Genomic DNA, 144,179 nt, shown 5'->3' on the forward strand with positions numbered 1-144,179 from the left:
TTATAACTTAAGCTTTCTATTGCTACTATAACCGGGAATAATCTTGGGCAATCGCTACCAAATTTAGATGCGGTTTATACTCGATTTCTTGCACATCGTGAAGTAAGTAGATTATGCTTGCATTAGCCCGGTGAAAGGAGGTGTGAATTAAATGCTGATGAATGGATTGCGTGCTTAGAAATGGGTTCAACACCTTTGACATTGGAGCAATCAGTTGATTGTCTTTCAAATCGCTTTGAATCAGATCGCCACCCTGTATGTAACTGATACGCCAAAGTAGTGGGGGTGTTGCAAAATCCGTAACAAGTCGTTCAAGACATTGGGTTTGCTTATAGTGGCACTCCATCCTAGGAAATTGAATTGGTTGACCATGAGGCATAACACATATTTCGAACGTTCTGTCTCCCTGATAGTATGCAATTACAAAATCATGCAGTCTTGAGTAATCAAATCCATTTTGATGTCTCGTCAGTTCGGATTTTGCAATTCTGGTGACAAGGACAACAAAGCTATATTCGTTAAAGAGAAAATCCTTTTTGGACCCTAGGAACTGTAAGAACCTGTTGTTTTGGACCCCCAGCCACAACACATACACATTGTGGTGACTGTATGGAGTGAAATTAAGGTATTCATCGAAATATATAAGTATAAATGTTGGTAAGGATGTGCGACCCTTTGAAACAGGTAGAAAAGTTTTGCGCTTATCGAGTTGTTCAATCCACGTTGTATCGTCAAGTAATATCTGGTAAATTGTTGTTGGTAGATTGTAGTCCTGCGAGGGCTGAAATGCAGCAGAATCCAAGCCGCAGTGTAAAATCTGGACATCCCAATTGGATTCATCAGCAATAAGATCACTAATGTAGGGCTTTTGACGTGAGCTTTTTACACTTGTAAGCGTAATTAATATTAGCTTGAGAACACTGCATAATGCGGCCGTCTCGAAAATATTTATGAGGTGCAGCTTCATGTTTAAATATCTTTATATGTTTTTATTATACTGAAATACCCACACAAAATTACTACTTAATTTTCCACAGACAATTGCAGAATACTATAGCAGAATTTTGTGATATGTGAGTAGTTTAACTATTATTTAAACAATTTGCGTTACATGAAGTATGCACTTTCCAGTAGTGCGGCTGCGAATGAAATAATGTAAGACGGAGACAGTATTTTAGAATTTGTAAAACAAAAAGCGTATTTACGAGAAATAATGCCTATCGAGTTCTTGTCCATCTATTATCCAATAATATGCCGATTATAACCGGATGTAAACTTACTTTTATAAATTTTTAGCCTTAAAGTTTATCTTGCATTGCACGTAAGTATTTTCACCTTGCGTTTAATAAATTTCAATGCATGCATGTATGTATTAGACTTATTGGCTGAACTTTTTCGTGTGAAACGCCCATAAACTTAAATGAAATGATTATTTAAATACTAAATACCTAACCAAGATAGTGGATAGTGGAAATAAATAACAATGCACTTACAGAGCAAACGTTGCCAAACATGGATAAGGAGGACCCTACCGGAAAGCGGAAGTTCAGCCGTCGGTAATGTATTTGGTGGCAAACAGATTTGCAATATTTAAATTCAGGGGACGTTCAGCATTTTAAATGCTTACATCCTCCCAACACTTTTGTCACGGATGAGAGTTGGATACGTATGTAATAGTGGTATTCAGGCAAAATGCCATCGACTAAATAACTAATTACACGTCGATTATCTTATCTTAAATTATGGCCCAAGCAATAACCGTACATATGTAGGTTCGCCCCATTTAATGTAACTCCTACCCATTATATTCAATTATTAGTTAACAAGTCGCATGGCTATGTGATGGCCTTGAAATCGATTTATTTGATGAACATTCGTTCCATGTTGTGTCTTACTAGTATTACTAATGTTGAATTATGTTGAATTGTTATATAATTAATGTTTTTTTTAAATATGCATCAGCCAAGTACAGGAAAAAGATGCAATGCCATTCACATGGCGTTGTGGGAGAAGTGGTAAATCGGTAGCCTATAGAGCGAAAAGTTGCCGGTTCGATTACGGCCAGCCTGCAAACGCGTATTTTTTTCTGTACTTAGTTTAATTGGCATTTCTAAATTCAATGAGTTGCATTCTCATATCTTCCTGTATTAATCCGCTCATTACCGCCATAGATGCGCAGACACTCAGTGACGGACACTCGGTGCCCTCCACAGTGTCAGTGCCAAGCATTTTTTTGGGTGTCGGTGGACAAAGTGTCAGTGCCGGTGTCAGTGGCCGAGTGTCGGTGGACAAAGTGTCAGTGTCCGTCCCAAACGCGCATCTATGATTACCGCTATTTCCAAATAAAAAATAAGTAAAAAATAAAAAATTATTAATGTTGAATTTTATTGGTTTGGTGATTTACTCACGTATGGCATGATATAAAGCTTATAGTACATCACAAAAAATTTCAATGTTTTTTACCAGGTTATGTCAACTATAGTTGGGTTCCATTTTTACAAATGGAACTTTCCGCTTAAATGGGAACAACATGAATTAACATCACGATTCAGCATCTATCAAATCACTTAAGGAGGGACTGCCAGTAAAGCGGGTTGATCCATTGGTACTTTAGACAATGTCAGAGTCCGACAATCTAATCTGACAGACACACGAGGGGCGTAACAACTAGTAGTGAGAATATGTCATTTTGAATGGACCAGAGTATGGAACATGCTTGCTGTATCCTATCAAGGTATTGCCTATTTCAACTCCAGTCTGTCCTTCCCTTTTCGAAATTTCTTTGTTGGAAATTTCTTAGTCAAATGTTGCATTTTCGATTCAATACGCTGAATGTCTCCGATGTACACGCTTTTGCTGCAAGAGGATATATCCATTTTTGTAAGAACTTCAAGTGCTTCATGAAAAGATAGATGTTTGGCCAGATCTTTCTCTTTATCAATATGCCTTTAATCGAGAACGGAATATAAGGGATCCGAAAGCAAGAGCTGTATTACTTGTAATTTTGGAATAGGATTCGTTAACTGATTATCCAAAATTTTAACACTGGAACTTCCTTCCAGGTTAAGTAGTCTCCTATTTCTTGATATTCCTGGCAGATATTTTGCATCTAACGGGACATGATGGAAATCACCGAAAACAAAACTAGAATTATCTTCGAAGTTATTAACTTTACAGGATACCAATTCATATCAAATGGAATATTTCGATCAAAAGGATTTATTGTGAAGGGTAGCTTTACTTTGTAAAAATTCGCTATCCATATTTTTGGAGCAGCGGATAATTCATCAAATCCGTTTCGTATACTTCCATGAACCCTCTTCTTGCACGCTGTATCTTTAAATATTGTCAACCTATAGTGCAACCGGGTTGCAAACGTCTAAATTCATTTCCATCAATTTCAAAAATGGGTGTAAAATGTTCAGTATCGTTAAACTGGAGCCTTAGATCGAGTCCATCAAAGCATTTTATTCCTGGCTGACTTATTCCTGGCTCCCGCTTTACTGAGGCAATGTGAAATATGAAATCATGTTTGGTCGACATCACAAATTTCCGAGCACCCATGGACGGGATTTCGGGCGTCATGCGTCGCACATCCTAATCGAAGTAATGTTGCGACTTTTTCACGGCCAAGATCAAGTAACCGAAGTTGTTATACTCTGTGGCCAAGCAGGGACACAACAAAATGCTAATTTTACGAAAAGCAAATCTCGATCGTGATATATCAATGGCTATCTCGATACCAGAACTGTTATGCCATGCGTTAAAAGTGAAGAATTCGCCCTTAAGTTAATCTGACATAAATACAATCGTGGTAGGGGAAAAATGAGAAGCTGGGACTGTTTCAAATGTATGACGATCGTGCACCATGTGAATGTCACAAGGAGGTGCATGTTCTATAATATTGTGCAACGCTGAGGTTGCACTAGCAAATTCAAAAATAGTTTCTAATAGAATCACCATTCCGAATTTTACTAAGCTAGTTGGTAGCCTATTAAAGAATCTTTCCTTTTGATTTTAACCGAATTTGGCTACGTCAGAACCGTTCATAGATATAATTAAGGGTAAATTCTCTCGTTGCACAATTAGTACTCTGCTGCCCAGTTTGCACAAAACTGTTAAGAGCGATAAACATGCGCAACCCGTAAGGAGATGGATGGACGGCGGTGCCCTTTTCCGGTACTACGAAGACCCAGTACATGACAGTCTACTCAGGGTTTTACCGTGGGGAAAATGGGGTGGGTAAAATGGGTGGGTAAAATGGGTTTTACCCACCCACCAAAAAGCCCGGTGAGTGGGGAAAATGGAAAACACGGGAAAAACAATTTCTGGGGCGAAATGATTCATTTTTTCGCTCGTACCTTGGAAGATTAATCAATTCATACACAACTACAGCTAATATAGCTATCCAAATAATACGAAAGTCAACACTAAAATCTTAAAAACATAATTGTTGACTCGGTATGTCTTATGTCATCTATACTGTAAAATATTTCCTTGTTAAACGTGTTAGCTGATATTATTCGGGACAACGGTAAACCATTTGGTCATTGCTTAGATAAAAAAAATCTTCACTCTATTTTGTCATGTGATTTATTATTTAGAAGACAACAAAAAATCCACGCGTGTAGTGAATCAACAAAGCAGACGGAGGGTTAGTTGACGAATGCTTGTGATTTTGACAACCTGAAGCCGTTGCAGACGCTTATCTTGTACGGCAAAATAAGAAAGTCTCTATTCCCGAGAAATTATGCAAAACAAGTTTACAAAGATTGAAGATAAATCTGCCAAGGGGTAGTACAATCCACACAAAAAAGTAGTACCAGTATCCACGGAGGTGGTCCCAGAGTCCACCGAAGCAAAGAAGATATCTTATACATCAAATTAATTCGAGATACAAAATACTTATCAAAAATGGAACGGAACATATAACAAGTCAAAATAACTACCTGCCGTTGCCGCTAAAGAAAATCTATCATCACTATTTTAATTCTCAGATTCGGAAGACGGGGAAACTTCTCACCGCCGTTGAAGACGCAGAAGCGAATGAATATCACACATTATCTGATCAACAAAATAGCAAATTAGACTCGGGTAAACTTCAGTCACGCTGGTACTAATATTAAATAACAATTAACAATCTGTTGACTCTTAATTTTGAAATGATTTATTATGGAGCAAAGTTTTGATACTTTATCGATACTAAGCTTATTCCTCTGCTTTGTCATAATCGATTCAAGTGTAGAAAAATTACGTTCAATTCCAGCTGTACCTGCCGGAAGTACTAAAATTGTATCGACAACCTCCAAAACTTCCGGGGGCACCGATGATTTGCATGTAGTTTTCCACCAGTTACGTGATGGATTGAGTTTATGACTGCATTGCAAATGAATAATAGGATACGAGGGTGTGCAATTCTACTTTTACTAAATTGACAAACTTTTAACCTAATTTATTAACGGAAAAATAAAATATCGAGTGGTTTGTTTAATAAACAATAAGCACAGAACAGGACAAATTAAACTATCCACAATTGTGGTGATAGGCCACCACCTCACTATAACCCATCAGACCCATTTTCCCCACTACCCACCCATTTTTTCCATTTTACCCACTGGGCTGGGGATTAGGCTCAAAAGGTGGGTAAAGTAAAACCCTGAGTCTACTTAATTACTTCGAGGGAAGTGTAACTTCGTGTATTCCACGAAATACATATATTTATTTTATTATTCTCGAGTTAAAATAAAATTTAAACCGGACAGTTCAGATGGGTTACCCCATTTAAAATATAACGGGATACAGCATTTCGCATTTGTGTATGATTTACAGAAGGCGTAGTTCAGGTTTGTGAACTAGTTGTTACAAAACTGTTTGCCACAGCCGACACAGTCTGCAAAACTGCTGCAGGTGGAAATGTTATGGAGGTATACAAACAACTAGAACCAGTCCTTAAAGCTTGAATCGTAGACGCTAAAGATGATTCCGTGGTGTCTAACAATGTTGCCATCTTAAAAGGGCAAAAACTTCAAAATTTGACATTTGACAGAAAGACGGAATTTCGAATGAATAGCTATATAGCAAACGCAATTATATCCGCGGCAAATGAAACCTTGAAACCTAGCGTTAATTTTGCCGTGATAAACCAACAACATAGAGCCCATGCCTATAATAACGGATTCACACGTAAGCTCTAAATTACAAGACGTACAAAAATTCCCAGATTTAAGGATTTTTTCATCTGATGGTTTTCAATTTGTAACTTGCTTCGCAGAGAAACACCTTTCTTTCGAATTTTAATTTGTCACATTTCGGCGAGCATTATGGGTATTTTTGTTAATTTCCCTCCTTCTACTTGTTCTGCTTACACTGATCGCAAAGAAATTTCAAGAGTTTTTTAAATCGAAATTCAACATCATTTTCTCCTTGGTTGCACTACCTTTCGTTCCTGTTTGATGATGCTGTCAAAATTCCGGCTACGATTCATAAGACATCGTTTTATAAAATCACATTCCAGCACTTCTGCTGACCAATTGTACACAGGGTTAATGATTACTGAATTAAATTCTCCATAAAAGGCGTCTCATCCCCAGGTGTTTGAAGACATACTCTGCCATAAATCGCTGCTGCAAATGTTAACAAAAGTTAAAATTAATTTAGCAGAATTGAAGGTGATTATGGATGCAGCCTCTAGCATGAAGTTGTATTTGGAAGATAGAGCTGAAAATGTAGCCGCTGTTTTTCAATTATTTCCCTCCCAACGGACAACAGTTTCCCCACATATTCCAACACACCGTTTTTCTACGCGATAATTCAATCTATGTATGATCTCGGAATGTAACCTAATCTATATTTAACAGCAACAATCTCCATTAATACCAATTGATTATAATGAAACGGATCGACTACTGGAGACACTGTCCACTTGTAGGAAGGTAGCTTTTCTCGACACTAAAGAAAATATTGCTTCAATTCTCCCTTTTCTTAACGATAATGAAAACCGCGTGAAATATCTAGCTGGAGAAGATTCATTTTGCAGAATAATTCGTGGCTGGCAAATATTTCCTATTCGGGGAAACTATGCCGAGAAGCGTCTCAAGATCAATAACGTCTGGAATATTCTTCCACTGGAAATCTTGGTTTCGATTGGTTAAACCTCCCAAATTGTTTCATCACTACGCAAATTGGACATATCCAAAATTCAACAGGGCATCACAATTAGATTATAATTCAAAGATTGTGACAGGCTGCTACATTTGTGGAATTTGTTTACTAGGTGGCCCAGGCTAGCTGTAAGTGAAATGAAATGATGTAGCGTCAACAGTTTTTGTGCTACAAAGCTCTAGTTAATTTTAGCTGAAAGCCAGTTAATTTTTTTGGAGAAAACAATTTTTAGTTTTCGAAATTTCCTCCTCCTTCAATAAGGCAGCACTTAAGACGCGGCCTTCAGTCCTCGATGGAAGTGCGCACTGAATCCGTGGATAAATTGTAGCATTCCGTGGTCAACAATTTTTTTAAAGCTTCCACACTTCTGTGAGGCTTAAACCATACCTTTCCCCCTAACGTAGACCATATTTCATAATCCGGGGATTCAAATCCAGTAAGGATGATGGCCATTTCCAAGCGGAGATAAAGTCTGGAATTTTGGTTTTTAGACACGCTTCCATCGTTGTTTGCAGTATGAGCTAGTGCTGAGCCCTGATGAAAAGTCCACTCCATTGAATTGGATCTCATTTAGGGGATATAGCACGGAGTTGAAAACATATTTTAAGAAGTTTTATTTCTTCACCTTCCCCCAATGTTTGATAAAATCTTTAGAAATTACCCCCAATCAGCTTTCACCTGCCAAAACCATCGCCAAAACTGTATGGTGCGACCTTTTGACCTTTTTGCTATATCGGGGGTATCTTTGACCAATTATGCGCAGATGTGGTCATTGCATATGTTAAAATATTCCACCATCGTGAAAATCTCCTCATTTGTAACAAGAATATGCGTGACTTTTTCTTGCGCGCACTGCTGCAAGAGAGGCCTGCATTTATTTAATCTGGCTTTTTCTAGGGGGAAGGTCAGCATGCGGCAAGTGACACGTTTCAAAGCCCCAACCCCAATGTATATTTTGAGCACTCGTTTGATATTCTGTTTCAACAATTGTATATGTAGGGCTGGTTTCCGTTAGAATTTCATGGATTTGTTCGGATTCTAGGCTTCAGTGCCTTCGACATGGCTGGGGCCCTGGTAGGTTTTTAAAAATTTCTTATTCAGCTGTTTTTAGTCACTCCAGCCTCCATGAACGTTTTTATAGTCCAGTGCTCTAAGTTAAAGTTCATCTTTGCCTCTTTTTAGCACTTGGCAAATTAACTATTTTTTCCCCGTATTTTTACTGTAAAATTGTCGCCGCGGGCGTCCTTTCTAGATTTTCCCTGTTGATCTGCTTTGAAAGCAATTAAAAACTGATTTGTGCCTTTTATGCAAAATCGCATGAGGAATCCAAAGCACTTATCAGATTTTTATTATCTCCAGCGGTTTTGAAGATAAGAGCTACTTACGCATAGCCTGGGCCCTGTATGTAGTAGGTTGCGTTCTGTGCTTTCCTTTGGAAATTTTGAGAATATCCAGATTTAAATTGTCCACTAAAATATAACTTCGATTTTAAATTAAATAATGCAACCGACCCGATAAATAGACAAATACATGTTTAAATAGCTTTTAAAAATCGTAATTGTGTTTTGCCGTTTAATTCTGAAAAACCTGTTACAAAAAGATCCATTTTTTGTAACTTACAAACATTTAACAAAACTTTGCTAGAATTTCTCATGCTTCCACTCTAATTTAGCTTAAAGTACTTTTATTTCAAAATGTCTCGTCGGTGTCTACGCAAGCGCATATGATTCTAAATATTGGGAAATAAAGTAAACCCTTTCTTCGTTTTCCACTAAAAGCCCGCGTAACCCAATTATTGAGTAATTTGTACTCACTTTTCTTGTAAATATTTCGAAAATTGTGCCGCATGAGTGATGAAAATTGCTAGGCAATTATACTCTAAATAATTTGGAGACAAATCGTCAACGGACGGATGTACTATGGTGCTTCATTTATGGGTAACGCTTTAGGAGACGTTTTATCAACTATCACTTATCTATCATTAGATGGTAGATAACTCAAAAATTCATGCCCCAAGCACACACGTCTACAATTTATATTAATCTGATGTGTTTATTTTGTATACATGTTCAGAAAAAAACATTAATTTCGACCGTAATCAGTAGTGATATGGTGGTCCCTTATCTGATCCAGTTATACGTTATGGATTACGACACATTCATAAACATCATAAACAGGATGTAATTATTTTAGGTTTTATCGCAAAATTTAGAAAGAATATTCCGCTCAAGAAATCAATTTTCTCTCGTTAATATGTCAATAAGTGACCTGTCTGTATAAAATAAAAACATATATCAATAAAAATAGGGACAATTTTTTTCGGTAATGCCATATGTACATATGAAAGCATGCATAAGGAAATGCCGGCTCGATCTTAATTTAATAAAGCCGTTTTACAGAAATCGTCATATCCGTCGTCTTCATCGATTTCCAGAACAATTTGGAATCAACTTTCCATTCCTTGGTAAACACTCAACTGTCGCAGACTGTTCAACCGCTCCTACTTTTCTTGTTTCTACATGAGAATTATTCTTGTGAATATTATTCACAAATCCAAACATTGTATGTCAAAATTATGTCCGAATTTAGTAGGGACTTAATCTCCTCTGGGTTATGGGACTGTTTAGAGAGATTTGTCTCGGTCTATAGCACCACTTCCATCCTCCCATTCAACTTCGATGTAACAAAGAAACACTTGAACATGGTGGGCCTGACACGGCGAAAAAATGTAGCCCTAAAAATATGCCATTGGTCCCTGCCGCTGGTAACCTTGGCCGCAATGAGTTCACTATTTTACATGATTTACTATCCCAGAACTGGGGATGAGGGGATACAAATGGCAAAAATGTTCATTGCGACGTGTATACTGACACTGCTGCCATGTTTCACGGCCGTCAGTTTTTTGATCGCTTTCAAACCATCGGATATTTGTAGCATGATTAATCCCATCGCATCGTTTGGAGACCGAGGTAAGGTTTGAATAAATAAATTAGTACCGTAGGTTGTACGGATTTTTATCTACTGTGCAATTTGATGACATATTTAGAATTTCTAAAAAGTGTAAAACTTCCTATCACCATATCCTGCAGCGTTAACTTCTGCAGGTTAATTTCCACAACCTCATGCGTAGAAGCCTGTCACAATCTTTGAATTGTTAAAATTAATTTTTTGTTGTTTAAATTAGTTAATTAATTAATTTAATTAAGTTAATTTAATTTAGTTTTCAAATGATTCTTGAGGTAGCAAATGAAATTGAGAAATGTGGAAATTGTTTTTGGCGTTAAATAACGCCTTATCGTTCGTCGTAGCTCCATCCACGTAATATATATCATGTAACGTGTCTCTACGATGAAATATAAACCACCTGCTAAAACAAGCGCCCCACAGAGGAAGAATAGTGTTAACATCGGCCCTTGTAATTTTATTGGGGGGGCCAATTCCTCAATCTCTTTTTTGAGAGGTTTCCGACGTAAATTTTTCAGATAGGCTTCCCCTATTTGCACGCTTCGATGTATTCCTATCTCAATCAGAGTTCTAAAATACTTTGGTACCAAAGTATTCGCCCGTGCTTGAAAATCCTTTCCTTTGAGTCAGTTAGGACCGAAAGATTGGTCCTTGTCGTTTTGAAGTATACATAATCTTTAAATATTTTTGAAATATCATTATCCGACATTTTTTCACACATAAGGTGATCAAACAGGGATGGCCGGTATGTAGGTAGGGGCGAATTTAATTCTGTAATCATAATTCCATTGTAGCAATTCGTAAGAAAAACAGAAACCAGACACCACGAGCCGAGAACTAAACGGAAAAAATTATTTCGTTCAATCCTCACTGGAATGTGCCCAGCCTCTTCAAATATGGTGGCCAAAATGAACAGCCAGGGGGGGAAACGAGATGTTTCTCAAACCGCCGAAATATTTTTAAGTGCTCGTAATTCCTACAATTAATGTCAGCGAGGAAACCAAAGCTACCCACAACCAAGTCGTAAAAGGTGTAATATAAAATTCCAATGTGACGTATTCGGTTCGATAGCACGTCAAAAATTCATACCCTGTAGTTTCTGTGGATACCAAGGTTCCCCTGGCAACCAAAGTGGTCTTAAGTAGTTCCTGATTTTAAGGACCAATCGAAACAATTGAATGATGCGTGGAGCATAACATTTCGAAAATTGCTGTCTCATTTGCCATGTCGAAGGCCAGTCGAAGGATATAATCTTCCACGGAACTTCCATCTGGAATGTCAAATCGGCTGGACATCTCCTTTCTAAGTATTACTTCAGCTACGCCACCGATCGCTCCCTTACTAGCACACCAGACTGGAAAGGGTACACGAATTTCCATGTACAACTCAACAAAATTGTTACCACAGAGTGTTCCCTCTCGACAATATAATTCTTCTTCTTTTAGGCTTTTCACTGTGTTATCCCATCCGCATATTTCAAACCCTCCTTGACCAAGAAGTACAACGGTGGCAATTTTCAAATAGTCGTACCCATTTGTATTGCTCCAAACAACTTTGTTCCGATTAGACTTTGTGGTTACAAACATCATTACCACGTCGTTTCCTTGCACCTCCTCGCGATTCTGTGAGTCGGTGAAAAACGTGTATCCTTGCACAACCGTTCCAATGTACGTATTCGAAATTTCAGCCATATTATATTTACCAGAAAGTAGAGCCATCCTTGAAAGTATGATGGCAAGTTTACATTTATAATCTACGACTGATTTGAAAATGTTTATTTGCTTCGACTTCATTTTCTTAAATTCAGACACGACTTTAATCGGCAGGTTGATGTTAAACCAGTCAGTACTAACTTGATCAACATTGTCGTGCAACACCTGGATGTCGCAAGGTTCCAATTTGTACATCAAAGTGTCAAACACGGGAAGGAATTCTTGTTCGGAACCAGTGCACGTAAGACACTTCAGGATACAAAATACCATAATGGAACAAATATTTACAAGGTCTGACATTTCAATTGTTATTAGGTATGACTGATTAGATTGAGAAAATTTTAGGTTGTCCGCGATTAATTTTTCAGACTGTTATTTTTACAAATTTTGGTTAGAGGTTCCAAATATTTGAATCCTTAATAGTCAATGCGTAACTATCCGAATTCATTACTTTATTTTTTTGAACAACTGGCTTACAAGGGACACTATTGACAAGGGTGGGGCCTCCATGATACCCACTATGTTTTTTTAAAATCTACTAGACCCTAGATGAAGGATCCATTCGTATTTCCGTGTAAAACTCATATTTGGCGCCGTGGCGTGGCGCCAAACTTAAAAATTTGCGTTTCCGACCAATTTCAAACCTCAATAACTTTTGCAATTTCATGGGATTTTCAAAATTTTTTGCTTAAAATGCTCAAAACGGTCAAAATTTTAAGAAAAAAATTAACACATTACAAATTTTTATTTCTCGAGACATTTAGAAGATTTTGTCGACGAATCCCATGCTTCAAAATTTTCGAAAAAAATGAAACAATTAATTTTTTTATTTCATAGAATTCGAAACTTCGACTCCTTTTCATGATTTTGGCCAAATATTTTGAAAATCCGTCCAGGGTTTCAAAAGTTATGGTGGTTTTAAAATCAAAAACATTCAAATTTGGCTAATGTGGCACCGCACCAAATATGAGTTTTACAAGGAAATGTGAATGGATCCTTCATCTAGGGTCCTAGTAGATTTTAAAAACCATAGTGAGTACCCTGGACGCTCAACCCATGTCAATAGTGTCCCTTGTTAGAGAATAGAGATTAAATGATAGGGATATGCCTCAACTCATCTCCCTGAGAACCATATTCTCGTATTTAATTCAACCTATTTTTGTATTGGCCAGGACACCTGAAAGTTCTATCTGCAAGTATAAAATTATCTGAACAATAAAATATCAAATGCCCATTTTCTTTATTAGCATACGTGGCAATTTCTTATCAAAATCTATACAAACTCTTTAACTAAATCCATAATACGAAAATGTGGAGGCATCCAGATTGTAGGTGAACTTCCCTCAACCAAACTGCTTTTTTCCAATACTTTATTATATAGTTGCAAATGTATATATTTCATAAATTCTGCATTTAAATTCTTTTTAACGCCCTTTCCGGACGGCCTTTGACTTTTAAATTATAAATTATTTACTTGGCATGCTTATATATCTTTAGAACTTAAGCCCCGGCTGTAACAACCAACTTTATTAATATTTTCAGAGAAGGGTTGTCAGATATACTTTTAATTAGCTAAATGGACTGCTTCAGAAAATTGTTATATTCTCCCATATTCTATAAATCGATGAAACGGTTTTAAATATCTTAAAAGTGTTCATCAATTCTATTGGTTGACGAGAAATAGATGGGTTTGACTAACTATTAATTGAACAAAGAATGTCCTGCCCATATGCAAATGTTAGGTACAAAATAAAATATATCCCGAATAACTCCGCATGACTTGTAAACATTTATTTAATTTCTACAATGTTCATGTACGTGATCAACAAATAAATGAATTTGAAATATTTTTCAGCTCCACTTAAATATCAAAAACATTAAATTCGTCACAATCAGATATTAAACAGGGCAGAAATTCCCATTTCAAGGCCACTTCTCACTTCAAGGCTCCAAGTTCAGGTCTATCTTTTCAAACTAAAAATTCGTCATCATAAACTTTGCAACCTTACTTGTCACCAAAATTTTTCATCAAAATCGACATTTTTATCGGTGACTTTTTCGATTTAATTTTAATTAGCTTAATGGACGACTTATATTCTGCCATGTTATAGATATTGATGAAACATTTTAAGTGTTCCATCCTTTTTATTGGTAGAAGAGAAATAGATAGGGTTTACTTAATTGGACAAGGAATGTCCTGCACACCACCAAATGGTAAGTACAGAGTGAATTGGACACAAACAGTGCAAAAAATCTGGTGTAAATTTTACACCGCGCGGGGTGCATATGTTTGCTACACCGGCATAATTATCACCGCGTGGTGATAAAACTGTCACCAGACGGTGACAATTTTTTACCATGCGGTTGCAATTTCAAACTAGACGGTGAGAATTTATCACCAAACGGTGTAGCCACATATCTACACGGCTGTTTTGCTAATATTTTTTGTATTTCATAACTTGAGATATTTTTGTGACTTTTCCACTTAATCTCTTGGGATTTGTTTCGTCTGAAAACTTACCCAATATTTTAAAATATCCCAGCTCAAAGTGTCTAATCGTATTCAAGTTCACAAACCTCTTTGGAGCATACAACATTGGGAATGTAAGCGAATGTCCAGGGTAAGGAAAACCCGGGGTAGTCGGGGTAGTCAGGGTTTTGGGGGCAAATTGAGCCAGTGTCCCATGTATTCAGGATTTCTAAATTGTGGAAAAAATCTGATTTTGAAGTAATTTGGCAACAATCCAGCTATTAATTCAATTTTAATAGCTAGTTTACTTTTAGGATTGTAAAAATGTCCTATTGTCATATATTTTGCACTTTATTAAATTTGAAAACCCCGACTACCCCCGACTACCCGTGGGTATTGCTCATATTTGCTACCCCAAAACCCACAAAAACCCGCAATACCCCAATACCCCAAAAACCCTGGGTAGCACACCCTGCGAATGTCGTGTCACCCAGCCGATTAGAAATGTGACGATGAAAGCTTTTCTCTCCGAATTGACACCATCAGTTGATTTGAATCACGTCCACCAGCAGAATAACAACTGTGCCCGATATTACGGTAACTTTCACCTTATCCCGGCCCAAGGACGCGAATTATTTCCTTCCCATATCATAGAAAAATGGCTTAAATTCAAATATGGCTAACAATTGTAGATTTCAAAACATCAGTTTAACTCCCGACCGTAGAAACATTTTTTTAAGAAAGTTGACCAGCGACCTTGATTGATTGATTGATCGTTTTTATTAAAGGAGTCGTATGAGCGTCAGCACAAGTGCTGGCTTTCAGCTCAGGACTCCGGAAGACAAGATTTCGAATATAAATTTGCAAAACATAATTGTTAAACTAATTAGCTACGTTCTATGGATTAATAATAACTATGGGTCATTTAGTAGTAAATAATTATTAAAAAAAAATTAATTACTATAGTAATTAATTTTTTCACATATGTCATTTTGTGGAAATCCAACTTTCGGTAGGTCATTCCATAGTTTATACGTGCGGTAAAGAAGGGATCTCTTCATGGATCTCTTCATTATCAACCCGTAATAAATTATAACAAAACAATTACCAACAAGGAGTTTTCCATACTGTTAATAAATAATTGACAAAATATCCACTAGAAAATCTTTCTGAACACAATTTCCTGGAAATCAGCTATACAAAAAGGTCCCTGACATTTACACGCAAATACATACATAAGTACAGATTTACGTATTATTCACATAACCACAATATACACAATAAGTTTGGGAAGCAGTAATATTGCACGTCTTCGACTCAACCATCATAACAAATCAATCAAATTCTTTATAAATCCGTCAGCCCTCATAATAAAATCAAGACTCCATTCAATTCACAATCTCCAAGAAAGCCTCCGGGGCAGGCGATGTCACATACACGTAAATGGAGATCAATGCCTCGAATCATTTTTTTGTAACTTTAGCCTTGCAAAATTAATGTGTGGCTTAATTTTGCATTAATATACGAATACATATCTCAAGTGTCATCTTTATACCTTGTATGTACATGCACAAATTTGCATGAACATGTAACATTTCGTATCACTACTGCAGCAGGATATAAATATTATTTTCACATCAAGTCAAATCAACTCCAGAGTTGTGTAGTAAATATGTACGCCGTGCATTTTATTTCGCCGGCAAGACCAGTCAACATCCACCTTTCTGAAGTTTTGATCATCATGTTTGCCTTCAATTTTCTTTTGATTTTAATATTTTTGGAAGGGTTGAAATTTGGCCGATTGGTGAGTCCCACTCAAAGTCTCAATATTTTATACATAAATAGATTTTCACCTAAAAATTGACATACTGGCCATAATCCTTACAAACATATCCAGTTTAATTGCCAAACAATTTTCCATGCACCGCAAAAAATGCCGTGTTATGTAATTATCACCGCGTGGTGTATATACGGGACTTCGCCGACGTGGTATTAGATTTTACATCGCCTTGTGATAATACGGACACCATGGGGTTATAAGTTTTAAACGTATCATGCATGCACACCGCGCGGTGTTTTGCAGTGTATATTTAATGTCGTTACACAATAGTCGTTACACACTTGTTGCTGATCAATAAGCTAATAAACCGTTGCAAACGAAATGTAGCAAAGGGGTGAAAACACACATAAATGTCCTTGTGGCACACCCACATCGTCTGCCAATACTTTCCCGTCATTTGCCCCAATTATCTCACATTACCCCACGTCTCATTTCGCCCCGTTTCGACATAACTCCCGCGTACTTTGAACGTACACGACTATACCTTTCGATAGACACCCCACATGGCATAATTCAAGTGGCGTCGTCTACACGGTCACACGGTCATCGTACGTCAAAACCATGTCGATTTTCGAAATCCCCGTCCCAAAATACGTCTAAAACAGTCGAAACAAAAAATTCGACACCTATTCGACACGGCGTCGTCGCCATGGCGCCGTGACCTTAATACCTACAATGCCCATCTTCGAACTCATCCATACTTTAAAAATTAGAAATACTTTGGCGCAAACCGCATCTCGATATTCGCATCCGTTCTAAAGTTATCGTGGATACGGACGGACGGACAGACAGACAGACAGACAAGACATTCCCATAAAGGGGTTTTCACCCCTTTATAATTAACCCCCAAATTAAGGGACAGATTTTTCATAAATCCATAAATTCCGCCAGAACCATCCGTAATTAAACCGAGTATTAAATACCTTTCCAGGTCCAAGGTACGCTCACGGATGATTTGAACGATGACGAAACCCTTCCCCAAAATCTGAATGATCACTTCGAACGCGTGAGTAAAATTTCAAACAGGATGTTCACCCTTGAATTCGACTTAAAAATTCAACTTTTGACTATTTCTCAAGGTGGTCAGCCATTTAGAAAAAATCCCCACGAAGGTTGATTTTGCCGCTTTGGAGGCCAGATTTCACGAGAAATTGAAACGTTTAGAAGCCGCTAATGATGTAATGAAACTGCCAACACGCATAAACAAATTTGCAATATGGAATTTGAGTAAATAATTTGCAACTTACTTCATTTTACAGTCAAACTTAAACGAGACATGCAAGTTTGTAGTAGAGCTTCAATTGGAACAGGCCGCCATCTTGGCAGATATCAGATCAACGAGTTCCAGGATGTCTCAAAATATTAGCGCCATCTTGACGGAGTTTGTGTCCTTGAAAAATAAAGTTCGTACGGTTTATGAAGCTGTAAATTTTAATTTTGCAATGGAAAATTTGCAACACAAATTGTAGCATTAGCAATTCGAGAATTTCCACGATTCCTTCCCGAAATAGCTGCAAATTCATAAAAAATTAGTTTTACTCGAAGTGGTATCAATTTCGCTTTTAGCTATTTACAATTCTCTCCGAACTTTCAAAAGTTTCGCGCACTGTTCGTACGGAATTCACACAAAAAATTCTAAATCTCATGCTACAATTTACATCCAGGTTGACTTTGAAACAGCGAAACATTCCACAAAATGTGGGGATGATGCCGGCCTGGCAGACACTAGATTTCGCTCTAAAAAAGTAACCACCTAAGTATAAACTTGCTTTCAGAATTAAAATCAATTAATTAATTTGACAATGACTCAGCTGGTCTGTGACAATGAGTGGGTCATAATTCAAAGAAGGGGTACCCCAACTCCGCGAGGGAAGGAAAGGACGGATTTTGAAAGAATTTGGGAAGTTTATGAAATTGGATTTGGCAGTCTTGACGGAGATTTCTGGCTCGGTACCAATTTCAATTTTGTGCAAATTTTCTTAGCACAAGCTAATTGTGCTTAATCCTAAATGCAATCTATGTATGTAGGTTTAGAAACCATTCATGGCCTCACGTTGGAAGGATATACACAGTTACGCGTGGACCTCGAAGACTGGGAGGGGAACAAGAAGTACGCGATGTATGACGTCTTCAGAGTTGCTGATGCCCAGGAGAAGTACAACTTAACGGTGGATGGATACTGGGGAACGGCAGGTGAATGATTGCAAATGCTGCCTAAAATTTGTGTAGCAGGTCACGTCACGTGTCATGGATACGCCAACCAAGCTATGATACCGAGATCCGGAATAGCGGTTTACAATTGACCTGTCGACAAAATATTAATGGATTTTTCTACGACACGTTTTATACATCTACGTTAGGTTAGGAGTGGTCGGAATAAACGTCGGCGTTAAGTTGTTGACCAGTCCGTTGTCGACAACACTACTGTCCACTAAAAATACTTCGACATTGCACTTGTCAACCCCTATTGACCAACCTTATGCCAGCATACCAATGGTGGAACGAAAATCCCTATAGATTTTGGAGCATTAATTAGAAAATCATAGAACTGATTTGTACAATGTGTAGAAAACTCAATTATTTTCAAGTTGTGTCTGACAACGACTCTCATGAGTTACAAGATATCAAAAATTATCACACAAAATCAAAACGAACTCTGTTTCCACAATTTTCCGCAAACTATCCTACACACGAACTAAACACTAAATTTGATCTCTTAAAATTACTTTATTTTCCAGGCGATTCATTAAGCTATAATGATGGCAAGGAGTTTAGTACATATGAAAATGACAACGACAACGCCCTGGGGAATTGTGCCGCAAAGTGGCGGGGTGGTTGGTGGCATGGGAATTGCTCTTACGTGAGTGCATTTACATACGTTTCGAAATAACCATTAAATCAGAGATTAACTAGTTTCTCACGAATTTCTTCCTTACATATCAGGCATTCCTCAACTCCATCTACCATAATTCTAGCAGCGTAGAAACCCCTGGGCTAGGAGTCATCTGGCACGATTGGCAAGGTGCCCATTATTCCTTGAAAAAAGCCGAAATGAAGCTTCGCAAGCCACTCCGGCTCATCTAACAAGGACTCTGAAAACTAACTTTATTCACTCATATTTCTATGTTGAAGTACGTAAAATTTTTATTAGTGCAATGCTATAATTTAATTTTACGTTTTAAATATATTTTATAGAAAATATACAGAATATGGGATAATTTTGAGACAAAATCGCATTTTGTAGGTATGAATCCAAGTAGAAATTACTGCTGAATGATTTTCAGAAATATTTTAAATATTTCAAATCACCGAGATGACATCGATTCTGCAACAGCCCCTTCCGCCCATCTTAAATACAATGGGAACACATTATATTACCAGCGTTCAAAAACTTATGACACTTTTTTAAAACTAAATAAAATTGAGAAAGTTCATTCTAAAAATGCACAACATTGTTTTAGAATCATGTTTTCATCTTTACAAGTTGAATAATTTTTTTGGGGAATTTTAGTGGTGTGAAGAGCGAATGGTCTGCATCGTCAAATTGGTGTAAATAATGTACAAGTTGCAACATAGGTAGGAGTTGTGAAGAGTATTAGCAATTATTACTCAGATTTTGGAATTTTCTACCTTTAATTTACATATCAAAGCAATTATTGTTTCTTAAAGTGGATTTGCGACTGCCTCAATTACTAATATATCAACTGGCACACAATTATGTACACAGCATTTTACTGTATGAATGCCCAGTATTCCGATTCTTGTCTGCAAAAAAATATGAGTAAGTAATCTGTGACCCTGTAAATAATTCGGCAAAAATTGATTGTTGCTTTAAGCCAGGTGATGTTAACTATGTAAATTAGTATAATATTAGGTTTTAAGGTGGAACTCAAGCCCATAAAGCATATGGAAATTAATATTTTCAGAAACTTAAGTCACCAGCCATTTTTTTGTACATCCTTCCATGAGTTTTTCCCTCTTAGATTTTGAGAATTGTGTACTTCTAATTAAAATTATGTCCCAAGCGAAATTGCGAATGCTTAATCATTCACCTTCATTGTTACTCTGATTTCACATATACGTGAAATAACATAACTACTCCAATTTGCAAACCTCTACATCAAGAAAATCCAAAATCATAAAGTTGTCACTTTTTCAAGTGGCTATGTTCGCCTGGGTTAGAAGTCGAAATTATGATAAGGAATAAATTTTGCAACACAGTTCGAAAAGGGTAAAAAGGAAATAGCTTATACATGGTTTTTTAACCGTGTATATTTGCACTCTCTGTATGGGACTATCCCATATAAATTTGTCAAATCTCCCCATCGAGCTGAAGTTTTATTTGGAAGTACATATTGTTAAATTATCTGCGTCAGAATTTAAGTATTTAACTTAAATCATATCAAATATTTGGGAGTTATTATTATTTAACATCCGGTCCACATTTAACCAACAATGATGCAACACATATTATCTTATTATGTACACTCTTAGCAACTTGGTAATAAAAAAACAAGCGAAGTAGATATATGACTCTACCGTGACGGAATTAAAAATTTACACCATGTTGGTATAGATTTAGTAATAAAATAACACTTTTTGGTAATAATTTTAACACTAATTTGTATTTCTTTTTTTACCATATAGTATTGTTTTAATACAGAATCATTACTATCGCGATAGGGTCATATATGCACTCCGCGCAGTAATGATTCATTAAAATTTTGTTTAGAGTGTAGCATTGTTTATAAAATAATCGTGATGATGATTAACAAATCAGTCTATAGAAATATGCATATGATTCTAATCGAATGACTAAAACTTCCACACATATTTAATGATTTGTATGTATGTATGTATGTATTTGAATTTATTAACAACTTTTTCAGGCAAACGCCTATAAAGTTACATTGCATGAATATGCGATCAATATTTGACAAGTTACATATCATTCCTTCCACAAATCTTCATAACAAAATTACGTACAGTTACGAGATCTTAAATGTTATAACATTACCACGTAATATATACAACAGCGTAACCGGAGACGTGTGCTGTAATAATAGCAAAAATGCAATCCGTATTCTCAACGAAGTGTCGTGGTGGTGCGAAGTTGCTCATAATGTTGATATAGGTACAGTATCTATGTATGTAGTGGTGTAGTGGTAGGCGTGAGTATTTAATGATTTAATGACGCTAAAATTCGACAATAGTTGTCTTTTGTATTTTATTTTTTACTCTTAAACACATATTTAACAAAGGTGCATTTGTTTATTGTACATATACATTTACATAAATTGATATTACATAATCATCATTTCAAACGGGTTTAGCAATTCGCACAATGTTTGGCTGTTTCTGTTCCACCTTGTCACAAAAGAGGCACGGGCACCTTACCGTGTGTCTCTTAACAGACCTCACTCTTATCGAGGAGGTATTATAATTCGTATTATCCACACAGGCAGGATAACCGAGGTAATTGACGGCTGGATACAGCAGCCAGTAAGAACTGCGACCGGTGACTATAACAGATCTGTAGGTAAAGTCCACTTCCGGAATGTCGTCTGCCACGAGGGTATGTTCTCCCTCGAAGTCAGCCCCCGGGTAGAAATTAATGCTCGGTGCGTTTATCGATCCGGGTACTCCTGTCATTCTCAGGGATTTGGGACGAGATCCTGTAAACGATTTGACACAGCCGGAAGTCTCCCATTCCCACTCAGAAATGTATGAATATCCACTCCCCGTAGTGTAATTTTCCGCTCCGTGTAAAATCCAACTGGTGTAAAAAGGGGAAAACATTAATTGGAGCGAGAGGAGAATTTAATTAATAATTTACTTAATTTGTTGCAAAAATAATCATATTTAAAATTCATATTATTACAAAAATCTCTGGTCTGTGGATAAAAACCGGACCCAATTCTTACTAAAAGTTCGAATTAATAATGTAGGTATTCATTGCAAGTTTGCACAAAATTTTGACTCGAAAATTAATTTCCGAACGTTCCCACTTACAGGGCAAGTATAATTTTATTCGTCTATATGAGTCACAAGTTTGTTGCTATGCGAACTCGGGCCCTCAATACTAAAATTTCGAAAATGAATTTCAACGGAATGAAAACCACAATAATTTAAATATTGAGGGCTAAATTGTGAATTTACTGATCTGGACTAATCAAATGTTCATTTTGGCTGCTTCCGTTAAAAATTCAGCTCCTCTTAATTCATATATCATAATTATTTGCTAAAATATATTCAAATTTCATTCTCGAAATTATACTCACTTTCCATGTAGGCAATAAATATAGTCTGGATTCTGCTCACTGCCCTCGTAAAACAACTCGTACTTCGTCAAGTCTGGGATATCCCTTTCCGAGTACATGTTGAAGGGACCCACGCTGTCGTACAAACTGTACAAGTGGATGGATGGAACTTGCGCGACCGCAAGGGCAACCAACGACGAGATAAGAATTGCTCGAAACATTTTTTAACTCAAGATTTCTTTAGTTATTTTTGATCGGAATTTAACTAATTGCAGTTGAAGTACTATCAATCCAATGAACGGGCAAATTATGAGCAAACACAGGGTGAGCAATCCCCTTTCATTCGCTTGGTTGCAACGCAATACAAATTAATTAATTGTCTATGTACTAATATCATGAGATAATTTATATCGAGCCATGTTCTATTAAAGTTCAAGTGTATCGCGTGTTTCTCACTTGGAACAAAGTTTGACTCCGTTTAACGGACGAACGAGTCGAGATGAAAGGTTGGTTCTTCCGCAATATTTTGGGGTGTTGGTCGTACATGATAAAACAACATGTCAATCATGCCGTTATTCATCATGCCAACCGTGTGACATACTAATTGTGACATAGTTTTATGCACGTAAAAAATCGCTGCACTTTGAAACTTGATGTTGTGATGGATCCTCATAATTGGAAGCCTGTTCCGACCCAGGGTTTAATTGTGATGGGGTTTCTGCCTTTCAAATGACACTTTCGGTTCTACTATATTTGTATCATTGGGATTTTACTGGGATTAACATACGTCAAATTTAATGAAATAAGTAAAACAATCTTCAGAAATCGATTGCACCAATTTGTACATTATTTCACAATTACATGAACTTTTGCATTTAATAATGTTACACTCAACCATTAAGTGAAGCCCAGTATCAACCAGGAATTCCCGTCCAAAACCTAATAATACATATCAAATCCAATGGGTTGTTCTAATACAAGGTCCGGTGTTAATTTGTCACGGAGTGGTGTCTATATGTGAATCAAGCGCCTTGGTGTTAGGTGTGTATATTTACCAAGTGCTAGCGATTTATCCACAACCAGTTTCAAAATTTATATCATGCGGTTATAAACTAAACATCGCGACGTTAGAGTCACATACATACGGACATTTCGCGATCAAATGTTTTTTACAGTGTAGTAAAACTAAGGTTTCCCTTGACCTTGATTATTAATTAAAAATGTACATGGGCATCCCATCTCTGCTGTACTGACGAGTAACTGATTGAGAATTAAAGACACTCAAATGACATTAGTCATTTAGCTTTTAATCCTTATAAACTAAAATATGTACCTGGGCATTGTTATAAATATATTATAAAATATGTATTTAGATATTTTATAATATATTTTTCTGCACACAAGATTAGCAACGATGTCTGTGACAGCCGGGCTCTTATCTTGAATTGGCTTAGCCTCGTGATAGCTTAAAGGGTTAACCCTTTAATTCATATGGAGGACAATTGTCGTTTTCTTGGAAATGGTTTAATTCGGGAGGAAGACAATAGTCGTCCTGCAAAATTGTGGTCATGGTGCGGGAGGAGGACCATTGTCGTTTGGGGGAGGTCATTTATTTTCACGATTTTCTGCCGGCGACGAAAAATCTTGTCATTTTGGAGGATTTCTCCTATGCCAAACTAATGTTAAATTTTAACGTTTTCTTGCCAAAAAAAGAGGATATTTCCCAATATAACGCAATGTTAAATTTTGGATTTTTCGGTTTTTTCGAGTTTTACCAAAACTGCTGAATTCCTCCTCCCGCACCATGACCACAGCATACTTATAACGTACCCGAATTAATGCAATTTCTGGTAGCTAATCATACGCCTTAAAGGGTTAAAGAACATCGGTCTCCCTGATGTACTTGAATGTAGAAACTTGACTTTAAATATGCCTCTTTTTACCAAACTTGCTAGTTTGGGTTGCCGAACCGTACCCGAACCGTACCTTTAATATTTTTTAATCCCACCGAACCGAACCCGAACCTTACTTCCCCAAAAAAATTTATCTGACCGAAATGTACCCACATTATTGCGTATATATATTAACGAAATGCTAATTTATAAAATCTAAGATGAACATGGGAGGTCAAATGTTTGGTAAGGATCTATTTTACAAATTATGCTCCTAAACCCACACTCACTGACAAAATTAAGAGCCAACCTATCCACTGCCATCATCTTTGGTGCTGCTTCATAGAAGGTCAATTGTTTTGGATTGGATCATTCTCTCAATGTTTTTTATTTATAAAGTGGTGCAGTGACATTTGCTGGAATTTCCTCTTGCCTTGCGTTTCTCAGCCGACTAGGGCTTCCCATGAGATGAGATGAGATGAGACGGGCTATCTCATCTCATCTCGAATCCTTATCGAGGCAGCCAAACCGAGACAAGATGAGACGGTAGTTGTCTCATCTCATCTCGGTCTCATCTCGTCTCATCTCAAATCTCACTGAGACATCTCGATAACCATAAGACATGACAAATACATGCGCCATTGAAAATTATGTTCCATATTTCCGACAATGGTTACGTATACATATTCCAAGTGTAAACTTCGTGTTAAGTAAAAGTTATATCTATTACTTTCGAAACGTGGTGAAAAGTTTACGGCGAAAATCAAAATATGTAGTTAAAATTATCCAATACTATATTTTGTTTCGAAACTTGTCACTTTTAAAGTGACAAGTTTCGAACGGCATTCCATCGTAACATGGGGGTCTTGTCAGGAAGATCACTCGAGATTGACGTTCATCCATATAAGTACAACAAATTGGATGTCATACTTTCAATTTGCTCAGGAGAGACTCGGAACGTGTTGAAATAGCGATCAAATTCATAAGTAGGTTTTGCCCACCAATAAATTTACCCTAAATTTGCACTAATAATTTTATTTAGTGCAATAGAAATAGTAAAATTTATCCACAAGTTAAAAATTTTTGAAAGATCTAAACGCTTAAACCTTACCGACTCGTAAATTTAGCGTGTGTCGTGGTATCTCGGCGAGACCGAGATGAGACGAGATGGGATGAAAGCCGTCTCATCTCACGTCTCGTCTCAGTTCAACCGAGACGAAATATTCTGTCTCATCTCGTCTCATATCTCGTCTCATCTCGAATCTCATGAGACGTCTCATCTCATGGGAAGCCCTACCATATAGAGTAAACATGACATATAGTCGGCTCAGCCGACTATATGTCATGTTTACTCTACAGGACAAAGTTATAAAACTTGGCAAGTATGTCTCGCCTGAAAAATTACAAAAAACTATAATAATACAGCGGTGGGAATTGTAATTTGGGAAAAAGGGACTGAATATACCTAGCTCGTTATTAAGTCTTTCTATCCAGTCCCCCTGGCTCTAATTATGGCATCCAAAATCGGTTTTTCCGATTTTGTAAAACCGGTTAAAAACCGGTTTTCGATTTACCCGAATACCGCTTTTAGATTTTATTAGAAAACCGGTGTTGCAAAAAACCGGTTTCGCGACACCGATTTCGGAAACGTCGCGAGGATGCTCTGCGAATCGAAACTTTATGACAAATCCTGATTTGGGCTGAAAATGTATTTAAAATTCTGCCACAGAGGGAAAAAATGCGTATTCTGGAAAATACAAAATTAAGGATCGGCTTATTTCTACGTGTGAACGGTTTAAAGTTAGTCTCGCCAAAATCGTACAACTCACGTCTCCTCATTGTTTGTAACAAATTCCAAAAATTGTATCTTTTGCAAATCTTATTCCGAGTACGTATAGAAGTTTGTATTTGCAATATTATAACATGCAATGCGATGAGGCGCCAGCGCCTGACGTAATCCAATTTTCGTCCCGCTTGGTAATTTTTGAATTTTACTGATTTTGTTTATCAGATTTATCGTGACACATTTTTTAAATTTTTGTTAATATTTTCGGAAAGTTCCTGATAATGAAAATAGTACGACATATTAATCCTTATCCCTTCGAAAAAATCAAAATTTGAGAAAAGTTTAGCTTAATGTTGGGCATCATAAAGGAACGATCAGTCAAGAAAATACACAAATCCGACTAAAATTGATTTTTTTTGTGATAGTTTGAACAAGTATTCAAGACATCGAAAATCGGTACAATCAAATATTGAGCGAAAAAAATGGATTTAAGATTTTTTGAACACGGCTGAGAGACCAGAAGTTATATTAGAACAAATTCGAAAATGGATTTTATTCAAAATACAGGTTTAAAAATAAAACCATTCTAAGCTCGAAAGAGATTTGAAACTAGGACAGATTTGCAAGAGCTTCGTAAGTTTGTGAATTTAATCTGCAAGGCGGCAATTACGAAACCCGCGAATCCCGTATTACAACAAAGTTTCTCGCCACAAAATAAATGGCCCGTAGGGGTTATGTGTAGAGGGTGTGTGTGCTTTTTTCAAATGCATATATGCATTTTAAAAAAGTTCCTTTAATTTCAGAACAGCTCTGGAAATAATTTATCATCGGAGGATATTAACCTAGACTAAATGGTGCCATGCTCGCAATCTCTCTGATCGGGTAAAAAAATGATACTGTTTTTAATTTCTTACCCTCGGTTGATATATCGCCACTGCCATTATTACTCTGATGTAGAATTCCATAGTAGCTCCGCAGGGGACAATATTGTTTCCAATTATTTTGAGTGTGCATATGTATCTAGCCAGCATTAAGGTATTTTTTGCCTTTTACCAAACAATTATATTACGTTGTTCATTTGGAATTTCCAAACCAAATTTTCGAAAAATATTCCCTCCGATTTTATTATTAGATTTCATTCCATGTCTTCCTCCTTATCTAATTAGTTAAATAATTTTCCTTCAATTTCAGAATTATGGACCTGTTAAATGATTGAAGTGTATCCGACATCTTGCGAAAATGCTTCCAGACAAATGTTGCAGTTTGGTCGAAAGAAAAAAAGCTGACTTCCTACCTCCCTAAGTAAGTCTGCGTATTCGAGTAAACCCAAAATTCCGACCGCATACAAAACTAACTGATGTATCTTTCAATTTAAATATTGTATCTAATTTTATGCAGTTTAATACACCCAGTTGACAATTGCTAATCATAAAGTTTAAAAAATCATAATTGAATTTGTTCATTAAGAGTTGAGGAGACCCCTTTATGGATCGACCATTTCAATCTGTCCCTCCCTCCAGGCTCGCATTAACCTTCGAACAATTCGACTTCTTCGAATCCTGTGGCCACCCGTATTGCGCTATAGACCAAAATGTGGAAAATCTTAGCGAGATTTTTTAACCTAAACTTTACCTCAAATATGCACGGGAATCGGTCCTAGCATTATGTTGACTATTATTGGTAATTCCAACCACCATGGTTTGCAATCCGTTCTGCGCAGAAAGGAACGGAATTTTGCGGAACGGAACAGCGCTTTTCTGAAACTTTAAAAATCCGTGCGGCACGGATATGATCTATCCTGCGGAATATATTCCGCTGATTCCTGGCGGAACTGCCGAATTGCGTGGCTTAAATTCCGGATAATTTCGAAACAAATAAGCGATGGAATTTTAATCAGGGTAAGGAAACCCTGGGATTTTGCTATTGAAAACCCCGGGGTATTACCTGGGTTTTGCGGGTGGTCGGGGTAGTTGGGGTTTTGGGGGCAAACTGAGCCAGTATCCCATGTATTCAGGATTTCTAAGTTATGAAAACAATCTGCTTTTGCAGTAATGTCACAACAAACCAGCTTATTAATTCAATTTTAATAGCTAATTAGCTTGTATAATTGTAAATAATGCCCTGTTGTCATATATTTTGCACTTAATTAAATTTGAAAACCCCGACTACCTCGACTACCCCGACTACCCGTGGGTATTGCTCAAATTTGCTACCCAAAACCCACCAAAACCCGCAATACCCCAAAAACCCGGGGTAGCATACCCTGATTAAAATCACTGACTCCTCTCACTTATCCTAATTCACAAGCAGAAGCTGTACGGTACATATTCTCTACATATTTATCGTGATGGGAAGTAGTCATGATGTGACCTGCTATGTGACGTTCATACCGGGTTGGTCATGAATTAGAATTCGAAGTACAGATACATACACTACAAATGGCAAAAAATATTTGTATCGCAAATACATTTCTGAAAAATTTTCCAAAGTATATTACAAAGTTCACTACACATTGTATTTCATCGAAAATACAAAATACTGTATTTTTCATACATTTTAAAATACACAAAGTTTTAAATGCCAAAATCCGGGGAAGTGAAATCGACAATACATATTCTAAATTATCAGAAATTCTTATTCAGAATATGTAATTAAGTACACATAAAAGTACTAAAATACTACCAAATACTAAGTACTAAATCCGTCGGAACGGAATTGCGTCAGAATTTTCCTAAACGGTGTTAAAATCCACATGCTCCGATCCGGCCGGAATAAACTATCATTTCGTTCCGTCGGAAAATTATCCCTTCCGGATGCCATATGTAATTCCAACACAATTATGCTCATCATTTATGCTTGCGTTTCCAAATTTTGTTATTTATTTACTTAATGCCCATAAATCATTTCACAGCCGTAATGCAACTAAATATTTAATTATTGACGAATATGAATACGTATTTTAAGATTATTATTATTAGGATTATTCCACCCTGCATAACAACCTTGGAGCTGTTGGTTTTCCTGGTATTCGACCAAACTCACTTTAATATTTTATCCCAGAATTTATCCGGGCCATGGCATTATCACCTTTAGTCGTCAACAAAACCAACTCCGGATTAATAATTTATGAGAAAGGCAATCTAGCCTTCCCCAATCTTGTTCATCCATGTGTACATACTTTACTGCACAACTTCCTCTGTAAATAAATACACTCTTAAAAATCCGATCGAGCCATAATTCTCCTCCGCTGCGGTAATGGTGTGGTAATGACTGCCTTCGAATTGATTCCTTACTCACTAGTAAATTTTTCATTATAATTTTCAATTTTTTGATTGTGTATTTCAATTTAAATTCAGACTCGACATAACCATTGATGTAATAAGGTGTATAATCTATGGGCCTTGAGATTTGTAAGATTAAATGAATAAATTATTATTATTATTATTATTATAGTAAATTTTTCATTGCCATTCCATTACGTCGGACTAATTCTAATACAACCTAAGTGACTTCGTTTCTTAATTCGAAAACAACCTAAATGACAATAAAAACTATAGCTTTTACTGTCACTTAGGTTGTTTTCGAATTAGGAAACGAAGTCACCTAGGTTGTTTTAGAATTAGTCCGATGATTACTCGGCGGTAATGCTGATTATTGCCAACCCTGGTAGAGTCACATATGTATTCCGCTCGGTAATGCTTTTATCACAAGTTTGCTAAGAGTGTACTAATAACTATTATTACAATTAAATTCTTTGCCCAGCCATACAGACAAAACCAGTAATACGACAATATTTAAAATCCTGTCACTCTGGCGGCTCCTGCAGAGATAATCTTTCCCACTTCTCTTATCTAAAATGCTTATCAAAGATATCTTCTTCATAAAACGTAACCTCATGTATGGGACGTACTTTGGTTGTCTCTTTGTAAAATGGGATAGAAAACAGGAGAAAGTAGTTGTGAGGTCGAAGGGTCAAAAAGTGGGTATTCTGACGACCCTAGTTGTCCACTTCTTCATCTGCTTGACCCGTTTCTTCGTCACTTTTAAGTACACGTCAAGTCTGGTAGACCAGGCGGAGGCTGGAATGGGAGCGGTAATTTATACGACTGCTTTCCTACTAAGGCTCGACCTTCCGATTGATCTCGTTTCTGTACAACTTGTCAATTTTCTGATTGCTCAAACCAACAATGACTTTGGTACGGTACTAGATTTGAAAAACCTTGTCACATTTTATTTTGTTACTCGTGTCAAAATTAGATCAAATCCTTGCAAAAAGTTTTTCTTACAAATTACAAAGTGTTTGGCATGCAAAAAATTTCTGCAAGAATTATTTTCACGAATGATTTCTTTCCGTGTAAAAACTTGGCGACACCTAGTGGGATATCCATGTTACAATAGTAGTACAAAGGGCGCGCCGCTAGGTGGAGCCACTTTTTGGCATTTTTTGTAATTTCTTGCACTGTACGAATATGCTAGAAGGATGGGGTGACTTTTGAGCCCTTATTAAATCATACTTTCCTAACATTAATCCATTCAATCAATCAATCAATCAATCAATTTACCTTTATTCAAGTGTAACTTCATTCAACTTTTCCCAGGTCGCACTAAGCTCCAACTCTGCATCAATTTCTTATACGGCGCTGCCGAGGTGACAGGTTTGTTCCTGTCCGTGATCATATCCACCCTCACGATTCTAACTCCTTGTCAGCCCATCCTGTTAAGCTGTCTATTCTGCAAGGATGGCGGTCTTCTCACCGGACAAAGTCACACCACCATCTACGCAATTAAACTATCATTTGCCGTCCTTGAATTCATCTCCCTCCAACAACTCGTCACCACTTCCGTCTACTACCTGGCAACTGTGTTACTCCATGGAATCTCATTTTTGTGGATGTCCTGTACAACCTTTGTCCGTGGTTACATCCCGGGTTGCAATATTGCCCGGCTTCTGGCCTACAAGGAGCTCAAAGTTTACGAAAAACTGTTAAATTATTGCACAAAATCACGAATTTTCCTCATCACGGCACTTTTAGTGCCAGGCTTGCAAATTTTATTGTGTTACACGTCCCTCAAATTATTTCATTCTGAGGACATCTCCAACTTTGAGGCATCTTTGTTTCTATGGGCTTACTTTCTTGTCCTGGTTTTTACAATGTTATTGTTCTCTGCGGCGGCACAGATTAATAATTTGAGTGTAAATTGGATCGCAAAGTTTAAGGGGAGCAGTGACAAAAGATTGGAGAGAAGGATGCACAAATCCCTGATGTCGTTGAGGTTGGAATTTGGGAATAATTTCGTAGAAACGTTGACCCCACTTGTGGTACAGGAATTCTGTGTGAGACAAACGGCTTCATGTCTTTTGGTGAAGCGATAGGAGTTGAACATTTTTCGCAAATTTGTTTGTTAATTATTCTGAATTTCAATAGTTTTTCATAAAACTCATCGTATAAATTCATTTATTTTTTTAAATATTATGAGACGCCTTGTTTATATTTCATGCAAGCAGATTTGTATGGCTTTTGTAGGTACATTGTATTGTTGAACGGCAAATAGAAATTTTTATATGAATACGGAATTGTAATATTGTAAAAAAAAATATACTTATAAAATATAAAATATGTATAAAATATAGTTTGGGGTTAGTTTGGGTAGAAATTTGGTTGCATGGGAAGGAAAGTGTTTTGATAGGTGTGCAGTTTTTTTCGAATTTACGAGGCCTTAGTGGGATTGAGCGACGTAAATATTTGAATAATTGTTGGGCGAGAAAGTTTAAAAAAGTGGGAAAGATTGTGGATGAGTTGCTCAATGTAGATCCAGATAGTCATATTTGTACGGAACAGTTGTGCAATTTATTGACGAATTTTAATAATGAATTAACATTTCATTTATTATCATTCAGTCATTCATGACATAGTAAAGTTTTTTCATAGCAGAATTGCTACATAGTCGGACTGTTACATAGGATATGTTTAAAATGCTGGAAATCTTTAATGGTTGCGTAAAATTTATCAATCTCTAATTGTCGCACAATTCAAAGGAATTTAAAGTGCACAAAATTCTTTACGAATGACTCTAAATTTTACCTGCTATAATTAAAATTTTTCGTTTTCTTGATGGTTCAGCCCGAATGGAATAATACATTAATATAACATTGCCTAAATATTTATTAAACGTTCGGAAATGGTCACATTTTTAAAGTTAATTAATTTAATTTAATTTAATTTAAGTTAATTTAATTTAATTTAAAGTTATATTGATATTTTTAACGTTGGTTGAATATTATCTCAATAACATTATTATAACACTAGTCAATTAATGCTATTTAAATATTGTAATAATCTCAATAATATTTTTACAGAGTTGAATTAACTTTAGAAATGTGGCGATTTGGAATATTAATCCAACAAGCAAATTTCCATTCGGGAGGTTCTCCTCCAAAAATTTACATCTGTATGTATAAAGCCATGTTGTGGGATAATAGTGGTGCTAGTAATTACATATCATAACTAGTAGCTTAACATAACTAGTAGCTTATCGTCTGGAAACTAACAGTTATCATAGTCCGAGTTAGCCAGAGGTCACACATATATATCCATATTTGTATAAATAATTGTATTTGCATAAAATAATGAGCAATGTCTTACTCAATGTCTTGCACTGTGCAAGTTGCACCATACAGTATCGCGAGTCTCAGCTTAAACCAAACATAAGGAAATGTATCAACCTGTCTCCAGGTAATTTGTACATATATAATTATCAATTTTCCCCAACTTACTGAATGCATTAAATATCTATGCGTATGTAATAAATAAGCAATTTGTAAACAAGTAAAACAAAATTTATTATTAACACCCATAATTAAATTTATTTACATTTAGTTTAATAAATATTTATTATTATTATAACTTTAACCACCTCGTTTTCAAGTCAATAATTTAAAATCACAATTAAAAATTAAATCATTAATTAAAAATTAATGAAAATTAAAAACTATCACCATCTTCTCACGGGCATATGTAAATACATATGTTTGATCCGTTTAGAAACACAGCTTGAAGCAAAGCTGTAATTTTTTTCTTGCTAAAAAGACTAGAAGAGAGAAATAAATCAGTAGAGGAAGACAACTTATGCGCATAAATACTCTGTGGTATGTACTGGCTCTATCATAGTTTTTCCAACCATATACAACAATGAAGACCAAGACGATAAGTATCATGATGACCATCAAGTACGAGAAAGAATTGTAGAGAGTGTCGTGTCGGATATTTTTGTCGGCATTCTGAAATAATCAATGAAAAATATTGTCTCATTGAGGAGTACCTATTATAAATTGCGTATAAAAATAAACCATTATCAAAAATATTCATACATTGTATTTAGTATTATTTGAGCATCTCCATGAAATTTGAAAAAATCCGAGACAAACGCATTATCGGTGATAGGTTACATACGTATGATAATCGACGTTAGCATCATATTGACAAATTATTATAAAATAGTAAATTTGCATGTTATTTACAATACTAGTACTAAAGCTAACAGTAAGTATAAATTGATACTAACAATGCGATGCAACACTCCGATTTCGATGAAATTTTGGAATAATGCAATTCAAGTCAACATAATCAACGATTCTTGAGGCGGTTTGTGCGATGGTCAGCATTTGTCAAAATATTTGAGGTCGAAGTTGAAAAAGTGGGGGATTTTTTGAAACGGGGGAATCAAACTCCTCTTCCATTCCCTCCGAAGGGAAAAATCGCCCATTATTCAACTTCGACCTCAAATATTTTGACAAATTCTGACCATCGCACAAACCGCCTCAAGAAACGTTGGTCGTGTTGACTTGAATTGCATTATTCCAAAATTTCATCGAAATCGGAGTGTTGCACTTCACCCCATCGCATTGTAAGTATGGGCGTAGTTAAATAATTGATACCACTCTGGTACAAACAATTACCATGTCACCTATACCGACATATCTAGTCACCATCTGGACATACCTTGTTACCCGATTATTTTAGAGTATACATAAATAGTGACGGAACGTTTAACCAAACAATGTGTTACGTAATTAACTACTTAATTAATTCGTAATGTAATAAATAAATACCTTTCTCTCCATTTTTCTCCACACAATGAGGAATATTTGATGAAATATCATCAAAATACCGGTCGCTATTGAGCTGCCGAAAAGTGTGGCAGCAAAGGGCCAACCTCTTCCATCCTTATGCACTCCATAAATACCAACTGCAAAATAACCCAAGCCAAATAACATCTCTAATACGGCGTAAAGGACGGCGATACGTTTGACGTCCTCTAAACCATTTACCACGACGCGGTCACCTATGTAAGAAAACATGGCCGAGTTTCGTGTTATTAGTACGAAAAAAGGGCGTGGCTGAGGATACTGGTCAACACTTTGGATTAATTGGGTTATCTCGGCTTCTATCTGGGGCAATGAGATATTATCAAACACAAACATGGTGGCGCGGTTTCTCATCAAAGTGTAAACTTTATCTAGCATTCTTCCCGCTGATAAGTCGTTATCTGAAGATATCCCTAGTTTTGCGGCTAGTCGAAGGAAAGAAATTCTAAATGTGACGTCATTCTGGGCATCAATCCAAACGCAAGTTCCTTCAAATTCGGTGACCGCGAAATGCGTAACTAGGCAAGTTTTGCCGGAATTGGAAGAGCCCGTTACGACTACGGCGCGTCGGTTGAACTTGAAGTCATTTTTGAGTTGGGTGATTTCTTCGATGCGGTTGGTTAAGGGGCCCCCGAGGTGCGTTAGAGGTACTTCAAATGTCAAGACTTGCGATTCAATAGATCTGACGGTTTGGGCAGATTGTTCGATAATTGAAGTAAGTGGGAAAACCCTGCTTAACGTGTCTGTAAAAAGTAAGGAAATCGGAGCTATGATTAACCTAAGGATGAGGGTTTCATATATAGACAGCGGCAGATCATCTTTAAACTTGACACGTTTGAAGAATATGATAAGATAATCCTGCATGCGAAATATTACGATGCACTGGCCACTCATTGTCGAGATTTGTGACCTTTTGACCTTAAATTCGGGATTAGCGACCTTTTTGAACCACCCTGTATATAATTTTCTCAACGCAGGCATAGGAAGATCATTATCTTAGATCACAAGATTACAGATCAAGATCAGCTTTAATCTAGATAAAAAACTGTGGATATGATCCTAATTTGGTTATCCATGGTACATATTGTTAATTTGATCTATGACCCTGATCTGTTTCGCTATATTAGCATACTTTTTGCATAATCAGAAAATTCCTCATTTTTACCTGCAACGGAAACGAAATCACCCAATAGTAAAACTCCATACAAATTTCGTACACTTGGCGGATTCCTTTGAATTGTTATCCAGTGATTCAAAATTTTCATAATTATTTCATGAAACGGTCTCGCCCCCGAATTGTAGATCATTTCCAGTTGTACAAAATCTGGATGTGGTGCTCGCAAATCGTAGTAGAATTCTTTCCAATTAGTGACGAAATGGTCGTCAGTGACAAACAGGTCCACGATCTGTTTTGCTGAGATGCGCTCCAAATTCGTACCGTCTGGCAAAAATACATTCATAATCATCTACAAAATATTTTTTTGCAATGACTTTTACAATAACGCCACGTACAAATATTTACATAGAAATAATAATCATATACAAATAATTTGTATATTTTTGCAAATTTGTTATAGTTACCTTCAATATCCACAGCCGTTTGATTTCCTGCTCGGTTTTCCATATTTATGTGGCCAAAATTAAATTTCTCTAAAAAATACGGTATGATCAAATTAAATTTGGATTGTTTCAGCACCCAAAGCAATACTGGAGTTGATTTTACAGACGTCAAGATGACTAACTCAATTGCGCATCATAATATAATCGTAGTGCTATCGCTAACCAGAAACAATCGAGTAATTAAATCGTACATGTTGATAAGTTTATTATCGGTGTAGGTTACTTAATTCAATTATCTGTATTTCTCAACTATCGCTATCGTGTATCTTGATCAGTGTCACCTGACTCATGACTCATTAGTAATGAGTCAATCATTACACATTACAATTATGGTTTTGTTTTTCCCGTCGAAAATTCTTTTTTCAAGATATATAGGTGGGAAAAATAGAAAAAACTGGTTCCAATATGGACAACACGATGTATTAAGTTACCTGGAAACCTACAAAACTTCTTTAATAGTCAATATTTACGAGACTGGACTTCATATTCATCACCTTCATAAAATTCTGGGGGGGGATTCAATTGAAAGATAGGCAAGGCGTAAGCATGAATTTTGCTTAGCATATGAAAATCGCGATTCAATTAAGTTTTACGTAAGAATATGCTTATGCCAAACTTATTCAAATTCAATTAGAAGATGGTTTGCTCAGAACCGTGGTAAGGCGACGTTCGTAACGCTAACTAAGCGTTGCACGATAGGGAAAAAACCAATCCTGCCCATGTGAGTCAGCGTTATGAAGTTTACGAACGTCCTCTAACTTTAAAAGAGTTTTGGATTAGTTTTATCTTTTTGGTTAAGTACGTTTTCTGATTTTACAACCTCGGTTTTGGTAAATACAAACTCTGAAGAATCTAGTAACATTGTATTAGCCGGATACATGTATACGTTACGTTACTGCGGTGGCAATAAACTTGTTGTCGTCTGGTATTAAATTTATCAGCACGCATTACGCGATTTGAAATTTGAAAATATTACAATATTGAAGTACAGGTATAGGTATTTTCGTGTTTACAAGACAATACTATTCGGCAATTAATTTTACAGTTAGATCAACTATTTATTCGATTCGAATGAGTTTGAATTATGTATCAATGTTTTAAAATAATTCTTAAATAACTAAACTTACATAAAACGTTGTAAGTGTCTTGATATTTGCAGATAACTTACGAAGAGTATAGGAAACATTAATAAACCTAATGGTTTGCACTTTGCATCAATGTTGAACTTGATCAAATTTAGAGATGGTTGATCAAAAAATTGCAAATTGAAGTGTTTAAGAATCTTGCCTTTGCACCGTAAAACATAAATGCATAGATTATTATAGGGTGAAACCCTATAATGGGAAAGCTCTGTCTGCCCGTCCGTCAAATTTCTCGTTTTAGACGTATTTTAGGACGGGAATTTCGAAAATCGGCATGCTGTCGACGTGCGATGACCCTGTGACCGTGTAGACGGTGCTAGAGTATCTTAAAATAATAACTTAAAATTTAAAGAGAATATCTAGCAGATAGGAAAAATCCTATTCCTTTCCTTCCTCTTATGCAACATATGCACCTCTTTAGGGAATGCACTTTTTATTGCTCCCCAACTCCTTTCCTTTCCAGATCCTTACTTTTTCCCGTCGCTTAACCCGATCCAGGGAATGGTCAAAGTATCTTCACACACACGACGAGAAGGATGAAGCCAATAAAATCCCAAGAATGCATTAGTGGGACTGGGTCAAGCGAGAATAAGCGTTGACAAGATTGGTTCTTCGGTTTTTTAGTTGGGGTAGGTTAGACTTATGTAATATATAGGATACAGCTTTGTTAATTTGAACTCTCCCATTTTGGAACGCTTTCCTCCTAAAGAAGATTGATTTTAAGGAAAGAGAGGAGAGAAAAGGGGGTCAATTCTCTCTCCATTTACCATACACACTCAAACTTCCGTAAAATCTCAGTTTCTCTGAATCAGGACAAATATGTCAAGTTCATCTCAACTCACTTGTAAAATATCCATGCTATGATTGAACAATAAAGTCCTACCTTTATAAAGTGTGAAACTTTATTGGACTCACAAGGGAAGGTCCCCGACTGCTTATCATGTCCAGGGTACCCACTATGTTTTTTAGAATCTACTAGGACCCCAGATGAAGGATCCATTCATATTTCCGTGTTAATCGCATATTTGGCGCCATGCATATTCGCATATTCGCCAAATTTGTATGTTTTTATTTTTGAAACCGCCATAACTTTTGAAATCCTGGGCGGATTTTCAAAAAAAATTCCAAACATCATTAAAAAGAGTTCAACCTTCGTATGCCATGAAATTTTTCAAAAAATTTGTTGTTTGAATTTTTGTCAAAATTTTGGAATTTTTTTACACTAGGGGATTCGCCAAAAAAATATCAAAAAAAAAAATTTTTTCATTTTTCATTTATTTCTTAAAATTTTGACCTTTGTGATCATTTTAAGCCCAAGATTTTGAAAATCCCCCGGAAACTAGAAAAGTTATGGAGGTTTGAAATTGGTCGAAAACGCAGATTTTTAAGTTTGGCGCCACGCCATGGCGCCAAATATGCGATTAACACGGAAACATGAATGGATCCTTCGTCTAGGGTCCTAGTAGATTCTAAAAAACATAGTGGGTACTCTGGACACGATAAGCAGTCGGGGACCTTCCCTTGTCAGTGCACATATTATTTCACGATAAACAGTCGGGAACACGCACGTAACAGAGGGGTCTACCACTTGGTTTCAACCTATTGCTACATTTCGTTTGCAACAGTTTATTTTTCTTATCCATATATGAATTCGTCGGTAGACCGCATGAAACCACTCCCGAAGCCAACGGAGTATTTTTTCCTTAGTTTTCGGATTATAAAAAACTTCGTGTAACGCCAAAACTCCGGACAAGATGTACAGAAATATCAGGATGTACCCAAATAGAATTAAATTGCCAAGTCCCACAACATCTTTTTCAAATTCTGGCGACATCCGCGGGGACCAGTGAATAAGGCCATAAAACCTAGGAGTTAAGAGTCTTGCAAGCATAGCGTTGCTTGCAAGGTATACATTTCTTTGGGTATAAATACCCGAACTCCGATAAGAGACTGGGAAATAGACATTATGGAAGGTCAAAAGTTTTATTAAGGCGTTGCAAGAAACTTCTTTGTCCATCACTACAAAGATTTCAGGAATTGGTTGGTACCCCTTGTCAGTTTCGATTGGATGGTTGTTGCTGACAAGATGTGCAAAATCATACCACGAGGATAGTAAAAAGTTTGTGCTATCCTATTATCTTAAGGATGTTGAAAATGTTTGAAGTATTAGAAGCCACCATTAGTCGCTCTTCAATTTCATGTGTGAGAAAAGATCTGAACTATTTGAGCCATTTGAAAATGTTGGAGTTACTGAGCCCGTTGCTATATAATTGGTACGGCGGTATATCCGATGCTATTTAAATCGCTTCTCATATATGGCAATGTCCTTGTGGTTAGCTGCGACGTGTACGTTCCATGAAATAAATTTCCAAAATTCATCGCTAATACTGTGCAGCAGAGAATAGTGATTCGAACAATTGTACTGCGTCGCTCTTTAGACGATTTGTCAACGTAAACGGACTGATCCATCAAGTATCTCACCAGAACAAGGGAAATGTGCCAGGTTAACGTGTCTCCCGATGGGACAAGATTTAGCAACATATTTAAGCAGAATAGTACCATAAAGAGGCAAATCCAAGTATGGGAATCGAATGAAGTAAGCAAAGCGAACCCGTTAGCTTCTAGCTTTTTACTAAACACAACTGTTCTAAGTTCGTGGTATTCCCCAGCGGGGGTTATGAATTGTTTTGGCAGATGGAACAGTTGGTCTGCTTTGTATAAGTAAGACAAAGCCAGCATGTCGTTGTTTACACGAAGATAATACAAGCGAAAACTATCAGTACCCATAGGTGCGCAGCTTCCGACTTCGGGAAGTCGGAAGCAGCTTCCGGACGTCGGAAGCGGCGATTTTTGGTCGGAAGCGGAAGCACTGGAAGCTGGAAGCGAAAATTGTGGTCGGAAGCGGAAGTACGGGAAGCTGGAAGCACAAATTTTGCCTGGAAGCGGAAGTACTGGAAGCTGGAAGCACAAATTTTGGTCGGAAGCGGACGCCGGAGGCTCTTGGAAGCAATGTTGTAGGGGGGGTTGGAAACAGCTTCCGGACGTCGGAAGCAAAAATTTTGGTCGGAAGCGGACGCACTGGAAGCTGGAAGCACAAATTTTTGGTCGGAAGCGGAAGTACTGGAAGCTGGAAGCACAAATTTTTGGTCGGAAGCGGACGCCGGAGGCGGAAGCTGTTGGAAGCTGCGCACCTATGTCAGTACCTCCCAGCTTGGATGTGAACGTTAAATTAAATTTGCGGAACAATGTTATCGCGACGCAAGAAAAAGGAGTGGGTGAGCCCCTGATTTTGTAAATCCCACATATTTTGTGGTAGAGTTAGATTTTACCCTTTGTTAGCTTGGTGATTCGACTAACGTCTACCTGCATATTATCCACTCTGCCGTGTCCATTAAAGATCCGTGTGTATAAATTCCGTCGTGCCCTGGCTCTTTCTGACACATAGTCGGAAAGCATTTCCGATCTCAAACTATCTGTGAACTTTTCAATGAACACCAGTTCAAAATGACCTTCTTGGACAAATATGATAATCCTATCTCCTCTAATATACATTTCATATATGATCGCTCCAAAAGTACTTGGGCTGTACACAAATCTACTTTTTGTTCGTGAATGGGAATTGGCGGATAGCGGGATGCCTACACGGATAAACACATAATGATGTTGTGGATTTTGGTACATTAGGGGTAATAGACTATAAGTGCTATTACGCACATCTTGTTCCTCTTCTTCTTGCAAGTCAATGAATACAATTGGGCAAAAATCCTTTGAATTTATATATCTCAAATTTTGTTTCTGCGATAATAAATATTGCTGAATTGTCTGGTTCTTCATTGCTTCAGTGACTAATTGAACACGCGTTTTTATGTCCTTAACCGACTTTGGAAATATGAGGGTGGCGTCTGTTATCCAGAAACGTGGGTCGTCATAAGGGTAAGTTTGGCTCGTAAATATTTCTAACGTGCAGCCACTAAATAATTGAAGGAAATTGTCAAACGTTCTAATTTGGTTAGATGGGTACAGAATTGTAAGGAATACGTAATACAAGAGCTTCAACATTGCAAGAGATTATTTTGATAGCTTGCTATTTTTGTAGTGCAATTTATGAAACCCATAACTAGGTGATTCCCTCATCTCTTACTTACTAAACCCTAGAAATGTCCAGGTCGCCAATTGTGCCTTGAAAATTCCAGAAAAAGGGGATTAACTTTTGGGAACTCATAAACATAAATACATATGTCGCTTGAATTAAAATTGTTACTGTTAATTATTGGGTTTAAGATATCCACTATGCTATCCTAGTAAAGGCTAAATTGTAGTTGCGGGTTGTCAGTCTCCCACAAAGTTCTTCGCAACTCGTATTCAAATTAGTGCTGCATATTTGTATACGAGTTTGCACCAGGATAAACACAGGCTTATATTGCAGAAACTTGTACAGAATTTGCCTCTATTCTATCAAAGATATATGGAAAAGCCGAAACCAGTAAGTTTTGCTCATAAAAATTTCTGACGTGTAACCAGACTATAACTGAAGGAAATTGTTGAACTATACTAGTTCGTGAGAAAGTTGCAAAATTGTAAGAAATATTGACAATAACTTTCACAACATTGTGAATCATAATTTTGTATGTTCTGCTACTGAAAGAGTGGCTGAAGCAGACGAAGCAATTGCGAATCCGTAACTCCTCGCTTTCGTATTGCTACATACAGAAGTGAAAATGCTGACGGCAATTGTGCTGAATATCAAGGCAACATTTAACTAAAACAATGTTTATAATGAAGTAGACGCCTATTTTCTAATCACTAGTTCTGGTAAACGAGTAAAACAAATGCTTATTTATCGATATTATTTAAGTAGAACCTATGCATATATAATGAGGACATCAATTTTGTCCATTTTTCCATAAATATGTAAATATATTATATGTGGCTTGAACTTAAATTTCTTACGGTAATGATTAGGTTTCTTATCGCTATGTGGAACAATCGGTAAATTTGATATGCTACGATAATAGAGCCTAAGTAAACTTATGCAAATGAGGTCACAGAGCAGAGTACGAGGACAGTACTCCGCTTGTTATTTCATTTACATTAGTCATTGATACACAATTGAGTTGGAATTGAGGATCCAATTCCACGATGGTGATAAAATTTTATATTATTTTTGTTGCGGCGAGGCATAAGTTTAATAATGGTTAAGTTATGCGTAAATGCCCATGCAATTTTTATATGATTATTTAGTTAAGTATTTTGTGACGGCGCGGCATAAGTTTAATAATGGTTAATTTATGCGAAGAAGTCTATGTAGTTTATATAGGATTATTTGATTAAGAATTAAGCATAAGTGTCACGGCGAGGCATAAGTTTAGTAATGAATAATTTTACGTACAAATTTCATGTACTTTGGCCACCCCATGAAGAGGTGGCCGTTGCCATGGTGATGATTGAGTGGGAAAGGAGGTATGAAAAGAGCGTCTCCTTTGTCGTTGAGAGACAGACTGAACGTTGAGTAAGTAAGTAAGTAGGAGTTGAGCAAGTAAGAAGCTCACTTTTTGTAGTGGTCAAATATTCGAATAAATACTAAAATTAATTAACAGAAAGAGTTTAATTCACGTGTTTTAGTTATTTATTTGCGTCTACCTTACTTCAAGCTGGATAGAGCATTTTTGGCACGATTTAAGTAGTTTTGGCAAGATTTAGGCCAGCTTTAGTCAAGTCCAAGTCCAGTTTAAGTCCAAGTCCAGTATAAAGTCCAATAAGTCTACGTATAAGTCCAAGTCAAGTCTACGTATAAGTTCATTACGGCACGAGGTCAGATCACCAGAAAACCAGTTATCACGAGAAGATAATTTCTGAAGTTGATAAGCCCCGGCCGTAACAATTTTATCTCTATGCGGTGATGATTTATGAAACATACCGGCAATCTCAATTTCACCAACTTTGTAATAAATGTGCACCACCAGGAATTTTTTAAACACAATTTGGAGTAAAAAAAAATGCACCCACAAGTTTAACCGGATTGAGTTAAATTATTTCTGTGCAGCGCTAAATTTTGACTTCATTTGGTGTTTGACCAACTCCGAGTTATTACAAATCTATTCCGCATACAATAAAAACAACGCAGCAAACTGATTTGCACACCTTCTTGAATTAAATTTCCTACGTTTTAATTCTATTTTATGGACTTTGGCAGGGTTGCACAAGCTCTCTTCTTTCTCAAACTGAAGCAGATATCAAACTTGTCACGTAATATATAATCTTATTTATGCAACCTAGGCGATGTGGGAATGAGGAATACGTATGTAACTCTGTTGGAGTCTTGAAGAGTGGGTTGAAGATGAATTTAATGCAAGGAAAAGCTCATGAAAACCCAGGTACAAGAGCTCACCATCGTCATGCGTATGTGTGCATACACTTTAGAGACAGATATTTGATACGAACAGATTCTGTGTGTTGTTGGGCAAGGTTTATTTGCATATGAACGTATTTAGTATGTACATATTTGTGCAAAGGAGACCTCCACATTTTCCTTTATGCAACTCATGGGTCTTTCTGAATCTTTATATTGGTATCGTCGCACTAATTCCAAAAGACGTAAGTGCACTCGATGCTTAATTCTATCAAGACCAGAGTTTGCAAGGGCAAAAAGGCATGCCGTGCCTAAAATGCCTTTTTGCCTATTGGGCACATGGATTTTGGACATGCCCGATTGCCCAAATTAACTGTATAGCGACAGCGTTAATAAATCCCACCAAACTAAATAGCATTCATGGGTTTGACGCAATTTCGTCCCACATTCTCATCGTTATCACAGAAAAGCTTATAATTACTAACCACAGCAGGGATAGCATTGCTGGACGAAAGTATGAATGAAAAATATCATTCATTTGAATTTCCAATATTTTCAAAGTTCCGTAAAACTTTAATTTTTTGGATACTCCTTGGAATCTTGTCCAGCTGTGTAAAAATTCAATATTTCATTCAATCACAAGCATGCAATGTAGTATCGTTTCATGGTGAAATGGAGGGTTTCTGCGGGTCTCTGGACATCCTATCCTTTACAATACATGCCGACGCCACTTTTGAAATCAGCCTGGTGGTGATTTTTTTCTTATAGAAAATCCAATAAGACATTTTCGTTCTTTCAAATTTTTCGAAAAAGTGGTCGTTTAACCTGTTAAAAAACATTGAAATTTTTATATGCAATAAAATTTCATAAATATACATAAAATTTCAAACTTTCAATGTTTGTTAGCGGGTCAAGTGGTTACTTTTCGAAAAATATGAAGCAACAAAAATGTCTTATTTTTCGATTTTCTTATTCACGATTATTCCGATTCATTCTTATTTCGATTCATTCTTATATCGATTTTCTTATTCTTATTTTCTTATTCATTGCACATCGTGTAATGCTTATTTATAACAGAAGTTGGCTTACACTTATGGCGTACAATTTATTCGGATCATGGACGTCATTTTATTTGGAAATTAATATTGGAATTGCAGTTTTGGAACAGCTAATACGTCTTCTAATGTATTAAGCTTGAGATTGCATACAGATCCTACCCAAAATTATTGTATGTGGCTTCCAAAATCAAGTCAATCATCACAAAAGAACGAGGTGGGATTAACAGGAATATTTTAAATTATATGTATTAACCTACGCGCATATATGTGACCCGAGATAAAGCATCAATAAAACTTACATTTATTTGGTTAAGCTCACACAAATAAAATATATTCAGTTAACCGATTTAATAAAGTTACTCTCAAACCCCTGAAGTCAGGGGACAAGCCGCATTTGGGATAAGGGTATTTGTGCTACTGCAACTTGTAAAACGTCTCTACCGGACGTTTTACAGTGTATAATTTGTTTATTTATCAAGTTTCGCCATAAACTCTCATTACTCAATTCTTCCATTTGCTGCTTTAATTTCTCATGATTTCAGGGGTTTGGAGTACATCTATTTCAATGATTTTATTAAATAAATATATTTCATTTGTACGAGTCTCACAAAAAATGATCGTTATCAATTCCTTATCTCTGGTTCCACAGTGCATTCCTACCGACCCAATCTGCGGTGAGAGAGCTGATTCAATTTTACAGGAAATTCTGGTTCGTCCAGTGTTTGGGAATGTGCATTCATTATGTGACGTAAAAATTCCGATTGCCTTAGAAGGGAAAATCACGACCTGTCGTTCGTGTCTGGGGTACCCACTATGTTTTTTAGAATATACTAAAACCCTAAATGAAGGATCCATTCATATTTCCGTGTACAACTCATATTTGGCGCCATGGCGTGGCGCCAAACTTAAAAATCTTCGTTTTTGACCAATTTCAAACCTCATTAACTTTTACAATTTATGTGGGATTTACATTTTTTTACTTAAAATGATCACAAAGGTAACAATGCGAAGAAACAAATAATAAATAAATTAATTTTGAGACATTTTTAACATTTTTCGCAGAATGTAAGAAAATCTCAAAATTTTGACAAAAATTGAAACCAGCAATATTTTGAAAAATGTGATGGCATACGATAGCTGAACTCTGGGTCGTAATTTTTAGATTTTTTTAAATCCGCCCAGGATTTCAGAAGTTATGGTGGTTTTAAAAATTAAAACACAACTTTGGCGAATTTGGCGCCACGCCACGGCGCCAAATGTGAGTTTTACACGGAAATAAGCATGGATCCTTTATCTAGGTTCCAAGTAGATTCTAGAAACCATATTTGATACCCTGAGCACAAACGACAGATCGTGAGTGTCCCTTGTTAGATCTGACGTAATTTATGGACAACCGCGTCGCTGACGACGCGGTTGTCCATTAATATTTAATGGTGGCGTAAAATATTTTACGCCTTACAACAAATTCCTTCTTATCACAGTAATAAATATTTCTGCAACGCAAATATGAGCTTCAATTGCTATCGTTATATTGCTCATTCTTATACAAGCAAAGTGCTGAGCGTAATCATATTTTATCATCATATCATTTCAACCTTTATTCTAGTGCAAATGTATATCATGGATATGTGTCATGCAGTACTTATTCAAAACATATTTAGGATTAGAAGTAGAACCTGAGTCGAATTATTCTCATTCGTTTGCAACCCATTTGTAGGAGCGGTCAGTACTCCGCACCATCAAATTGCTATTTCAGCTTTGTACGTTAACAAGCATTTGTAAATATACCTCCTGATTTTTTTGCAATTCACAAGCATAGCCCCGAGCTTCCAAATAAATATCTAGAAACTGAAATAATGGACGGGGAAAAGAATGTCGTCATATTTGGCGAATCTGGTAATGATTTACATATATACAACCCCGCCGTGTCAAAATTCTCTTTACTAAATTTAATATCAAATAATACAGGAAGTGGTAAAAGTTCCATTGTGAACCTCCTCCTTGGAAAACCAGTGGCCCAAGTTTCTGATCGAGCTGTTGGATGTACGTTTGAATTCAGCAAGTACACTGCACCAAATTATAATCTGTTCGATACTGTTGGTCTTTCGGAAGGAAGTAGGCGAAAAAAGTTCACACAATTTTAAAAATGGTTGCTTTGCCTCAGTGAAATATAACCCTGTTCTTCTCAGGTGAAGGAACAGTGAGCCAAAAATTTGCGGTAAATCAACTAATCAATCTCTTAAAGTCTTTGGAGAATGGGGTTTCCCTTTTGGTCTTTGTGATGGAAAAGGGAAGGATTAAAAAGAGCCTAGATGAGAATTATAAGCTATTCGTGGAGGCAATTTGCATGGGGAAAGTGCCCGTCGTTCTTGTAATAACTCATTGCGAGATGGAACCAGTTCTTGGAAAGTGGTGGGAAGATAACAGACAATACTTTGATAAGTATAGGTACAACAAAAGTAGTGGGTAGCATATGTGACCCGGATCTACCCACCCAGATGTAAATTCGATTCTAGATTTTTAAGCTGTAGTGCCGAGTAAATATCCCAGGGGACCAGATTTCTACGTGCCAAAGTCACGTATCCACCTGAGTAACATCGGAGACGGGTCGAAGCTCAACTCCTACATTTGTGTCCCACAGAGATATTTACTCAACAAGAGAGGTAGGCTCCTAGGCCACTATCGGCAGGGCCAATTCTACTCAGGGACTATTTAAGAGCACATCGAATGTACACACGGGGTTTGCCAACTTCGGGTCACACATACGTCCCTATTAATTGTTATGTTCAATATTTATTAACCTTTTATCATTTTACACGCAGAATGACTTTCACCTCTGTTGTTTGCGGATGTTCCATGAATCCAGAGATGGCACCGGCATTAATGCAGCCCATGGTAAAATCACTAAATGATACTACAGTGGCACAACTTAGCAAAGCCATAAGTTCCAGCATGCTTGTTCCCGGATGGAAAGTGAAGGGGGGTTGGAAAACCTTGCTGCAAACCATCCTGAGGAGAATTGTAAAAATTATTTGCATATTTCTTCAGTTACCAGACGTAAATTTATTTGCTGGTAGTGAGCTAAGTTTTGAGGATAGGCTTTTCGTCTACTTCAAGGGACAGGGGTATGATGAGCTTCTCTCCAAACAGATGGCGAAAGATATTGCAAATGTAGTGTGATATTAAAAAGTTTTGAGCACTTCATGTCACTGGCTTACTCTTTGATTGAAAATTGGAGTCATGGGTATCCTCTGGGGAATAAGGCACTATTTACGTACATATAACTTGATTATTTAACTTTATTATGTAACTCTATACAATGAACATTAATATTTATTAACGTATCTATTCTACATTACATAAATTTCTGTATAGATAAAGATTTTTTTCCTAAGTAGTTTAAATGATATAGAGGGTATTCATGGGTCTATGTCTTCGGGTCCTTGGTATTCGTCGTATAACTTACGACGGTTACTAGATTTTGTAGGCGTCGTAAGATTTTTGTCATCGAAAATCACGTTACTAACAAGGGACACTATGTAGGTAGGTAAATATATGGGCAAAACTCCAAAATTTCTGAAGAAAAATATCGAAAAAAAATCCGCTTTATAATATCTAGTTTACTTTATTCATTTCTAAATAATTAATAAGTATAATTTGATTCAATTACTCTAAAATATTATGGTAAAATGCAATAAAAGTAGTTAATATTTTAGATTTTGTCCGCTATTAATTTTATTCTGAATTTACATCGCTTAATCATACTTTGTACCACAAACAATACTTGCGCACATGAAATTGTAATTTTATGATTTTCTTGTCCGATTTATTAAAATTGTTTAATTTTGCTAAAGAGTTATGGAAATGCAACAAAGGTGAACTACACTCTATGAAATTTTATCGCGCTTGATCAAGTAATTTCCTTGTTCCAGAGCCTTGATCAAGTTTCTTCTAAAATTCATGTGCTCTTGCTCCATTCGGATCAAATATATCATACCAAATATCAAGACACATATAATATATAATGGGATACCTCAGCCAGGTCTGAAAAATCTCGCTTGGTTCGCCTGGTTAGAAATTTCCCAAGTGTTAGCGAAGGTGCATCATCACCGTCACTCGAACAACCAATCAGAGCTCCCCATTCTAGGTAAAGTTGCCGCGGGTAGCGGGTCGGGTACCTGTTACCCGCTTACCCGCCCGATATTGCGGGTAGTCGCTACCCGTTAGTAAGCGGGTAGTGACTACTACCCGCGCGGGTAACGGGTATTTTAATTTTAATTTAATTGTTCATCTCGCCCAATTGTGCGAGCGATTGAGTCATATAAAAAATAATATATGTGCATTTTGTTATTTTTTCCGGACCACTAATCAGTGATTATATGCGTCAATGCATATGTAGTGAAATCTCTGGTTTATGAGAACGCCAATTTTCGGATAATCTGGGGCTATCGCACGGGAAAACTAAAAATGCAATGTTGTGAAGTGCAACATTCCGATTTTATTGAAATTTAGGAACTATGAAATTAATGTCAATACAAGCAACGTTTATTGTGGGTCATAGTTAGGTTACATCACATAGTTAGGTTATGTTATGGTTGAAGAGTCTTCAATGAAGACGATTGATTTTTACAAGAAAATTCAATTTTCTTTCCCAGTAAAAATTGCCCATTCTTCAGCATTAATCCCAAATATTTTGACAAATTTCAACCATCGCTCAAACGTTCCGAAACGTTTTCTGCATTAACTTTAACTACACAATTCCTAAATTTCAACAAAGTCTGAATGTTTCACTTAATACCATGCCATTATACATACAGAATTCAAGTAAATTGGGAGAAATTACTATGTATTTCTCACGCATAGCGAACCTGCTTTAAAATTTCAGAACTACCTAATTTCACTAGTATCTACACACGAACATATTTACATAGGACGGGCGATCTTACAATTTGCTTTTGTACGCCCCCAAGCAATAAAGATACGATTTAAAGTAAGATTTAAAGCAAAATTGTTAGTTGCAGGCCAGTGCTGTTTAAATGGTAATGTCATGTAATTGACAATTTCAACATGTCGAACTGATTGCTTGGCTAAATCAAAAAGGTGGTTTTCACAAACAAGTAATGAAATGTAGCTAATCATGATCCAATATTTGGACACCATTATTTCAAAGTGCTTGTCAACCTAACAGAACAAATGATTAATTAAACCGGTTTTATTTTGGAAGGTGGTTAATATTTAGCTTGATTTTCATAGCGGGTAACGGGTAACGGGTACCCGCACGGGTAACGGGTACCCGCACGGGTAACGGGTACCCGTGCGGGTACGGGCTGTTGGACAGCGGGTCGGGTAACGGGTAGCATTTTAGCTACCCCGGGCAACCCTAATTCTAAGCTAGCAAAAATCTGGACAGGCTAGACTCCAAAGTGCAATTAGTGTCGCTCATTTCTTAGCTTGTCATTTAGTGTTGTTATAAATTTTAAAGTTCGCGCACAATCTCACTTTATCCCATGCCGGAGCAAATTCTCAGGCGAATTATTAAGCGAAAAGAGTTCAGTCAGAAGCTCGCTTAACCTAGAGAAATTTCTAACCAAGCGTAGCAAGCGAGATTTTGCACAACTGACTGAGGTCCCCCACTCATAGCCATATTTGCATGAATAAAATATCAGTCTTTTGGGAAGCAGCCTGAAATAGCTCGTTCTTAATGCCTTAGATGCATGAAAAGCATTTAAATTAATCAGTTAATTTATCATACTTTTCATTAAACTCGGAAAATTATGTGTAAAATTCTCAAAACATTTTGTAAAAATTATGCCATAGTCGAAACTGCACAGTTTTATACAACCACTCTTTTTTATACAACTTTATGTACAGTATAATCTGAGGCCATGATAGATAATGACTTTAATATGTAATGTGTCAACAAATCTCCATCTTTTTCTCACATTTAACAAAATTCTAACAATATATTTCTAAGGGTAGACTTGAACTGGCCTCATATGTAGGGCCCACATTCTTTAATACAACTCTTTTTCCTCAAAAAATTATTTATAACTTGAAATAATTCCTTAATCCTTCGACGGAGGTGCTTCAAAGTCGGCAGATGAAATTTCGTGTTTGTGGATGAACTGATCTTGCAATTGTTTTGATTGTTTCATGAAAAAATGCATAGCAACCTTGTTGAACCCACCCCAGTCGACTTTCCCGCTTCCTGAAAAATAAAAAAAAATTGTCAACACGAATTCCTTCTTAGGAGTGGCAATCCGATCGGAGAAAATAATATCCGGAATTTGGATTCGGAGTGGATACGTTATCAAAAATCGCAAATTTTTGATGACGTAATATATGGATAATCCCTAACGTATGTATTTATTTATAAATACCTGATCTTTCCGCATTCTCAATTTCTCTCTCCAACTCCGCCTCATCGATTTCCCATCCCGGCTGCATTTCCGTGATGAGCTTCTTGACCTCGTCAGGTGCAACGCTGCCCCTCCGCTCCGTCCTGTTGAACGCCTTCTCGATCACTTGAATGACGGGATTAATTTAAAAAATAATAATAATTAAATAAATAATTTAAATAAATAATTTAAATAAATATGTTGAACATCTATGTATTTAATACGTAATTTTCACCTTTATGTGTCTCCGCTTGAATTTTTTCTTCCTGAATTTTTACCAGATAGAAAAATAACCATGGAAATTTAGAATATATGATCACGATTATGTAGAAAATACTCACCATTTTATGTTCAGAAACTTGAATTTATATTTAACAGGGGGATCTACCCAGTCAGAAGAGTATATTAGGACTGAATAGAATAAACATTTTATTGTTGAATTTAGCTTGCTCAACTTATTAGTGGAAGCATCTACTTTGTCATACATATTTACGAGGTGGAGAATATTTGGTAATATGTAAATATTTTCCACGGGGAATGATATTTTGGTGTCGGGTTTTAAAATAGCTCAACTTAACCTCATCATCTGTACATAAGTCAAACTCGTCTCGCTCTCTTGAAGGAGATCGCAGATCTTCATCAATAGGGTGAGAAGACATGAATATTTAAAGCCTGCATGGAGCGAAGCACGTAATAATTTTGGCACACGTTGCAATCTCCAATTTCTGGTGGGTAGCCAGCAAAATATCAATATTGTGCAAATATGTAAATACGTCGTGATATGTAAATAAAGTGCGGCAAAGCACGATACATAAGTAGCGCAAGCATGTGACCACACCCCCTGGCGCCGAGGGGGTGTGGTCCAAAAGTTTACGGGATCCTCCCCCAGAGGTCATATGTATGATGCCGTAAAACCGATTTCGATTATCTTGATGCGTTCTCGAGTTATAGTGCTCACAGACAGACAGACGGACGGACGGACAGACTAACTAACCGATCGCATAAAGTCGCTTGCGCTACTTAATAAATACGCCACGTTTCCCATCAGTTAAGGAAAGCTATGAATACATACTTGTTTAGTTGACTTTATCTCATGCTGTTCCCGTTGAGTGAGTAACGAGGAGAAAAAGTTGGAATCAAATCCATCAGTGTAAAATATTATGACATTTTGCTTGTTATTAAAGTGGTGAAACATCTTTATGGGAATGTCTTGTACGTCCGGCCGTATCCCTAATATCCTTAGAACGAATTAGAATTTCCAATTTTTGAAGTTTAGACAAGTTCGAAGATGGACATTATGTATAAATAGGCAATAAGGTCACAGCTACACAGGGCAAAAGTTAACATTGACGAATTTTTTTGTTCAATTAGACAACAGAAAATCCTTTCATTATTGGATAAAATACGGCCCTTAATCTAATAAACAAATTGTTTCGATGGCATGAAACTCATTTTCATGATGTGAAAGAGGAGCATAGAAAGTTTAGGGTGAAATCACACGAGCCCAGTACAACTTAAACCGTGGGAACGTGCATATATTACGTCATCACTTTACTGCGTTTCTGGTTGAGATCTTTCTATTTATCTTTCCCATGTTAAAATTTCCCATCCTGCAATGAACACGTTAAAGAAAATCGAGAATTTTTGATGACATAATGTTTGCACGTTCCCTATTGATCTCAACCTCATAACTGCTTCACAACGTTGCCAGGACGAAAAGACCGGCTTATTCCACACATACACAGCTGGATGTATGTAGCTAAACCTGGACAAAATATTATATTTTTTAAACTTTTAATCCGTTTCCAACAAATAAGTTTCCATCCAATTTGCTACCATTAAGCGACTTGTCGAAATTTCCAAGATCAAAGTCAAACAAAAATAGAAATAGTGGGTAGCTAAGTATTTAATTAAATAAATACACTTTAAATAAAATAAAAAACTAAAATTTAGTCAAACTTGACTAAAAAGGAGGATGACATTACAATTGGGTGACATTTAATTTATTAAAGCACTCTTAAAAATCCAGTTACGATTATTACCAGAAAATTAAAGTTAACACCACTGGGAAAAATGTAACACCAGTTGGCGACAACGATTTTCCAAGTAGTGATACATTTATAATCAGTCGGTGACAAACTTAGAATCACGCCGGTTGAGTCGTATGTATACGTTTACTTCCTGGTTATAATCCTATAATATATATAATATATAATATATATTATAATAATAATATATAATATCCCTCAAATATCCCTCAAATATCCCTTATAATATATAATATATAATATATATATTATAATATAATATATAATATATACTTTATAAACTTTTTTTGTGGGGGATGTTCGAGCAACGAGGAAAAATCCGACCGGTCCAATTTATTCTGTGAAGGAGGACTCTTTCATCCTGGAGAGCACGTTAGTCGACAAATAATTTTAAATCTAATACTGCAATTTAATTAAGTGTATAAATTTAATGGTTCGAAGATACATTTAAAATTTCCCAAAAATTTTACAAGATTTGATAAAATTAAGTACAACTATTCGAAATTATATGTAGACCTGTTTCACATTTCTATGACATGCTGAGGCAAGTGGGGCACTTCCCCCCCCCCCACAAAAAAAAGGATTTTGGTATTGAATTCCATACAATCTCCATCGTAGCGTGGCAACAAAATTTTCACTTGGTTACAACGAAATTGTCATTCAATTATTTGATTCCAATATGTAATTATTCAATACATGCAGAACTGGCAGTACTTTACTGTAGAATTTGTAGGTTGCATGACGTGAGTCTAATATAATTTTGAATATTTGACATACAACCAAACAAATAAACTTAATTTTATAAAATTTCGCCCAGTGGTTTAATTTTTAGCAAATTTTAGTTTAGTCCGGACATATCAAAACACCCTGTATTTCAATCAAGGAGACGAATGACTGCACTGTTTGGCCAAATTTATTTGGCACATTCTGAAGAAAACTTGTTTTTTTTACCTAAAACGTTTCTAATTTGCTAATATCGCTAATAATTCTTTGGAATCACAGCATTCCCACAAACCCAAGCGATGTCTGGAATGCGAACTTACGTCCGGACGGTATCGTTCCTGTCGTTGTCCATCCAGACCTCGTCTCCGGAAAGGATCCGGATGCCCTCCGACCCCTCAAGACGGAACAACAGGAAGGGATCCAATTCCTGTGGAAGTGCTATGAACAAAACCAAGGCGGAATCTTAGCATATGACGTCGGACTTGGAAAAGTAAATACTCAATGAAATTTAGGGTGTTCATTTCGAGTTCGCAAAAACTTTTGGCGATTACAGATTAATTTGCGAACTAACGCATCTGTGGCTAGTATTCATTTCGAAAAATATTTTTTGCAAATACGGAAAATGTAGTAATGCAAATAGTCAACAAATCTCGGAAATTTTTTATATTTCTTATCTGGTATATTTCAGCCGACGAAAAACTTTGGTAACCAATGGAAATTTACTAATTTTTCCTATTTCAATTTTGGACACGCTTGAATGTGAAATTTTGCGAATTTTGTCATTTGCGTAGTATTTCGTAATATTTGCATTGTACAAAAAGTTACTTGTGTTGCGATGGGAACATGCGAACTTGTAAACAGGGCTTAAATACTAGGTGTGAACTAATTGTTAATTACAAACTAACTCTAATTAGTACAGCCGAAGCTGATTCTAATTAATTTGAAGTCAGCAAAAATGACGAATTAATTAGAGCATTTTCTACTTAATTGGGATACATAGCGACCTCAGTCTATTACGAAAAGTTTTCCGCCTAATTACCAATTATTAACTAGTTAGAAAGCCCGTCTGGGAATCAAGACCCACTCAGAACTCCAGTTACGATTATAACCAGAATGACTCTAACGGCGTGGTTATAAGTTTGTCACCGACTGGTTATAAATTTATCATCCTCGGAAAAATGTTTATCGCCAACTGGTGTTACCCTTTTTCTAAAGGTGGACCGGTCAGTGACAAGTTTATAACCAGTCGGTGACATATTTATAACCAGTCGGTGACAAGTTTATAACCAGTCGGTGACAAATGTATATCTAGTCGGTGACAAATTCATATCTGCAGTGGTAAAGTCATATAAGTTTACTTTCTGGTTATAATCGTACCTGGGATTCTAAGACGGCACCCTAATTGAAATTCTCTCAATACATATTTACAACAATATTCTCTTTGCTAAATTCCAGACCCGAACGGGCGTCACTCTTATCGCCACGCTGCTCGAACAATCCCCCAAAGTAGAGGGAAAAGCACCCCCGGGGGAAAAAAGTTCTTGATCCTCGCCCCCAAAAATGGTGTGTCCGTGTGGGAAGACGAATTCCCAAAATGGTGTCCTTTCGAAATATCCTGCCAAGTTGTTGTCGTCCGACCCGGACAGGTTAACGGATGGCAGATCGTAACCGATTTTGTCAAGCCAACAAACCCCTCCAAAGTTCTGGTCATGTCGTACGAGTCATTTCAAAAGTACAACTCTTCCTACAACGATGGAGTTGCTTCCTATCAGCCAAACAGTGTCGATCTCGTCATCTGTGACGAAGCCAACGTCTTAAAGAACGACGCGACTAACCGTGTCAAGAATTTGATAACTTTCAAAGCCCCCAAAGTATGGATGGGTTTCACAGGGACGCCATACCAAAATAATGTCGCGGAACGTTGCAATTTTGTGAGATTCTTTAGAAGAGGGACGCCACTGGATGTTCCCTCTTACCAGGCACAACATTGCAGGTGAGAGTGGAACCATATCTCCCCAGAAACTCGTAAAAATCATTTTAATAATCCCCTCGTCCTCCTATCTCACAATTTTTTTAAATTGGGTCAAATACAGCTGGCAATACTTTCAAAAATTTTCGCCACTGCTTCGAATTTGGATCCCAGTTTTATGTGTTTTGAAAAAGAACTACCTTTTCCGTATCATTAATTCCACATTTTACTAATTTACAGGGTGATAACTTCAGAGCTAGAGCGGCATGGAAAACTGGTTTCACTAGAGGGAAAACAAATGTTACTAGATCTCCGCCAAATAATCCCTCCCGTCATGCACTTTCGGATCAATACACTAAACATCGAACGTCACGAGATAACCCTATGCATCCCACTAGCCGGACATCCGGACTACTACAGAAACCACCACAAATTTTGCAACACCGCCTCTACCGCGGACTTATAGACAAATTCGTAACCATGGACAGAGATGATATGGCCTTTTTTGCAAAGCTGTCCTACCTTCATAAAGCCTGCATTCATCCAACCGACTTAAAAAAGGCGATGGATAACCACCCACAAATTTTTGAAGAGCTAATTCAGCTCTATGAATCCGTCATTTCACCAGAAGAATTACAACATCCGCAAGCTTACCAGTTTTTGCCGCTGCATTCCGCAAAACTTGCCGTGGTTTCTAAAATGGCCAAGTATTTGAAGGATCATCACCCCCAAGAAAAGATGGTCATCGTGTCCAACTCCGTCGTGCTTTTGAACATGGTCAAGTACTTTTTTAATAACACGCTAGACGTTCGAGTCGTCACGATGGACAGAAAAGTGAGGCAGAGCGGGTCCGATGTTTAAAAACGTTTGATGAAAATCCGGATGTACAATTCCTCCTGTTAAGTTTGAAAGCTGGCGGGACAGCGCTCACCCTCACGGCGGCGAATCATCTGGTCCTCATGGACCCAGATTATAATCCTGCGAACGATCGCCAAGCGTTTGGAAGGATTTATAGGTTGGTTTCCAATCGGTATATGATTTTACTAGCGTGTAAGCCCGTCTGCCACTGGGCGAGGGATAATTTTGACCTGGTCAATACGATCATGGGGTCGTACGTCGAAATGGAGACGATTTCTAAACTCCCCGCGCTAAAATATGTGTAAAATATTAGAATTTGATTATTGTAGAAATTCCACTTTTCCTACTTTCACTTCAGCTGCTAACATACAATATAGACTGGAATTCATGAATAGTTAATAAATATGTTGGATTCTGTAGGTTATCACAATCCCGACCGGTGTTTATTTATCGATTGCTGGCCACAGGCACGTTAGAGGAGCACAAATATGTTCACCAATTGGGTAAGAGAAAGTTTTATAATCAATCTATTTAACAGAGGGACTCGCATGGTAGTTCTGTTTGCGAAAACTTGTAAAATTTGTGCATGGCAAGTAAAATTTGAGTTAGGCAAGTAAAATTCGCCCCAACGAAAGTTCGTGGCGAATTCTCCGTAGGTCCATTTTAAAGTTCCAAGTCAAGGCTCATCCCGTAACCATGGTGATCTCTTAACACAGCAAATTTATATTCACCTCAGAAAAACATGTATGCTTGAGCGCTAACCCATTTTGGTCAAAAGTTTCTACTTTACTAATATCACAAAAATCGAGTCACGTATAAGTGACCCTAACATGTCACATATGAAATTATCACCAAAATACTAAATAATACCCGTATCTATTTGCAGGGAAAGAGGACATGGCGAGATGTTTCAAGTCTGAGGAGGAATCCGGGTTTCGAGCTTACTACAAGCAGGATGACATGCTTATCTACCATGACGACACGAGATCATGCATTTCCACCTTGCTCGACAAAATAGAAATTGACTCTTTCAACGATGAGGAAATTGACTCCATATTTGCAGAAGAAATTGCCACGTCGGCGAAATATCGGGATGTTCACGAAGTTCCGTACCTCCTCGCCATGGTCAAAGATATTTTTGGCTTTATCAGCTACGCCTTTCACTCTCAGAGGATCCCAGACAAAGCCGAGCAGCTTATTCTTGAAGATTATGAGGGAATGCCACTTGTATGAAATTCTATTTTTGTACATATCTGTTTTGATATGTTGGAGTTTAAAATGATTGTTGAACGTTATAGAGGATTAGATTTTTTTAAAACTATTTCCACTGGAGAGTCTAACCTCTCTGCAAGTAACGCTGTCTTCACCTGCGACCCTAAACCACCCGAAGAGGAAGTGAAGGTGAGCTTTTGGGTCAGGGAGGCGACACCACATTTAGCCAAGGTACTCTTCCCTACCATCTCTCGACTCAACAGGAATATGGACACGACCACTTGGAGGATGACACATTCGATAAGGTCAGGTCAAGGTCATGTCTGTTTCTGTCGCATTCCTAAATCTGGTGTGGCGGCCTTAAAACCGCCCGCTGAATTTAATTACTATTTTGATGAGTTGGTGTTTCGGGTAACTGAAACACCCCTTCAAAATTAACTTCGCGTCATAACCCTCACTCACAATGACTAACAATAACATCACAAATAATACACCATCACACTCATCTACATCTCTTCGAAACGGGTTGTCATCATTCAATATGACAACCAAAAGTGTGAACTTGGTGCAAATTAACTTGCAACACTCAAAACAGGGTACGACTTCTCTATGTCTCACCCTAGCAGAGTTGCACACATACATTTGCCTAATACAAGAACCGTATTGGTATAGAGGAAAAATACGAGGTCTGGGGGGTTGTGGCAACCTACAATTTTTTTGTCGGGATGCCCACTCCAGCAGATCCTGTATTATCACAAGTAGGGATATCAAAGTGTGGCCCTTGCTTGACTTATGCTGTAGAGACGTCACAGCCATCCGTACCCAGTGGGTGGGAATTGGAGAGGTAGTGATAGCCTCAGTATATATGGACAGAAACTATGCATGCCCCCCAGAGGAGATGTGTCGGTTGGTCTCATACTGTGAGACCAACGGTCTACCTCTGGTGATAGGGAGTGATACCAACGCCCACCACACCATGTGGGGAAGCACCAATATCAACAGCAGGGGTGCACAACTATTGAACTACATCACACAGGTGGATCTGCACCCCATTAATAGGGGACACAGAGCCACCTTTGTTGTATCCAATAGGAAAGAAGTATTAGATGTCACTTTTGTATCCTCCCACTTGCTGGAACGAATAAAAGCTTGGTGGGTCGATGACAACGAAAGTTGCTCCGACCACAGGTATATTAGGGCCAGCCTCAGCCTTGGTCCCCCTGACCCTATAATCTATAGGGACAGGAAGAGAACAAGGTGGGACTTATACAAATCAGAATTAAAAAGATTAACGGAACTTGACCCTGCGAGTACATGCCCAGTGTCATCTACGGATGAAATTGAGGAGTGTGCTAGCAGGGTCTGTGACTTCATCCTTAAATCATACGATGTGGCCTGCCCTGAAAAGGTACTCAAATCTAGGAGGAAGAGGGTACCTTGGTGGAGCCGTGAGCTGACACTTCTTCGGAAGGAGGCTCGTAGGCTTTATCGGGTTGCCCGCTTCGGAGGAGAGGAAGAATGGGCGGAATACAAAGCTGCTCGTAACCATTACTCCTATGAGTTGAGGAGGAGCAAAACCGCCTCGTGGAGAAGGTTCTGTGAGAGTGTTGAGGAGGCACCTGTTGCTGCCCGACTTTCTCGCATCCTTTGAAACGATGGCACCATCAAATTAGGATCACTGGATAAGGGTGGCGGTGCTTACACCAGGACCCTATCAGAGACCTATGATTTATTACTGGATCAATCGTTCCCAAGGGACCCTCAACGGGTCCCATGGGAACCTGACCATAGGAAAATGGATGATGAATCCATAAATCTGATGATGACATCTTCAAAAATCAGCAATATAATTAACTCGTTTGGCCCACTAAAAGCGGCCGGAAAGGATGGTATCTTTCCGGCCCTTCTACAGCGTGGGCTAGCAGAGCTAATTCCGTATTTGGTTCCTCTAATGAGGGGGTGCCTGACCTTTGGTTACACACCTCTCAAATGGAGAGAGTCCAGAGTGGTATTCTTACCAAAGCCAGGAAAGGAGAGTTACGAAAGGGCGTCCGCTTGGAGGCCCATCTGCTTAACATCCTTTCTGCTAAAAATACTCGAGAAATTGGTAGATGGCTGGGTCCGCACGCCTGCTCTTGTAGACAGACTGCAGAGACACAGTCAGTACGCTTATATGAAGGGCGTCTCCACAGAGGCTGCCCTTCATCAGATTGTTAGCCTTGTTGAGGGGGCCCTTGACTCTGGCGAGTACTGCCTTGCAGTGATGCTGGATGTGAAGGGCGCTTTTAATGAGGTTAGATCAGATTCTATTATACGCAGCCTTAGGAGGTTTGGCGTCAATGAGGTATGTATTCGTTTTATTGAGCACATGCTTCGGACACGAACCACTTGGGTAACTGACTATTGGGAGGGTGGTGGAGAGAGGGTGCCGTCAAGGGGGTGTCCTTTCACCACTTCTCTGGGATCTTGTCGTGAGTGAAATTCTTGAAAAAATGCATCTTCGTTTCCCTCAACTGTACTCACAGGGCTATGCCGACGATCTCACAACTGTGGGGCGGGGCATTGACCTTGGTACTGTGGGGAGTCATATGCAGAGGGCAGTAAATCTTGTTAGTGACTGGTGCAAAGAGGTGAGCCTGTCAGTCAATGACAAGCTTGCCCTAGTACTATTCACTAGGAAGTACAAATTCACTGCTCCTGTGATCAAGGTGGATGGTATTCCCATCCCTTATCAAAAGCAGGTAAGATATCTTGGGGTCTTATTGGATCACAAGTTGAATTGGGGCCCACTATGCAGGGCTAGGGCACAAAAAGGTTTGCGAGCCCTGGCCCAGTGCAGGAGGGCCATTGGTAAAACTTGGGGTCTTTCCCCAAAAATCACAAATTGGATCTACAAATCCATAATTCGCCCGGCCATGGAATATGGGTCACTATTGTGGGCTCCGGCTACACAGGTGAAGTCCCACATGGCCCAGCTGCAAAGAGTACAAAGGTTTGCCATGCTCGGTACAACCGGTGTAATGTCTAGCACTCCTACTGCAGCCCTGGAGTGTCTACTGGGGCTTGCCCCAATGGATATCCGGGTACAGCAAACACTACGTACCTACCATCGCCTCGCTCACCACGGCCAATGGAGAAAATGGTCTGGGGGTGATCGGACGATGGTGCTAAAACATAACAAGTTTGTAGAAATCATGGCATCTGGCATTCCTGAATTCCAGATGCCATGTGAGAAACTTGTTAATCCACCAGCAGAGGGGAACTTCTCAACCTCCATCTGTTCGGCGCAAGATTGGGAGGATGGTAGCGTGCCCACGGATGCCGCTGATGTGAGCTGTTTTACAGACGGCTCACGGATGGGAGAGAGCTCGGGTGCGGCTTACTACTTCACATACAACAACCTTGTCCAGGAAGCTGTGAGGTGCTCTATTCCTCTGGGATGGGCACCCACGGTTTTCCAGGCAGAAATTATGGGTGTTATCAGGGCTTCTGAAATGTTGACCGACAATTCTCAGAACTATGGCTTGAACGTTGACTTCTTCATTGATAGTCAGGGTGCCATTAAAGCACTCACTAGCCCATGGCCAGTTTCATCACTGACTGCTGAGGCTATTGAGATGCTAAATCATATTGGGAAGACTAAGAAGGTAACACTTCATTGGATCCCCTCTCACCATGGATTTGAAGGGAATGAAGTGGCTGATTTGTTGGCCAAGGAAGGTACTCTTACTGAGTATCTTGGCCCACAGCCCTCTATTCCTCTTTCCAGAAGCACTGTAATCTCCAGCATTGTAAACTGGGCAAGATTGCAGCATACCAAATCGTGGAAAAGCAGCAAGGGTTGTTTAACTTCCAAAGCTTTTCTCTTTGCCCCTTTATCAGGGCTTAGCAGAAAGCTTTTAACCCTAAATCGAAATAATCTGCGATCAGTAATACAAACCTTAACCGGGCATTGTACTTTAAATGGGCACCTTAGGACAATGGGATTAGTTGATGAGGCCACGTGCCTATGCGGCCGTGGCCCTGAGACTGTATTTCATTTTCTTGGATCCTGTGACAAGTACTGTGCCCTAAGGTTAGAACTCTTTGGGAGGCACGGTTTGCCACCAGAGCAAATAGTTACTATGCCTCTGCCCGATCTGATTCAATTTATAATCAGATCAGGGCGGTTTGTTGATCAAGTTAGATCGGTAAATCGTGAGAGTCATAACTCTGCACAGTAAGCGGTGTATACGGGGAGACTGCAATAAGCCCTAGTGCTTGCGCAGCTGACGGTCCAGTCTAACAATGGCAGGATCGTCACCCCACCAATACATACATACAACGCTGTCTTCATCATTCTTTATTTTTTGTGACAAATCGTACTTTGATATGCTAACATAAATTTAAAGAAATGCTGATTTTTTTAAGGTTATATTTTTAAATGTAAATGCGTACCATTCTTATCATGACTTGATATTGTTACATGTACAAATTGCTGAAACGCTTATCTGTTCAATATAAGTGATTTGGATTATAATTGGTACTAATTTTTCTGATTGAGAGCATGTATTTATATAAAAAAAATTCTGGACGCGATAATAAATAAATAAATATTGAAATTAATAGAGTTAAATTAAATTAATTAACTCACATCCTTTACACTCTAAACAAAATCGCCACACTCTTAGCAAACTGGTAATAAAATTTCAATAACGATCTTTACCAAGCCCCTGGTAAACACAGTTGTTCTGCAGTGGTAATACATAATACTTATTACTAGGTTTATTACTGTTTGGTAAAGACACGACTTCACGTGTTGGTAATATTCGTTATTACTTATTTGGTAAAGATTTATTATCGCGGAGTGATGGTTTTCAATAATTTGGTAACAAAGATTTTACCGTCATAACATGACGTTTTACCGTGGCGGAATAAATTATTACTGCTCTGGTAACGAAATTATTTATTACCAGAATGGTAATAATTCTTTACCATTCTGGTAGAGTCATATACTTGTACAGCTTGGTAATGATCTAGTAACAATTTTGTTAAGAGTGCATAAGCAACCTCTGCCACAAATTTCAGCTTTCTACGACAATTTTGAAATTTTGGTATGTAAACCTATGTATGGTCACTATATAGCAACCACTCGATAATTTTCGTTATAGGGAAAAGTCGGTGGTTTCTCAACCAATCGACCCAATTCTTGTTCCTCACTATAGTAAAGTGGGGGCGATCTTTCATAAATTTAAATACCCACCTATGCAGGTAGTCTCCTTCATACTTAAACTGCAAAACGCAACCATTTACCACCATCAAAACTTTTTTCTGGGAGGTTGTATCGAAAAATCCCTTTCAATAGCACTAGATTATGTCCGTAATTGATTTTTTGTCTCTATTTTTTTCTCTAAAACGCACCCCCTTGGCTGTAGGAGGCGGTCAAAGTTTTCGAAGGGGGGGGGGTGAACTCATACTAAGGTGTAAATGTAACCATAGTTTTTTTGCCTCACCTTAGAATAATTAATCAGAATTAATGAATCAAATCGAGAAAAATTTACGTGTTAATTATTTTGGAGGTTAGAATCCTCGTTGGTTAATTGATGGTATGTTGGTGGGGTTTAGGTTAGCCTAACCTAACCAAGATTGGGAGATGATGGGGACATTGAATGACGGTGGGGACATTGTCCCCCTGTCGTCGCCCTTCCGCGGCCTCTGCGCCTACCGAGATATTACATATCAATACCACTTTAGTTACATCAAATCCATTGCAGGTTCGCTAAGAATACATGATTTTTATTCGTTTATTTGATTTTTACTCGTTGAATTTAAAACTATTTAACTAATAGAGCATAGACACAACCTGAGATATTATTCGGAACATATATGCATATATTGTTACAAGTAAAATATATAGGTATAAATAAAATAAATAAATAAATAAATAAAAATGTAAATAAAAAAGTTTTGACAAAAAATCTTAATTTTCATGCCACTATGGAGGGGAGCTTCACCACTTGCCACTCACAGAATCCGATGCCCTTTGGATATGTTGTAGTACCCCATGAGTGTACTCAAACCCTGAAACGGTTTGACTCCATGGGCACATTTGCGCCCGCCACACCCACTCAAAGGTGCGAAAAACACGAAAATCATCACCTTCAAAAATTCACCAAAAATCCAATTTTGATCGGATTTCCGCAATTTAAGCATTTTCGTGATCCCAGATAGTTGTTTGATAATATCCGACACCAAAATGATTTTTTTAAATTTTTTGGATATTTTCGAAAATTTTCTGACTATGGGTATGTCTTCGAAAAAATCAAAATTTCAAAAAAGTTGAGTTTGGTATTGGACATCATAAAGCAAGTATCTGAGATGAAGAATATGTAATTTTTTTGAAAATCCGATCAAAATTGGATTTTTGGCGGATTTTTTAATGAACCAAAACAGGGTATTTTTCGTGTTTTTCGCACCTTTGAGTGGGTGTGGCGGGCGCAAATGTGCCCATGGAGTGCCCTCCTAAGCTTAATCACACACTGTGAACAAATTTGAGTAAAATTTACAAAATTGAGTTAAATTGGCACCAATACCACATTTGCGTTAAGATTACCCAATAAAAGTTTAAATTTATCCAACTTTGGCAGATTGTTGTTCAACCTTGAGTAAGTTTTTAACTTGGCGGGGTAAATTTTACTCAATAGTTGTCCCGGTAGCAATTTCACTCAACTACGGTGCAGACGTTTTCAAATATAAACATGATTGTTTGGGGTAGAAAAAGCAATCAGTTTCGCATGTTAAGCGTTCCCATTGGACAGCCTTAACTTGAGTCTATTCTTGTACTCGTGGATGAAAATGATGGAGGAAATGTCAAACATAATCTGACAATTGTCCACTTTCTCAATTAGCTTGGCATATTTTTCATCCCCATAGTAATATGTGAGCAGGCGGTTGATCGCGACATGTCCAATGGTTCCGATGACCATGAATTTATTCCAGTATTCCAAAAGTTCCACGTTATCCTGGAAATAAAGTTTTAGCAACGTTTACACGTTTTTATTTTAATTTTTGTGATGCAGAATCTTGGAGATGCGGTATGAAAATGATACCAAGCGGTATTCACATACCAAAGTGATAGCTCGGTATTAAAGTTCAATCATATCGATAAAGCAAATTTGTAACCCAAAAAATATACCGAAATATCAATACGTAGATACGTTACCACACCAAATTTCTTTAATATTGGCAATTATTAAATCAAAGGGTCAACATGTAAATTAAAAATTTCAACCGCTTACGTTCAACACACCGTCGACCAGGTTCAGACTGGCTGGAAAGAATGGTAACTTGAATACCACAATACCGTAAAGAATCCAGGCATAGTTGTCATCTTGATGATAAACACAAGAAATTGCTTATTTATATTTGCAAACTTTGTAAAATTCCCGGTTGACCTTAAACCTTAAAGTGTTGAGTAAATATATAAATTTGTTTGGATAATGTCATTACTATCGAGTTGCACGGATCTACCGTGTACAAAAAGGCCACTCATCTTGAATGGAGCGTGCACGCGCTTTTACCAACTTTTACACGGATTGATGTGAATTTTAAACTTTGTCCTAGACATGTGAAATTTGGCATGCACCTGCACCAACATATGCTGCATCATAATATACACATCAATTCCCGTTCCCTTCGCTATAAATTTTTCAGATAAAATCAAAAACCAAATCAAATGTCAAATCCAATTAAAGTGTGGTTTTAAGAAAATTATAACTCGGCACTGGGAAACTCCGCTTTCGTAGATGCCTTCCACAAGAGTACGGGGAGGTTATAAAAGGTCAAAAGGACTCCTCCCTCTTAACACTGCAACGGGGTGTGGTCAGACAAGCGGTGAGTTTTTTATCCGTATTTTTCTCGTTTTTTAAACACAAAGCTCGCCATACCTTATTAAATGAGTGTCACACTCAAAAAAACCCATCACCCTCAGGGGGAGGAGTAAATATTTCCCAGTCCCGAGGTATAATTTTTTTTGAACCACACTTTAATTGGATTTGACATGTGAAATGATAGGGACGACATTTGGTTTTTGATTTTTCCTGAAAAATTTATAGCGAAGGGAACGGGAATTGATGTGTATAGTATGATGCAGCATATATTGGTACATATGCATGCCAAATTTCACATCTCTAGGACAAAGTTTAAAATTCACATCAATCCGTGTAAAAGTTAGTAAGAGCGCGTGCACGCTCCATTCAAGATGAGTTGCCTTTTTGTACACGGTAGATCCGTGGAACTCGACAGTAATGACATTATCTAAACATTGTATATTTACTCAACACTTTAAGGTTTAAGGTCGACCGGGAATTTTAACTAGATTTTATTTTTTTCCAGCAACCAGAATACGCAAATCAATTGGAACCATGGCGCTGTCGTATTTGTTTAAAAGATTCTTGGAAACCACGATTATAAACCAAAATAATCGTGTCGTTAGACGATTATTTTTATTGCGAAAAATAATCTAATCGCCAATGGAGAAATTTGGCCCGATTATATTCGAGAATCGATTATAATCCACATAATCGACAAGCTAAACTACCTTTTTATGTGCCGTAAAAAGTCAAATAGTAGCCTTGCTCAAATAGTAGCTTGGATCTATTAATGTTGTAGCCGGGTCCCAGCTACCAATTTTGTAGCTGGGACCCGGCTACTATTTGAGTTTTTACGGTATAATAGTGACAAAGATAAATACAAAATTTGGTAATCCTAATTTTCAAAAATCTTGCCAGGTTAGTAAGACAAAGTATGAATAGTGAAATTTCCTAATGAAATTTATGTAAGCAATTGTACATAAATATCCGTATAGAAAGTTGAGGCGATCACCTCAATAGCAGGTTTCCTAACAAACTTACAGTTCGGAGATTAAGGATAACAAATCGATTAAATATCTTTTACACATACATAAAATATTGTAAATATTGTCTTACACAATTCACTCTGGGAATCACATCCCTTTCCCGAACACCATTCTGGATCAATCATCATCAAGGCAAAAATTCCGAGCCCGATAAGATGTCCGACTGACGATATCTGCGTTTTATTTAAAACTTATCAAATTATGAAATACTCTACTATGTATCTTACAAAATTTGGTACCACGTGAAATGCAGCGACTATGTAGACCAAAATTTCTGGAGTCTCATCATTTCCCAAAATTTCGAGCGATCCTTCACTATCCATGGTTGGTATTGGAGTGTAATGCAATGTTTTTAGGATGGAGAACTACCCTGGAAAAGTGACTAGGGACCATACCAAGGTGCTCATCGATTCTGTACAATAACTTTTCACCGACTGGTGCTAAATTGAAATGTTAAACATGTCTGGACTTCCAGGTAATTTTTTTTAGATGGTATCAATTTTGAAGAAATTAAAAAACTCGCTAATTAATAAGTTTTGGGAGAGCTTGCCTGCAACTCATTTACAGTTTGGTTTCAAATTTTTTTTTCATTTATGTGTTTATTTAGAAATTATACCATTGCACCCCAAATTTATCTGGGAGGTTCAAGAACGTTTCAAATTGCAATTTAGTACCAGCTAGTTGTTGAAAACTTATTTTGCGTTTAAGGCCAACTCATTTAGAACTCATCGACTACCAATCAATGAGGATATTCATGATTACATCGTGCCGTAACCTAACAATGTATGTCTCCCAACGTATGCTCACATATTTTGACCAAATAAGTGCGTCAATCAATTGAAAATTTAGTAAATATTAGATTTGAAAATGAACCTATCTGCCAATGTGCAGGTTGTGGGGAAATATTTGTACCCGAGGATAGGAGAAAACGAGCCGACAAAATTTGAACTTTCCAAATTTACTGCGCGTTTTCTCCTTTTGAGATGAAAATATCTCCGTCAAATCTGCACATTGGGAGATAGTGGTATTTTAAAATTTCAAATTATTTACTAAATTTGTGGGTAATGTTTCTCGAGCAACACTTGCGCAATTGGGTTCAATTTAGATTTCCAACAATTGTGCACTCCAAATAAATTTGATTAAAATTTGCTCAACCTTGAGTGAAAATCGCACTAACACAACTAGTGGTGTACAATTTAGTCACGGTTGAGTAAATTTTAGTCAACGTTGTAGGAACTTCGCTCAACATTGACTAAAATTTACACCACTAGTTGTGTTAGTGCGATTTTCACTCAACTTTATTGATAGTGTGTGGAATTTACTCAACCGTGTCAGCCTCCTTTTCTTTACTCAACCTGGAGAAAATTTTAGTTAGTTTTATTTAGAGTGTATGTAAATACGTGCGCACCCTGTGCTGTAGTCTTCCACAAGGGCAATCTTTTCTTTACGGAAGGGCACGCATTATTTTTTGAAACCATTATTGCCGAGTGATGCCCATTGTAAAGTTTCAGGTAAAAATCCCTGCCTGGAAATAGGTGGACCAAGAGAACATAATGGAATAAAAAGGTTGAAAAACAACCTTCAGCAATTTCTCGCACAGATGAAACTCAAAGAAATAAAAGTTTAGAGAAGAAGGTAAATAAATACAATGAAAATTCAAGGCTGTCCGTTGAGAAGTCCTGATACAAGAATTTTTATACCTTTACGGGTAACATTCGTTTTATGTACCCCAGTAGATAATAATATTTTATCCAAATATCACGTCTTTATTCATTGGAGTGTACATAAATTGTGTTCTCAGAGTATGTATTTTTCCATTTTTAGCCCGAACCAGGGCTTATGTAATTGTCATGTCTGCCCGTCCGTCCGTCTGTCTGTCTTTCGATAACTCCCGAAGGGGTTTACCGATTGACTTGAAACTTTTACCATATGCATATTGGACAAAGTTAGGAACCGAGTTCGAAGATGGGCGAAATCGGTCCAGAGGTCGACGCCGACAAATTTTCGGCGGCGGCGGCGCCAATTTTCGGGGATTTTTCGGTGGCGCGGCGCGGCGTCCCAATGTTGAAGGAGTAGGAATCAAATTTTTCGGCGGCGGCGGCGCCTAAAATACTACCGGCGTTCGGCGGCGCGGCGGCGTGAGATCGGCGGCGTCGACCTCTGAATCGGTCCAGTGGTTGACCGGTGGGGGTCATATGAGTGGGTGGGGTAGTATGCACCAAAATTTCAAAATTGTCGTAGAAAGGTGAAATTTGGTACAGAGCTTGCTATGGGGTCCTAATGGAAGTGGATTCTTCCTCACTCGTCCACAGATGAGCAGCACAAAATCCCAAGATAACTCTCCTGCTTTGCAACAAAGTTACAAAGTTTTATTACGAGTAAGATATCAGAGAAGGAGAAATCGAGCCGATTGGTATTGGCGTAGGAAGAAGCAAAATTGAAATTCATGAGAGATCATTTCGTGGTTTGGTTTCTCATATCATCTGCATTGCGAATTTCTTACACGTCACGATAAATCAGCTCTAGTGCAAAGTTAGCCTAGCAAAGTCGCACTATAATCAAAATTAAATTTCATTTGATAATAAACCGTTGTAACGTTAGAAGTAGCTCACCCTGTAATAATGATTTTAGCATAATTTTGCACCAATGGTGCAGAATTGGCAGATAAAATAGATACGCAATTTTGGCATAATTTTGCATTAGGGCGGACGAAAGATACACATAATTGTGATATAATTTTCCATCAATGGTGGAAAATAGACGAGGAAAATGCATCCATAATTTTGACATAAAATCGAGACAAATCCGAAGTAAAAATTCTAGTTATTTTTTTCGGTTCCTATGCACGTTTGGTGTGTTTTGCATCTATGTTCTCAAATGTTTGACACCATTTTGTGTCACCGACTGTTCGAGACCAATGGTGCTACTAATTTGCTAAAATTTGCTCATGGGGCAAATTAATTAGCATCAATTGATGCACAAGAGTCGTAAACAGACAGACAGACGGACGGACAGACGGACAGACGGACAAGAGGAATTCAATAGCTCCCGTGCTACGCAGGGTGAGCTAATAACGAGTTGCATAACAATTTGCATAATAATAATAAAGATACATGGCTGATCTGCTATAATGGCATCCAGCTTTCTTTCATAAGGAAGTAATGTGCACAATTCTTCACGAGGAGCGGATTAGAAGTGGTGTTGATGATAATGATGATGAGATAAGTTTGAAAAAAGATGAATGGCCCCCACTTTCCACACCTATCACCTCTGTTCTTTGGGAAGCACGTAGCAAGGAGCAGATTTATTGCTGCTTTGCTGCCACTTCTTCTTTCGCCGTCTTTTATTTTCTCTACTTTACTTTCTTCCATCCCTACTGACTGAGCACCTGTTACGCTTTTTCCCCAGTGTACGTACATATCTGTGTCGGTTCTGCTGGAATATCTCTGAAGGAGAAGAAGAAGAAGGCTTGTTTTGATTAGCTACTGTTACGTCCGTATTTCGCATGATATACTCGCCATCTAGCCCCCCATCCTATGAAGGAATAACGGCGAAGCGTGGTTTCTCGCACGGTGCATTTCTTGCAGGTCAAAATAACAAAAATTTTCGCAAATAGATGCAGGAAAACACTTGATCTCCGTTATTTCTTGCAACTTGCTACTTTCCCCCGAAACACTGCTTTCATCACAAACAACTACCAAGAACAGTACTTACTTACTGAACCACTTAATAAATCCTCTCCTGAAAGAGTAGCATATGTACTTATAAATGTGGTTGGTTCGTAGCGGATAAATTATTAAGGAGTGAAGGAACGAGGGAATGAATTATATATACATTTTAGCTCATCAGCTCAGTTGCAGTTGTATTCACTTTCCTAGAATTTAGTTAAATTACGTACAATGCGATGGATGAATGGCTATATAGTTCCATCATTGTTTTACTGCTGGCAAAATCGTGCTTGAAAAATGTGCAAAAATTTCTGCATGTGATGGAATATAACCAGAAGGGGAGGACATTTTATACATAAATGGATTCACTCCATCAAGAGAAAATAAGAGAAAAAATAACAGGTAGATGAAGTATGTACACAGGATTGTAGTTGTTCTGAGTACTTTAATTTTACTTTCTCCAGACTAAATAAAAGCAGGGATGGGATAAAAGACGGTGAAAGTCCGTACTTGTAAAACTGGTGTGGAGTACTTTTTTAGCGTAATAAATTTCGCGTGCAATAGAATATTGTGCTGTTTCGTCAAAAAAGAGTGTTGTCCATTTCAAGAACATCGATTTACGGGAACAGAGGCCTCCAGAAATGAGACTTCTCTAATTTCATAACCAACTTCGATTCATCTATATTTGAACTGCCTGATTTACTATTCAACCGGTGTGTGTGCAGCGGACCATAACCATTGTCAATTTTACTTTGGAGAGAATGGCACAAAATTAATAATTTTTGCTTGATTTACATACTTCCACTTTATAAATACTCTGTGTCTGCCACAATATTCTTCAGACCTCATGGAGGAAGGATGTAAAATAAATAAACGACAATTACGCTTAGTAAGGATTTTTATGGAATGAAACACAGCGCGGTTCTAATTAATGAATAATTACAATTGCTCAAACTCGTCGTACCATAACAAATGAAACCGAGTAAAACCCAGAGCCTTATTTAGCAACTGGATATCAAGTGGGATTTATAACAGTTTGTAACACCCCTTTTCGTGAACGAATAAAAGAAAAATCAAGCATAGTGTAACCAGTGACCATGCCGGGTTTTACAAAGGTTTTATGTTCAGCTGAAATTTGGCATATCTACTCCAAATGACTTCTGCGTAGCAAATACAACTTTGGAAGGTCAAGGATGTGAAAAAAACTTTACATATTTAGTGCCAAGCACTAGAAAATACTTAAAATCAGTCTACCAGCCCCACCACGGGGAGTGGTAATAGTAATACCTAATTTACAAATCCTGCCATCCTCCATTCGAAAATGTATTACAAAATCAATTAATCACTTCATCAAATTACTTTATTTACACATCTGCAAACCTTTCGCTACAAGTAGCGTAATAGTTTCTTTACATTACGTTTCTCTATCAAAATATATAATAAACGATGTTGAAGTGGCATCACTAAACCCTAAGTTACGTATACCGCAAAATGATGACAGTAATACTTTCTCCTTGCTGTATTTTTATAAAGTGGCTGCCAAAAAGCATTATTAAAAGGTAAAATTGATTCACAATCGTGGTAGCACAACGCTCTGAAAATGTGCTAAATATTGCAATGTGTCGAATTCGTTTTTACAATACAATTGATCCCTGAATTAAGAACTACCCTAACGAATCATTCCTAATTATCTTGTCGCGTACACTTTTAGGTAACTGGTATTAATCTAGCATAAGTCATTACGGGCTCCCGCATGTTGAGGAATGTTAAATTTGTCTAGTAAAATTGGAGAACGTATTTTGCTTAATTTTTGTAAGACTAGCCGCACTAAAATCTTCACCAAAAATCCAATCTTGCTCGGATTTTCAAAAAAAGTTTTTGATTCTAGATAGTTGCTTTATCATATCCATTAGCAATCTCAACTTTTCTAAAATTTCTACTATTTTCATGTCATACCCTTGTTCAAGAAATTTTCGAAATGGTAAATGGTAAACGACTAATAGTTTCAATAACAACTGCCCGATTTCTTGACAGGGTTGTTGTGTGAACTGCATGTGCACAATGGTGACGGAGGATATGAAGCTGGATGAGCATGTATTATATATATACATACATTATACATATATCATGTTACATATATAATGTATTAAATATATTACATGCATCATTGCATACCGTGGTATGTCCTAGGGACAAAAATAATACTAAAACTAATTTTGATATAGCAGTATAAAGAGGTAATTTTACACATTTTCAATTTACTATAGACTAGCTTCGCCCAAAACGGTACCTGGTCCTGACATAGTTGTCAGGAAACCAAAAACGCTCTTACACGTGTCGAATAAAATCAAAAATTATTGTACACGTGTACGAGGGTTTTTTCTCAAAGTGCCCCAAATTTTTCATATTGCCCCAACTGCTAGGAACTCTGATTGTGACGCTACTAGAATGCCGATTTTCTCCAAACTTGGCATGTGATCCTCATTTAGGATCGGTCAGAGCGTTCCAGACGATTGACAGTCTAGGATGAAATTGGTAATACCGACTACCTGAAATTTTTGACAATTTTTTCAGTTTTTTCAAAATATCTCAAAAATTTATGAAATGGTATCGTTCTAGCTTCATATCTCTACAGAAACCCTATATTCTGCTTCGAATGCCGCCGGACTGAACCTCATGGCTTAAATATTAAGGGTACTTTGTAGGGCAATCAATTCTAAAAAACACGTTCACAAGAATTATGAAGGGCCATTACAACAGAGGGTCTTAACTTTTGGTTGCGTTAATGCCACGGTTAGCCATGTTCCACACAGGTGCAAACCACCACCAAGACTAAGCGATGTTCTAATCTCCTTGGGCAACATTGCCACATCGTGAGGGACAGATTGACAAATTTAAGCCGATCTATGTTAAGTGATGCCAGATTGTACTTCCCGAATGTAATCTGGTGTGACCCGTGCACGGTTTGCAGAAAATGCTGGGCATATTTAGTCAAGGAAGTGAATTTCAGACAAGCTGCAGCAGTTAATTTAGGCACTAGGTTAATTTAGGCACTAGGTAAATTTAGGCACGTACATTAAGGTGAAACGCATTGATATGTATTATTTAATACCAAGACGATTATAATTGCTTGCATGGAAAGTAGCCTTTTATTGTAAAATATGACACGCATGTGCAACCGCAAATTACTCCTTTACAATTTGCTAGGCAGATTGTCAATTTGATCGGCTGGAAATTCGTAAAGACGACCGGTCTTAGTGTTTGGTGGTTCCTAAGGTATAAATAGACTTAGTGTACAAAGAAATTGAAGCTTAATTAAGTCATAATCTATATATATACCAGCTTTAAGAGTAATTCCAATCGCTGAAATGTGTCATGCTTTTCTGAATCCGGCCAGAAAAAACCCTTTCCTTTTTTTCTCATCATCTTCAGAGTTACAAGATCCTGATCTTCAGCAATCCCTTGCACAATTCCAATTTGGTAAGAACGCCTAAATTTCACTCCGTAATATTCGCCTAGCTGTACCTCGGTTAAAGTGGGTTCAATGGTTAATTCACCACTGTCCGGGTCGCCAACCGTCACAATCGTTTTAGGTTTGTAAGCAATTTTGCATTCGAATTCCTCCATCGTTGAATACCGATACATCCTCAATTCGTGATTATTCACGGGGACAAATCCATGCATCTTCTGAGTTCCAACGATTGTTTTGACCAGCGCGTAACGTCCACAACTGCTTGTCTGACGAGATCCACCTCCTTCTTTGGAACGTAGAAGAATCTCAGCTTTTCGGTTGTTAAATTGCGTTCAGCTACATCGAACATTGCACGAGGGTTAGTAATTAGTTCTCCCTTCAGACTAGCTAATCTTATAAACCGTTTTACAACGGCAGACATGGCATCACTGGTACTGCAAGAAATAAGATGCTTATTGAAAAATGTTTTGGTTTAATGTAATACTATTGTAATAAATCTTTACTTTTTGCCATGTGATGTTTCAGTAAAGTGCCACTCAACATGGATTCCGTAGTCTTCGAAGTGAAAGAGCAAGTTCAAAAGATTGGAAGTATTTTTATACTGAGCAGCTGCAAAAAAATGGACATTTTATAAATTGACCATAAAAAATTTTATAACTGCTAACTGCACCTGTTCCATCGCTGATGTATATAATTTTTTGCATTCTTGGGTGATTCAACTTCAACTGCTTCATGATTGCTCCCCGAAAGGCATGAAATGTGGCAGCGTCATGTTTCATATCGTCCGAGATAACGAAGTAAGTTTTGTAAACAACTTTCGCCTCTTCTCGACTCCAGAAGTGGGCCACAAATGGATGTATTGTAGCTTGCTTGTTTATCCAATGGTAGGATTGGATTGCGTCTTGTATAACGAAAGTATAGTTTTGTCCAAAATCAGCGCTTATCATAACAACACTTTCGTCTAGGAGTGTCTCCGACTTCGTTTGTGAAATGAATAGTTTCTGCATTGAGTTGATGTAGTCGTGGAGGATGAGTCTTGGGACAAATGCTCTAAAATTTTCTTCGAAATCTATTTTTGATTCAGTTACAAAACGGAGATCCGTGGAATCCGTTTTTGACCATGAATAGTAACTGACATCTTCATCATCATCCAGGATGGCCAGTAGCGATTGCATTTCATCTTCAACAGGGCAATTCGGGCAGTAGCCGAAAAGGCACTCATTTGTTGTTTCCCTGCATAAGACAGCAGATACAAAGATTTGCTATCAGAGGTTATGTTGGCTAGATAACAAAGCTTTTCTTCAGTTTCTTTCTCGGAAATTTCATCATGGTCTTCTCCAGTTTTCTTATTAATGCCATTACTGAAGATTTCCATCATTAACCGAAAATTCTTATGCTTTTCGCAGGTGCAGCTTCTGTGGTGACCCTTAGCCCCGGGCCACCGGCACTGCGGCGGTCTTAGCGTGGCAAATTTTGTGAGCCCAATTTTCATACCACCATTTTTCAATTCATCTCGATACACTGCTTGGAACTCAGCATAAAAGTCCCCCAAGTTGTTGAGTATCATAAGCTTCGCCACCCTTTCTTTTCCGTTCTCGGTCTTAATCATAATCGTGTCGTTTGCTCGTGGACTGATCCTGGAATTGTTTTCATCCAGGTAGAAACGCTTGACTTTCTCCTCTATTTCTATGTCTACCTTCCTGCCTCTTTTGTTGAAATTTGGAGTAGAGAACGGCCCGTCCCTTGCACGCAGTTTGGAAGCCGCCTTTGCCAGTCTAAGTCCAATCCCAAATTCTTCCATCATTCCAGTAATTGAGACATGCTTGGGGAGGCACATGAGCATCCGATACTTGTCCTCGACTTTCGATGATAGCAAGATTTTGTGCTTAAGTCCTTCAACAAGTTCGGTACATGCAAAGCATGGATTTGAAAGTTCCGTTATTTCAGATTCCACATTAGAAACTTCTAAAATTTTGTTTGTGAGTTGAAATAGCCTTATTTGAACTTGCTTGTGGCTTTTAAAAGTTCTGGATGTGACGGGAGATATTTGCAGTGGCTGAAGACTTTGGCTTATGATATCTCGCTTAACTTTTTTTGCGCTCCTCGGGGATGACTTGGAATAGCTGCTATGCATGGAAACTGTTGTCTCCACAGAAGAGCACGAGTTGTTGCTATCACTGCCATCCTGGATACATAAACAAAGTTCACTCTCAACATGTAAGTTCGATGAGGTTCTTAATTGGAAGGATGGGATTAAAAAATTGAAATTGTCACCTTATCTAAAAAATCATGCTCCTCTGTTTCGTTACGACTGGCTTCAGAGATGCATAATTGGGACTCACTCAGAGTAGCTGGGTGACCCTGCACTACCACATAATATCTTCCACTGCTCGAATTGTCAGATGTAGAAGGCTTAGAGTCCAAGCTTGGATGTTCTGTTCCACCCTATATTGACGTTAACCAATTTAACACAAAAATTATCACCTGTATTCTAATTATAAAAAGTTTATATTATGCTGTACAATAGGGTCGATTCTGCCAACGTGTGGTGCCGTTGTTCGTCTATTCGTAGTTACTACAACTGCTGCAGCTTGTCTGAAATTCACTTCCTTGACTAAATATGCCCAGCATTTTCTGCAAACCGTGCACGGGTCACACCAGATTACATTCGGGAAGTACAATCTGGCATCACTTAACATAGATCGGCTTAAATTTGTCAATCTGTCCCTCACGATGTGGCAATGTTGCCCAAGGAGATTAGAACATCGCTTAGTCTTGGTGGTGGTTTGCACCTGTGTGGAACATGGCTAACCGTGGCATTAACGCAACCAAAAGTTAAGACCCTCTGTTGTAATGGCCCTTCATAATTCTTGTGAACGTGTTTTTTAGAATTGATTGCCCTACAAAGTACCCTTAATATTTAAGCCATGAGGTTCAGTCCGGCGGCATTCGAAGCAGAATATAGGGTTTCTGTAGAGATATGAAGCTAGAACGATACCATTTCATAAATTTTTGAGATATTTTGAAAAAACTGAAAAAATTGTCAAAAATTTCAGGTAGTCGGTATTACCAATTTCATCCTAGACTGTCAATCGTCTGGAACGCTCTGACCGATCCTAAATGAGGATCACATGCCAAGTTTGGAGAAAATCGGCATTCTAGTAGCGTCACAATCAGAGTTCCTAGCAGTTGGGGCAATATGAAAAATTTGGGGCACTTTGAGAAAAAACCCTCGTACACGTGTACAATAATTTTTGATTTTATTCGACACGTGTAAGAGCGTTTTTGGTTTCCTGACAACTATGTCAGGACCAGGTACCGTTTTGGGCGAAGCTAGTTTATAAAGAATAACTAATTAAGTAACTTCAAGCTTAAATTGAAATACAATCAATTTAGAGGAGCTCATGCAAGGGCATGTCGACCCTGTTTGGTGTGCTGACGGGGTGTGTAATCCATTACTCAAATACACAAAGTCCCTTTAGACACCGAGTGCAGTTACGGAATCTATGTAGACATTATTGAATCAAAACTTCATTCTAAATTCTACTTTAATTTTGGTTAAAAATAAACCAGGCTTTCTTAACACTCAAAAAATCCACTTTCTCCTTCGTCAAGCACCATACAGAGTACCACATCGTCGCCGTAGATCCATAAAGTACCAGGACGAACTCTAAAAGCATTGGTCCTGGATCTACGGCGACGATATGCAGTAAATAATAACGACGACAAACTCTGTTTTACACCAGCATCTAATACTAGATACTGGAACGACGGTTGTGTATTTTGGATTGTGTTCCCCTTCCCTGACGGTATGACGCGGTAAAAATGTCATGGAAACAACCATTTTCCCGGATCTATCCGTCGCTATCTGGCACACAGCAAATCAATAATTTTCCACACTCCAAATCCTACAGATCTGTGTATTTCCTTATGTGGTGTCACTTTGCCGTGTGGTTAGACCAGGACAACTCACAGGGAAATCTATTTTTAACACGTTTTTGCCAGGTAGATATAGATTGAAATCCCTTCTCTTCTTAGTCAGACCTTCTTTCACACTTGTCGGAAATATTAAAAGTTTACACAAAATACTAAAATATTTCGTATCAATCAAAATAATAGCATGGACCCTGGTAAAAGAAAATTCGGCTTCACGCCAGAAATGGAGAATGGCGTGGATCGATCGCTCTTCATGTTCCTGGCTGTACTTCTGATTTCCCTGCTAATGGCGTACTTTGAGTATTCAGAGTGGGTGGTATTCAGTAAGTTAATGGAAGTTTGAATTCTATAAGTATCTTCAGAAGATATACTCAATTGCGGAATATTGCAGACGATCATTCCCCATCAAAACCAAGAGTGGACAATGCTGTCCCATATTCACTAAGGGGCCAATTTTACGAAAACCAGGGTGGATTGGATTTGTAAACTTGGGCTAAATTCGTGTGTTCAACTAACGACGTCAAATATATTTCTTACGCCAGAATTTCAGAAATATTCGTCGCTTGGTAGCATATTAATCATGCAATCAATCGCTGCATTTTTTTATTATTAGAAATAGAAACTTTAAATCTCTATGCAATCTCTTTCTCCCTTTGCGAATGGAAGTGACTTTGTGTGTGTTGAGATTCACAGCAATACTTTCCACTCACTGAACTCAGTTTTTTGCTCTTATGTGCAGGTACGCTGGCACCTGGCTTCACGCTGCGTTATGCGAAACATGCATTTGTAAACGTTTAATAACATCTCTCTGCACAATGCATTATTGCATTCGTCTTTTGGTGCAATCATGCACTTACTTATGTATGTATATACATTATTGTGCATTAAACTGCAGATTTCTAATTCTTTCAAGTTGGAATCAATAAATCGTCTACACTTTCTATTTGTGAATTATGTTCATTTTTCCTTAGCAAACAAAATTCTTTAGCATTTACCTCTGACATGATTATGTTTTCAGCCAAGCCATAGCGGGCCCGCCATAATCATTGATATAATTATTATGGCTGATAATTTGAGACAACATATGGGGTTTTGGTAGACCAGTTCTACCCACCTATTAAAAAATGTTTACTTTAAGTTCTAAGCGAATCGCGTTAATAAACTGTTTTGTATTTGTGTCATAGAGACAAAAATTTCTTAGTCTGGCCAATCCTTTAGTGATGTTTATAAATATTTGATATCCTCTTTATTGTGAATATGCCTCTATAAATTGATATGCCTTCGTCCTTATTACGCTGATCCGACCCAGAAAAAAGTGTGTTCGGATGAATAACAAATGAGCTCGGATCAAAAAGTGTACTCGGGTAACTTCACGCTCGCTCGGATGTTCGCATAATTTCACGCACTTGAAGTAAACACATGTTACTGATTCTTATTAATTTCACAGGCAGAATAAATTGCCACTTTCTACTTCAATTAAATCATAATTAATTAAACTAGTCGAGAGCATGTCTCCCGTTAAGAGTTGCCTTTTCTGTCCACAAGTTCCAACTTCTTTCACTAATTTTCAAGAAAGTAACGATCCGATTAAAAAAACGATTAATTTCCTCGCTAAAATTCTGTCCGTGGGGGATCATCTGCTTGGCGACGTGAAGAATCTGATCAGAAACGGGGGCACGACCAGTTTCTGTTCCCAATGCGCCTTAATTATCTCCCAAGTGGGCCACATTTATAGAAAATTGGCACCATTAATTGACAAAATTGAGCAGAATTTAATATCTAAAGGTGATCATTTATTTATTTAATGTCTTAAAATTGTTTCCTAAAAATAATTAAAATATGTGACGCGATTTCTTATGCTCAGATAGGTTTCCTAAAAAATATATAGTATCATATTTCTGTTCGATATTTAACAATGTTACTTATTAAAATAGCTTTAAACATAAAAAGTTCATTAATTTTTTTATGTAATATAGGTCAAATTTTGGTAAAAGAGGGAAGTGAGGGAGAGGAAATCGCCGTGAAATGTGAAGTGGAGGAGGGAACGCATATTCAAGACGTATTGGAAGATGACGATGACATGGACGATGGACAAGGTGATGCCGCATGGTCACCAATACGTGGGATTTCTCACCACAAAGAGGAAGAGGAAGACGGGGAACCTGGACGTGATCCATTGGAAGACGATGTCGATCCAAGGTGCATATTATCAAGGAGGCTTCCTTGCTACCAGTTCATTTTCGAGAATATTCCGTTGCGTACCAGTTACACACAATTGTGTAACAATTTTTTATCATTTGACAACCGCAAGCGATTTTTCGAAATATAACTTTCCCTACCAATTACGCATTTGTGTGACAAAATTATTTCTGTTGGCTACCAATTACGCCGGAGATCGTTTTCCATTGCGTACCAGTTACACAAATGTGCGTAATTAGATCAGGGATTTCAAGAAATCTGGTGGTCCATGGAAATTTATCAAGTTGTAAAATGCCGGAAAATGTAAAATCTCCTAAAATACCTTGGTAGCTAAGAGAAATAATTTTGCTACGCAAATGCGTGTAATTGGTAGACAAAGTAATTTTCTGAAAAATAGTTTGTGGTAGTCAAGTGATAAAAAATTGTAACACAAATGTGTGTAATTGGTAGCCAAGAGGTTAAAACATTTAATTACTTAACTAAAGATCAGCATAATTTGTACACAGCTCTCCCACTGCCTCGCCAAAATCTTCTTCTACTAGTCCACCACCTGCCAAGATTAGGAAAATTTTGTCCTCCGAACCCACCCAATTTGACCACACAGAATCAAATTCCGGAACTTGTACCATTTGTGGGGAGAACTCGGAGGATTTTCTTCTTCCTCGAGGTAAATATGAAATATTGATGTAGCTATATGTTTATGGGCCCGTCCATAAATTACGTAACGCAAAAATCGCCATTTTTTAGACCCCTCATTTAACAGAAGTATGAATAGCGGCGGATTCTTCTTATACCTCCTCTTGCTTTACGTAATTTATGGACGGCCCCTTAGTTATGCTCTTGGGTAGAGGCTCTATCCTCTGTATAATTTGCGAATATCACACATTTATACATACGTAAAATTGTCAATTACTCATAAAAAAACTTTCTCCAGGCGCTCAAAATCACTCCATCGCCCACCAACTAGAACGGTATCAGGACAGAAAACAAGCCGACTGGAGGTGGCCAACTATACAAGAATGTCCCCTCTCCCTCACCTGCTCGTATTCCACGATAAACCCCATCTTCATGTGGAAACATGTCCTAAAAGCGTCACATCGCCCGCAAACCCTCACCTGCCCGTTTGTCGGGACGTCTTCATTCTAAAATCGCTCTACAACGCCCACATCCTGCTCCACGAAACGCAAACTCCCGTCGTCTGCACCATCTGCGACAAAAACAAAACGTTCCCCTCCGGATCTGCTTATCTCGCCCACAAATCCTCCTGGCACTGCAAACCTCGTACCAGAAAAGCCGATCCCCCGCCACCACCGTCACGTCCCCCCAAAATAAAAAAACCTTCCAAACGGGAATGCCCAACCTGCGGAAAAATATACTTTCGCCAGGCCAGATTTCAAATGCATGTCCGAAGCCATCTCTCCATTAAGGAGAGGAGGAAGAAGCCCACATGCGAATTCTGCCCTTTTTCCATCATCTCCTCAGAAAATATGGCGATTCACGTCATCACGACGCACGAGGTGGATCCCAACTTGGGAAAAGTCTGGAATTGCGGCCTTTGTGAGAAAGGATTCGTCTCCAGGGTCGTGTTCCATCGGCACTAACGGTTCCACAAGAAATTCGACAAAAGTGGGAAGACGCTTAAATGTGAGATTTGCGAGTATCCATTTCTCCCAGGGGATGAGGATAAGCTCAAGAAGCACATGAACGAATTTCATGCCAAGAAAAATAGGTTATACGAGATTCACCACTGCACCGTGGAAGGGTGTGGGTTCACCGCTCGGAATAAATTTCAAATCCGACGCCATGAAGGACAGGACCATCCAGAGTTATTGATTTATTCTTGTAACTCATGTGGAAAGTCGTATTCCAGTCACATTCTTCTACAAACACACAATAAAACGCATGGAACTGGTCCGTTTGGTTGTACAGTTTGCAGGACGGTTTGCGAAACAGGAGAAAAGGTATAGATTTGTATCTATTTTTTATCCCATTATTTGCGCAATTCAAGTAGAAGTCTTAATATCAGGCGGTCTGATCCTTACACAAAATATGGGTGGCTTACAATCGCGTGTGTACAAGGTGATGGCCTCGGTTTTTTCTTGCTAATGGGCTGAAAACTTTTTCATTTTACAGAATGGGGCAGAAAAATACAACGAAACTTTATTTTTCTGTGTTTATGGAAGGACATTGAGTATGGGGCTTATCACGTAGCGTATCAATTGTTTAGATAATTTTTTATTTCAATCCTTCCAATAACTCTAGGGCATCAGAAAAATAAAACTTCGTCACATTTTTCAACCCGAATACTATTTCAAATAAAATAGATTAAATAGTTTTCATCCAATTAGCACACTCTAAAAAATATGTAGTAAAATTCACTCAATTTTTGGTGAAATTGCCACCAAGAAAACTATTGAGTAAAAGTTACCAAATAAAAGTTAAAATTTATCCAACTTTGGAAGATTTTTGCTCAACCTTGAGTAAATTTTAATTTTGGCGGGGTAAATTTTACTCAATAGTTGTGTCATCAGCAATTTTACTCAACTATTTTTACAGTGCATTAATTAGAATGAATATATTGTAGTTACATCAAAAATAAAGTGCGGCAAAGCACGATACATAAGTAGCGCAATAATGCTACTGAATGCTGAGAATTAATTTGCGCAATTAATCAATTGAATTAATTAATGATTAATTCATTAATTCATTAGAATTGATTAATTAATCACACCGCGACCGCACCCCCTGACGCCGAGGGGGTGAGGTCCAAAAGTTTACGGGATCCTTCCCCTGGGGTCATGTGTATGATGCCGCAAACCGATTTCGATTATCTTGATGCGTTCTCGAGTTTTAGTGCTGACGGACAGACAGACGGACGGACAAACTAACTAACCGATCGCATAAAGTAGCTTGCGCTACTTAATAAACTTCGGAGCTGGCCACATTACTTGGTAGTCAAATTACAAATTGTACATAACTACAATCACAGCATTGCTTCAATTACAATTACAAATTACAATTACTCAAGAAAACCCAATTACTAACTACAAATTACAATTACTTCTCTTAAAAAAATTCGCTTTAATTACAAGTTACAAAACACATAATTCAATTACAACTCAAATTACTAATTACGTTTGGGATTTCTAAATAACATTAATCATTAATATTAAAAAATTTTCAATAATTTTTCACTTTAAACAATGTAAATGCTCTTACTCCAAAATTACAAAGCAGACAAAAGAATTTATAAGTAAGTTTTGGAATAAGAGCACTTCCATTGTTTAAAGTGAGTAATTAGCGTTGTAATTGAATCACGTAATTGATATTTGGTAGTTATTTTGCTAGACTTGGCTGAAAAGAATTTAGTCATTTTTATGCATAAAGACCAATGTCTCGAAGAATTGATAACCCCTATTTATTTTTACGCTGTATTATGAAAAAAATCAAAAATGCGAAATAAACTTTATTTTAATAAAAAAAGAATCGCAAAGACATTGTCACGTTACGTGAAATACGACAAATTTTACAAAATCTGTGATTTTTGATAGATTTGTTTAATGCTAGATGGTGTTTTAGTAATTGTAATTTAAGAAGTAATTGAATTACAATTAAGCCATGCTGAAATGTGTAATTACAAATAACAAATCACCAATTATGGTTTGCCTACTACATAACCGGACTGTGGATTTTGGGATTTATTGCGACTGGTGTGTCATTAAATTAACAAAGTTTGATGAGTAACTATAGCTGACACATTGACCAACCCTGGTTAAAAACCATTTCCTCCATTCTCCGCTTTCAAGCAGATTTCTCGTAGCATTTTCCAAGCACTGTGGATAACCCGTTTTCCCAACTTTGTGGTCAAACTCTGAATGATTTGACCCTTAATCCGTCCGAATCCCTTCATGTTCTTGGCTGATTTTTATCGCCGTCAATATACTTGTTTGGATAAAGCTCTAATTCGTTCAATTCCTCTCTGTTTCAGAAAATTTGAAGCATTTTACTAGACAGGTTAAAAATCTACTGTTTAGGCCACATTCTGTCTTATAACAATTATCCACCAGAGGAAAGTTGCCATATTCGGCAAAAACGAAATGCCTTGCCGTAATGCCCATAAATGAAGGGACACAGACGCCGTTTACTGCACTGATCCAGATACGCCCCTGAGATCACAGTTCCTTCCGATATAAGGGGCTCAGAAATATGTCCATTTTCGACGTTGGCTAACCTAACAAAGCGTTTCGTGAAGAATCTTTCTTTTTGAATCTCCCTTTCCTCATATTTTATTTAATTGCGAGTATTTGCATAGAAAAATCGTGAAATGGGTGTGTGAAATTTATCAGATGTGAAAAATCTTTCGTCGCAAATGACCAAAAATCTCGATCTAACTTTCGCATAAGTTTTTCATAGTCGTGCTTTGGCACAATAATTTTTATGCTAAGGTATTTTGTACGCTTCTGTTTCTTATCAGTAATTATTCTGCTTTAAATTATCATATCGTGGTGGGGCATAGTTTGGCTTTTGTGGAAGTGGTAGAGTGAGGAGCGGATGACTTCCGTTTGTATCCGCATTCAACAGCCTTCATGGTCTTGGGAGTCTACTTAGAGACCGGGCGTCCGAGAATTTTTTTGATAGATGCAGTTTTTGCTAACTCATACCTCTGCAATACACCGTAAAGAGTTGATTTTGGGCGATATTCACCTGAAAAAAATTGCCACCCTTTTCTTGTAAAAATCGGCGACATTTTCCTAGCAGTGAAAAATTCGAGTTACGAATTCCTAATCTTCGACTCGTGTCATTTTGTGCCAAACGATTGGTCATTAAAAATTAAATTATTTAGTTAAATTATTCGTTCGTTTTCTTACCGAATTAATTTAATTTAGTACAGTCCGGCGATTAAGTAGGCAAACCATAAGTATATACATAAGCTTTGTACATATTATTTTAGAGGATTGCATATATGCTAAGTATGCAGATACAAATTGTGACGAAATTAATTACTGAAATAGGCATAAATTTTTTAGAAGTGAGCACCCTTAAATATATTTCTCGCCTCGGAGTTGCTTCTAAAGGTTTATTAATCTGCCATGTCTGACATGCAAAGGTTAGTTAAATATTTAATGTCCCAGCTACTAGAGAACATACCAGAATATACTCACGGATCGATGACTTGTTAGTTGGAGTGTAACTCACCTCATGGGCAACACTACTGCTAGCTATACAACTAATTGTCATCCGGTGCATGCAATGATTCCAGACTAAAAATAATTCCTCCATCGGGTGGCACATTAATTATGCCACGACCAACAAAATTGGGCGTTCATTTTTAAGAAGAATAGGTAATCAAATCATGTTTACGTCTCAGAAATATTATTAGAGGCGCCTCTGTCTATACTTAACTATATATCGAAGGTAAATTTTTAAGGGAGTGAAAAATTTGGGAAAATTTGACACTTGGTATACTTACTCCTTACGTAATCCAGTTCAATAATTAATACTTTATCTGCGATATATGTAGATACATAACGATGCTTGTTCCGGTACACTACAGAACCTTCCATGGATGGTAAATATGTCAATAATCAATAATCATATGTATTTATCCACTGCTCTGGTCACGTCTTTGGCGATGAATGCACATGGCTGACAAAATCGGAAAATGCTTTTAGACAAATTAGTTTGTGTTATATATGAAAATATTGGACATGCAAGTCTCACAATTTCTTATTTAAGCACTAATAATGTGATGGTGTGAAGTGCAAGTCTCCGGTTTGGATGAAATTTTAAAATTGAGTGGTCCAAATCTATCCAACCAACGTTTCTTCAGGCAGTTTATGCGATGTTTGGGATTCGTCAAAATATTTGAGGTCAAGGTTGAAAAAATGGGCGCCTTTTCCCTATGATAGAAATGGACGTTGAGTTTGCTTACTCCGCTTGAGAAAAATCGCCCATTTTTTCAATTTTGACCTCAAATATTTTGACAAATAATCCCGACCATCGCATAAACTGCCTGAAGAAACGTTGGTTGGATAGACTTGGACCACACAATTTTAAAATTTCATCCAAATCGGAGAGTTGCACTTCACACCATCCCATTGTAAGACCCATAGCGTCAGGACTTATGTGATCGTTGAAATAGTAGATTAGTTAAGAGAATTATTGTATGTGTCTTGGTCTGAAAAGCAGTGTGTAACTGATGATTTGCGACACTTGAATAAACTACAGTAAACAGTAAACTTATCTAAACTTGCTTTAAACGCAGGGCTCTTTTGAACACCATACATTTTCATATATAAAGAAAAACAACTTTCGTATAGAATTTGCAACTTGTTTTCTCGTATTTGGAGAAAAATATAACGGAGTTATTTCGTTTTGTTAAATTTTTCAATTTTTTTTCGAACTAGTCGACTTTTACCGTCTTTTTATAACATTCTATAACATAGCATTTTTAAATTATCTCCGATTTACATATCCCCCATTCTTAAGATGTATTCATTACACATTTTTTTCCTACTTTTTATACTCGTATTAAGACCATCATTTTGCAACATGAAACCCTCCGTCGAATGTTTATTCTATCATAAACAAGTCGGAAGAGACGACCTTTCCGAATCCTACATTAAAATATATTACTCTCAAGACGTAGCTTGGTTAATTACTTGGACAATATTTAATCGCGAACCTACCACCAACGACACCATGTTATTCCAACAGTACGGTATTTCAGACTACTTGATATTCCAAACTGCGTATATCCCAATATGGCGGAGGCAGAGTCGATTCGCATCTGCTTGCTCGATCGTCCACATATATCACAATCTTCACAACACCATTAACCACCTTGTTAATTCCTTCAACTTTTTTTATTTTCACGTGTACAACCCTAACTCTATTTTCTTCATCTACTACAGAAAATATAATCCGGAGCATCTCCTAACCTACGCTTGGCTGCAGGGTTCATATACAGTTTATCTCGTTTTGTTTAATCAATTATACACATTTATTCGAAGAGGTACTGGAGAATCAGCGATTCGCCCCTCATCTTACAGTTTCGTAACCGTGATAACTTTGAACCCTCAGCCGATATCAAATTATCAAGGGACGAAATTGTATCTCGGCGTTTTTCTCGTTCGTCAGACGACTTCAGGTGTCCGCGCCATATATCACGGACATCATGATGCGGCAGAGAATGAAGTTTTCCTTTTAGCAAATAAGTTCAACTTTTCACTTAAGTACGTTAATTTGCGACACGATTTGAAACCCTACATTCTAATAAATACCCACAAACTGAAATACTTTTACGAAGACTTGAATTTTATAGGGATTTGTCGCACCGTAAAATACTATGTCATCTACTGTCGCCGTCATGAAGTGTTGGATGCATCGTGGGTTGTTTGGTTTACACCCTTCAGTCCCAATGCTTGGCTTACTTTGTGTCTGACTATTCTAATGTTAGCATTCACGCAGAAACTCAATTCCTTTTCAGATTTCGTTGAAGAACTTGCCTTCCTATTTGCCATCCTTATAAGGCAACCAACCCGAGATTTGGATGCTTGCAAATATTTGGTATTTGCCGTTGTGGCCGGGACCATTCTTCCCTCACTGTATGAGGCCATCATCACGGGAAAAATCATATCGCCCAGTCCTCCAACTGAGTTCCAGAATTTGGGCGATTTTATCAATGCGTCGTACAAGCTGAGTTTTAACGGTGACAGTTCGGGGACCTTTTACTGGATGGGACAGGATTCCGGGATATTGTACGAGTTTAAAAGATACAACGTTCTTGATAAAATTAATTCAAGTACGGTAATAATACATGATTTGGAAGCAAAAAATGAGTTTCGTAGACTTGTCAATGAAGAACAGTTAACTGGTGTCATGGTCATTGGCGAGTCCACGGGAGGGTTGACCAAGTTGGAAATGTATCAGGGGAAGACATCCAGCTTAAAGGAACATTACCCATGCAGCCAATTTTCTCTTGGTGGTTATAACATCGAGTTTATTTTTTTGTACGTACCGTTTGTCAAGGAAGGTTTGCAATTTCATAAGTTTTTGTTCCAGAGTGGTTTGATAAATCAATGGACAAAGTTAGAAAACCTTTTGGAATTACAAAAGATGATGCCGAAATGTGATGCGACCCCTTTGGTAGTAAAGTTACACAATTTAGTCAAGTTCCTCTCCGTTTGTGACATCTTATTGGGGTTAAGCGGTGTCACAATGATTTTGGAGGTTATCTTTGTCAGATTTCTGTAGATATATAATTTCCTATCGTTAAATTACACATTCCCAACAATCCCAACTATGATACAATTCAAAGTACAATGTGTCAACTTATGTATACCTAGTATTTAATTCTTAATCCATTAGCGTACAGAATATGAAATGTACAATATGCAATATGAAATATTGCGGTTAATACATCGCTTGGTTTCAAACCTTCTACTTTACAGCTTTCTCCATTGGAATGAAGTCTGTTTTGCTGTCGTCAATTATGGATTACTCGATTTCAGCGTTGTTGTCGATTCTGGTAGAATAACGCATGAGGTAGAAACACGTTAGTAGCGTGGGGCTAATATTTAGCGACTAGTTTAATACATGTTTGGCACTGTTCCGGTTGTATAAGTGAAATTTTATACTATTTGTCTACCTATTTGGTAAAATCTAAGATTTGGAACTATTCAATTATTTACTGCCATCTGCGACTTATTGGTAACAATTGGTGGCAATCGCCATGACCCAACATCATTACAGGAAAATATATGATTAATTAAAGTTAACTAACTCATAAACTCATCGCCAAATTTAATAATTACATTATTATTTAAAATTTATATTTAGAAAATATTGTAAAACAATTTTGAGAAATTGGGGACGATTAATGGTAACATTTTAACTGATTTAGAATGTGTGTGCGAATAAGTTTTAAATATGCACGCATTTATATTTATTATCTACGATATTAACTGTCCATTAGTAACTTTTGCATTGTATGACTATTTAATTAGAACTGTTTCATTTAAATGAAATCAATTTAATGGGAATATGTATACTAATTAATAAAGTAGTAAAAGTATTACACGTAATATGCCCATTATTAACATATTCACATTTTGTCACCAAACTTAAAGCTTATTTTGCTGGTTGTATTGTCGGATAAGTATTTATGAGTTTTAACAAAATTTGCAAAATTTTAAAATTACTTAAATGAAATCTCATCTCGAGAAAATGAACTTACGAGATGCAACTTACGAGACCAACTCACTTAATTTATATCTCATCTTAATCTCAACTCTGTACACATGTGCACGACTAATATTCATACACAAATGCATATAGATCTAGTTATACACATAATTATGCTGCAAGAGAAACATTCATTGTGGGAGAGAGGCCTGTCCCGCAGCAGAAATTCGTACCCACTACCAAATAGTGCAAATTAGAATGGCAAACATTTACAAGGTTGAAATATAACTTGTGCCACATCATCACATTGACTGGCATATGTGTTTTTTGTGTTTCAGGTGTAAACAATTGCTTTAAAATAACAGTTAAATAAAATTTGTTTAAGTTGTAAATAAGTACTATAAATTATACGATAAATTGATACCTGCTTCTGTCTGCTGTTCATAAATAGATCATGTTGGAAGAGGACAAATATGAGGTAATTTACTTTTAGAAGTCACATATTTCTTGATATTTTAAGAGTAATTCCAATCATTATTGTCCCGTTATTTCTTACAGGAAGGGGATTCCTTGTGTTGTTCGAATAACGGGGTCAACCTAATTCCCAATCCCGACTCGGAACCAGTTTTTATTCCAGACGTAAAAATACCACACCGTTTACTCTTTCCGAGTTTGATAAATTGCTGACACTTTATTTACAGTTGTATATATTTCATAAAAGTACACTCGTAAGAAGATCAGTAAAAGGCGGTATTGATACTGTATGTGACTTTACCGTCTTGGTAATGATTTGATAATAAATCAAATAAATTATGGTTCAAAATTTAATATTGTCTAGTAATAAAATGATTACCACATGGTATTATTTCATTACCGAGTCTATACCAGGGTAGTACAACCGTTTAATACCAAAGCGGTAGAGTAACATATCAGTACCGCCCATTTTTTTAAATACCCAGTTTCTAAGTGTGTAGTAAGAACCAGTAGCAAATTAAGTGGCCAATAAATATAAAGGTAGTAGAAGGTCTGGACGGTAGAGGGGCATATGACTTTTGTAGCGGATTAAGTGGCAACTTTCCACTAAATAAGTGTGACCGTTAGATTTTGGTCTTAGTCCTTGGGTAGGAAATTGTTTATAATATATTTTTCTCTTATACTTTGCAGATAATTCCTCATCTCTGCAAATTTCTCACCCTCCAAGATATCAAACAGTGCCGAATGGTCTCCCATCCCTGGAATTACGCGGCCACGCCGGTTCTAAAATCTCGCTCAATGATTAAGATTCGACTTAGTCCTGAAAACCTTAAAGAGTGTGATGAGCCAGCAAATTATGAACAAGCCGGGAGTTGGGCTAGTATTTTAGACGCAATGGAATTTCGTCCTGTCAATATTAATCTCCTCATTTCTGGTCAATTAGAATCGAAAATGGATCCCAAAATTTTTACCCAATTGAAAAATTTGTTAATTAATATCCAGTTAATTAGTATCCAGTACGCGACCAGAAACCAAACCGCGTGGGAGGAGGAGATCATTCAAAAAATAATGCAGACTTCGTCCACCACTTTGGAAGAATTGAGATGTCAAAGTAGCGTCCGTAGTGCTTTTCCTTGCATGAGTGACATCATTTTCCCAAAATTGAAGAAGCTCGTCTTGAATTATAGCTTCCATTCGGTGGAACATATCCTGTCAAGAATTGGTCAAGCTATGGCAGATGCGTTCCCAATTATAGAACATCTTGGGATTGGAAGCAGTCATTTATACATTATTTCTATGCGGAGTAAAATCCTAGAAACGTTTCCATCGTAAGTTCAGTGGTGGTAGTGAGAAGATAATTTATGTAAACAGTCAGAACGGAGGTCTCCCAACGTATGCTCACTGTTTTGAACGAAAATAATGTTAATCGATTACAAATTTTGTTGGTATGAAATTTGCTAAGGGCACTATCTCCAAATGCGCAGGTTTGGCGGAGATATTCGCATCCAAAGAAGCGGAAACAGGGCCCAAAAGCGACCAGTTTTGCACATTTCGAATTCGCATTACCAATTTACGCGTTTTCTTATCTTATGAAAATATCCCCGCCAAACTTGCCCATTGGCAGATATTGCCATTTGCAAATTTCATACCAATTAAATTTGTGATCGATTAACATTATTTTCGTTGGGAGACTTCCATTGTCAGAATAAGATGGCAACAAATTAATTATTTTCAGAACACTTAATTCCTTGGAAGTAATTGGATTAATTGACGCACAAGACATGAACGATCTATTGAAAATTTCCGTCCCTTTGAAGACATTAAGGCTTAGCTTGATATACTATGATGACACGGAATGCTCGTTAGACGAACGGCCCATATTTCTCTACAATTTATTAAACAAGCATTCACCTTCTTTGGAAAAGCTATCGATTAGTTTGAGTGAATATGATGCGGATGAATTCGAATGGAAGTTTCCTGTATTTCCGGTACTCAAAAGTTTGACAATCTTTAACTGCAGGATGTCGGATAAACTTAAATTCGAGTGTGGCATCGGGTCAGGACATTCTAGTCGGATTAATTACAAGGAATGCTTCCCGGCCTTGGAGAGATTGCAGGTTTTCAGTAATTCAAATGATGAGGCTGCATTTATTACGGGAGAATGTAGCCGATGTCCGATTGCATAGGTAGTGCGAGAAGGAAATCTTTTAAAGGATCCCTGTACAAGGGATGACATATTAATTTAAACTGATGTGTATGTATACTTGATTATTATTGGAAGTGTTTCATAATGCGAAGAAATGGATAAATACTAAGGAGGAAAGCTTCACTAGTTGCCACCAACAGATTTCGATGTCCTTTGGATATGTGGTAGTACCCGATGAGAGAACAAAACATCTTGAACGGTTTGATGCCATGGCCCCATTTGCGCCCGCCACACCCACTCAAAGGTCCGCCAAACGCTAGACTAGCCGCATTAAAACCTTCGCCAAAAATCCAATTTTGCTCGCATTTTCAAAAAAATTACATATTCTTGATCCCAGATAGTTGCTTTATCATGTTCAATAACAATCTCAACTTTTTTGAAATTTTGCAAGTCCTGACCTCACGAAATTTTCGAAAATAGTGAAAATTTCAAAAAAGTTGAGATTGCTATTGGACATGATAAAGCAACTATCTGGGATCAAGAATATGTAACTTTTTTGAAAATCCGAGAAAAATTGGATTTTTGGTGAAGATTTTAGTGCGGCTAGTCTGGCATTTTGCGCACCTTTGAGTGGGTGTGGCGGGCGCAAATGAGGCCATGGCATCAAACCGTTCAATATGTTTTGTTCTTTCATCGGGTACTACCACATATCCAAAAGACATCGAAATCTGTTGGTGGCAACTAGTGAAGCTCTCCTCCTAAATTAAAAAATTCATGGTTGACGTATAATTTTTAATTATTATTTGTACTTTTAAATCAGAGTTACATAAATGGTACAGTTTACAATGAAGCCATTTCACGGCGGCTTTATTAAGTAGCGCAAGCTACTTTATGCGATCGGTTAGTTAGTCTGTCTGTCCGTCTGTCTGTCTGTCAACACTATAACTCGAGAATGGTTTGTCGCAGCGACTTGAAATTCTTAACACATGCTCTTCACGGGTAGGGGGTGACACCCTATTAAGGGGGTGTGGCCACTTTGTCGACATCATGTCGAAAAACGTCGCCATGGCCTAATTTCTGCATTTTTTGGGCGATTGGCATGAAATTTGGGCAAAACATGTTTTTTGGTGTTGTCGTCATGTCGCAGTATAGAGCATGTGGTCAACTAATTAATTAATCAATCATGAATCAATTAATTAATCAATCAGTCAATCAATTAATTAATTAATCAATCATTAATCAATTAATTAATCAATCAGTCAATCAATCAATTAATTAATTAGTTAATTAATTAAATTAATTTGAGCTTTATAGCGCAAATTAATTTTCAGCATTATTGCGCTACTTATGTATCGTGCTTTGCCGCACTTTATTAGCATGGTAAACACGTGAAAGTTGATTAAGCTTGCATACATTTATACAATTTTAAACAAATTTCTAAAGGAACTTAGGTTACACATTTGTGGAAACTTTACTCTGATCGAAGGCGTGTTTTTATTTTTTAAATTTTTGTAAACTGATTTCACAACATTTTTTGGTTACCAACACCAGAATGAATTTTCTATACAGAGGATTAATTGCTAACTTTCCTTCTATTTACAATTTCTACTTTAAATTTTGAGGATTTGTAGACAACACAGTCTATATTGTTGGTTGAAGTGGTCTGACACAAGCTAGATTCGAGATTGTGTGGAAATTAAGAAAAATTGCAAGTTGTAAGTTTGTTTTCAATAATACTGTAAGTAATGTATATTTAGATTTTGGATTTTTTAGTTTTATATGTAATGAAATCCAACCTGTCTAAGATACTCGATGAAATAAATAAATAAGTTTAAAAATTGTACATTTACTTCCTCTATAATATCTATAATAATATACTTCCTCTATAATAGAGTTAGAGTTATAATTTAATTTAGAGTTATAATTTCACCAGGGTATGCTACCAGAGGTTTTAGGATATTGGGGGTTTGTGGTTTTTGATGGGGTAGTAAATATGACCAATACCCACGGGTAGTCGGGGTTTTCAAATTTAATAAAGTGCAAAATACCTAACAACCGGACATTATTTACAATTCTAAAAGCTAATTAGTAATTAGCTATCAAAATTGAATTAATACGCTGGTTTGTTGTGAAATTACTGCAAAATCATATTGTTTTCACAACTTAGAAATCCTAAGTACATGGAATACTGGCTCAGTTTGCCCCCAAAACCCCAACTACCCCGACCACCCGCAAAACCCAGGTAAAACCACTGCCAGTGGTCCACTGGGTATGGGTTTTCAATAGCAAAACCCCGGGGTTTTCCTTACCCTGAATTTAACACCACCAGGAGACAATCATATGCATCACGGAAACAATTTCTCACCCATATTATCACCATGTTTTGGCAAATTATCTCATGGACAGAGGCACAAATTACATTCCTGCTGAATGCATTCTATAACCGGAGGTAATAAAGTGTATCCTAAAAGTTGACAATAATATTTGTCACCGGTCTGGAGACAAAACACATTTGTCAACAGGCGGAGGTATATTATTACCATACGGTTGAATTCCATGGTACCTACATACACTCTCAGATGATTTTAGTGACAATTTTGCTGAGAGTGAAATGAAATTTCGAATAATGTTTGAAATAATAATTTAATAATTTACCTAATTTAAAATGGTACCATGAGTGGTCACCGGTGAGCATCGTAGATACAAAGTTGAGTAAACCAGGTTTTGTTCTTTTACAGGAAAAGGTCAGGAGAAACGTGTGGGACACCCTTTACGTATATATGAAGGAAATAAACTTGGCCTCTACACTCCTTAAAGTTCAAACTCATCCAACATTTTTCCACCCATGTTTTGATCAACTTACGCAAAAAGTATACATCCATAAATATAAATCAAAAATATCAATCCATAAATATTAATTTTCCAAAGTATGGATTTCACAGTGACGAACTAAATGTGAAAAGGCGAGGAATTTCTTTCCGCAGAAATAGCACTCGTTTCTCTTTAGACCTTGGTGCACCTGTTCATCGTGTCTTTTAAGGGAAGACTTTGCCAAAGCTGTGTATCCGCATTTCTCACAAGAATAAGTCGTCGACCCCTGTTTAGTGAAGTGGTTAGCCCGCATGTGATAATTGAGTCCAGGGTAGGACAAAAAAGGCTTATGGCACAAGTTGCACATGAAAACTTTCCGTGCATCCACCGTTTGATGGACTGCCTGAAAAAGAGAATGCCAATTAAGCAAGTAACCCTTTAAGGAGTACGAATAATTACAAGAAAATGCATTAATTCGGCTACATTAGAAGAATGCTGTGGTCAGGGAGCGGGAGGAGGAATTCAGTAAAGCGTAAAAAAGCTCTCCACACTCAAACTTCAATTTATAATTTTATGCTCATAAATATTTTAAGATATTACAAATTAATTAAATAAATCAAATGTAGTGGAATACCTATTAATATCTCACACAGTTCAAATTAGAAACTCATGATCAATTGGGAGAAGCATGAATCAATTTGTACTTGCTCTTAAATATGAACAGGGCCTGATGAAGAATTCCGAAACCCGTCGTTGGGTGTTCAAATAAAATTGACCTTAACAGAAATCAGTTCCGAAGTGTATTTTTTCATTTACAAATTAAAAGAAAACCTCGATAAAGCTGAAAAATCCATAATTTAACATTTGGTGATATTAGGAAATATCTCATTTTTTGGGGAAGATACTGTTCAAATTTAACATTTGGTTGGCATAGGCGAAATCCACCAAAACCATGACAGAATTTACGCCGCGGAGAGAAAATGGTGAAAATCAGTGACCTTTTAAAAACGACAATTGTCCTCCTCCCGCGACACGACCACAATTTTTCGGGGCGACTTGTGTCGTCCTCCCGAAGTAAACAATTTCCACTAAAAAGACAATTGACCTCCATCCGAATGGTTAAGGTTAAGGTTATTCACAATTAATTCGTTAGGAAGGATGACATGTGTACAACAAAATTTCAACTCGATTTAACCAAATTTCATGTAAAAAAATTGCAAATACAGAGTGTCCAAAATGTTTCTTCGGATTCATTTTTAAGTGCACGCCAGCCACAAAACTTAGCTGTTATTCTCGAACCAGTGAATATTTTACTTGAAAATGCTGCCATGAGTGGTCAATCGTGAGCATCGTACAGGTCAGATTCAAACTTTGGTTTTAACCAGCTTTTGTTCTTTTGCAGCACAAAGTCGGTAGAAACAATTGGGCCACCCTGTATTCTAGAGATTGGAGAGATTTTTTTTCAAAATCAAAGTTTCTTTACCTGATGCAATTTGAGGCGGGAAAGGCGGACAAAGGTCTTCCCACATGTCTCACACTTGTAGCTCTTTTCTTTCGTATGGGTAGCAATGTGGTTCTCGAGGTGATTTTTATTCTTAAATTGGACGCCACAAAGGGTGCACCTCCATCGGGCAGGATTCTCGGCATGTTCCACTCTGAAGTGAAGTCGGAGTTTTCTTGTTCAGAAAGGATTTCCCACAGGCTAAAAACGGGCAAGGGTGTCTTGGTCGGATCGCGTGGGTGTGAATATTTTTGAAATGCTTGACAGCTTCACGCCGTAAAGTGAAGGATTTGAGACATCCTGGAAATGTGCAGGGGTGTCGGGAGCCTTCCCTCGCGGTGTGAATTTTATACGTGTGGTTTTGTAAATATTTTGCATTAACAAATTGTCCCTGGCATATTTTACATATTTCACGTCCTTCGCTCGAGCCATGAATTCTACTCGTGTGGTCCCGTAAAGATCTGGCACTGAAAAATTGTTGCGAGCAAATTGAACAGGCTGGTTTTGCTCTATTGCTGTGCATGGTTCGCATATGACGGCTGAGTACGTGAGGATTTTTTAGTGTTTTCGTGCAAATCTGGGGTAAAAAAGTAAATTTGTCCTGTTTAATAATAAGCCTATTTATGACTTATAGGGCTGTCTAATTAATTAGAGGATGAAATTAATTAAGGATTCAAATAGGTACGTAAGCTTGTTTTAATAAATAGTTAAGCTTAGTACTCAGCGCTCGTTTTCTAAACGTGAAAAAAGTTAACCCGCGGTGGATTTAGATAATAGATACTTGGGGCAACCATGGACATATAACTTATAACTTCAAATTATGACGTATGACTTAATTTATAAGTTATGAGTCATAGAAACGCCATCTGTCGACGTATATTTATAATTATAAGTTAAGTTATAAGTCATAATTTTAAGTTATAAGTTATATGTCCATGGTTGCCCCATGTATCTAATGTAATTTAAGTGATATTTTACTTATAACTGAGAATATACGGCAATTCATTACAAATTGAGGTGAATTGATGTATATCTTTAGTTACGGGGTAATTTAATAAATATGTGAAAAACTTGCGTCTAGTCGTCAAAACGTCGAGCTGAGTACTAGGCTTTAATCAGAAATTCGATAAAAACCAACAATCAATTTTTGAAATTTTTATACAAATTTTTGTGAGTTATGTAGGTAGAGGTTCAATTACTAATTTCGATTTAATATCACAAAATGTTTTTTGAACTTATCAACCCCTGATTAATTAGTACTTAGAAAGCCCTGTATTTAGACACAGCATAATTCACTTACGTCGCAATAAATTTGAGCGTTTTTGTCATGCGTAAAAGAGGTGGGTTTTAAGATCTCGTCTTGTTTTAAAGGCTTTTGAGCAGTGAGGACACTGCATATTTGTATCTTGATTGAGATCCATTGCTGATTTTAAACTCTTTGAAAATGACAATTAAGTATTTATTATTATCTTGAGAATTGTATTCAAAGCGAATTTTGAAAATGATTATTTTATGTATTCCTTATATAATTCGTTGCTGACAGGTTTTTTCGAAATAATTTTGCCACACAGGAACTTATCGAAACTATGGCATATTTTAATTGCTACATTTCCGATTTAATTAAATAGGTCACGTAATTAAATATTAGTAATGTTCAGTTGTAAATATCCGAAAAAATATATCTACACGTAAATAAAAAATGAGGTTGAAGGGATCTCACCTAAGACTGAGAATAAGACTGATTTAGTGAATAATATACCAACTGGGTTTACATGTTCTAAAAAAACCAGCAGAAGGGAAAAATTCCATACCCAAAACTTTGGTATGCTTGAATAAATTGGAATTGAAGTAAGGGGCATCAACATTGTTATACTGCTTTGAGGTATTAAGCAAGATAAATGCTGAAAGGCAAGGGTACGAAAAGATTAAAAACGTAGAAACCCTAGTAATCCGAAAGGGGCTGATTGCAAAAGCTCAAGAGGTGTGGAAATCTAAAATCTACTTTGGAAACATTTGCCAAGATTATGTTCTTAACAAAACAAAGAGGTTAACGGTGGTATTCTGAATAAAAATTTTGAGGTTGAGTGGGAGTGGCCACTCACATTTTGTATTCTTTTAACATGTAAAGTGTGAGTGGCCACTCCCACTCAAGCTCAAAATTTTCATTCAGAATGCCACCGTAAGTGCATGATTGAAGGCTTCAATTTTAAGCAAATGGAAGAAAATATATAAATTTAAATATATTTAAAGGTATATCCCAGGAAAAAATTGGTTTTGGTTGTTATGACTTACAATGCGATGACGCCAGCGGTCTCGCTCCGATTTAGACGAAACTACGATTATCATGTAGCCTTGCATAAATAATTAGACACATGTTTCGGGATTTTTCATAATACTCAGTGTTGCGGCGAGGCATAAGTTTAGTAATGGTTAATTTATGCGTAAAAGTCCCTGTAGTTTTTATAAGATTATTTATTTAAGAATTAAGCATAAGAATGTCACGGCGAGGCATGAGTTTATTAATGAATAATTTTCGTATAAATTTCATGCAATTTTAGAGGATAATTTGGTTAAGTATTTAGTATAAGTATGAATGTAAGTGTGCAATTGCCCCATGAAGAGGTGGCCGTTGCCATGGTGATGACTGAGTGGGAAAGGAGGTATGAAAAGAGCGTCCTTTGTCAGTGAGTGAGTGAATGAGAGAGTGAACGTTGAGTTAAGTTAGTGTCTTGTAGTAAGTCGAGCGAGTAAGAAGCTCCATTTTTTGTAGTAGAAAAGTATTCGAATAAATACTAAAATTTAATTGACGAGAAGTATCCAATTAAAATTTTTTTAGGTATTTAATTACGTTTACTCTACATTAAGCAAACTCAAGCACTCCACCAGCATAAAACCAGCATTTAACCAGTTTTTAGACCAGTTCAAGTCCAGTTTAAGTCCAAGTCCAGTATAAAGTCCAATAACTCTACGCATAAGCTAAGTAAAGTCCAATTGGCACGATTTAAGTAGTTTTGGCAAGATGTTAGGCCAGTTTTAAGTTTCAAGTCCAAGTTAAGTCAACGTATAAGTCCAAGTCAAGTCTACGCATAAGTTTCATTACGGCACGAGGTCAGATCACCAGATATTAGTTATCACGAGGATAAATCTGAAGTTGATAAGCCCCGGACGTAACATTGGTATCGCGAACCGGATTGACAGTGCTAAGAAAGTTCAGTCCGGAAGAAGAAGTGTCGAGTGATAAGTTCGTTTTCTCCAGTTCGGCCGCACCATAGCAGTTCACGGGAACCAGGGAGGACTCGAACCAGTTAAGCTCAAGTCTGGATAAGAAAGTGAAAAGGTGAAGTTCACTACTCCAGTTCGGCCGAACCATAGCAGTTAACGGGAACCAGGGAGGACGTGCACCAGTCATCAGCAGCTAAGAAAGTTCAGTCTGGATAAGAAAGTGTCAAGTGAAGTTCGTTACTCCAGTTCGGCCGCACCATAGCAGTTCACGGGAACCAGGGAGGACACGAATCAGCTAAGATAAGAAAAGTTCAAGTTTAAGTTCACTACTCCAGTTCGGCCGAACCATAGCAGTTACCGGGAACCAGGGAGGACGTGAACCAGTTATCATCAGCGTGGAATAAAGTTTTGCCACTTTGTGGGCCCCACCCTGAGCATTCGGGGAAAGATTGGGTGACATTATTCCATTATTCTAATCTGAGGGAAAACCAGAAAAGAGGAGGTCATCCCAGAGTCCGAGCAATAATTATTCGAATAATTAAGAAATAATTATTGTCTCTTTGGGGGCCAGATCCTGAGCATTCAGGAGCCCTTGAGGTCGAATTTTTTCCAATAAGAATTTAAGTAGTTATTATCTAATTGATCTCGTTTTGTTGGCCCCTTCCTTAGAAAATCCCCTTACAATGTCAGCCCCCAATTCCCCCTCATCGCTCCGACGTGAGGACCGAGATCGCCGTCCATCTGACCTCTACACCCCTACGAATGGAGGAGCAGGTCAGCGACCGGCAAGTAAACCAGAAGACGATGAAGAGAAGTACAAAACTCCGCTCCGTCAAGAATTAAGTCAAGCTAAGAAAAAAGAATCCCTTTCATCCAGGCTAAAGAAGGCAGATGCAGATGTGGAACAACAAGAAAAGATATTATGGTCGATCCAGAAAGTACTGAGCTACGGAATTCTCGGGAGGCTAAATGGCCGACCGCGCCATTAGCAATAACATGTAGAGTTTGAAAATTCACCGTACGGTCAGTTCTGGATCGATTTTCAAAATTCCGCCCGTTTTGAAAACATTGAACCCTTGCGCGAAATATATAATTTCAGATTTTTGAAATTCGGCCCCACCCACCCGTAATTCAGGTCACAAAGTAAAAAAACAGGTAACATTTCTAGATTGAATTTGAAATTTTTTTGACTGTTTTCGCAGGCCGTCGACGTAAATTCTTGGCGACAATGTCTGAAATAGTCAGGGCGTCGTATTGGCGGCTAGGTGGTCACACCCCCTGCTGTTGAGTCATTGTGGGGGCGGTCGAAACTTAAGTCACAAGAATTAAAGAGACAAAAAATTCCCTCCCAACATGGTTTCTGACGTCGCCGCCGCGAATAATCGTACGCACGTCCCCGTCCTTAGTGCTGAGACATTGTGGGTGGTCCCATGGCGACGAGGGGTGTGGCAATCAGCGCTTCTTCCAAGACCATACCCAAGCACGTCATGCGACATATCATTTTTCTCAGCTTGCTAAGGGGATTGCAATGACATAATTAGAAATTTAAAAACCACGCCCCCTGTGGGTGTGGTCATCGACCCCCGCCGAATCTTGCCAAACCATGGCATGCGACATATCATTTTTCTCAGCTCGGCAAGGTGATTGTAGTGACATAATTAGAAATTTAAAAACCACACCCCGCGTGGGTGTGGTCATCGATTCCTGTAGGATCTTGCCAACACATGGCATGCAGTATATCACTTTTCTCAGCTCCACTGGGCGAATGCGAAGGCATAATTCGAATGTTTAAAACCACACTCCCTGTGGGTGTGGTCATTTTCGACTTTTAGAATTAAATTAAACCGTGTCATGCGACATATCATTTTGCTCAGCTGGATCATAGGATCTCATCGGAAATATAGAAATTCACAAACCACACCCCTAGTGGGTGTGGTTAGCAGCGACATTGCTAGGTTATTGAAACCATGTCCTGTGACATATCGTTTTTCTCAGCTGATTACGTCGATCACGACGACACAATTGAATTTCAAAAAAACGGACGCCATACTGGTGGCCAGTATAAATGTTCCGTAACTACGCCAGTGGACATACCGTTTTTCTCATTTCTCAGAGATGGGCAATCCAATGAAGCAGTGGCCCCTTGAGGAGCCACAACGGCAGTTTTGACCTCAGTGCCCTTTATATGTTGCCGAAAGGCATACAAATGGCCCATAAATATAATTGTAATAGTTCCGTTCTGACCGAGCTCACGTACAGACGTGCCTCAACGCACTCTCCGCACAGCACCACACAAAACAAACTAATACACAGCACCCACACACACAAATACCCAACACTCACACGAGAAAAGTGAGACAGTGTAAAAGTGACACATTTGCACAGAGAACACAATGCCACCAGTGAACCCATCCCCCCGTAAACGTGACGGAGGCAGGAAGAAAAGCCGCACCGACATGGAAATGGAACAAGAAGAGAGCGACAGCCCACTCCCCCTCACCCGACAAGACCTGCGGGACATTATGGAAGAGTTCTATGCGGACAAATTGCAAACAATCATTGACCTCGCCACCAAGCCGCTCTATGACAAGATCCTGGTGTTGGAACAAGCCCTTGAAAAACTGACCGCGGCCACCGCGGCTGCAAGTCTTGGCCCCTCCCCCACACCGCGGCCCCAACACGGGAACCCCAAGAATGTTGTTATCTTCGGACTGGGCGAAGACGCCAAAGAACCGCCTGCTCTCCTCTACAACAAAATCACGGATCTGACCAAGGAAATGGGGCTCAAGGACTTTGACTTTGATGACGCCCGACGAATGGGGAAACCATCCGCGGGGAAAACTCGGCCGGTTCTGCTGCAACTTATTCGCACGCGTGATAAGTGGGCCATTTTTGGCGCAAAACGTCAGCTATGGACAGGACCGGACGGGAAACCCGACCACAGCAAGAAATATGCAAAGATTTTCATTAACGAGGACATGTCACAAGAGGAAAGGAAAGCAAGCGCTGACCTGCGAGTAAAACTGAAGGACTTGAGGAAGACTGACCCGGATGTGAAGGGGATCGTCAAGGGAGGTACCCTCACCACGATGAAAGCAGGAGTGGTCCTACATAAATACAAGTGGACCTCCGTTGGTATTCAGGAGATACAATGAGACAGGCGGCCCATGAAATCTACACCTAAGTTAAGCATCCCTCTCTCTCTAACCATAGGTTACTTCAACATAGAAAATTTGCACAATCTTTCCCATCTCCCCCCCGACGAATCTGCCCCCCTCGCGGACTTTGCTGCACTCGGTCTGGTCGAGACCTGGCACACCTTTTCCCCCCCACCTCTACCCCCCAACCTCGCCAACTTTACCATGATAGAATCGCAAGCCATAAAACCGACAGGAAGAGGAAGACCAAGTGGCGGCCTTGTCCTTCTACTCAATAACTCACTCGTTAAACTCTCATCCATCCTCTACCAAAGTAATAATAGGTTAGGTTAGGTTAGGTTAACCTAACCTAAAGTAATAATACCATTGCGGCGGAATGCATCGGATTGCACTCTTCTGTTCAATATATCGTCATCCTCTGCTATTTCCCACCCACCACCCAGGGCCATGAAAACATGCAACACGACATCAGTGTAATCGAACACATAACTGAACTAGAGGTGAGCTGGATATCCATTTTTTTGGATTATCCATGGCCCGATCCAATCCAACTGGATTTGGATGGATTGGATCCACATTTTTTTAGGCCAAATGGATTTGGATGGAGTGGATCTGAATTTTTTTTGGGCCAATTGGTTTTGGACGGATCGGATCTGGGTGGGTTTGGATTTGGATGGGTTGGATAAAATTTCGTCACTACGCCACATCATGGATTCTTGAAAAATATATCCCGAATATATTTATCAAGAATCCGATGCCGCTGATAACACTAAATGGGTCATTCTTTTATTAGCATGGCACACACAAATAAATTGTGACCCCCAATCACATTTATCCCTACCCTATGGTTTGATTTTTTTAAATGAGAGGCTTGCCTGCCATAAGCTTTGTATGTATAAAAGCTCGTTTTAAAATTTAAAGTTTGAATTTCAAACCATGTATGCGAACTGGATATCCATTTTTTGGATTATCCATGGCCCGATCCAATCCAACTGGATTTGGATGGATTGGATCTCAAAAGTTTTGGGCCAAATGGATTTGGATGGATTGGATCCAAAATTTTTTGGGCCAAATGGATTTGGATGGATTGGATCCAAAATTTTTTGGGCCAATCGGATTTGGATGGATTGGATCTCAAAAAAAGTCGATCCAGCTCACCTCTAAACTGAACAAGCACCAAATGCGGCATACATAGTTGGTGGTGATTTCAATGCCAGAGTTGGGAATCTTGGGGACATTGAGAACGACATGCAGTTTTATTGCCCTGCCCAGCGGAATGCCAAAGACAAAACAATAAACAAAAGAGGAGAAGAACTAATGGACTTTATGACTCAGCACGAACTTACCCTTGCGAACGGGCGATTTCACGGAGACGAGGATGGCAAGTTTACATTCCGCTCCCCGCAGGGACAGAGCACCATCGACCTTATTTTTATCAGCCCAGCAATAACTCCCCTAATCTCGTCCATGCGTGTTCACACACTCTCAACCTCCTACCATAACCTGGTTACAATTGCTTGGCAGGACACGTCACAAGTAAATGCACCAACCCAACCACCATCACTTAAATTCCACTGGCAGCCAGACAAACTGGAACCATATCAAAACTCCATCGCTCAGATTACAGCCGAGCCGGACTCCCACCACCCTTCCTACGAATCAGTCATTGACACCCTCACTATTGCTGCTAAGACAAACGGGATGGCTTATTTACAAGATGGCAATAAAAAACGTACCCACCACCCCTGGTTCGACCTGCAATGCAAGGACTCTGCAGTTAATATTAAAAACTGTCGTAAGCAAGCCAGAAGCCACCATTGGGATTCTACCCACGCTGACATCTTCTACAAGGCAAAACATGCCCATAAAAAATTATGCAGAGAAAAGCAAAGAGACTACTTTGCCCAGCTACGTGTGAACCTCTCACAAGCGTCAACTTCCCAGGACTTCTGGAAATCCGTTAAGCCTTTCCGTTCTAAACCATTTGTCCCGAACGCAATAAACCAGAAAGATTGGGAGAGATTCTACCACCAGATGCAGGCGGCTCGAGAGTCCGATGAGACCGAATTCATTGGCGTTCTCCACCCTGACCTTGATGCCCCGTTCACACGCATCGATATATACCAAGCAATACATAAAACCAGCAACAACAAGGCTCCGGGTCTGGACGCGATCCCCAACGAGTTCCTTAAATCCCTCCCCATCCAGGGAATTGACCTACTAGTGGACTGCTATAATAACATATTAGAATCCGAGTCTCCTCCGGAAGAGTGGAGTCGTTCTATTACCGTCATGATTCATAAGAAAGGCGACAAACTGAACCCAAATAACTATCGCCCCATTGCTCTCCTCTCATCTCTCCTCAAACTTTTCATCCAAGTTCTACAGCATCGTCTCACAGAGTGGGCTGAGAAATGCGGGATACTCCCTGAAGCACAAGGCGGATTCCGGCAACAGAGAGGATGCGACGACCAAATTCATGTTCTGAACACCGCCGTGAATCTCGGCACAAACAACAACGGAAAAGTCTACGCCTGTTTTTTCGACTTTGCCCGCGCATTCCCCTCCGTCCCCCACCAGAAATTATGGAGCAAGCTGAATGACATAGGAGTCTCCCCTAAGTTTATCCGCCTCCTCCGTAAAATCTACGAAAAATCAGCCACGCAAGTAAGGATGACCGAGGGGCTCACCGACCCTATTGAAATCACTGAGGGCCTTGCACAGGGCTGCGTACTTAGCCCTTTGCTGTTCTCCCTCTACACCTCAGACATCGAGCAGGTACTCAAGGACTTTAAAGCACAAGGCATCCAGATCTCCCCCCAGCTCGCCCTACACATTCTGCTATATGCCGACGACATGATCCTTATGAGCCCCTCGCCCGAAGGCCTCCAGATGAAAATTCGACGCCTAACCCGATACTTCGACCAACTCTCACTCAAGGTCCACATGGACAAAACGAAAATAATCGTATTCAGACGGGCAGGGAAACTCAAAAAGGGTCTTAACTTCACATACAAGGGTGAAAAGATCGAGATCGTCAAGCAATACACTTACCTCGGGGTCCCTCTCTCGTCGTCCGGTCTATTCCCTCTGGCTGCCGAACATTTCCGAAAGAAAGGATTGACGGCTCTTGGAAGCACCTGGAAAATTTTCACCCGTGCAAGACTTGAACCCCTCGACAAAAAGTATACCCTCTTCCAGGCCCTGGTCTCATCCACTGCCATGTATGGTGCCCATATCTGGAGCCTACGCTATCTGAACGAAATAGAAAAAATCCAATATCAGTTCCATAGACGTTTGTTGGGCCTCCCCCATGGTACACCGAGCTATGCACTTCGACTCGAACTCAACCGCCCCAGTACCAGATAGGCTGTTCTCTTGCAGTCACTGCGCTACTTGTGGAAACTACTGAGTCACCCACCCACCCGCTACACAAGCCAATGCCTTCAAGCTCTACAAGTAAGGGCCTCTTATGGACCCAACTCTGACCTGTACAATTGGCTGCAGCAAATGGTCTCCTTAATCAAGCAATATGCACCACATTACTCTGCGCAGGAAATGACTCCATCCACCCTCTCCCACATAATCCCAGGAATCTTAGATGCAAGCAAACTACAGCAACGGACAGATGACGTCAAACGAGTAACCCTATCTGAAAGATTTAAGTACTACACACAACTGACCCCGGAATACCAGAAAGCAGCAACATATACTGGCCTTCCTATTCCACTCAGAGCTATGAGAATCATTGCCCAATGTCGTCTCGGGCAAGGCACATTCTACACTCCGCTTGGAATACTTCGCATTAAATACAAGGAAATATGCAACATATGCAAAATGAGGAACACTCTTTCTGGCACATTTTATGTAGCTGTCCTCTGCACATCGAAAGTAGGAATGCATTTTTCCAAAACAAACCCATACCACTGTGCACTGACCTCGGCTCCATCCTCAATCCCACTTCAAAGACGGAATGCCTGAAATTTGCAAGATTTGTCAACAGCTGTCTTATGCAAATTCAAGAACTTCCCTACCATACTCCATAAGTATTACAACGCGCAATCTGAAACCTCCACTCCAAAGCTGTAATCTGACCAAGCCACTACTCGCCACCTTCACCCTGCTCGTCCACACACACTGACCCACTAATCCCACTCCGTCAAGTTCACTCCCGTTATCCCCCGTTATCTGACACCATGAAACTCTACACTCTCTCGGCTTCTCTGGGGCTTCTCCTCATCGTCGGATTTGCCCACCAGACCACCAGCTTCTCGTACGGCCAGCTAGCCAACGTGATCAAGGGGGGACTTGGAGTCAGCGACTTCGTATCCCACGTCCGCAACACCATCGGCAAGGCAGGAGAATTTACGAACAAAAACGGATTCGAATACAACAATGTGTACAACTCCATACTTCAGTATTCCATACTCAATGCATACCTGGAGCGAGAAAATCACAAACTTCTCACACAACAATCTGAACACCAGGCCCAGGCTCACGATAGTATGGAAAAATTCAACATTACACAAACCATTTTCCTCCTCGCACTCCTCCTGACCGCCATAATCTCCGCCACGATTGGGATCATGCAAATTCGCCGCCTCCCTCGTCCCCAGCGCCGCCGCCAAGACCCCAGCAACTACTGACGCCAGGCCCCCCTGCCGTCGCCACCACCACTCCCACCACGCAACCTTATCTTGACCATACATGATAACCGAAGAAAAAGGCCAGCCCCAGCATCCCCCTCCCCCTCATCATCATCATCCTTCTCCTCCTGAAGTCCAACCCCGCTAACCACGCCCCCGTCCCACCGCAACTGGCAATCAAGCACCCCCCTCATCATCATCCTTCTCTTCCTGACGTCCAACCTCACCAACTCCGCCCCCGCCCCATCACAAACACTAACACAATTGGCAATCAAACACACCTTAATTACTCTTTACACCTCAGTAGTCCAACACACGTGCAATATTATTTTACTGTAATTTCTGCTAATTTCACTACAAATATTACTTAGGAACTCATTATTATCAACAATTTAATTCAAACTAATAACTGTACCTTCATGGGCCCGAAGTGGCCTCTATAAGGATTGAATAAATCTTATCTTATCTTATAAATATAATTGGAGACAGAGGCTCTCTATGGCGAAATTTCGTGTTCAAAACAAAGCGCCACGCCCCCGCAAACAGCCACACCCCGAAAACCACCCAGCCCCACATTAATTTACGTTGTTCTAGAAATAATTTTTGACTAAAATCGTTTTTGTTTCGAGGTCAAAATTTTAATTTTGGACTCAAAATTTTTGAATTGTGGAATTTTGAGTCAAAATTTTGTCGAAATCAAAATTTTGGAATTTTTAGTACAAATTTTGTAGTTTATATATCCGAATTTTATAACTTTGTAGCTCAAATTTTGTAATTGAGAGTCCAAAATTTTGTGATTTGAAAGTTCAAATTTTTATAATGTAGAAGCCAAAATTTTTAATATATTTAGAACTTCAACTCTTGAAATTTGTCAAAATTTACCTTCGGTCTACGTAGAGCTGAAAATCGGATCCAGAAAATCCAGTCCAATCCAGTCCAATCCAATCCAATGGATTTGGATCTATTGGACCAAAAGTCCATTGGATTGGATTGGATTTTTATTTTGGGGAGTTTGTTGGATTGGATTTTTTTCAATTGGATTGGATTGGATTGGATTTTTATTTGGACGGGTGTGTTGGATTGGGTTGGACTTGTTTCTATTGGATTGTATTTTCATTGGTAGTATTCCATTGGATTGGTCCAATGGAATGAGTTACCCGCAAATGGGCTGATCAGCCAGCTTAGCGCAATCTCTTATACATTAAGCGCAATATAAATTCCCAACTTATTCAAAATATAAAATAACCTAGTATTCGTTTCATGGATTGTTTAATTCGTCATTGTGGATCCACAAATGTTATTATTGCTTGTTATTATTATCAACTTTGGTAACAACATGTTTAATTGTTTCAAATTAATTTAAATGTCAAAATTAATTGTTTTAAATAATTTGGTGTAGTTTAAAATTGAAAAATTATACTTAATATATCAATAAGGATTTTGAGATATCTATTGAATTAGCCTTTTCTATTGGATTGGATTTTTTCCAATTGGATTGGATTTTTTTCTATTGGATTGGATTGGATTTTTAATTCTAAAACTCGAATGGATTGGATTGGATTTTTTTTTCAAAATTCAGTTGGATTGGGTTGGATTTTTATCTATTGGATTGGGCTGGATTGGATTGGATTTTCATTTCGAGCGATCCTTTTCAGCTCTAAATCTTCTCCACGTTTGCCGCTTTTGTTACACTATGATATCGACATCACCTCCAAGAACGTACAATGTAGCATATCTTTTATCAGAATGGATTACCTCTGCAATTCAAAGAACTCGAAAAATGCTGGAGTGGCGGAAACCACAAGCCAACGAGGATAGCTTCCTCTTAAAGGGAGTCATCTTTGCCATTCAAAAATCGTATCTTGGACTAAATTCTACCAATCGGCAAGCCGGTGGAGTTGAACGAGGCACAACATTTAATTCCTATAACGGGTTACACTTCGAAGTCGGATATCGTAGCGATGCTGACTACTCCTATTTTCTGTTTTTTCTATTTTCTGTTATGTTTTTCTATTTTCTGTTATTTTTTTCTATTTTCTGTTATTCTTGTCCTTTATTTTTGTTTTGTTTATAAACCTCGGCCAAATATTAAAAAAATGTTAATTTTTAAGCAAATCAGCAACACTTATCAGGCATACTTTCTTGGATGTCATGCTCAATTCGTTTATTTCTTGGGCCCCAATTAATCCCAATATCATGCCTAATTGAACGCCAAAGTAAAATTTATTCGACACCTATTCGGAAAGGAAATGGAGGCCACGAAGCCCGGGAAAATATCACAAAAATCTTTAATTTTTAAGAAAATCAACAAATATTATCACTGATAATTTGTCTGTCATTATTTCGGTTAAAAATAGACTTTAAGTCTCTTTTCTGTTATTTGTGTCTATTTTCTGTTATTTGTGTCTATTTTCTGTTATTTTTTTTCTAGTTTCTGTTATTAAGTAGCGCAAGCTACTTTATGCGATCGGTTAGTTAGTCTGTCCGTCTGTCTGTCCGTCAACACTATAACTCGAGAACGCATCAAGATAATTGAAATCGGTTTGCGGCATCATACGCATGACCCCAGGGGGAGGATCCCGTAAACTTTTGGACCACACCCCCTCGGCGCCAGGGGGTGCGGTCGCAGTGTGATCGGGGTAAAATGAGATTTATAGCGCAAATTAATCTGTGGATGAAATCCTGTGGATGAATAAAATAATCTGTGGATGAATAAAACCAAATAGATTTTTAGACCAATGAAAAATATGCTCGGTCACGAACCTGTTTTACTAGTAGAAAACCCCGTCATTTCAGGGTAACTGATCTTGCGCTGACCTTAAAAGGTCCTACTGTGACAACCGTTTGTTCGAAAAACGTTTCTTGGTGTGGATCTTTAATCGTACTTCTAAATAACTTTTTGTTTCAGGCGAGAAAAATGGAGAGAAACATGGCTCGTTTTTGCGGTGACATTACACTTGATTGAGGATTTGTCCCCCCGATGGGTGATTTGCCTAGAGATAAAGAATCTTAAGCATAAATATACAAAATAATCCGATGTTTTAAATTCAGAATAAAGTACGTGTGTTTTTTATTATTGTCTGATTTTCAGCTTTAAATGTAAATTTTACTTATTTTCACGATTCCTAAAAACTAAAAAACTCAAACAATGCGACAAGTGTTGAAATCTTATTTGCCAATATTTAATCCATATTTTGGTGCATAACATTGTTTGCAACGTTGGTATCTACAAGTTATCCTTCAAGTCAATGCCAGCATCCAAATCGTTTGCGAGCCAGTTGTTTCTGTGATTTTCTTTATTGCGCATTGCCATATTTTTTCTGTTTACAATTTTAAAATACTTGTAACAAAAAGGGAAAGTAAACCAAAGCCGCCCCCACTATAGGAAATCCCGCAAGGCTGTTTGACTTGCCATGGGCGGCAAGAGTTGTTGCGATTGTGGGAGTGGTTTGATCCGTTGGGGGTGTGGTCCCTTCTTGCCATTCTTTAAGCACAAAATCCGCCACCATTTCCCCAATCATGAAACAAGGCGCGTGGATATTGGCATTCGTGATTGTCGGAAATACCGAAGCGTCCGCAATCCTTAGGCCAAGTACCCCATGGACCTTGAGGTTCGTATCCACCACGGAGTTTTGCACATCCCCTGCCTTTCCCATTCTCGCCGTGCATGATGGATGGTGGCCAGTCCCTGTAGAATAAATTATGTAAATATATCACACCACCCCGTATGAAAATGGCATGAGCAAAATTTTATCGTAATCCCTGGAGGAATCGGTTCTGCAGAATTAAGCGTCACACCACGGCATAAAAGTTTATGCAGAATTATACACCAATTTTGGAAAAATGTGCATGCAAAATATTGCCAATTTTATCCAAGCCATTATCAAGCGGAGCCTCTCCCAATCTTGCACTTACTCGCATAGTGTCTCAAGTAGCACCGGAAATACTCATCCGACCGATCCTCAAACATGGCACATTGCCCCATCTTCCCGCCCCACAGCCTCGTTCCGAACCTGGCAAAGCTGGCACTCTCTTCCAGCAGAGTTACCGCAAGTTTGAACATGTCCACCATATCGGTCAAATCTTCGTCTACGTCGAAGTAGTTGACGTCAATCTCCGGGGGGTTAACCGGGTTGGAGGAAGCCAGACGGATGACCCCTTCACTCTTCGGGAGGCCATGATTGATGACCAGAGTGACCGAGTAAGGAATGAGGGCGGCAGGCTCGTCCAAATCGTAGTCTGGCCAGTTGGGTCGGAAACTGGGGAGGAGTTGGTAGAGGGCATTCGGCCACGTGGGGTCACCCTTGGTCGAGAAGATAGCCGCCCCTGAAAATAATGGGGATGAAAGGGGACCGTCCCATTTTGGGCGTATTCCTGCTCAACGTCTGGGCCAGATACGAGGGGCGGAGTGTAACTTGTGTTTAGGATGAATGGGCCAAACAGTACGCCGGGGTGATCTTGAAGACCCCTTCCGACAGCGGGAATATCAATTCGAGGGGTAATCTAGGATTAGGAGATTTAAGAAATTAGGTTTAATGTCGTGCAACGTGTGAATCACCGTACCCCAACTTCTCTCAAATGTGTCGCGTCCCCTATACCAGATAGCATTAAGAGCTGCGGAGTTTGATACGCACCCGCGCTAAGGATGACTTCCTTCCTGGCCTTAATCGTCACCTCAGACCAATGCCGGATAAATGTGACGCCCTCAACCCTTTTATCCTCCCCGTCGGCAAAGTTTACCTAAATATTTAGGTAAACCGAGGTTAATTTATGGTAAATAGTTGGCCAGCCGAAATAAAGTACCGTTCATACCTTGGTGACATAAGCGTTGCACAAAATTTTCAAATTTGTACGATCCCGCGCCGGTGCGAGGTACCCTTCATACGCCGAACTTCGCCGCCCTTGCTGATCAATGTTGACCTGACTGGGAAAGAAAGACGCTACCTGGTCCGCATTTTGATCCTGGTTGATTGGAAACCCGAATTCTGCTCCGGCCGCTAACCACTCGTCGTTTAAAGGGCGGAAGTTTTGCTCGGTGATTTGCAATGGGCCGGTGCCACCGCGGTAATCTGAGTCTAATAAAATAAAATTCGAACTGTTGCGAAAGTTTTAAAAAGTGGCATGCGTACACAATAAAATATATTAAACCTGTAGATTTTGATAGAAATATACTAACTTGTATAATAGGAACCGTAATACGTCTCAATTTTCTTGAGATACGGAAGTACGTTTGTAAAATTCCAGCGGTCATCTTGGACAAGTTCTGCCCACTTGTCATAATCCCTAGAGTTTCCGCGGATGTAGTACATCCCATTGTGGCTGGATGATCCCCCGAGCATTTTCCCTCGGTAGAGTTTTATCCGCTACGGGTTTGAGAAGAGATGTAGATTAAACACATAACTGGCTCAACATGGTCGTGTCATAAATACCTACATTATTTGGAAAACCGAATCCTGCCTTACTTTGGGGCGTTGACAAGAAATTCCAATCCCATTGTGACTGATCACAGGTTTCTTCGGCTCTGCGAGGAATTTCTGTTGACCAGTGGGGTGGACCTCCCGCCTCGAGTAAAAGAACTGCGGGGAAAGATGGACATGAATTTTTAGATTGTCTTAAATTATGCTTTCAAGAGCTACCACTCAACCAAGTCAAGTGCCAATCACAGATCTCGACACCCTATGGTTATGTCGTAGTACACCAGAAGTGTCAACCCGAAGGTGTCTTCGAAATTTTGATTTTTTTCAGACAAACGTCTGGTGAGGAAATTTCAGAAATTGGAAAAAATAAATGTAATATGGCAAGGGATCTTTCTCGGAGTGAAATAAAGCGGGATACATAAGTAGCGCAATAATGCTGAGAATGCTGAGAATGCTGAGTATTAATTTGCGCTACAAAGCTCAAATTAATTAAATTAATTAATTAAAGTAATTAATTAATTGATTGATTAATTGACTGACTGATTGATGAATTAATTGATTAATGATTGATTAATTAATTAATTGACCACATGCTCTATACTGCGACATGTCGACAACACAGAAAAACATGTTTTGCCTAAAATTCAAGCATATTGACCGCAAAATGCCGAAATTAGGGCATGCCGACAAAATTTGTCGTCGAAACCTTAATCGCCATATTGCGACATGTCGACAACACTGAAAAACATGTTTTGCCCAAATTTCATGCAAATCCCCCAAAAAATGCAGAAATTTGGCCATGGCGACGTTTTTCGACATGATGTCGACAAAGTGGCCACACCCCCTTAATAGGGTGTCACCCCCTACCCCTGTAGAACATGTGTTAAAAATTTCAGGTCGCTGCGACAAACCGTTCTAGAGTTTTAGTGTTGACGGACGGACAGACGGACGGACATGCTAACTAACCGATCGCATAAAGTAGCGCAAGCTACTTAGTAACGGAATTATGAAATTATGATAACTTGATTTTTTGGTGAATGTTTGAATAGGGGTGGTTTTAGTGTTTTTATACCATGGGGAGTCAAACCACTTTGGGGTTTAGTAGAGTCGTTGGATACAAAAATCTGTCCAGGGGGCATCAAGATCTGCCGTTGACAAATGACGTGGGACATATTTATTCCTTCTTGGATTAAGGATTAAGTTATGTATTCTCCTTGAAATCTACCAGAATAATTTCCGCTTTCTGAAAGTCGATTAGCTACCACAGCGCCGGTTGCACCTGCTCCAACTTTAATAACAGACAATTTATTAATTTCGCCCAAAAATATAAACATTTCCTAAAGACATTTATCTACTTACCCACAATAAAGTCAAAGTCTTCGTCCTCCGGTGGATTGTTTTCCATGCAATTTTCGTACTCAAACTCCGCAGCGAGAGTATTTTGGTCAAAAAAGAGAAGTAGGAGAAAAACAGGTAATAATTTTAAGAATTGCATCTTACTACAGTAACTTATTTTAGGAACTTGAGGATATTCCAGCAGAGTTGTAAGCAATAACTAAATGTTTTTCTCTGTAGGCCTTGTGTTGTACATAAATGACTGCGTGGTGTTAAGTAACGTGAAATTTATGCAACAAGTTGGAATTTGTCATTGGAATTATAATCCCTTTAATGGATTGGATTAGATAAATACATGACATCTGGAGATTATCAAACCTTTTTATTGGACTGGAGGTTTTATCAAACCTTTTAAGCTGGCCATCTGAAATTCTTTTATGGCATTGACGCATGTTCAAATTTTGCTTATCACAGACGTGGGTCATTAAACCACTTGGTGTCAATAAAAATATGTAATGCATATACCGATGGCAATACGAGATTACGAACCCATTGCATTTGACACGTTATTTGTGTTCGAGCTGGAATTTGCAGTTTATATTGTAGCAGGTATATCAAGTCAAGTCAAGTCAAGTAATCCTTTATTAACATGTCAACAAATATCAGTTAATATAAACTGGTTTCCAATTCATGACACAATAGCTATAATTTATGAAGCAGCTATTCTAAGTATATGTTTTAGAGCAAATTCATGAAAGAGGTTTAAAAAAAACTCGGAAAGTCAAAATTATGATGTTTAGTAAAGTCAATTAAGTATTTCTAATTAAGCGGTAATAGGTTTTTAAGTTAATTATTAAAGTTAATAATTTTAGAGTACAAAATGTATGAATTAATTTTGGTTATGTATATTTATCATTGTCTTTAAAGGGAAAAAAATTAATTTTCCAAAAATTAGAAAAATAAAATCACACGATTTTTAACCTACTAGTTGATTAGCGTACAAGATGATATTATTTTTTGATTTGGTGGGATTTAATTACATTTTGTGCATTTAAATGTCAATAAGAGTATTTTCAAGGGGCATCCTTATCCAATAAATTACTCCTTTGAATCTCATAATAAGAAAATACTAGGCATTTATCTACTGTGTGTCCACACACGGACATTACGGTGACGCTTCGGCACTGATGATTCATCAGTGATGAACACCCATATTTCCAGACTTTCTGATTAGTTTAGGTTAATTTTTATTTTAAATTTCTTTTATTTTCTTTATTTGATATATATATATATATATATATATATATATATATATATGACCGTGGAAAGTAATGTACATGCGAGTTTTTGCAGGAGCGTTCTTTTACCATGCATTTATGAAGCAGTCGAGTCGTCCAGTGCTACGTCGGGTGATGGGCCGTGTGTAGTGAGTTGGATGAGAGTTTGTCTTTGTCCCATCCAACACATCCATCCATACAACATCCATCCATCCAACTGTACATATGCATAATAACTGCATGCAATGCAATACAAACTCGTACCCAATATTTACACATTTGTAAATCTTATTCGCTGCATCCAGCCACCTATGTACATGTGCATGTTTCCAAACATCTACGTCCTTCGAATACCTTCAAAGAAATTTCAAATTGTATATAGAAAGAAGAGCGATGATGAGGTTTGCGCTTGCTTTTCCAAGGGCTCTTTTTTTCCTTCGCAGTAGAATTTTGATGACGACGAAGCTCACAAAACATCTGAGCCCCTAAATACAAATAAAAAGTCATGTATTTGGAACATAAGCAGAGTCGAGTCGAATTCCCCATGATTGGGCCCGAATCGGAGTGGGATTTTATCACCACAATGAGCATGACTGCATGTTGCTAGGGTTCGATTTAATTAAAATTTATACCAAAATTTATACCACAAGTAAATATACAACAAGATTACTTACCGGCCATTGTGGTTGCAAGTCCCTTCAACACACTTCCACATGTTGAACAATTCCGATCGGTCCCACATGCTCTCACACATCCGTCAAATTGGTTTCCACCTTTTCCTCCACCTCTACCTCCACCCCTTCCTCTACCCCATCCTCCTAAAGGATACGTGCTTAGTTTAAAATTATTTTTACGACAATGGGTTAAGGGAGCGCGGCCGACGTGCTCTATCATACCTGCTCAATCATGTGATGTCATTTGGAGGGAAATAATAATTTGGTCTCTTTCGGTTCTGATAGCAGACTGGCCACGTGTTATTTTTTTATTTCTTATTTTTCGGCATATAAAATTGCAAACCGGACCAAGATGGTGTGATCTATGCAGAATTTCCAATGTGAACCTAAATTGACGAAGCAGCGTTCTTGGATAGGCCCAAAAAGGGAAAATTGACCCCTGAAGGTCCGATATTTTAATTTGTGTAGCTTCGTACCACTTAACGAGTTAGAGCCTTTACATATTTGACTTTATGCCTTAATTTGGCTTCTGGTCTTGATATATTTGGCTTCTTACCTTTATTTGGCTATGTGCCTTTACATATTTGGCTTCGAGCTATCATTGTATTTGGCTTAAGGCCTATTTTCTTAGTGCTTGCATTATTGAAAAGCAAAACAGGGTTAATCATTTTGTTTGTGAAATAAAATCCAACGATTGGCCCTAACTACTTCTGTTGTTATTGCTGGCACATTTTAGGAGACGACATCACCCAGAATTTTAAGAGGCATAACAGCATCAAATTGTTAAGGGGTTATTTATTTTGCAGCATATTTGCGTAAGTGAAATTTTGTACTTTCACCAATTTTCTCTTCTTTGCCCGTCGATTGACGGGCTTAAATCCTAGTTATTTATATAACGGACAAATCAACTCTAGTGATTTTATCATTATTATTTTGCAACGACAATAGGGATAACACATTTATGTAAATATGTAGGTTAATCAAACTTTATATAAATCCTTTATCTTTAAACCAATAAGGAAAATAATTTATTCAAATCCCAACAGGCGTTACAGTGTCGGACAGATGTCTACGTCCACATAGTCGCGTCAATTTCATTTTCAAATTGTCACTGAACTACTGAACCAATTTTCATCATTGATATATCAAATTCTCACAAATTTAACGTAATTTCATAGCACATTATTAGTTTTCCGCTAAAAAATTTATTTTAGGCCAGAGATGTATTTTAATTCAAAATGAAAACAATTGGATGGACAAAAGTCAACGTCCAGTAAGAGAAAACATACAAAAAAAACTGTAATTTATAAGGAATGTTATAACAATTAATTTTTAATATTTGGTTGGGCCTCCGTTCGCTTTAAGGACGGCTTCAAGGCGTCGAGTCATAGAGTTTACCAAATTCTTGGTCACATCTTCAGAAATGGTTTCCCAAACTTCACGAATTCTGGATTTAAGGCCCGGAATTCCTGAAAAAGATTGTTTTCTTATTTCTCTTTCAATGTGGTCGCACAGATGCTCAATGGGATTCAAGTCTAGAGATTGGGGAGGCCATTCTAGCTTCGAAATTTTTTTTCTTGAAGTATTCCATGGTGTACGTGGCAGAGTGTTTCGGATCGTTGTCTTGTTGGAAGACAAATCGTCGTCCAAGTCCAAGTTTTCGAACAGATTCCTGGATATTACGGTCAAGTATTCCCTGCTACCTGTATTGGTCCATAATTCCGTCAACAAATTCCATTTTTCCTGCCCCACTTGAAGCCATGCATCCCCACACCATTACCGACCCGCCGCCGTGCTTAACTGTGGGGTTGAGATTTTTTGGATTCAAAGCTTCTTTTGGATACCTCCACACTCTACGACGCCCATCTGACCCACAGACATTGAACTTTGACTCGTCAGTCCATAAAATATGTCCCAGAATGTTTGTGGCTTGGAAATGTGGTCTCTGGCAAACTTCACTCGTTTGGTTGCATTCCTCGGTACAATAAGAGGCTTCCGGACTGCTCTGTGGGATTTCAAATTTCCCTTATTCAGTGTTCTTTGGATGGTCATAGGACTAACCTGTTTGCCGAACATCTCCTTGATCTCGGTAGATAGCTTTGGAGCACTAAGTGAGGGTGTAACGTTGACTTTGTTGAGCACGTGGCGTACTTCTCGGTGAGCCAAAATGGGTTTTCGACCACTTCTGACCTTGTTTTGGACTGAACCATTAGCTTTAAAGTTCTTAATGATTGTCTGGATGGTTGTCCTTGCTAATTTATACTTGGTCCATATTTGTCTCTGCGACAGCCCCCTTTTTGTCCACCCTTCCAGTCCTGAATGACAAGATCTCGAATAGCGATAGGAATTTCCTTGCGTGTCGACGCTATCATATTTTTCTGGAAGAAAATTATTTAAAAATTAATGCGGCATATGTTATTGATAGATTTATTAAGTTACCTGATTTTATAAATTGGAGAGATTTTTGTTGTTGACAATTAAAGTGAAGTGGACGTAGACTTTTGTCCGCTCAAATTTCATCCTCTCTCGCTCTGCACTATGATTCTCAGTTTTCCCAGAATTTTCAGAAATAACTCATATGTTTTATGAAATTACGTTAAATTTGTGAGAATTTGATATATCAATGATGAAAATTGGTTCAGTAGTTCAGTGACAATTTGAAAATGAAATTGACGCGACTATGTGGACGTAGCCATCTGTCCGACACTGTATATTACAATGGATTTATTCATATAATTTGACTCATTTACAAACAAAGAAATTCTTGTGGAAAGCAAATAAAACAGAGCCCGGCGCTGACCAATATATGGCGGCGGCGGCGCGAGGGTCGAAAATCTGCGGCGGCGGCGGCGCGCTGTGCGCGCCAACGTATTTTCCTCGGCGGCGTGGCGTTCTCAAAATTGATGGCGGCGGCGGCGCGCCGTCTATTCGAGCCTCAAATTTGTGTTATGAAAATGTTCAAACTGAAATATCTAAGCCGTTGCAGTATTTTAACGAACAAAGAATTTTGTTTTTATTTTTTAACTAGTTACCACTCAAACAGTATTGTAATTGTCATGAACAAATAATATTTTCTTCACTTTTAATGGATGTAACGATGATCTTCGTGATGTCACAACTAATCCTGCGGCCGAGAAAGCTCGTTCTGAAGGTGCGCTAGTAGCCGGGATACACATAAATATTTTTGCCAACTGAGAAATATTTGGAAATATTGATGAGTTTTTTCTCCACCAATCAATTATATTTTCAGAGTTGTGAGCCACGACCAGGTATTTCTTGATTTCCCCATTGAGAGATTCATCCGGGATTGTTGCGGAATGTTTTTTTTTAGCAAATTCGATTTTAGATCATCAAAACTTTTCTGTTTCTTCGTAGGAGGTTCCGTCGCTGTGAGATCGATGCTTTCGTAACCCTGTATAAAAATGTCAGGTTACATATTTTGTTAATTTTAGCATAAACAAATTTTTAAATCTAAGTGGACCGTTTCTACTGGTGGCAGTGATTGTTCAACTTGGCGACAATATTTCTTACACATGTTACTTAAATAATTGACCTTTGACACTCCTATTTTGACAAGATACTGCTCCACCGCGGTCAGCCGTTTCATTCCTGGATCGAGAAGAGCAGCACACACAATATCCTCCGTTACTGGAAATCTTTTCTCTAGGTTCTCCCGGAATATTGTTTTTATAGCTTCGGTCATTGGTGGGTCATCTTCTTTGTAAGAAATTCTTTAACACAAATAAAATATGAAAATATTAGTATGGATTTTTCTCATGAATGAGTTTTAATTTTTTCACCTGTCTTCAATTTCTGCTCTAAGTAACAATGCCATATGAATTGAGGGATATTTCGAAGATTGTAAAATATCTGTAGTTATTTCAAAAAATGCCAGACATTTCTTAAGCTCGACGAGACTTTGAATTTCTGTGTTACTTATTATTTTGTCATAAAGTTGATGTCTCTCCAAGACTGTTTGTATCACCGCTGAAATTTGAATAAATTAAATTGGATTAATATCTTAAAATAAATAATCCTTAAAAATACAAACTACCTTTATTATCCAAAAAACTATCGATCATAATTTTTACACTATTCCAGCGAGTGGGTACGTCCCTCCTCAAAGTAGTAAATCTTGAAACAGAATGTAAATCATCCGATTGTTCAGTCTCGTTAATTTCAAATCGTTCATCGAGTTGAAGAATTTCCTCTGTGTACGTGAAAAAGTTACAATTATCAAAATGGATTATTACCAAGTACTAAATACGTACCTGTTTCCACGAGGTTGTGTCTTGCGGTTAACTCGGAAGAGACTGTGCAAAGTTCGTCAAATTTATATAAAAGACTCCGATGAACTTTGCGAAGTTTCTCTAGCAAGAATTTGCAAGATTCTGCATTTTCATCTGTATTCCCAAAGAAGTCCTTATTTATCAAATTGTGCAATCCGTGGGCGATGCATGGGTTTCGCTGCAGTCCAATTAGTTTCAGTGCCTTGATGATGTTTGCACCGCCGTCAGTTGTAACACGAAACACTTTGTCGGTAATCTCAAATTGTTGAAAGATTTTCAAGATGTCATCAGCAATTGCATCACCAGTATGAGGATGTGGAAACGGGGATGTCCCTAGCGAAACTTGCTGTAATGTCCAATCCTCATCAATCCAGTGACATGTGTATGTGATGTACGAAATTCGTCTGAAGTTGTCAGTCCAGCAATCCAGGGTCAGCGATAACCTGTCTCTCGCAGCAGTCACAGCTTTCTAAAATTAATAAATTCAATGCAACAAATTAATTATAGATTTAATTATGTAATTACTAATAAACTGGTTACCTTGACTTTATCCAATGTTAGAAAATAAACATCGTCGAGAGCACTGTTTGCCAAAGTCGTCTCGTCCGGCAGCGATGTAGATGTTGTTGTAACGGAGTAGTGTTCACAAAAAGTTTTGAATCCCTCTTTTGCAACTACATGAAATGGAAGCAAATCTTGGCAAAACCAGAGGCAAAGTTCTCGGCTAAGTCGCCACTTTTCGTCCTTTTTATGGGTAGGTTTTGCGGAACCGTCAAAATATGTCGTCAGTTTTTTTATGTTGCTGTTCTGCTGTTTTGCTTTAGTTTCAAGCTTGTGCTGTTGTTGCAAGTGAGTGTGCAAATTTCCGGTCCCAATAGTTTTTGAGTATCTGTATTAAAATACGGAATACATTATAAACCGACAATTATTTTAATATAATCATGCATACTTTTAAAAAACATATTAGTGAACTTACTCTTTCAAAATACCTCGTTCTAAGCATACTTTGCAATATACTTTGGTACTTTTTTCCGAAATCAATGTCCCGTCGTTTGCTAGTCTTCCGAAATATTTCCAAACTTCACTCCCAGGATTAGACGATAAAATTATGGAAAGCTTGTCAGATTTAAGTGCAATATTCAATTCAGTTGATTCGGCAGACATATTGACTTTTTTCAGTAATTTAAAGTGAATGTAAAGGAAATAAATAAACTGAACATATTTTGGAAAATTATTTAAAATGACTCAGGTGCGTTTGATTTAAAAAAAATTGCGCAGACCGGGACGTCCCAACTTTCCCCACTGTCTCATGATTTACATGCATACTAAAGTACAAAAGTTGATATGTGCATACTTATTACTTATTCATCATTAATAATTAAAATGCATAAACCATTAAATAAGTCCATCCCGGACAAATTAATTTTACGAGTAATTGGCAAACTAACGGCGGCGCGCCGACAGTCGATCGGCGGCGGCGCGCCATGGCGCGCCTTAAAATTTCTCGGCGGCGGCGGCGTCAATTTATTGGTCGGCGTTAGCGGCGCGGCGGCGTCGGCGCGGCGGCGCCGGGCTCTGTAGTGCTCAACAATGGGTACAAGAGTATCGTAACGAACGATGTGACAGCCCCGTTGTCGGCCTGGATTCCGGCGACAATCAAGGAAATGACGGAGAACGAGTTTCGTTTCGTCAACTTTTATACCGGTAGATTTAGATTTAACCAACCCATAATGTCAGAGTTGAACACGTACACCATGAACGAGATGGCGCTGGAAGCTTTTCATGCCACAAATGTAAACAAAAAAAATTTGCCTTGGCAAATTGAGTCATTTCGTTTTAGTTTCACCGCAATGTGCTTGCATAGATTTTGTTTCTATGACTATAAAAGACGCCGAAAGGTATCACGAATGCCGTTCTGCGACAGGCCCCGGAATTTTCCCAGGGGCATAGTAAATGAAACCTATGAGACCCTAAGAAAGTTACCCTTGATCGATATGGTGCTTAATTTGGTAGCATTTTCAAATGCGGACGAATCTGGTAATCATTCACAATCTGTGGGAATTAGAATTCTGGCAAGTTGTAAAAAATCCGCACTCGTTCCTTGGACGAATGACATGCAGGAAACGATGGCAAGAACGGTGGGAAAATATTCGCACGTTACGAGGCGGCCGTACAAGATCCTGAAGGGGACCGTGTTCCCCAGAAGGAAACATTTTCTAGTCTCCAGGGCAGGGTGGGATCTTTTGAGGGGTGGAATTGGTAGAATTCTTGAGTCTGGAATTTATTGGAAGTGGCTCAAGTTTTATGACGCTTTAAACATTGCGCATTACAAAAGTGTGTCGAACAGCGAAGACGAGATATTTCAGCCACAAGTCTTGGTTTCAAACATTGGAACGATCTTCTTGGTTTTATCTGGCGGGTGTGGGGTTGGTCTGGTCTTATTCTTGTGCGAGATTGTAGGCGTATTAGGAATTAGGAAGAGGTTAACGAGTCTGCTGGCAATTGGTAGTAGTGAAGTAATAGATTATGTCGAGTAAGTATTTAACGTAGTTGAATAAATATGTAAACTTTCTAATGCCAGACGACAGGCTCAGTATAAATGCAAATAATTCTAGAGACACGTGAAGTACTTAAAAGTAAATTTTTAATAAATAGTGAAGCTAGAGGCCATTATATACCAATGGGCTCAGCACATTGAGCTGTGCTTGTTCAAGGGTAGTATAAATATGTATTCCCTCAAGATTTGTGTATATTAGATAAACATTAAAATTGCTAAATGAACCAAAGTGTAGCAACAATGCACGAACTACTTAATTTTATGAATTACTAAGCAGTTAATAAATTTTAAAGATCATGACACTTTTTATTTGATTGTTGTTGGTGGTCAACCCAAAATAATCATTTTTGTAGGGTTTAGGAAGTACTGCTGAAAATAAGATACAATATACATAATCTATGGTTCGTTTAGTCGTCAGAGGTCAATGCCGGAATAGGAGTGGCTGGGGGTATGGCCTTTGGCGACTTTTGTAATGTTGAAGGAAAGTATACCGTGTGACGCAAATAATTGACCGGGAGGTCAAGGCCATTCTGATGATGAGAAATCAAAAACCACGCCCCCAGTGGGTGCGGTCTTTGGCGTTTTTGAGGCTCCTCAAGCAAACCATATCATGCCACACAAAAAAGGCTCTTCGAAAAAAAACCATGGGCATTTTTACATTGGAAAGTTTAATTAAGTCAATTTATCATTACCGCCCCTTTTCCAAGTTAAAATTAAATACAAATCTACATAATTGCGTGGTTTTAAATTATCCTAGAAAACCAAACATCTTCGTAAGGTGAAAAATAAGTATATAAATTACTCGTGGTAAACTGTAGGATTTTAAATTAATTATTTGAAACAAGTAACAACAATGCACTATGGGCCAGGATCCCTAAATTGTGGCCAAAAATACAATTAAGCCTGAAATGAGGTCAAGTCTCAGGTTACCCCCATAAATTGGAAAGGTCTCGGCGGGAGGATTCAGAATATATATACTTTGTGAGGTCTGGGACCACCCCCTGATGATTTAGAGACCCATGAATGTTATTGAGTTTTTGTCGATAATTGCTATGTTAGCTCCCAATCTACTGCTGTGTTAACGTCTAAATACCTGCAAAACCAAAACTCAATAATATTCGTCGGTCTCTAAATCATCAGGGGGTGGTCCCAGACCCCACAAAGTATATATATTCTGAATCCTCCCGCCGAGACCTTTCCAACGATACCGCATTTAGCGAAGAAATTCCACCTCGCGCTGCCAACTAATTATTTTAAAGTCATCCAACTGGGGATGGCCTAGTTCAAATTCTGCTTGATGGTCGCAGCTGGTCGCAGCAGAATATATTCCCGACACTATTAGGAACCGAGTAATACAACTAGTGGCTCAGATAGGGGTGGATCGGGGTGGATCAGTGAGAAGATGTCCAAGCCCTATATCCGTAACGTATTAGGAAAAGTTTGTTAATTTTTTTCTCTCGATTGACTTTAACGCTGGCCTTTATATTCTGCATGGATAACAAGTTGGTTATGGAGAACTAGATGGCATATGTCTCGTACCAATTCTAGATAGTGCCTTAATGGTCACAATTTATGGATCCTGGCCCATAGTGCAATGGCAACAAAAAACGTTTTCCTAAAAAAGGCAGCCAAGTATTTATCAAAAACGTCAAAAAATTTTACCCTATGCAATACATACTTTGGAAATTGAGATTAATATAACTTTGTTATGCTCAAAAAGTTTAACATTAAATTACTTATATGAACATTACCACATAAATTCGTGTGCATAGCCACCCTCGTGACATGATATTTTAAATGACAGCAATTCCCAGTACAAATTCTGAAATTTAATGCAATTTTAGTCCATCAATGGATTATTAAAATAAAACTGCCACTTATAAATTTGCATGTATTTAAATAGTACTCTAGAATGTAGGGCAGTGTTTCAAATAATTGGACAGATTAGCACAAATTACATACACGGCAGGTGGAAACGATTGACATTGGCATTTATCAAAATCGTCCCAATATTCTAGAACTTTTACCAAAATATTTATCTTGAGCGAGAGAGATAATTTAGGTTAAATTGTCACACCAATTTTCCGGTAAGCCCGCTGTTCCCAAATCGCTGTCGTGCCGGTAATTACGCCAATAACTTAAGTCGTACATAGCCGCCCTTTCGCTCTTGCAACCTGTAAGACGTGCTACCCATATAATAAAATTGGGACAAGTTTTGTGTTTATGTTACATCTATGTTTGTAGGACTGGTTGCAATTTGCAAATACCTAAGCTACCCACGCTTACCATTAGACGCCACCATTTCTACTTCACAGCAAGTACGTTTTATGAAATTGTTCCAACAAAGCAAAAATAATTTCTTACATTTGCCCATTTTCTTAGTGGAACCATCACAACCTGATTAGTAAATAAAATGGTAAGGCAAGATTTCAAGTATGACCTGGAAATTAGCGTGGTTACTCGTCCTGTACAACGTTATCACTTCCCCAGAGCAGGCTGAGCTTTCTCAAGATTGGAATTCTTTTGAGCATTGCCAAATTCAAATTTTCTTTCTCGAGCGATTTGTGTTCTCCAAGTACAAAACTACTTTAGCCAAGGTTCACCATCCTTTTCAAATTTCAAATTTTGCCGTTGAAATGAATATATCGGATCGAGGGTATCCTCAGAACTCAAACAACTCATTAACCTACTTCCAACTGATGCCCGATTTTCAACCCGTCGTATCAAAAAGGCCGCTCAGCTACAAACTTGCCGTCTTCGTGGGGGGAGAATCACAGAAGAATTCTTTCAATATTGCCGTCGACTTTTTGCAGTTCGTCGAAAACCGGGTGACCGCCATACTTGGTGGAGTGGAGTTCGAGGAAAGGATATTATCGACCCATACAAGGCCTACGTTAGAAACTGTATTGCTTTAATATACTTCCATCAACGAGAAGATAATGCACTGGACCTCACTTCGCTTGTAGGGACTATACGTTGGAGGAAATTCTCATTTTTTAAGAAATACCATATCGGTCATGTCTTCTTCATTGAAACCTTTCTAGAAAACCAAACCGTACAAATAAATCTTCTTAGAGCTGAAAATCGGATCCAGAAAATCCAGTCCAATCCAGTCCAATCCAATCCAATGGATTTGGATCTATTGGACCAAAAGTCCATTGGATTGGATTGGATTTTTATTTTGGGGAGTTTGTTGGATTGGATTTTTTTCAATTGGATTGGATTGGATTGGATTTTTATTTGGACGGGTGTGTTGGATTGGGTTGGACTTGTTTCTATTGGATTGTATTTTCATTGGTAGTATTCCATTGGATTGGTCCAATGGAATGAGTAACCCGCAAATGGGCTGATCAGCCAGCTTAGCGCAATCTCTTATACATTAAGCGCAATATAAATTCCCAACTTATTCAAAATATAAAATAACCTAGTATTCGTTTCATGGATTGTTTAATTCGTCATTGTGGATCCACAAATGTTATTATTGCTTGTTATTATTATCAACTTTGGTAACAACATGTTTAATTGTTTCAAATTAATTTAAATGTCAAAATTAATTGTTTTAAATAATTTGGTGTAGTTTAAAATTGAAAAATTATACTTAATATATCAATAAGGATATTGAGATATCTATTGAATTAGCCTTTTCTATTGGATTGGATTGGATTTTTCCAATTGGATTGGATTTTTTTCTATTGGATTGGATTGGATTGGATTTTTAATTCTAAAACTCGAATGGATTGGATTGGATTTTTTTTCAAAATTCAGTTGGATTGGGTTGGATTTTTATCTATTGGATTGGGCTGGATTGGATTGGATTTTCATTTCGAGCGATCCTTTTCAGCTCTAGGTCTACGAATAAATTTGATAACTCCTACAATGGTTCATGAACCCTGAAGCCAGTGTCCATTTGTGTTATCAGAATCTGCTTGGCACTTGGCGCCAAAGAGTCATAAAACTCAAAACCGGTTTATCCTGTCAGGCTATTAACCATGGAATACTTCATGTGTCAGGGAATATCTTGGCTGCGTCCATTGGCCAATTTAGGCGGGTGTGTATTTACCATTCACCGTATTCATCTTGGCGTGGCGAAAAAAATGACATGTCACAGACGTGGTTTCGTAAAATTCAGAAGGAAGCTAAAACCACACCCACAGGGGGTGTGGCTTTTTGAAATTCAATTGTGTCGTCGTGATCGACGTAATCAGCTGAGAAAAACGATATGTCACAGGACATGGTTTCAATAACCTAGCATGAGACATGCTAGGTTAGCCGTCGCTGCTAACCACAATGTCGCTGTCGCTGTCGCAATGTCGCTGTCGCTGTCGCAATGTCGCTGCTAACCACACCCACTAGGGGTGTGGTTTGTGAATTTCTATATTTCCGATGAGATCCTATGATCCAGCTGAGCAAAATGATATGTCGCATGACACGGTTTAATTTAATTCTAAAAGTCGAAAATGACCACACCCACAGGGAGTGTGGTTTTAAACATTCGAATTATGCCTTCGCATTCGCCCAGTGGAGCTGAGAAAAGTGATATACTGCATGCCATGTGTTGGCAAGATCCTACAGGAATCGATGACCACACCCACGCGGGGTGTGGTTTTTAAATTTCTAATTATGTCACTACAATCACCTTGCCGAGCTGAGAAAAATGATATGTCGCATGACGTGCTTGGGTATGGTCTTGGAAGAAGCGCTGATTGCCACACCCCTCGTCGCCATGGGACCACCCACAATGTCTCAGCACTAAGGACGGGGACGTGCGTACGATTATTCGCGGCGGCGACGTCAGAAACCATGTTGGGAGGGAATTTTTTGTCTCTTTAATTCTTGTGACTTAAGTTTCGACCGCCCCCACAATGACTCAACAGCAGGGGGTGTGACCACCTAGCCGCCAATACGACGCCCTGACTATTTCAGACATTGTCGCCAAGAATTTACGTCGACGGCCTGCGAAAACAGTCAAAAAAATTTCAAATTCAATCTAGAAATGTTACCTGTTTTTTTACTTTGTGACCTGAATTACGGGTGGGTGGGGCCGAATTTCAAAAATCTGAAATTATATATTTCGCGCAAGGGTTCAATGTTTTCAAAACGGGCGGAATTTTGAAAATCGATCCAGAACTGACCGTACGGTGAATTTTCAAACTCTACATGTTATTGCTAATGGCGCGGTCGGCCATTTAGCCTCCCGAGAATTCCGTAGCTCAGTACTTTCTGGATCGACCATAATATCTTTTCTTGTTGTTCCACATCTGCATCTGCCTTCTTTAGCCTGGATGAAAGGGATTCTTTTTTCTTAGCTTGACTTAATTCTTGACGGAGCGGAGTTTTGTACTTCTCTTCATCGTCTTCTGGTTTACTTGCCGGTCGCTGACCTGCTCCTCCATTCGTAGGGGTGTAGAGGTCAGATGGACGGCGATCTCGGTCCTCACGTCGGAGCGATGAGGGGGAATTGGGGGCTGACATTGTAAGGGGATTTTCTAAGGAAGGGGCCAACAAAACGAGATCAATTAGATAATAACTACTTAAATTCTTATTTACGCCGACGGCCTGCGAAAACAGTCAAAAAAATTTCAAATTCAATCTAGAAATGTTACCTGTTTTTTTACTTTGTGACCTGAATTACGGGTGGGTGGGGCCGAATTTAAAAAACCTGAAATTATATATTTCGCCCAAAGGTTCAATGTTTCCAAAACGGGCGGAGTTTTGAAAATCGGTCAAGAACTGACCGTACCGGGAATTTTCAAACCCCACATGGTATTGCTTATGGCGAGGTCGGCCAATTTGCTTTTCAGTTTTATTAACATTGGCCAGGGTTCTATACTAGGGCATGCAATACCGGGATTAATTTCCAAAACCGGTATTCGGTATTTTCGGTATTGGGGCCTTCGGTAATACCGGTATTACCGATATAATCGACGAAATAATTTCTCGTTGAAATTGATCCAAAAAGCAATAGTTTTCTAATCAGCAGGGCGTTACACAAATGTGTTTATATATTTGTTACTTTATACGCTACCAATTTGTTTAGTTTTGGTCATATGTATTCGTCATAAGTCAACAAGTGTTTGGAAATGTGATCATGAAAATCGCTTTGGATTTGGACACTTTGATTCAAAGTGATCCAAAGTGTCGTCTCTCATACCCTATTTTATTGCATAATTATGCTCTCGAGGAAAATGCCCACAACACTAATCGAAGCTATCCCAGGTAGAAATTCTTTTGCTAACTCCAACTGAAACTATCTTTTATGTCCGTCCTCGCAGACCTTCATTTCTTTTATAATCGTCGTGGTTAACGATTTTTGGGGTCCAACTTTCTGCTAATGACGAAATTATCTTATCCAACTCTGCCGGGATGCCTGGCTTAAAGTTATTGATTTGTAATTTCTGCCGTCCTGCAGTTTGGATGCATCGACATACACTTCTTATAGAGGACCATATTTTGACAGGCCTCGGAATTAAGAATATCCCATCTTATTCACAATTCGAAACCTGTATGTAAATATTTAAATAATCCAGCGTTTTTTTTTATTTTTGGCTCATTTCAAACTTCCACCTACTTTTCAAAGGTAATGCCAAATCGGATTTTGCCTTGTATTTTGCTGATGAGTTTGAAAATATCTTGGAACTGTTTTATTCACATCTTAGTATGCTGCCCTACTCACAATTATGTAGTTTCTGCTTCCATATTTATGTATAAAGTGCGGCAGGGCACGATACCTAAGTAGCGCAAATATTTCGAGAATGCATCAAAACAATTTGTCTAAAATAGGGGCGTGACAATATGCGCTATATTGCTACTTGTCGACAACACCAAAAAACGTATTTTGTCTAAATTTCATGCACATCGGAAGAAAAATTGCGGAATTAGGCTATGGCGGCGTTTTTTGACATGATGTCGACAAACTAGCCGCACCTCAGCAATATAGGGTATCAACCCATAGCCCGTGAAGAACATGTGTTAATAGTTTCAGGTCGCTGCGACAAACCATAGTCGAGTTATCGTGTTGACAAGCAGGCGGACAGGAAGAATAACTAACCGATCGCATAAAGTAGCATACGCTACTTACTAAACACAAATACATCTAAATCTTGAGCCAGGGTATGCAATAATAATACAGAAGAACGGGTTATGCATTTGAACCTGAATGCACGGAATTTTCTCTATTTACATGGCATCCAGAATGCATGAATTTGTATTTGAATACCGGTATTGAACTTTCCAATACCGGTATTCGGTAATACCGGTTAATACCGCGGTACCAAAACCGGTATTGCATGCCGTATTCTATACTTTCTGGATGGACCATAGCAATTGAAGAAGAAATTGCAGAATTCAAGCATCATATTGAGATGTCAACAAATTGAGTTAGAAAGCATTCAAGCAAGAATTAAGAATATATCAGAAAGAATCAACCCCACCAGTTTTAGATTTGAACCTGAAAAGGTGGAAGAGAATCAAGCAAAACTAAGTCAAATGGAAATTGAACTCATCAAGAGGGAAATTGACCATAATAAGCTAGTCTCCAGTACAGATTTGAAAATCCGGAAGAAGGAGAAAGGGAGATTGTTGCTTCAAGATATACTGGTCGCAACTTTCACCAAGATTGACCTAGAAGAAGAACGGCCACTAACTTCAGATGAAGAAGCCGAATACAATAAAGCAATTGACAAGTTCAACACTTGGAAGAAAAGTGATGAAGAAGAAGACCTGGAGGAGGATGGACATGAGAAAATTATACGTAAACAAAATCCTATTCCAATCTCAAACTCGAGAAAAGAAAGTGAAGACTGCACGAGACAGCCAGATGCTCTTGTGTTAATTGCCCAGACCCTTCAAGCAATCCAAATATCCATGAGTAAACCAGCAGCAAGCCCAGAACCAGTCAAGTTATTAGCAAGGAAGTCAACCGAAAGGGACTTACCAAGCTTTGGTGGGCGACCCGAAGAACCAGTCAAGTTATTAGCAAGGGAGTCGACCGGAAGGAACTCATCAAGCTTTAGTGGGCGACCCCCAGAAGAACTGTCAAGGGAAGAATCCCAGCCAGTAAGAAAAGACAAGTCTAGCCAAGGGAATTCCAGTATGACGGAAATGACAAGAAAGTCAAGACCAGAAGATATCAATCACGATCGGACCTTAACTAAGATCAACGTGTTACCAGTAACTCAAGAAGGTGAAAGACTCAAGGAGCAACTTTCTCATCCTCTTAATATTCCTCTCCACTCTGGAGCAGTCAAGAATGTGAAACCTAAGATGGCCATCGGCAGCTCTCACGATCACCTCGTAAATCCAAGTAAGATGATTGAAGGAAGACGTGAAGAGCCAGCAGCCGTGGAAACCAGACTAGGATGCACCGCTGTCATCCCAGAATTGAGTGGAGTTGGACGGAAGAATATACGAATAATAAGCAAGACAAGTCAAGAACGCAAGCCTCTACTTGATCATGACCAAGTTCATCAAGTAAGCGAATCAAACCAAGAAAGAACAGCAAGAAATCAAGCCAAGCCTCACAAGGACAAGACCAGATACCAGAAAGTCAAGATCAAAAGAAAGTCAAAGTTCAAAAGAAGTAAAGAAGCTGTGCTCCGTCGCGTCTCCATCCAACTGGAGGTCCGCCACTCCCAACGATTCCTATGGCGTAGGATGGAGCGCGATCAGGAGCACGAGATGGGCAATGGGACAGTCGACATTGCAGTATCATCAAGAAGTTCAGCGCGGCACGCGAAGAGTAACGATACAGAATATCGCCAAGCAGAGTACCCCGCGGCCGTGAAAGTTAAGAAGAAGAATTTATGCGAATACGACAGCGGCCCTATAAAGGAAAAAGCCCTGCAAGAAGTCAATGAAGAATCCTGGCGAAGAGAAAGACCAGGACAAACTCAAGAACCAGGAAAAGAACCAGGAAAAGAAAAAGTCCAAGAACCAGACAAAGGACACTCCTTGAAGTTAATGGAGCTAACTTCAGATGCATCTAGAAGCAGCAACTCTTTGAAGTTAGTCAGGACCAGGACTCGGATTATACGAATAATTTCAAAAATGCGAATATCCAGTCCAATGATCCGGGGAAGACCAAGAGGAAGACTCAGAAGAACTCAAGAACAAGACAAAGAATCTGAAGTTAAGCAACCGGAAGTCAGGGAACCCGCTGTAAATTTAAAGGAGTCGGTTTCGAAACAACAAGCCACCAGAACCAGCAACTCATGCCCCCAAGGTAGTGTCAAGGTGGCCAAGCCAAGAAAAGAAGAGCTACATCGGAGTAGCGAAGTACAGCTTGAAAGTTTAGCTGTAGAGATACGGTTACCAGACGGGGGGAAGCGGCCCAGGAAATCAGGCCGAAGAAGCAAAAAGAAGATTCCAACATCTCCCGGAAATCGAGAGGGAAGAACCAGCAAGAAGAAGATCCTCAAGAAAGGACGAACCAGCAAGAAGAAGATCCTCAAGAAAGGGCGAACCGGCAAGAAGAAGATCCTCAAGAAAGGAGGAACCAGCAAGAAGAAGACCCTCAAGTATCCAGGAAGAACCAGTAAGAAGATCCTCAAGAATGGGGGAACCGGCAAGAAGATCCGTAAGTATCCAGGAATGACCGGTAATAATAAGACCCTCAAGTACCCCAGAAACCAGAAAGAGGTGCGAGCGATGGACGCGAACACCAACTGGAGAGCTCCGACGCCCAGTCAACAAGATCGCCGCCTTGGACCAGAAGAATGAAGATGAGCCTCCGTCTCCTGAATTGTCGACTACGGTCATCGGGGGGAAGTATGTTGCGGCGAGGCATAAGTTTAGTAATGGTTAATTTATGCGTAAAAGTCCCTGTAGTTTTTATAAGATTATTTATTTAAGAATTAAGCATAAGAATGTCACGGCGAGGCATGAGTTTATTAATGAATAATTTTCGTATAAATTTCATGCAATTTTAGAGGATAATTTGGTTAAGTATTTAGTATAAGTATGAATGTAAGTGTGCAATTGCCCCATGAAGAGGTGGCCGTTGCCATGGTGATGACTGAGTGGGAAAGGAGGTATGAAAAGAGCGTCCTTTGTCAGTGAGTGAGTGAATGAGAGAGTGAACGTTGAGTTAAGTTAGTGTCTTGTAGTAAGTCGAGCGAGTAAGAAGCTCCATTTTTTGTAGTAGAAAAGTATTCGAATAAATACTAAAATTTAATTGACGAGAAGTATCCAATTAAAATTTTTTTAGGTATTTAATTACGTTTACTCTACATTAAGCAAACTCAAGCACTCCACCAGCATAAAACCAGCATTTAACCAGTTTTTAGATCAGTTCAAGTCCAGTTTAAGTCCAAGTCCAGTATAAAGTCCAATAACTCTACGCATAAGCTAAGTAAAGTCCAATTGGCACGATTTAAGTAGTTTTGGCAAGATGTTAGGCCAGTTTTAAGTTTCAAGTCCAAGTTAAGTCAACGTATAAGTTTCATTACGGCACGAGGTCAGATCACTAGATATTAGTTATCACGAGGATAAATCTGAAGTTGATAAGCCCCGGACGTAACACTCAGTTTAAAGAAAGTTCTAACGGTATTTGTGGCCGAAAGTTTTGAATTTTTCATTCCAAGTTTTTGAGCAGGAAAAATGCCTCATGCACCTGCAATAATACTTGCCCAAATTTAACTCTTCTCTCAAACATATTAAACATATATTTTAAGAAACAAAATATTTCAATTTATGTACAACTCTTGTATGCCAAACAAGTATCGAGATAGCGCTGAATAGCAATTTCAAATTTTCATATTTTACTTCAAATTCGGCTCAACATAAAACTTGTACCGGTTCCTACCCTTAGAGGATTCAGGGAATTTTGAGATTCCCAATTTTCTTGGATCTTATTTTTATTCCGCTACAAGCCCACAGAAACTAAATTTCCTGGGAATATTCCCAAAATTCCGGGAGGCTGTAACGCTCTCACGGAATCTCACAATAGATTGGATAACTAACTCTAAACCTGTAGCACACCTTCTTCAAAACTCCGATGAATTTCCATAACCATGTTTTTCCACAAAAATCAAGAAATATCCATAATTTATTCAGGTCGTTGCCGAACTGTCGGTGAAACCGTAACCATTTCGCGACCAGATGGCTCCTCCAAGTCGTGCACGTGCCAGGTCCCACCCACCACGACGACAACCACCCCCACCACCACCGGACGATCAACCCGAAGACCTAAACCGGCCAAAAATACGTGGAAATGCACCTCCACCGCGGCCACGACCACCACAGTTACCACCACCACAACCACTGCTGCTACAACTACTGCTGCTGGTCGTTAAAAATTTATCTTACATAATTGATTTCATTTGTCAAAACTTTACTTTTGGGCAATTCGAAAATAAAAATTTCAGCGTAATCGGATAATAATCATAAAACAAAACCTTCATCTGCATTTCATTTCTTGGAAACTCATGCACTGATTTCAAATTATTTGACAGCCACTTAAATATTTACCTACCTAAAGACTAATAAATACTTAATATAATTGTAATGCAGGCCACATTAATCTAATTAATTGGAGCAGTAAAATTGCTACATTCCTACCATCAAATGACTTTAAATTGCTATACATATGTATTCATCTAGTTTTTATCGACACAAGTACATATGTGAGTAATTTAATACTACAATTGTATAAAAAAGTTGTTTTATATCAGGCTGATATATTTATTTATATGATTTATGCGAACGTTAAGGTATACAGTATGAGGATACTCTTTTGTAACCCTCCTTTCATGGATTCGATAGCTGTTAAATGGTTTGTGTGGATTTATATTTCACAATAAAAAAGAAAAACTGAAATTTTATGTATATTACATTGCGTGACGTAAACGCCAGCATTACGAAATCTAAAACGATGAAAATCATCTTGCGTGATTAATTTATTTCCACTAGTTTATATAAACCGAAGTCAGCATACAATGGAAAAAATATTATTCCCGACCGGGGACTATATATGACTCTACCGGAGTGGTGATCGTTTGCCACCGTGTGGGGCTTGTTTATCCCCAGACGGTAGTACTATGTCACCGAGAGGATAGTGGATGTCACCAATTCGGTGATACCCCCATGAACAAATAGGTGACAACGTCTATAACCAGAGGTGGTAGAGTTATATGGTGGTAAACACAATAACGTCGAACACACAGTTTCTAAGAGTGTAGGGATACCAATCCATTAAATTGATTTATTTTTGTTGACCACCAATATTTTCCAGGGCGACAACTTCACTCTTTACGATTTGAATATAGCTTAAAACTTAAACATTCTGTGAAAACGTATCACACAAACGTCAAAAGCATCTTATCCCATAATATTTTGACAATGTTCTCATCAACAAATAATAAACAATTCGTATATATCCTGATCCTTAATTTTATACTAACCTTCACCTTCGGTAATCCCTCCGACAATATCCTGGCCAATTTTGCAGAAAAATTAACCGCCTTGAAAAACTGTCTCGTTATCTCAAATATTTTCTCAGATACCACGAAAGATTCGAATTTCGCCACATTTCCGCAACACTTCCCTCGCGGACGGAATCAGACCACGCTTTGGCAAGACTTTCTCTCACACCTGATTTCCATTAGTGGTAAAAGTACTTGGATCATAGAAAACGAGAATAGTCGACAAACACTGCATTTTTCGACGATATTTTCTACAGAGGTGCTCACGTCATGGGACGATGGTTTTAAATACCCGAGAATCAATCCGATAGGTGTCCCATCTAATTTAAAACACTTAAATCGCGGCATTTCTACCTGTGCGGTGACAATTTTCTTAAATTATATCTCCGACGCAGATGTAGCAGCTAAACGAATTTTTCTCGAGGAGCGAAATCCATTCGTCTTAAGAGGCACGGCAAATTGTGGAACGGTCTTGATATTAGCCTTCGAACTGCCGCAGTACGTTCGGCATGGAATCGTTAAAGATTTAGTAGGATCAGGACGAGTCTTTCGGCTGCATGTTGCGCCGATTTTGGTCCAACAGAAAGCCGCGCATCGGGAAAGAACGGTGGAAAATGTTGTACTAAAAGAGCGAAAATTGTCGGCAATTCACAGATCCATAGGAATTAAGAAGAAATTCGTACATTCCCAGATATCGAACCTAACCAAAACATCGTCGATTTCCCGAAAAATGTCAAAATCAAACCCCGAAGCTCCCATGGAATACAACTTTGGACGATGGAACGGTCCAGTACATTTTAGCTTTTACTTCCTCTGCCAATTGTGCCCTCCATGGTATTTTTTAATTGTTCCGACATCCCAGCTGATCCAAATTGTGGAAGATCAATCCAAGTTGAAATCACTGCACGTTCCAATAAATTTGCTCCAAGTTCGACCTTCTTGGAATTTGGATGTGATTAAGTTCCACACAAATGTGAAACTTGAATTATCTCGTGAAAATGGCATCGAGGAAAGACAAGTCGTTAAGCTTTGTGCGGAATCCATGAAATTAAAAAAGAGTTACGTTTGTTCGATGAATTCGAGAAAACTTGCAACCTTGGCGAATGTCGTGAACGTTAGCTTTATCAGTGTGAAGGATCCACGGGGAGGGATTTGGGGTGATGTGAGATTCACTGAATTTATGCTAGATCCACTTGGAGACTTTCTAAATAGGATGAGTTATCAGTACGAGCAAGGGTAAGATACTTTTGAACACGACAAACGTATTAAATCATTTCTTGAAACCTATAAAAACGTATAAGAACGTTACTTTCTTAGGAACAATCTCATCTATTGTGACTACGATGTTCGTCCGGAACGTTTCTCCTTTTCCATTTGGGTCATCCCGATAAAACTAAAGGTTTGGATACTCGTCTTCATCAGTACATCAACAACTTGCCTGGTCCTCCTAATCCATCGAAGAGTCTCAATTTTACACAGATCAAAATCATCTCGAGTGCTGAACGACGTTTTCGACATCTACTCCGTAATCGTGCGACAAGGAGTATCTTCATTGCCGACTTCGATCACGTCCATCCTTCCCATTCTGTATGTAATTCTATCCTTCTCAGCCGTCATTCTGCTGTCGATGTACGAATTCTTCATTACGTCAGAACTAGTTGTTCCCGAAGTTGCCCGGAAACTGGAACGTCTTCCCGAAATAGTCAACCAAGGTTTCATCCTCCATAGCAGAATCGTTCCCAAAAGGCACACATCGGTTAGGGAAACTCTAGAAGCGGATTTTTCTCGGTGGAACATCTCCGACAAATTGAACATTTCAGTGAAAGAGATGGCCAAGAATGAGATAGACTTGGTGAAAATGTTTGCAAAATCGAGGCCAAAATTTGCCATGATTTTTAGAGGATTGCCCTCCATGGGAATCCTTCATAGGAGAATGGTAGCCGAGCTAGAGTTAAAGGGACGCTACAACTGCCATCTCGTCACCAACGTGGCCCATAAAAGGACAATCTACGACAATTTTATAAACCCTATTGGACCACGGTGCAAACAAATTCTGGACACGTTGAGGGAATCGGGATTTTACATAGTTTGGGAAAAGTGGAACGAACTAGCGGGAGATGTATGGTTTGCGGGAAAAGTACGGGGCACAAATCTTACCGTGGTACAGGTTAAAGCGGATTATATTAGTTTCAGAAACCTGCTGTCGTTCCAGATAGTTTTTGTGGTAATATTAATCGTCGCTGGGATAGTTTGGGTGGTGGAGAAGGTAATTGGGAAAAGTACGACAGTTGTCAATATAAATAGTTCCTGGTTTCCCAAGTAACCAGGATTAAACTAACATTATGGACTTGCTATTGCTCGTTTATGTTTTGCTCAGGGACTAAACAATGCCTACTCAGAAATTGCATATATGCTCCAGTAAATCAAGTAGACAGTAAGATCAAAATATTTTGATTTGCAACTAAATACTTTCTAATTACTTTAGGGACCAACATAGCAATAGATTGGAACTCAAAACACAAAACTCAAAACATAATTCTGTCTCTGGAACATCAGGTAGGGGTCATACATGAGACCAAGTATATATTTTTTGAATCCTCGCGCCGACACCTTTTCAACGATACCTCACTCGAGGGGTTACTTGAGACTTGACCTATCGCTACATTTAGTCTCACATTGGAAATTTTCCTTTGAGAATTTCAAAAAACGCGCGGTTGAAAATATTGTTACTCTAAGGTGACCTTGGAGCCAAAAGGAGACCGTGGGTGCCCGTGTGGCCAAATAAGTTTACCGTGGAACCAAATAAATGATCGTTGGTGACCGTGAAGTAGAATAAGGTGACAATCAAATCTAAGTTAGACAATTTCAGAATAAACATTTAAATATTTATGTTCCGCTCAGCATTATGAATTTTATTTATGCATAATTTTTGGGGAATGAGCAAATTATGTGTTTGTTAGCAGGTGAGCTCTTACGGACATTGGCGATGGAATGTCCTAGTACGGCTATGAAATAATTTGCACAATTTAGTGTGAATATAAATTGCGAACATTTATAATTTGTATATTCCACATATTTGAAACTAGACACAAGGTTCTTTTGAGGGACAAGTTTACTGCACTCTTGGCATTGTCGTGGGACAGGTTTTGACAAGTGTAAGCTACTCTTGCCTATTATCGTCTCTACTATTCGCCTTCGAAAGTCCGATAAGTCAAGTTCACCTTGCGGTATTGGTAGGCCTTGTATTAAAAATAATGCGTAGTTCTTGTGGTTGGTACATCCTACAAACCAGTTTAATTGGCTGTACCATCGTATCACTTTTTGTACAAATTAAATACCTTTGGCTACTTACATACATCTTGCAATGGAATATCTTCGTACTTGTTCCCAACATTAATTAAGTCGTCAGCCTCCAATTTATCGCCTTTAATGGACGAAGTAACGTCACCCATGTTTGTAACCCGTTATATGATGTTGTAATACACTTTATTCACAAGTCAGGGCTTATGTGACCGTCATATCCTTCCATCCGACGCGATAACTCTCTTTAAAACTCTTTTAAAACTTTAAGCCTTTAACTCTCTTAAACTCACACCTTTCACCAGATGGCCAAAGTTATATATTTAACATAATTTAATATATTTACCTTCATATGCCTTTAAAAAAAGTATTAATTAATCAAAAGTTAGCACTTTTATAAATTAAACTGCCTATTATTTATTTATGTAAAGTTATGTCCTTGCGTGTTTCTTGAACAGATCGAAAAAAATTTGTCTATATACTTTTCCATATAATATTCATGTTGTTGTGTATGTAGACATAGCGAATGATGGATTAAAAATTCTCCACAGCCTGATCCCACCCGGTTGACGTTAAAACAACCTTTATATAAACTGGACAAGTGGGTATAAATTGTTTAAAATGTTGAAGGGAGTATTCAAGAATTAGCATTGTAGCACAATTTCTAAGAAACGGCAGCGTATCTCCACATTTGAAAACTACCTAAAGCAGATGAGCATTTGCAATAAATATTTTCCAAGTTGTATTAAACTAGATAAATTTCTGGATGGGAGAGGTTTGCCCTGAAATGCTAAGGACTGCATATTTTTCTTCGCTTAAATACACATTACAAAATTAAATAAATACAAACCATTCATTACTTGAAGTGTTCCTCCTATAGATTTTTTACATAAGTAGGGTATAAAATTAGCCAGATTTTAGATGCTATCGTTCTCCTAGCTCCTACAAAACATAGTTGAATAACGACGAGCTTTTCATATTTATTTAACCACGATTTTATAACAATGTCTTAATCACATTGTGCGAATTTCTTGAAAGACATTGGTAATGCATTCCAGCAATTCAGCGTTTTTATACCTAGGGGGTAAGTACTTATTATGCTTCAGTACACTTTTGATCCATCTGCGTCAAATCGTGACCAGTAGTGGGTTACCTAATTTTCAAAATTTGTTAAGCAATTTAACTGATTGCGACTTGCAAATAATATTCTCCAGTCAACACAGCAGCCAATTATCTATTAGTGGTTTAAGTATGGCAACCACTACAATGTTTTTGAAAAATTACGAAAATCATCACGACTTTCGTGGAAGAATAATGTATTTTATAGAATATGCAGACCTCCCAAAGATTGACATTATCAAGTCTCGTGTTCCTCCATGTCGATTATGTTTTATTTTCTTGGACAGATGGAGTAATAATCCTAAACGTATCTTCAAACACGTTGTCCATCAATCTATCCAAGTTTCAACATATTTTCACTTTTACTACAAAGTATTTACGAGGTACTTTTATGGTACTGTGTATCACGTACCAAATACCAACGCAGTTATCACATTGGTCATAGAAAAGCCAGACTTGCCACTATTGGCAGTGACCAATTTTCAACCTCCATTGTTTTGCTATTTCACGGTAATTGTGATTTCACCAGATCTAAATGTCGAGATCTGTTTTCCACAAAGGGGGTCATGGGATTCAATGAGATGCAGATTTCAAGATTTACGAGAAGGCCATTATGTTTCGTTAGTTGAGAAGCATACCCTGCAATTGGACGACTGGAGCCTCATGGAGCCACCCTGCGATAACTGCGAACCCATCGACAGGAGAGTAGAAATCTTAAAGCAATTCGTACATGAAATACTTGCCAGGATAAATGGCAGTCTCATACCTTATACCCATGACAGGAATGTAAAGGTTAGGTATATTCAACTGAAATTCAACGGCGCAAATCGACCTTTGCATTTACTCGCCACAACAAATTTTGATGTCACATTAATCCAAACAGGAGCTGAAGGATACCAATATCTGACGTGTCACGCCGAACCTTATATGACGTTAGGTTTTTACCTGACTCCCTTCGAACCTGAACTTTGGGCGACGTTAGGAACAACTATCTTAACTATTATTGGATTAACTGTATTCTTTCAACGTTTCTTTAAGCTATTGGAACATAAATCTTTCTCCATATGGATGTACGTTTTAGCCTCGCTTTTCGAGGAAACAGGCTTCATGCCTAGTCAGATGGAAAAAGATACATTTTTCCGAATTTCGCTAGGAATATGGTGCCTAATGTCGGTTGTTTTGACTAACGGCTATAATGGAATCATGATATCTGAATTGAATTCGCCCCGCAGAGAATTTCATCCCGATTCGTTTGACCAGTTGAGTTGCAATCATAGATTTAAGGAATTCTTAAAATACAGTATGCTCGATATAGCATTTTCCGACAAATCGCCGGTAACTAAAATTGAACAAGACATAAAGCTGTGGTACATCCAATATTATGCTTTCTACAAGGAAATACACCGGCTTGCTATGTCGGTACGGATGAAGTCAGTGGAAAGCTTAAAATTTGACGTTAATGACACTAATGTTGATATCACGTGTTATCGAATTCTCTCAGCGTTTGAGCAAGGAAATAGCGAGCAAGTTCTGCCAGAATTCTTATCTGTTTTGCATAATATGGCAAATCTGCTTTGGGATGCAGATAACAATCCACATTTCCTAAAAGACATGCACTTCTATTCTTCGAAGCACGCTTTCTACCCGATTGGGTTCAGGTATAGGAATCAAAACTTGACTTACTCAGTTGTAAGAGCACTGATAGAACGGGAGATTGTAAAATGTGCAAAGACCGTCCTTGTTGGAAAATCGTCTGAGATCAGTCTAGAATATGAATTTTTATCAAGAAACTATCCCGACATAAAATTTTTCAAGAGTTCAGAAGCAATACAGAATTATCCCAGTGGTGTTTCATTCCAGTACGCTTGGAAATCTCGGGTTGTTAAAACCTTTAAAAGGGTGGCTGAGGCGGGGATTTTGACCTATGTTGAAAAGCAGGATATCAGCAATAAAAACTTAAATCGCACCCCTGCCGTTGTAATCGAGAGCAGGGTAGATTTGAAACCGGCAAATATCGCTACTCTAAGGGGAGCGTGGCCATCTGTGTTTATATTGGCTGGTGGTTTGATTAGTGTGTCGATTCCAGTATTTATTTTGGAAAATCGACGTCGAGTTGGTGCATTTATTGTAGATATGTGGAGATCGCTATTGTGGAGTCGTTACAAGACGTCGAACAGATTAGCGGTCAGGGCAGTTGTTGCTATCGCAGTTGCTGTAAGCAATACGGGCAAAAACAATTAACGCTTGCCAGTTCTTCCAACTTTTGGTTACGGATGCATTCATCAAAATTGACTGATTACAATTCTTCGCCATGCGCGTGTGACCTCGCTACCAGAGCTCCACACTGATGCCAACATCGTCGACGGCGGCGTGACTATGGAAATCAGTCGGCGGCGACGGCGCGCCGTTTGACCCGATTGACCCGACGGCGACGCGCCGCCGCCGTATATGTATTCTTAAGTAGTTGCCACGAATGCAATTTCAACGCGGTGTGTCTTTACATTCTAAGTTAATTCACTAAGAAATCCTCCAATTGAGAAAGCTGGATTTATGTATATTGAAGGGATCAAAATCGTGGAAAGCAAACTTTACCACTGCCACCTAACCATACGTGAAACTAAATAAATCAATCAATCAATCAATGTATTTATTTGTTCAAACGATGGCCTCAGCCCATATCGCTACAAGAATTTTTGGAACATGTCATTATGAGTAAATATTTATAGGCTCGGAGACGAGTCTAAAGTTTTAAAACATTCAGTAAAAAAATAAAAAGTATTTTTAAAAAAGTCAGGACAATTTTTATACATATTGTAAAGGTCAATAAATGTTGGTGTGGTGTTGCAGAGAAAGTTGTTGAGGAATTTGGAACGTGGGATTTCCAGGTGATGGCAATGGAGAAGGTAGTGTTCGTAGTTTCCTTGGTCTTCATTACACCATGGGCAGATTAATAGGTTTTGTAGTGGGATCTTCATGTCATTCATTTTTAGGCTGAATAGGTTAACTCTTAATTGAGCCATTACTTGTACCATCGGAAGGGGTAGGTTTTGGTTCAGGTAGGGCTCCATCAGGGCGTGGGACTTTATTTTTGCATAATTTGGAGTTCGGGTCGAGTTAAGCATCCTTCTTGTGTCACCATTTAGTAGATTGCTATTTATGTTGGAGAGAATTTGAGATACTTTGTGAGGTAACGTTTCCTTGATTTCGGGTAGAGTGAGATCCAGTGTGTGGTCTCCAGCGAGTTCCAGTAGCAGATCCTTGAGTGTTTTCTCCCAGGATCTTGCTCTTGTTTTGATCCGAGTGGACCACCTAAGTTGCCATTTTCAGCACTGAAAGAGGAAGCTGGTTTCTTCTTTTTGCAGGAGTCGTAGAAGAAATCGTAGTGTACATTTCATAATTGAATATGTAGTGTGGGTAGTTTCCGTCTCAAGTCTAACAATATATCCAGGAGTGGATGGCGTTAGCCGAAGGAGCTTTTTCCAGAATTGGCATTGGACTTCTTCGAGGTGGTTAAGGGACCAGATAGGTGCTGAATAGAGTAGGACTGATTTGGCGAGAGACGAAAATAATTTTTTATGGGTCTCAATTGGTGGGATTTTAGCTTTCCGACAAATTTGCAAGACTTTAGCTGATGCTGCAGTTGCTTTCGCGGAGAAACATTTCGATGCTTTAAGAAAGTGCCCGTTGCTATAGAAGGTTACTCCTAAATAGGTGAAGTCCTCCACCACTTCGATCGGCTCACCTTTCCAAGTGAAATTGTATTGGGTCCTATCGATTCTTTTCTGGAAGACAACAATTTTTGTTTTTGCTATATTCAGGAGAAGGCTGAGGCTGTCTATTGTGGTTGCAGCGATATCCAATTTTTGTTGTAGATGTTCTGGGTTTCTGGCAATGAGGCCAGCGTCGTCAGCAAAGAGGAGGAGGTGAGCTTGGCTAGATCCGATTGGTACTCCGGGGATGGAGCTGGCGTAAAGGTCGTCCAGGATTACATCCAAAAATAAATTAAAAATTATGCAAGATGCACTGTCTCCTTGTAAAACTCCTTGATTGATTTCAAAAACCGGAGAGAATCCATTGGGAGTTTTAACTTTGCCATTAGCTTGTTTGTAAATATTTTGGAAAAGTTTAATGACTTTGGGGCCCACACCTTTTTCTTTTAGCCTTGTCCAAAGCTTTGTATGGGGAGGACTATCAAAAGCTGCTTTTAGGTCCAAGAATGCGACAAAAAGCTTACCCCCAGGATCATTTAGTGCTGATTGAATTAGTGTCATTAATCCGAAAATTTGTTCTTGCGTTCCAACTCCTTCCTTAAATCCGGTTTGGAATTCAGAGATTTTGCTATTATCTTTGCTCCATTTTTGTAGGCGTCTCGAAATGATGGAAGTGAGTAATTTTAAGCCAGTTGGGATTAGACTGATGGGTCGATAGTTCGATGGATTTTCTTTGTCACCTTTTTTGTATATGGGAGTCACCATAACTTCGCACCATTCTGTAGGGACTTCTCCATTTTCCAGCATATTATTTAGTAAACAAAGTAATTTAAGCTTGTGTTGGATGGCAATAGCTTTGTAGACTTCGTTCGGGATACCGTCGATCCCAGGAGCTTTTCGATTTTTCAGTTTCTTTATTGCAAGGCATAGTTCATCTATTGTTATTGGAAGATCCATTTCTCTTCCGCTGTTTGGTTGAGTTGTTGAAAGTTGACTCCCTGCCGATATTGTTGTCCCCGCGCTTGGGATGTTGTCCCCGTGCTGGTAATGTTTTTGATCACTTTCTTTATTTGAAAATTGGGCAGCGAAATAATTGTGCCAACTTTCGCCAGTGATGCCATTCGTCAATAGCCCGTTGCGAGGATTAAAGATCTTAATT

The 144,179-nt window shown here is 38.4% G+C and overlaps 10 protein-coding genes and 1 long non-coding RNA gene across 24 annotated transcripts; 6 read left to right on the plus strand and 5 right to left on the minus strand.

Annotated features, from left to right (window-relative positions):
• The first annotated feature begins 16,008 nt into the window (after positions 1-16,008).
• Positions 16,009-19,586, plus strand: LOC110850502 (angiopoietin-related protein 7). Its single transcript, XM_022097939.2, has 10 exons — positions 16,009-16,111; positions 17,079-17,153; positions 17,227-17,325; positions 17,407-17,550; positions 17,812-17,892; positions 17,959-18,097; positions 18,176-18,340; positions 18,886-19,007; positions 19,091-19,278; positions 19,392-19,586. The coding sequence occupies exons 1-9, from the start codon at positions 16,049-16,051 to the stop codon at positions 19,229-19,231; spliced, it is 1,029 nt and encodes a 342-aa protein (XP_021953631.1). The 5' UTR covers positions 16,009-16,048; the 3' UTR covers positions 19,232-19,278; positions 19,392-19,586.
• Positions 19,587-21,414: 1,828 nt separating this feature from the next.
• LOC118435873 lies at positions 21,415-22,687 on the minus strand. Its single transcript, XM_035852366.1, has 2 exons — positions 22,429-22,687; positions 21,415-21,923 (listed from the first exon to the last, which is right to left on the minus strand). The coding sequence occupies exons 1-2, from the start codon at positions 22,626-22,628 to the stop codon at positions 21,467-21,469; spliced, it is 657 nt and encodes a 218-aa protein (XP_035708259.1). The 5' UTR covers positions 22,629-22,687; the 3' UTR covers positions 21,415-21,466.
• A 10,353-nt stretch (positions 22,688-33,040) lies between these two features.
• Positions 33,041-36,092, minus strand: LOC118435723. Its single transcript, XM_035852121.1, has 4 exons — positions 35,813-36,092; positions 35,397-35,672; positions 34,196-34,974; positions 33,041-33,364 (listed from the first exon to the last, which is right to left on the minus strand). Exons 1-4 carry the CDS (start codon positions 35,853-35,855, stop codon positions 33,125-33,127), a joined length of 1,338 nt encoding a protein of 445 aa, XP_035708014.1. The 5' UTR covers positions 35,856-36,092; the 3' UTR covers positions 33,041-33,124.
• Positions 36,093-46,021: 9,929 nt separating this feature from the next.
• On the plus strand, positions 46,022-48,098 carry LOC118435725. The gene is made up of 4 exons (XM_035852125.1): positions 46,022-46,296; positions 46,369-46,515; positions 46,590-46,848; positions 47,223-48,098. Exons 1-4 carry the CDS (start codon positions 46,257-46,259, stop codon positions 47,578-47,580), a joined length of 804 nt encoding a protein of 267 aa, XP_035708018.1. The 5' UTR covers positions 46,022-46,256; the 3' UTR covers positions 47,581-48,098.
• A 2,108-nt stretch (positions 48,099-50,206) lies between these two features.
• LOC110849996 lies at positions 50,207-51,269 on the minus strand. Its single transcript, XM_022097481.2, has 4 exons — positions 51,140-51,269; positions 51,034-51,064; positions 50,781-50,924; positions 50,207-50,608 (listed from the first exon to the last, which is right to left on the minus strand). The coding sequence occupies exons 1-4, from the start codon at positions 51,140-51,142 to the stop codon at positions 50,466-50,468; spliced, it is 321 nt and encodes a 106-aa protein (XP_021953173.1). The 5' UTR covers positions 51,143-51,269; the 3' UTR covers positions 50,207-50,465.
• Positions 51,270-52,534: 1,265 nt separating this feature from the next.
• Positions 52,535-57,938, plus strand: LOC110849848 (DNA repair and recombination protein RAD54). 2 transcript variants are annotated; one of them, XM_022097310.2, is made up of 7 exons: positions 52,535-53,218; positions 53,849-54,059; positions 55,025-55,562; positions 55,779-56,553; positions 56,817-56,899; positions 57,283-57,623; positions 57,695-57,938. In XM_022097310.2, exons 4-7 carry the CDS (start codon positions 56,498-56,500, stop codon positions 57,710-57,712), a joined length of 498 nt encoding a protein of 165 aa, XP_021953002.1. In that variant the 5' UTR covers positions 52,535-53,218; positions 53,849-54,059; positions 55,025-55,562; positions 55,779-56,497; the 3' UTR covers positions 57,713-57,938. The 2 variants fall into 2 exon arrangements, with proteins under 2 accessions (XP_021953002.1, XP_035707670.1); XM_035851777.1 differs by lacking the exons at positions 52,535-53,218; positions 53,849-54,059; positions 56,817-56,899; positions 57,283-57,623; positions 57,695-57,938 and having other exon boundaries at positions 55,028-55,562; positions 55,779-56,174.
• Positions 57,939-59,403: 1,465 nt separating this feature from the next.
• LOC110850505 lies at positions 59,404-61,388 on the plus strand. The gene is made up of 4 exons (XM_022097941.1): positions 59,404-59,952; positions 60,134-60,349; positions 60,563-61,328; positions 61,378-61,388. Exons 1-4 carry the CDS (start codon positions 59,404-59,406, stop codon positions 61,386-61,388), a joined length of 1,542 nt encoding a protein of 513 aa, XP_021953633.1.
• A 2,482-nt stretch (positions 61,389-63,870) lies between these two features.
• Positions 63,871-68,346, minus strand: LOC110850273. Of its 2 annotated transcripts, XR_002547972.2 has the most exons (5): positions 66,744-68,346; positions 66,575-66,677; positions 64,886-64,977; positions 64,201-64,609; positions 63,871-64,126 (listed from the first exon to the last, which is right to left on the minus strand). XR_002547972.2 is itself a non-coding variant. In XM_035851721.1 (4 exons), the coding sequence occupies exons 1-4, from the start codon at positions 66,825-66,827 to the stop codon at positions 64,385-64,387; spliced, it is 504 nt and encodes a 167-aa protein (XP_035707614.1). In that variant the 5' UTR covers positions 66,828-68,346; the 3' UTR covers positions 63,871-64,384. The 2 variants fall into 2 exon arrangements, 1 of the variants encoding a protein (XP_035707614.1); XM_035851721.1 differs by having other exon boundaries at positions 63,871-64,609.
• An 8,752-nt stretch (positions 68,347-77,098) lies between these two features.
• On the plus strand, positions 77,099-78,531 carry LOC118435741. 2 transcript variants are annotated; one of them, XR_004834981.1, is made up of 3 exons: positions 77,099-77,649; positions 77,764-77,903; positions 77,972-78,531. It is a non-coding gene; the product is annotated as an uncharacterized LOC118435741 (long non-coding RNA). The 2 variants fall into 2 exon arrangements; XR_004834980.1 differs by having other exon boundaries at positions 77,099-77,903.
• Positions 78,532-78,890: 359 nt separating this feature from the next.
• Positions 78,891-109,953, plus strand: LOC110850506. 11 transcript variants are annotated; one of them, XM_035851740.1, is made up of 9 exons: positions 78,891-79,365; positions 79,557-79,779; positions 80,286-80,446; positions 80,714-81,740; positions 85,301-87,014; positions 87,104-89,443; positions 89,524-89,604; positions 90,130-90,767; positions 91,175-91,748. In XM_035851740.1, exons 6-9 carry the CDS (start codon positions 89,420-89,422, stop codon positions 91,623-91,625), a joined length of 1,194 nt encoding a protein of 397 aa, XP_035707633.1. In that variant the 5' UTR covers positions 78,891-79,365; positions 79,557-79,779; positions 80,286-80,446; positions 80,714-81,740; positions 85,301-87,014; positions 87,104-89,419; the 3' UTR covers positions 91,626-91,748. The 11 variants fall into 11 exon arrangements, 6 of the variants coding, with proteins under 6 accessions (XP_035707633.1, XP_035707632.1, XP_035707631.1 ...); XM_035851741.1 differs by having other exon boundaries at positions 78,909-79,365; positions 85,301-85,348; positions 87,269-89,443; XR_004834845.1 differs by having other exon boundaries at positions 78,911-79,365; positions 85,301-85,348; positions 85,885-89,443.
• A 73-nt stretch (positions 109,954-110,026) lies between these two features.
• LOC110850508 (oxygen-dependent choline dehydrogenase) lies at positions 110,027-114,425 on the minus strand. The gene is given in 9 exon segments (XM_035851743.1): positions 110,027-110,611; positions 110,839-111,021; positions 111,024-111,426; positions 111,487-111,663; positions 111,736-111,998; positions 112,100-112,286; positions 112,357-112,499; positions 113,566-113,628; positions 113,700-114,425. Coding segments are annotated over 9 exon segments (1,911 nt in total). The 5' UTR covers positions 113,836-114,425; the 3' UTR covers positions 110,027-110,255.
• Between the last annotated feature and the right edge of the window lie 29,754 nt (positions 114,426-144,179).

The sequence above is a fragment of the Folsomia candida genome, unplaced genomic scaffold (assembly GCF_002217175.1).
Source record: "Folsomia candida strain VU population unplaced genomic scaffold, ASM221717v1 Fcan01_Sc005, whole genome shotgun sequence".
Classification (NCBI taxonomy): Eukaryota; Metazoa; Arthropoda; class Collembola; order Entomobryomorpha; family Isotomidae; genus Folsomia; species Folsomia candida.

What these genes read in the sequence shown, in the direction of transcription:
- LOC110850273 (XM_035851721.1), bottom strand. Translation starts at nt 66,827, where the DNA reads ATGGATAGTGAAGGATCGCTCGAAATTTTGGGAAATGATGAGACTCCA. An exon ending in TGATTCCCAGAGTGAATTGT is followed by an intron (nt 64,978 to 66,574) that starts GTAAGACAATAT and finishes TTTATCATCAAG; the next exon opens with ATGACAACTATGCCTGGATT. An exon ending in TGGTCGACGGTGTGTTGAAC is followed by an intron (nt 64,610 to 64,885) that starts GTAAGCGGTTGA and finishes CTTTATTTCCAG; the next exon opens with GATAACGTGGAACTTTTGGA.
- LOC118435725 (XM_035852125.1), top strand. Translation starts at nt 46,257, where the DNA reads ATGGACGGGGAAAAGAATGTCGTCATATTTGGCGAATCTG. An exon ending in TGTTGGTCTTTCGGAAGGAA is followed by an intron (nt 46,516 to 46,589) that starts GTAGGCGAAAAA and finishes TGTTCTTCTCAG; the next exon opens with GTGAAGGAACAGTGAGCCAA. An exon ending in CAATACTTTGATAAGTATAG is followed by an intron (nt 46,849 to 47,222) that starts GTACAACAAAAG and finishes TTTTACACGCAG; the next exon opens with AATGACTTTCACCTCTGTTG.
- LOC110850502 (XM_022097939.2), top strand. Translation starts at nt 16,049, where the DNA reads ATGTTTGCCTTCAATTTTCTTTTGATTTTAATATTTTTGGAAGGGTTG. An exon ending in CTAGATTTCGCTCTAAAAAA is followed by an intron (nt 17,893 to 17,958) that starts GTAACCACCTAA and finishes ACAATGACTCAG; the next exon opens with CTGGTCTGTGACAATGAGTG. An exon ending in GGCATGGGAATTGCTCTTAC is followed by an intron (nt 19,008 to 19,090) that starts GTGAGTGCATTT and finishes CTTACATATCAG; the next exon opens with GCATTCCTCAACTCCATCTA.
- LOC110850506 (XM_035851738.1), top strand. Translation starts at nt 81,480, where the DNA reads ATGAACGAATTTCATGCCAAGAAAAATAGGTTATACGAGATTCACCAC. An exon ending in TTTGCGAAACAGGAGAAAAG is followed by an intron (nt 81,741 to 90,129) that starts GTATAGATTTGT and finishes TATACTTTGCAG; the next exon opens with ATAATTCCTCATCTCTGCAA. An exon ending in ATCCTAGAAACGTTTCCATC is followed by an intron (nt 90,768 to 91,174) that starts GTAAGTTCAGTG and finishes AATTATTTTCAG; the next exon opens with AACACTTAATTCCTTGGAAG.
- LOC110850505 (XM_022097941.1), top strand. Translation starts at nt 59,404, where the DNA reads ATGGATGATGAATCCATAAATCTGATGATGACATCTTCAAAAATCAGC. An exon ending in GGAGGTTTGGCGTCAATGAG is followed by an intron (nt 59,953 to 60,133) that starts GTATGTATTCGT and finishes CTGTACTCACAG; the next exon opens with GGCTATGCCGACGATCTCAC. An exon ending in CCATCCCTTATCAAAAGCAG is followed by an intron (nt 60,350 to 60,562) that starts GTAAGATATCTT and finishes CCGGCTACACAG; the next exon opens with GTGAAGTCCCACATGGCCCA.
- LOC110849848 (XM_035851777.1), top strand. Translation starts at nt 55,279, where the DNA reads ATGTCGTACGAGTCATTTCAAAAGTACAACTCTTCCTACAACGATGGA. An exon ending in TACCAGGCACAACATTGCAG is followed by an intron (nt 55,563 to 55,778) that starts GTGAGAGTGGAA and finishes ACTAATTTACAG; the next exon opens with GGTGATAACTTCAGAGCTAG.
- LOC118435873 (XM_035852366.1), bottom strand. Translation starts at nt 22,628, where the DNA reads ATGTTTCGAGCAATTCTTATCTCGTCGTTGGTTGCCCTTGCGGTCGCG. An exon ending in ATTTATTGCCTACATGGAAA is followed by an intron (nt 21,924 to 22,428) that starts GTGAGTATAATT and finishes TTTTTACACCAG; the next exon opens with TTGGATTTTACACGGAGCGG.
- LOC110849996 (XM_022097481.2), bottom strand. An exon ending in TCAAGCGGAGACACATAAAG is followed by an intron (nt 50,925 to 51,033) that starts GTGAAAATTACG and finishes CCGTCATTCAAG; the next exon opens with TGATCGAGAAGGCGTTCAAC. An exon ending in TGAGAATGCGGAAAGATCAG is followed by an intron (nt 50,609 to 50,780) that starts GTATTTATAAAT and finishes TTTATTTTTCAG; the next exon opens with GAAGCGGGAAAGTCGACTGG.
- LOC118435723 (XM_035852121.1), bottom strand. Translation starts at nt 35,855, where the DNA reads ATGGAAAACCGAGCAGGAAATCAAACGGCTGTGGATATTGAAG. An exon ending in AACGGCTGTGGATATTGAAG is followed by an intron (nt 35,673 to 35,812) that starts GTAACTATAACA and finishes TATTTTTGCCAG; the next exon opens with ACGGTACGAATTTGGAGCGC. An exon ending in GGAGAAAAATGGAGAGAAAG is followed by an intron (nt 33,365 to 34,195) that starts GTATTTATTTAT and finishes TGATTATTTCAG; the next exon opens with AATGCCGACAAAAATATCCG.